This window comes from Hibiscus syriacus, unplaced genomic scaffold, assembly GCF_006381635.1.
Source record: "Hibiscus syriacus cultivar Baekdansim isolate YM2019G1 unplaced genomic scaffold, ASM638163v2 tig00112293_pilon, whole genome shotgun sequence".
In the NCBI taxonomy this organism is placed as follows: Eukaryota; Viridiplantae; Streptophyta; class Magnoliopsida; order Malvales; family Malvaceae; genus Hibiscus; species Hibiscus syriacus.
The window spans coordinates 606339-727283 of record NW_024063296.1 but is presented as its reverse complement, the minus strand read 5'-3'; the positions used below and the strand labels follow the sequence as shown (position 1 = coordinate 727283).

General features: G+C 34.2%; 8 protein-coding genes, 1 long non-coding RNA gene and 1 pseudogene across 10 annotated transcripts; 7 read left to right on the top strand and 3 right to left on the bottom strand.

Moving 5' to 3' along the window:
- Nucleotides 1-9324: 9324 nt before the first annotated feature.
- On the top strand, nt 9325-14722 carry LOC120177548 (probable protein phosphatase 2C 60). Its single transcript, XM_039183660.1, has 12 exons — nt 9325-9519; nt 9672-9735; nt 10043-10150; nt 10534-10688; nt 10861-10986; nt 11120-11243; nt 11374-11450; nt 11563-11615; nt 11702-11756; nt 11871-12047; nt 14496-14572; nt 14704-14722. The coding sequence occupies exons 1-12, from the start codon at nt 9403-9405 to the stop codon at nt 14720-14722; spliced, it is 1152 nt and encodes a 383-aa protein (XP_039039591.1). The 5' UTR covers nt 9325-9402.
- Nucleotides 14723-18537: 3815 nt separating this feature from the next.
- On the bottom strand, nt 18538-22375 carry LOC120177667 (annotated as a pseudogene).
- Nucleotides 22376-23528: 1153 nt separating this feature from the next.
- On the top strand, nt 23529-25496 carry LOC120177666 (enhancer of rudimentary homolog). The gene is made up of 4 exons (XM_039183740.1): nt 23529-23650; nt 23980-24073; nt 24469-24589; nt 25191-25496. The coding sequence occupies exons 1-4, from the start codon at nt 23648-23650 to the stop codon at nt 25279-25281; spliced, it is 309 nt and encodes a 102-aa protein (XP_039039671.1). The 5' UTR covers nt 23529-23647; the 3' UTR covers nt 25282-25496.
- A 708-nt stretch (nt 25497-26204) lies between these two features.
- Nucleotides 26205-29298, bottom strand: LOC120177587 (ubiquitin C-terminal hydrolase 22-like). Of its 2 annotated transcripts, XM_039183684.1 has the most exons (4): nt 28266-29298; nt 27726-27844; nt 26498-27299; nt 26205-26459 (listed from the first exon to the last, which is right to left on the bottom strand). In XM_039183684.1, the coding sequence occupies exons 1-3, from the start codon at nt 29030-29032 to the stop codon at nt 26509-26511; spliced, it is 1677 nt and encodes a 558-aa protein (XP_039039615.1). In that variant the 5' UTR covers nt 29033-29298; the 3' UTR covers nt 26205-26459; nt 26498-26508. The 2 variants fall into 2 exon arrangements, with proteins under 2 accessions (XP_039039615.1, XP_039039614.1); XM_039183683.1 differs by having other exon boundaries at nt 26207-27299; nt 28266-29297.
- Nucleotides 29299-57566: 28268 nt separating this feature from the next.
- LOC120177547 lies at nt 57567-62328 on the bottom strand. The gene is made up of 5 exons (XM_039183658.1): nt 62094-62328; nt 60057-62029; nt 58539-59837; nt 58249-58390; nt 57567-58132 (listed from the first exon to the last, which is right to left on the bottom strand). Exons 1-5 carry the CDS (start codon nt 62326-62328, stop codon nt 57567-57569), a joined length of 4215 nt encoding a protein of 1404 aa, XP_039039589.1.
- Nucleotides 62329-64111: 1783 nt separating this feature from the next.
- Nucleotides 64112-65040, top strand: LOC120177546. The gene is made up of 2 exons (XM_039183657.1): nt 64112-64720; nt 64921-65040. Exons 1-2 carry the CDS (start codon nt 64112-64114, stop codon nt 65038-65040), a joined length of 729 nt encoding a protein of 242 aa, XP_039039588.1.
- Nucleotides 65041-70297: 5257 nt separating this feature from the next.
- Nucleotides 70298-73839, top strand: LOC120177598 (monogalactosyldiacylglycerol synthase, chloroplastic-like). The gene is made up of 8 exons (XM_039183694.1): nt 70298-70816; nt 71461-71633; nt 71800-71961; nt 72043-72184; nt 72481-72705; nt 72952-73014; nt 73094-73168; nt 73566-73839. Exons 1-8 carry the CDS (start codon nt 70313-70315, stop codon nt 73800-73802), a joined length of 1581 nt encoding a protein of 526 aa, XP_039039625.1. The 5' UTR covers nt 70298-70312; the 3' UTR covers nt 73803-73839.
- A 1158-nt stretch (nt 73840-74997) lies between these two features.
- On the top strand, nt 74998-76712 carry LOC120177545 (peroxidase 18-like). Its single transcript, XM_039183656.1, has 4 exons — nt 74998-75222; nt 75321-75500; nt 75582-75747; nt 76690-76712. Exons 1-4 carry the CDS (start codon nt 74998-75000, stop codon nt 76710-76712), a joined length of 594 nt encoding a protein of 197 aa, XP_039039587.1.
- A 3389-nt stretch (nt 76713-80101) lies between these two features.
- On the top strand, nt 80102-96878 carry LOC120177604. The gene is made up of 4 exons (XR_005521429.1): nt 80102-80256; nt 80478-80554; nt 95894-95984; nt 96810-96878. It is a non-coding gene; the product is annotated as an uncharacterized LOC120177604 (long non-coding RNA).
- Nucleotides 96879-104437: 7559 nt separating this feature from the next.
- LOC120177588 (transcription initiation factor TFIID subunit 10-like) lies at nt 104438-106361 on the top strand. The gene is made up of 6 exons (XM_039183685.1): nt 104438-104577; nt 104704-104771; nt 105155-105217; nt 105497-105554; nt 105612-105662; nt 106116-106361. The coding sequence occupies exons 1-6, from the start codon at nt 104485-104487 to the stop codon at nt 106194-106196; spliced, it is 414 nt and encodes a 137-aa protein (XP_039039616.1). The 5' UTR covers nt 104438-104484; the 3' UTR covers nt 106197-106361.
- Nucleotides 106362-120945: the final 14584 nt, after the last annotated feature.

Below are 120945 nucleotides of genomic sequence, written 5' to 3'. Positions count from 1 at the left end.
AATTTTGCTTCTATCTTATATGTACGTATATTACTAAATATCATTCTATTTAAAAATATATATATTTTTTGAATTATTAATATATATATATATAACACGTTTCATACCCTATATATATTATATTACATATGTGTACATACTTTACTATTTTCATAACCAATATTTATTATATATCTATTTATTACTAGAGATTACTTCCCTTATATATTTATAAATATATACACATATTGTATTTTAAATATAAATATCTGTTTAATATTTGAATATTTATAAAAAAATTAATTGTTTGATTATTCTATGAAAAACTTTTAAAAAAATTAGAGTGTTCTTTCAAAGATTATTCAAATAAAAAAATATTTTGCTAATATTCATTATTTATTTATACTCTTTAAAAATATATAAATATGTTTTATTTTAAATAAAAGTACCCTTTTTATATACACATGTATTTTATAAATAAAATTATTTTCGCAAAAAACAAGTTTTATATATTTTTGTGAATATCCTGAACAAAGAACGGTTCATGAAAAACCTCCAAAATTTCTGAAAATCGATTCCTTGGAACATACGAGTGAAGGAACACCCCATCAATTTGTAAATTTTAATAAATATAATTATTTTGTATGTTAGTTTTTTACTTATTTGTTTTTCATGTTATGTTCCATATTTCATCCATTTCATACATGTCATTTATTATTGTTGCATTTATACTTAATGTATTTTTCAAATTAATCTAAGGTAATGTTGTCGTGCTTCGTGAGTCAATAAAATTACGTCAAATATAATTGAATTTCAATTTATGTTAATTCATATAGAAAAAGAACATCATTTTTAAATAAACCTGAGTGAATCAAATCATTTCTTATCGAGTCAAGTATAAACAAAAGGAGAGAGATTCACTCATTTTTAGTTGAAATGAAAGGATCGTAATTTAAATTTTGGTTTCGAATATATAAAGTTTCACTACTCAGACAACGTTTAGTCGAGAAGTACTAATTTTGGGCGTTGTGGTAATCGACTCTCGAACCTTTTAAAATTAATCTTTAGTAAACACATATCAATTTTTGTAAATCATTTAACTTAAAATTATTTTAAAAGACATTTTTAGGTATTCGACCTACCTAACTCAAAGTCCGATGACGATTCTAAATTTCAAATTAAATGGAAAAACTCATATTTTTTAAAATAAAATCATAATTAATTTTAAATTAATTTATTTATTAAAAATGATTATGATAACTTTATAATCGAGGCAAACATATGGTCCTATATTAAAATATTATCTTTATAATTTTAAGAGTATTAAATTTATAAAATTTTAAAATATAAAATAGATCTTCAATAAAAATATATTAAAAATAAAATATATAATAATTTATAATTTTAAGGAAATTACTATTCCTATTAGGGATGGGGATGGGTCGGGCTGGGTCAGATTTTTGGTCCACCCGACCCGAGAACAATGGCTCCTCCACCAAAAATCCGATCCGACCCAAACCCGACCCGATATATAACTTAAAAACCCGACCCAACCCGATTTAATTTTTCATTTAAAAAAATAAATTTAAAAAAAATTAAAAAAATGAAAACACAAGAAATCAAATAAATTATAATAAAATCGAACTCTTTTACAAATAAACTGGAAAAAATAAAGTAAAAATGTAAAATTAATTAATAGAAACAAAAATAAACATATTATAATAAAAGCAGCATGCAACACAAAAAAAATATGCAACAAAAATTAAGCTTAAATAAGTTCAATTCAGAGGCTAAAGATGCAAAAGGATGAACTAGAATTCAATTTAGAAAACAATCCTCTAAAGAAAAACATCATGCAACATATCCATACTTAAAATACATGTTCACATTTAAAATTATAAATATATACTATACTTAAATAAATTCAAAGTTCAAACATAATTATAATAAAACGAGACATAAATACGGATGTCCGATGAAAAAAAATCCTCCATTATCATCGACTTCACAAGTTCACATTCTTCAATCTTAGCTAACCACTCAAATCCTATAAAATAAAATTATAAATTAATATTTAAAAATAAGATTATAATAAAAGTAGCAAATATGAAATTATTACTTACCGTTATCTCCATCTTGTTTGATTTCATCATCTTCATAAAAGTTTTCTAAAAGTGTTGAACTAATTAAACTTCAATTTTTTAAATGAAAAATGTGATAATCATTGACTTGTTATACTTACAGAGCAATTAAACTTTACTCAATTTACAAAGCAATTCGGCGTTTACAATCACATGAAGTTTAACTTGTTAAGGGAGTTTAAGTGTTGAACTTATTAATTCTTTTTTTAGCCTACTTTTTAGACAACTCTCTTTCTCTCTCAGGAGTATTTTTTCTAGAATTGTAATGTTTAAAACACATATACTTTGGGAATGAAAATGCACAAATAATATAATTAAATACTTACTATTTTATAATCTTTACTCTTTGATTAGTTTGGTAGAACTAATTAGTTAGTTTAAGAACAAAAGTTACAGTAAACTAATCGATGGCTTCATGCTTTTAAACTTTAATAAGTATTATAATATTAAATCAGAAGAAAAGCACGAAATTAAGATGAAAAATTATTCTCCAAATACTATAGTAGTTTATATGTTCGATAAATAGCATATTTTTCACATATACAAAATCAACAAAGCCAAAAATCATGAAAAGAAGTACTTACCTTACAAAAAATTGAAGTTCTTCTATTTTTAAGCTTTGGTTGGCTTGTTGGGTATTGACTCGGGAAGAAGAATTGTAAGATTTAAACTTGAGCATGAAATGGGTAAGAATTTGTGAGAAAAGGAATTAGGGTAAGACTTTCATACTGTTATGCACGTACAATCCTAGATCAAGGAGATAAGATTACAATGAGAAACTAAAAAATTATAAAAAATAAAATAAAATATTACATAAAATATTCAAATCAGGTCGGGTATTTTTAACCCTAAACTCGACTCTGACCCGACTGGAATCTAATTTTTTTTTTTTTAAAATCCGGTCGGGTCAGAACCCGTTAAGTATGGGTCTCATGCCTATCCCTAATTCCTATTCACTTCCCTTATTCATCCGTGCTTGTAATACTTGATCAAATTTCAATGGAACTTTCAAGAACGCAAGATACTGGAGTAAAAAAACGACTTCAAGCGCATTGCCAATAATATGGTGATTACATTAGATGGATCAAAAGATGGAATTGCGGTTGTACTCTTTATAAATTTTGAATTTTCTTATAATCTACATATTTTTCTAAATTTTTTATTTATCTAATTTCATACTCCTAACATTTATTTTTTTATACCTTAAATGTTTAATATGATTTTTTAAATTTACACTCCGTAACATATAAATTTTTGTGTTCACCCTGTTTATAATGATACATACCCGTTTCATGCCATAAACAAAGGATTCACAATCAACTACAATAAAATCCTACAAGCTTTTTACACTTTCAATAGTTTCAGGTTTCTTGATTAACAAACACCACCATCCTTCTCTAGTAAACAGAATATCTCCTGTGTCTCGAAGAAAAATCCGACGACTTTGTTTCGCCTCGTACCACCACCGAAGTCGGACTTCGTGAAATTCTGGAGGATTCAGAACTTCCTATTCTCCACGTGCCCCTTCCAGCTTGCCAAATATTCTCCTAGATCTAGATGGTAGTAGCTGCATGCCACTTTCACTGCTTTTGCTGTTCTTCTTGGCCACTTCACAATTTTCCCGGATTCCATCCTTGTCTATCTTAACTGGACTCATTGTTTCCTCGAGGGAGTTGCAATCTTCGGTCGCTGCTTTACTACGAGGACCGGAGTTACATGCTTGTGCTCCAGCTTCAGCCTTAACTTGCTCGAAGAAGAGAACTCGAACTGCGACTCGTAGGGGAAGTCTCTCGTTCTGTGCAGCATGCATAGATGCATCCATAGTCAATTTCTTGACATCCATCAACCCGGACATTTTATTTCTTTCAGCGTTAGTCAAGTTTGGATGCTCCTGCAAACAAAAAAAACCCGTTTTCACACTGCAAACAATAAAGATCTAATTTTGTTACTAGACCACAAACATTTTTAAGGAGAATTGAATGCATTACAAGTTCAAGTTATCAACCCCGAAAACCGAGATCCGAACATGGTATTACTTGATTGCAATATCCTGAGTGAGCTTTGAGTTCTACTAACAACAATTCTGCCCTCTCTACTAAATCTAAGTAAAGAAGCATTTACTAGTAAAGCAATTGAGATTACTATGTTATAAAGTGACAGATCTTGCAAAGATCCGCAGGATCGGGTTCTGTCACAGGGTCTTAACTGGTGGTCAAACCTTGAAAGTTTTCACAAAACCAATTAAATCGAGCATCGAAGATATTATGTAATTCTAGAATTTGAAATTGGGTTCATAGTTGAAAATCCTACATTCCTAACGATTTTTTTTATAAAACAATTAACTATTATTTTAAAAAAACAATTATGACTTTTATTTGAAAATTTTGGGGATTTTGAATTGATTTAAATTAAATTTGATGGGATTCGCCATCGACCTTTGAGTTATGTATGTCAAATACTTAAAAGCATATTTTAAACAAATCATAAAAATAATTTAAAAGATAAAAGTTGGTATGCATTTACCAAAAATCCGATTTAATGGGTCCAGAAGTCGATTACGCGTGGGGAAGGATTATCACCCCCACAATGCCCAAAATTGGTACTCGGTCGCTTATATATTGTCACAAAATGGTAGAAATTATAAATCGAATATAAAATTAAATATGATCCATTTATAAAAGTTAATTAATTTGCTTCGAATTACTTAATAGGAAAAATTCTTTAATTCGAAAAAAATATCGAGATTTACTCATCCTCCGACAGCTATCTCTTCTATTTCTTTCCTAAAAAGAATATTTCCTCCTTGATTTAAAAAACACAAAGTGAATATAAATTGAACATTGACATTTGTATAAAATAAAATAAATTGCTATTTAGGGAAGCATACATTGCATAATTTGAATTAGAAATAAAAAAAAAAGAATTAATTAGTAAAATAAAATTGATTTATTTCAAGTTCACATTTTGTTCGAATGTCGTATCGGATCACACTACTTCGATCAAGTAATGCTTTCCATGCCCATTCTACAAATTGGTGTTCTTGAAAAATATTCGAATAAAATATTTGAATAAAAGTTTAGTTAATAAACGAGCATTTTATAATAACTAACATATATATATATATATATATATATATATATATATATATATATATATATAAACGTTATTTGAAATAAATGAGACTTATACAATAAATACATTTATCCTACAAAAACCTTTAAAATCATGGCCCGTATTCCAAACAAATATTTATACACATATTAATATACATATTTGGTACATAAGTGATAATCTGCAAACATGATGGAATAGAATGCAAAGTAATAAAAATTGAACAAGCCAAGCCAATATATGAATAATTGACTAATCTTAAAAAACAGTAACTTTAAAAGTGTATTAACAAACATGGTAAAATTATGGCAAGGATGTAAGTATCACAAAATATGAATGTTGGAACAGCAATAAACCCAAAACAATATACAATATCACAATAAAAAATATTCAAAGTACATGCTAAAATTAAAACTTAACCACAATACAACAATAAAAAAGTAAGCATAATAAAAGTTAAAACCAGAAATCAAAACGTTAAAGTTTCATTCAGTAATCCAAACAAAATATTACAGACCTTGAATGTTCTTTTGCGTGAATAACCCCTTTGCAAGGTGGGTCACTCTTTCCCCTTCTAAACGACCATGCTTTGGTCTTATAAGAGAAGCTTTTTTTTTCTTCTTTTTTTAATGTAGGGTTTAATCTAATACAAATTATTATTTTATTCTTTCCCCTCTGTCGCATCTTTCTTTCCCTTTCTCTTTTCTTACTTTCTCTCCACCGTGAGAGAAAAACAAACAACCTCCCCTTTTCAAAATTAAATCTTTGGATCGAATCTAACCTTGGTTTCAAAAATGATTACCTTTGATGGTGTTGGTGAAGCCACTTGTCTCCTCCGTTGAAGAAAGGTAAGTTTTTTGTTGTTTGAAATATCTTCTTCTCTTTTATTAAAAAAAAACCAAACCCCCTCCGTTCTCCTATGTCTCCTTGGTTCGAATGGTTCTCCCTTTTTTCTTTTTTGATTCGAAATTCTTTTGTTTTTTCGAATGTTTCCCCCTTTTTGTTTTTTTCGGTTCTCATCGTTCTGTCTCTTTTTCTGATTTTGGTTTATATATAGTAGGATGGCGTGGAGTGTTAGAGTAGTTGACGTGGAGGATGGGATGACAGGGCATAGTGTTGTTGTGAAGTTGGTGGCGGTAGGGCATGGTGTGTTGCTGGAAAAAAAGATTACAGCTGCCCCTCTTTGCTTGTTGCTGTGGAACAGGAATGGAGAAAAGAATTTAAGCACCATTTTTTGGGCTGTCAACAAGTCTTGAGCTCTGAATTATTCTTATTATGAACTATTCATTCTTTTTAAAGGCAACAGTTGAGGTTGAGCAAGTTCTTCTTTATCTTTGATCGGCCCCCTTTCTTTGAATAATCGTTGTTTGTTGATGAAATTCTTTTTGGAGGTAATTTTGATGTCGAAAATGACGTTGCTCATTTACATTAAAGAGATTTGGCCACTTTCAGGTAAATTATTTGCTGAAGATAAAGTTGTTCCTTCTTGTTGAGGAAGTCTGGTCAATTTGGAGATAATTTGTTATTGAAGACGACACTGCTCATCTGCGATGAAGAGTTCTGGTAGTTTTTAAGTAAATTTGGAGACAACAAGATTCCTACGTGATGAGGAAATCTGGTTATCTAAGGGTGACCCTGCTCCTACGTGATGAGGATATCTAGTCGGTGGATGACATGCTCTGGCTTCTCTCTAGAGCCATCCCCACTGATGGGAAGCCGGCCACCTGCCGCCGCCGTCCACAGCCGTTGCTTGCGGTGGTCGAAAAAACTGAGATCCCTCAAAATACTCCTTTTATCTCCCTAAGCCCTGATTTGAAGCCAAAACACAAAAAAAATACTCCTATCGACGTAGATCTGAAGAAATCTGCTCGAATTTCTTACCTTTTTCGATGTGGTTTTGCCGTTTCACGGTGACTCTTTGTTTTGGTTGTTGTGTATATTTTGCTTTTGTGTTTCGATCTGGTTGTGGCTCTGTGAGACTGTTGTTGTTTGTGGGTTCTCTGTGTGTTTTCGGTTTGGTACTGTCTGTGTGGTGTTCTCTTCATGGTTTGTGTTTTGCTCGATGATTCTTGGTGTATTGTGGGGGGTCTCGTTGCTCCTTCTCGGTTCTGATGTTGTTTTGTTCGGTGTAAATGCTGGCTTGTTCTCGCTGTTGATGTCCGATGGCAATGTCGTGGTGGGGTATTTATACCCATCACCGGTCGTTCGTTAGTTATGAAATACAGGGTTCATCGTTGATGTTGTGGTCGGTCATCCCAGGATGGGTCAGTCCTGGTATTTCCGCCGGTCGTTTTGCGTGACCAAGTAAACCTTAATTTTGGGTTTTGTTTCTGGGATGGGTCAGGCTTCAAACATACTGGACTTTTGCTGGACCCTTTCACTTAGACGGACATTGAACTTGGACCCTGTTCAAATTGACAAAATAAAAAAAGAAAAAAGAGAAGAAATTAACATGTAATAAACAAATAAAAATAATAATAATATTATTATAATATAAACTATATATTATATATAAGTTTTCAAAAACGTTTAAAAACTATATAATATATAAATGTTTTCAAAACTATGTAATATATAAGTTTTCAAAAATGTTTTCAAAAACTATATATTATATATATTTTAAAAAATATTTTCAAAACTATATAATATATGTTTTCAAAAGAACTATATATTATATATTTTTCAAAATGATTTTAAAAACTATATATATATTATATATATTTTCTAAAATGTTTTAAAAACTATATATTATATACGTATTTTCAAAAACCATTTGTAAACTAATATATATATATATATATATATATATATATATATATATATATATATATATAGAAACATAGACGAAAATGAGTGTCTACAAAAACCAACCAGCCAAAGGTCGGTCACCCTCTCCGGTCAGTTCATTGTCGCTCTGATCACTGCATCCAGTGGCCAAAAAATTACAAATTTCACCAAAATGCTCCCCTCAACACCCTAAACCCAAATCTAGCCATTAAATCCCCAACATTGACCCTAAAGACCGTAGATTTAAAAAAAATATTCTCGATTTTCTTACCCTTTTCCGACGATCCCTTTCACTTCTCGACGCCTTTTTCCCTTCAATGGGGCTCTTCCATGCTCTCGATGCTCTCCCACGAGACAAAGCTTCAAGCTTTGTCTTTCCTTGCTTCTGATTTCGAAAGGCTTTCGACCTTTGGGGTTTCGAACGTTACTTTTCTTTGTGTTGATGGTGTTTGTGGTTTTGTTTCTTGTGCGTTACTTTGTTTATCGTTTGGTTTTTTATTTGGTATTTGGATACTCGGCTTTTTCTTCGTTGCTCTTGTTGTTTGCTTTTTCTATTGTTGATGTTTTTTTCGGCCTCCCCGGTGGGGTATTTATAGCCTTAGAATCCTAGTTAGACTAAGATACTTGATTTTGGTTGGACTCTCACGAAATCCACGATATGTCGGATAGTTTGGAAGGTGGATTTGTTTTTGCTGGCGTGAGGACTCTCCAAGAGTCCTCGGTTTGATCGGCGGTTCCCCTCTTGACCGATGGACGTGCGGAGTTAAAATGGAAGCAGAAAATCCTAGGTCCAACAAAGCCATGACATGCGAGCCTGCCTTTGGGTTGGTAGGGTTGTAGGTTGGCCTTCGAGTTTGGGCCTGACACAAAACCAAAACAACACATGTTAATTAATAACATATACTAATAGCACGTATAAATGGTACATACACATACTATATAAAATGAATATATAATATATAAAACGAATATATACGACACCATATATATTATATAATGTAAGTATATATTATAAATATATAATATGTTTGTACCACATAATATCAATAAGCAACATAAATAATATAATATATACTATACAAAGTAATATAAATATATAATAAAACCATATATTATATAAGGTCTACAAATTCTCTGTTTTTTTCTCTATTTTTTTTAAAGATTTGGCATTCAATCTAGATTCATGTTCTTGTATGTTTCTTCTTATTGTCTTCTTTCAGCATTGATTTTCTTACTAGCTATTCAAGATTCAGTTTAAGACTCTTCTGATTGTTGTTTTTAGCTATGTTTTTTAGTTGTGAAACTTGGGAGATCAAATTAGCCATACAGTTGAATTTAAGAGCTGTTAATCAATCTTAACGTGATTCATTCAATTACAGAAAAGATGGGTATATATCTCAGCTCCCCTAAAACCGAAAAACTATCAGAAGACGGCGAGAATGATAGGGTTCGATACGGTTTATCATCTATGCAAGAATGGCGTGCAACTATGGAAGATGCTGTGAGTAACAAATTAAAACTTTAATATGGTTCAGTCTGCCGTCTGTCTTCCTTATGTTATGTGTATTGTACCTTATCTTATGTTTCTTGCAAATTACCGAATTCTATTTATACGATGGATATGTTGGTTACTTTTGTTATTTGTTTTCTTAGCATGCTGCATATCCTGATCTAGATGCTTCTACTTCGTTCTTTGGTGTTTATGATGGTCATGGAGGTAAGACTTGGATGGTTAAGGTACTTCTTATGATCTTTTTTAGTTACGCTTACGGGTTACTATTTCATGTACACCATATGAACTTGAGGGTTTTATTGCTTCCCATTCATATGCTTTTTCCCTTTTAGAACTTGACAGATTGAATGATCTTACACCTTTTATCTTTAAAGACGATTATTAATGCTTAGCTACCTTTTTTGTGTTTAAATGCATCTCAAAATTGCTCTTTCATATATCGGTCTGAGAATAACATCCTGCTTTTTGTCTTAGTAGTGGCCTTCAACTTATCCGAGTTCATAACTTGCAGGGAAGGTGGTTGCAAAGTTCTGTGCTAAATATCTTCACCAGAAGGTTCTCAAGCATGAAGCAGATACAGCTGGGGACATCAGGACATCCACTCAGGGAGCATTTTTCAGGTTATTTAATTTGATTATGTTTGTTCTTCACTATGTTTTCAGCGATAATGTTGGCTGTTCAATTCATTCATGCCCAACTTTTCTTTTTGTTCCACCTTTTTAGGGCTACGAACATCTCATTATGATTTCACAGGGTTTGCTTCCTCCCAGCAATCATACGTATGCTTGCTCCATACATAGTGAAATAGCATCTCTATGCCATTATTTCGGTTTTAGGCTTGGAAAGTAAAAGTGACACTACCGCCATGACTGTTTTAAGACTGAAGTTGCTTTTCTAACATAATTTTAATAATGATCGTGCTGCCATTCTTTTTGTTGGTGGGTTGAATGCCTTACCGTCGTTCCTTTCATATGTTTTTAACATGAAGTTACGTTTAATGCTGAATGGATGAGATGATGCGTGGACAAAGAGGATGGAGAGAATTAGCCATTTTGGGCGATAAAATAAACAAGTTTACTGGCATGATAGAAGGATTGATACGGTCTCCAAGAAGAGGTGATAGTAATGGCAAAGTTGATAATTGGGCCTTTGAGGAGGTGCTTGCAAAAACAAGAAGAGTATAGCTGGATTATCTTCCTTAACTATGATGGAAACCTAGATCAAAGAAGAAAAATCGAACTTACATTGCTCGATAGAATGAGTCATCCATCATTTTCCTGCATCAATCTGTTTGCATATTGAAAGCATTGTTTTTGTAATCGTAATCAGGGCCCTCATTCTGACTTTTCTGGACCGACTTCCGGGAGCACAGCCTGTGTTGCAGTTGTTAGAAACAACCAACTTATTGTTGCAAAAGCAGGTGATTCTCGTTGTGTGATATCTAGAAAGGGTCAAGTAATATTCCATTCATGACTGCAATTTCGTTCCAACAGGGTTCTAAAATTCAGATTATTTTTGTTAATCAATATCAATCGACCTTAAGTATCATTGGAGGGGAACACTCTTATGTGGCTTCCTTTTTTCTTAGGCATACAATCTCTCTAGAGATCACAAACCTGATCTAAAAGCCGAGAAAGAACGGATTTTAAAAGCTGGTGGGTTTATACACGCAGGACGTGTCAATGGAAGTTTGAATCTTGCAAGGGCAATAGGTAATTAGTTTACCTCTCGGCTCGATACCTAGAAAAATAAACAAAGAAAGTGGATTAACATCTCTACACATACATAACTTCTTATGCAAATGAGGGCTTCCATACACATCTAATATTCTTTTTGCTGCAGGTGACATGGAATTCAAGCAGAATAAATTTTTATCTGCTGAAAAGCAAATTGTAACTGCAAATCCTGACATAAACATCGTAAGTATATTCTCCGGTGGCATTGGAGCCAGGCCACTATTAAATTTTTTTTCTACTTTTGCTTTGCATGTGCTTATCAATCGAAAATATTTCTTTTGAAATTTTCTATTAGGTTGAGCTTTGTGATGATGACGACTTCATTGTTCTGGCATGCGACGGAATCTGGTATATATATATATCATTTAGTTGGTTATACTTGTACTCTTCATGGTTCACTATGTAACACCTTTTGAATGGATTTTATATTTCAGGGACTGCATGTCAAGTCAGATGCTAGTCGATTTTATTCATGAACAACTGAAATCGGTCTGTACATAAGCATCTCTAACTTTGGTCGATCCGTAATTTTTGGTTACTCGGTTTATGCCTTTCGTTTCTTTATGTTTGTCTTCTTAGTACAAACTGTTGAATGCATTGCAGGAAAGCAAGCTTTCTGTTGTTTGTGAGAGAGTACTTGATAAGTGCTTAGCACCATCGACAGCCACCGGTGAAGGTTGTGACAATATGACGATGATCTTGGTGCAGTTAAAGAAAAAGTCCGCCTTCTCTGTGGAGGAACAATCCTCCAATTCTGAATACGTTGAAACTGAATCGAAGGTAGAGGTGTTGGGGAAACTGGGTTATTTCCCACACAAACGTAGTTTTAAAATTGACCTAAAATGTCAAGAGCAAAGCCGCCAAAGGTTGCATAGCGAATAAACCCATCAAACTATTGAATATTGAAACACAATGGAAAAGCCAAATAAAAAACAATAAAGGAGATAACACACCAAATTTACAAGGTTCGACGAGAATATTGTCTACTCCTCGGGCACCACACCGGATGATAACTTCACTATCAACAAATATTACAACAAATGGAATTCTTTAGAATTCCCAAAGTGAAAGAATGAAGAAAACAAGAGGAAGAGAAAACTTGTTTTGGGATGATTTCTAATAAAATACTTAGGTCTATTTATAGGTGAGTTTTAAGGACTAAACTTATAAATAACCTAATATTTTAGGGACCAAAGATGAAATTCTCATGTGCAAAGTTGGCCACCTACCAAAGATAAATTTTCCAATAAGTTGGCCACCAACCAAGATGAATTTCCAATAAGTTGGCCACCAACTAAGATGAATTTTCCAATAAGTTGGCCACCAACCAAGATGAATTTTCCAACTTGCCAAATTTGACAATTTACAAGCCATAACATAACAAATCTCCACCTTGGCTTTAAATTACCAAGCCTACTCAACTTCTTCAACTCCCCAAATTTGATGTTGTGCCCCTAATTGCGCTCACAAGTGCCATATACCCGAAGGTGCTCAAACTTTCAGGATGTTAATCAAGTTCAAACAATGATTGAACTTGATTACTGTTACCACCTTGGTCATCATATCTGCAGGATTTTCTGATGTCACAATTTTTTGAAGTAGAATCTTTCTTTCTTCAAAGATCTCCCATTCAAAGTGATACCTCACATCGATATGCTTAGTCCTTGAATGGTAGACTTGATTTTTTGCTAAGTGAATAGTGCTCTGACTGTCACAATAGAGACTAATGTGACTTTGAACATCTCCCAAGTCTTCCATCAACCCGTTAAGACAAATTGCTTCCTTCACAGCCTCTGAAACTGCCATGTATTCTGCCTCTGTAGTAGACAAAGCCACCGTAGATTGCAAAATAGACTTCCAACTTACTGGGGTTTTAGCAAGAGTAAACAAATATCTAGTAGTTGATCAACGCTTATCCAAATCACCAGCATAGTCGAAATCAACATATCCAATTACACACTGACCAAGTGCTTCATCATGTTCAAAAACTAAACCAACATCTACGGTTTGTTGGAGATACCGTAGAATCCATTTCATAGCTTGCTAATGTCCTTTTCCAGGATCTTGCATGTTCCTGCTCACAACTCCAACTGCTTGTGAAATGTTAGGACACATACACACCATTGCATACATCAAGCTCCCAACTACATTAGCATATGGAACTTTTTCCATATACTCTCGTTCTTCGTTAGTTTTAGGAGATAACTGAGAACTAAGTTTCAAATGAGAAGCTAGTGGGATACTTACATGTTTGGTATTTTCATTCATGCCAAAACATTGTAATACCTTTCTCAGATACTACTTCTGAGTTAAACAAAGCTTCCCTTTATGTCTATCTCTGCTTATCTCCATACCAAGAATCTTCTTGGCCTCACCTAGATCTTTCATCTCAAATTCATGATTCAACTGAGCCTTTAATTTGTCTATCTCCTTTTGACTCTTCGAAGCGATCAATATATCGTCAACGTACAAGATAAGATAAATAAAAGATCCATATTTGAGATATTGAAAATACACACAATGATCATATTTGCTTCTAGTGAACTTTTGCCTCCTCATAAAGCTATCAAATCGCTTGTACCACCGCCTCGGGGATTGCTTCAATCCATATAGCCATTTGTTCAGCTTACAAACTCATTTCTCACAACCACCATCTTTGTATCCTTCTGACTGAGTCATATAGATCTCCTCTTCTAAATCACGGTGTAAGAAAACCGTCTTTACATCAAGTTGAGCTAGCTCCAAATTCAACTATGCTACCAAGACCAACAATATTCTAATGGAGGAATGCTTTACAACAGGGGAAAGTATTTCATTGTAGTCGATTCCCTCCTTTTGAGCGTGGTCTTTAGATTCCAACCTTTCCTTATAGCGAACATATTTCTTGCTATGAGATCCATATTTCTTTGCAAATTCCCACTTGCATCCAGTTGCTATTTTACCTTTCGGTAATTGTGCCATTTTTCAAGTGTTGTTCTTTTGGAGAGATTGTATTTATTCATCCATGACACTTGTCCACTTATCACTTTCTAAGCTTTGTATTGCTTCTTGGTAAGTGATAGGGATATCATCATCAACAACTGGAAGAGCATAGGTCACCATATCAATAAATCGAGCAGGTCTACGAATTTATCTCCTTGGGCCTTGTAACTGCAAGTGGTTATGGTGTCTCCAATGGTTCTTGGGTTTGAACCTCTTCATCTTCTTATTCTTCTATTGGATTTGAAGAATCAGCTACATCAACTTTTGGGATCATCGTATGCTGAAACTCCACCTATTTTGGAGCATGCTTCACCTGCTGCAGAGTATTACTTGTCTGGACAACTTTATTTGTTACCTTCTTTACTAGGGCAGATTCATCAAAGGTAACATCTCTGCTACAAATTATCTTCACTCTATGGGTGATTCCCATAAAGAGAGCCTTCTTTGCTCTCAGATCAAGCTGGATTCCTTAACATGATAATAAGCAGTATATCCAAATACATGTAAAGAACCATAATCAGTAGCAGGTTTTCCATACCATACCTCCAATGGTGTTTTTCCTCCTATCGTTGATGATGGCACACGATTGATGAGATGGCCAGCATATATCACAGCCTCAGCCCAAAATACCTTGCCATTAGACAACACACATCGAACTTTCTCCAATAGTGTTTGATTCATACGCTCTGCCACCCCATTCTGTTGTGGTGTATTCCTAACAATAAAGTGTCGAACAATACCATACTCATGGCAAACGTCAAATAATGGGCCACTTTTATATTCCCCTCCATTGTCCGTCCTAAGATGTTTGATCTTTTTACCAGCTGCCCAAATACCTTGCCATTAGACAACACACATCGAACTTTCTCCAATAGGTTTGATTCATACGCTCTGCCACCCATTCTGTTGTGGTGTATTCCTAACAATAAAGTGTCGAACAATACCATACTCATGGCAAACGTCAAATAATGGGCCACTTTTATATTCCCCTCCATTGTCCGTCCTAAGATGTTTGATCTTTTTACCAGCTCTTCATCTTTAGACTTCATCGGATACACCCAAGCTCTTCTGGAAAAGTCATCTACAAAAGTTACAAAATAATGGTTTCCTCCCAAAGACAATGTCTTTGAAGGACCCCATACATCAGAGTGAATATAATCCATAATACCTTTTGTATTATGTATAGTGGTGCCAAAGTTCACTCTCTTATGCTTTCCCAGAACACAATGCTCACAAAAGTTCAATTTGCAAGCCTTTGAGCCTTTCAACAATCCTTTCTTTGTTAGAATTTGCAAGAATTTCTCTAGCATGTCCCAACCGCATATGCACAACTGGGTTGTGTCCAAATCATCGCCTCCATAAGTTGCTGCAACTGCTCCAATAATTGTATTACATTGGTAGTAATACAAATTATTTTTCCTGATGCCCTTCATCATCACAAGTGCACCAGATGTGACTTTTAAAACTCCATCTCTCATAGTGACTACTGAGCCTTTGGATTCCAAGGCTCCCAACGATATGAGATTTTTCTTCAAACAGGCACCTATCGGACATAAGTCAGAACTCTAGTTGATCCATCTTGATTCTTCAATCGAATTGAACTTATCCCAACAGTTTTACAGGCATTGTTATTGCCCATATAAACAACTCATGCATTTAGTTCTACTAAATCGGAGAACCACTCCCGATTAGGGAGCATATGATAGGTACAACCCGAATCTAATATCCACTAATCTGAATGAAATGTTGTTGATGAAACAACCAATGATATTTCATAGTCATTTTGCATCATGCTCTGCAACACATGCATCTGGAGCAGCTTTTCCTTTCTTTTTTCAGCTTCGGACAATCTTTCTTCCAATGGCATTTCTCATGAAAAAAGGCACATTCATCTTTTCACAGTCTGGACTTCGACTTTGATCTCCCTCTCCACTTTGGCTTTTGACTTTTCGAGCGACCTCTTGCCACCATGGCCTCCGCTGCTTCGTACTTGCTCTCATTCTTGGTTTTCTTTCTGGGCTCATAACTATACAAAGAAGCAGTTACATCTTTAAGGGTAACATTATCCTTACCATGAAGTAACGTTGTCTCAAGGTGCTCAAATTCATCTGGAAGAGATGACAACAACATCAAAGCCAAATTTTCATCTTTGAAGGTTTCATCCATGCCCAATAAGTCTGCCACTAGCTCATTGAATGCAGTGATGTGTTCATTCATACTGGTGCCTGGTTGATAATCAAATATGAACAATATTTTCTTCACGTGGAGACGATTATGAGAGCTTTTCTTTAGGAATTTTTCCTCCAATGCTTTCCACATCTTACTTGCAGAAGTCTCGTTCTTGTAGCCATACTTCTGCTCCCTGGAAAGACAAGATCGAATCGTGCTGCATGCCAAACGATTGATTGTTCCCCATTCTTTCTCCTCCGTATATTCGGGTTTTTCTTCCTCAATGGCGATGTCTAGACCCTGTTGGAATAAAGCGTATAACACCTCGCCTTGCCACATGCCAAAATGACTGAATCCATCGAACAACTCTACCGAGAAATTTGCATTTGACATCCTCCTCCTCATCGGTCCGGATGAAGAGCTTGATGTCTCAATTGATCTGTATTTTGGCATTTTAATTCTAACGAACAATATTCAATAACACGAACTGTATCTTTCAGCAACGGGACCACCAGGATAACCTCAATCGAAGCTCTAGATACCAATTATTGGGGAAACAAGGTTATTTCCCACACGAACGTAGTTTCAAAATTGACCTAAAATGTCAAGATCAAAACCACCAAAGGTTGCACAACGGATAAACCCGTCAAACTATTGAATATTGAAACACAATGGAAAAACCGAATAAAAAACAATAAAGGAGAGAACATACCAAATTTACGAGGTTCGACGAGAATATCGTATACTCCTCGGGCACCACATCGGATGATAACTTCACTATCAACAAATATTACAACAAATGAAATTCTTTAGAATTCACAAAGTGAGAGAATGAAGAAAACAAGAGGAAGAGAAAACTTGTTTTGGGATGAATTCTAATTAGGTCTATTTATAGTTGAGTTTTAAGGACTAAACTTATAAATAACCTAATATTTAAGGGACCAAAGATGAAATTAACATGTGCAAAGTTGGCCACCTACCAAAGATAAATTTTCCAATAAGTTGGCCACCAACCAAGATGATATTTCCAATAAGTTGTCTACCAACCAAGATGAATTTTCCAACTTGCAAAATTTGACAATTTACAAATCATAACATAACAAGAGGAAAGTCCAGCAAACTAATAGTTGCAACTGTTGGTATGGACCCTTAGGTTCCTCAAAGGAGATGTGCATTTGTAGATGGTGGCTTTAGAGCAGGAATAAATTGACAACATATCAATATATATATATTATATGTTTTTTGTTGTTTATCCTATAATCGGGGGTGTCTTTGAAATGCTTTTGTGGGTCATGGATATTGATGTTAAAAGAATCTTTCTTTGCATTATATTGTACAACATATCAAGAAATGTTTGTTTCTTACAATTAAATCGAAGTCAATTAATTAAATCAAAGCCTTGAAAGTCTCGTTAGTATAGGGATGGTTATGGACCGGATTGAGTTTTCTACCACTTAAACTTGACCTGAATATTACATATCTCCACTCATATTTATCCAAATCCAATTGTAATAAGATTTCACCATACCTAAAATTGGACCTAATTTTTTAGATAAAAATCCATTCATAATCCAACCCCATAAGAATATATATATAAAATTCATTTTTGTTAAATAGACCTGATTGAAAAAGAATATAAGGTAATATATTATTATTATAATTATCTTTGAATATATGAGTCATGTTAGCTTTTTTTCGTCCTAAATCCAAAATCAAACTCTACTCAAACAAATCTTGAATTTAGAAAATGACCAAAAATATCAAAACTAATCTTGAATTTAGAAAATGACCAAATCAGATGAGAGTTCATCAGATCAAATGTCCATCTTAGTAAAAGCCAACATATGATTTCAATATTCAAAAAATGACTTATCTCCTTATTAGGGATAGATCCAATGATTTGTAAAAAAGTCGAATATGAGAAGAAAAGGCTAGCTTAGTTCAGTAAATAAAGGCAATTTGCGACAAAACAATACAACTTTTGACAAAATAATCACAAGATCCTCTCAACATACATTAGGAAGAGGTATTCTACAATCAATTAACTCGGTCCAAAAATGAGCATTAAAGTCTACATAGAAGACCATGATCGCATCTTAATCTTCAACCATATCCCCTAAGACAAACATAATCATACCCATATCCTGTTTTACATATTTAATCAATCTTGACAGATGAGTAGATAAGCCTTGTGAACCAAAAGCATGCATAAAATCCAATGGTACCGGTTAGAACGAAAAAATGCTTTCGACGCAATTAACATGTATCCGAAGTAAAGCATCCCGGAAACCAGTTTAGTGATCTCAAGCTTTGTAAAGAAGTAGAATGTGGCATAGATGAAGAGGTACAAGGCCGAGGAGCCGGCTGTTAGATATGACCTCCACCACCACAAATAATCTTCACTGCATAACTGGAAGTAGCAAAGCACAATGGTTATTTCAGCACATGTGATAAGGAGGATAATGAAGACCAAGAAAAGGAAACCTAAGATGCAGTAGAATTGGTTCAGCCAGACTGAGGTGAGAATGAAGAACAGCTCGATGAAAATGGCTCCAAAGGGAAGTATTCCTCCTATTCAGAATAGAGAAAATTGGGTTCATATAACAAGCCTATTCAGGGATTTGCCTAGGGATTTTATTTGTCTTAACAGGATCCTCAATTGCTGGCTTCCTGAACCCAACATAACCACCCACAAAAACAAGTGGAACTGATATTCCAAACCACAGGAGAACCAGAGCAAACATTGTCTCAAAAGGCACAGCCCCAGAGGACTTCTGGGCCCATATGAGAGCATTCAAGAAAAAAATGGCAAAGACAATGACTGGGAACATGAATGCAGTCCTGAGAGTTACTTTCTTCCACTCGGTTCCCTTAAACATTTTGTAAAGACGGGCAGAGGCATAGCCAGCAAAAATACCCATGAAGACCCAAAGTAAGAGCATAGCTGTCATAAGACCACCTCGGTTTGAAGGGGAAAGGAATCCGAGAACAGCAAAGATCATGGTTACAAGTATCATGCCCAAAAATTGAACACCAGTTCCCACATAGACACAGAGTAAATCAGAATTAGATGGAGTCCTGAAAATATCACCATGTACAAGCTTCCATCCTGTCTCTTCCAGGGCTTCTTCCTGGGTTTCTAGTTCGTTATACCTAGAAATATCACGGTATGGCGTCCTTAGCATGATCATTGCTACCATGCCTGAAAGGAAGAGAACAATCATCAAAGAATTGACAATTTGAGAACCAGTGGATTTGGTCATCACTCATTAAAAGATATGCATCCCATCTAGATGCCCACTTCACATCACTCTCCTGAAAATCAACAAAAGAGAATATAAAAATGTTAGCACCTAATTTGAAAATGATGTCAAAACCTCATTGGTAACATTTTCCAAGTAATATTTCATCAGCCAAATTTACTTAAATACAAATGAATGTCATAGTAGGTGCTTGAGCACATGGTTGACACCGTAGGAAAACTTTGCAAATAAGCAACAATAATTATTTTAGTTGAAGATCTGACCTGGTAATTAACATCATAGGTGAATATAATCTCTTTCTTTGCTTCAACTTCTTGAGGAGTGTTAGAATTAACCACCGTGCGTTTATTGTGGGGATCACATGTTGTTAAACGAGTGTTTTCACTCCACTTCCCCTCATATTCATGCTTGATACTGCATTGTTTTGATGCAGAAAGAAAATGTCATCCAACAACAGATTCTATACCATAGACACCTAGATTTAACAATTTTACAATATCCATAGCTCAGAGAAACTAACCTGTATGGTTTAACCTCAAATCCAACAATTCTAGCAGAGTTAGTTTGCAAATCCTTATGATACTTGACAGTAAATGCCAAATGGTTGTGAATGAAATATTTTTCCTCCGTGCTCTGAGTGTAATCAGACAAAGTAAGAATACATAACAGCTGACACACCTACAAGAAAAAGAAAGTTCTGATTCTTATAGATTATTATGTTTTACCCCAGCATATTGCCCTTTGAGTCCAATATGGTAGCCAAGCTGATAAACGGTGCTAGACTCCTGATCTAATCTTCAAACAGGAACAACAAGGGGAAGGTTATCCAGGATCCTGTCAAATGAATCACAAATTTATCAGCAAAAGAACCTTCATTTCAGACCAATTATAAGATTGACAGATAAATTACATGTTAGAAAAAAAATAGCTTACATATTTACCCGGTATTCATCATTAATCTTGTCCTTAAACTGCTTTGCAGTCTTGCCATCAAGTGTAATTCGACAAAGAATGGTGCACATTTGTGGCTCTCTCATTTTAAACTGCATTAATCCAAATCAAAGTAGGAATAAGAAGAAAGAAGAAAAGAGTTAATGGTCATAAAAACAATGTCTCGTTATCATCGGAGACAAAAACCAACCACATAAGGAGAATTTTCAATACGGTCACCGCGGAGCACTTCCCCTAGATTCTCTGCACTGTCCACTATCTTTTTCGGAGCACAGAAAGGAAGTGAATAATAAGAGTAAGGAAGTTGTGTCTTTATAGATGTCAATTTGTTCACTTTCAGCTTCAACAGATCCCCCTGCAAACCCCCAGCAAAAAGAACCAATAATGAAACAAAACCACAATAGTTCCCAATAGAACACTCCAAAATATCAGAACACCTCGCAAGAACCTGAAGCGGTCTAACTTTAGTCAAAGTCGTTATTGATTAGGTACACAAATACTATCAACAACATAATCATGTATGCCTTCATTATGGCATGTAAACTAAACCTCTTTGGAGACCAAAGTTTCCTAATCTCAAGCTAAAAACAGTTGCATTACATAAATCAGACAGCATATAGTACAATTGCCAGATGCCTTAATATTTCAATGACACGTTACCAAAAGGTGTGCACTCTCAACGTTTTTAATCAAAAAAAAAATCATTAGGAGAAGTGAAGCTAATTCGTTCAATACATCCTAGCTGAATCTGAAACTACTTGTAACAAATCAAGAAGTTAAGAAGCCGACATTTCCATCTCCAACACAGAAAACACTTATTACTTCCCTTATCCTGATGTTCTATTGAAAACAAACAGAGATCGAACTCAAAATACGAAATGAAAATCAGATCGAGCAATAAAGAAAGAAAAACAAGAAAACCGAAAGGAGACCTTCTTAAAGTCTTCGGGGGCAACGCCGGAAAGATAGAAATAGGGCTGTAAGCGAGTCGAGTCGAGCTCGAGTATTGCTGAGCTCTACTCAAACTTGAAAAGTTTAGAATTAGGCTCGATTTGACTCAAAAACTCGCAAGCTAAAAATTATCAAATTCATATCGAACTCGAAATATAATATTAAAATTCGAATCGAACTCCAAAAAGCTCGAAGTCAAAATAAAATCAAGAACTCGATTGAAGCTCGAGACTGAAACTCGATTGAAGCTCAATTTTGAGCTCGATTCAAATTCGAACTCGATTCAAATTCGAATTCAAACTTGAATTTGAATATTTAAAAATCTTATATTACATTTAAAAATATATTTTTTAAAGTTTATAATTATCAATAATATATTTTTATTATATTTTTAATAATTATATTTTTAATAATGTAATTTTAAAAAATCTAAAATTATAATATAACATTTTTTCGAGTAGCTCCTGAGTTTTTCGATTTAAGTATTAAATAGTTTGTTAAGAATTCAAGTTAAATTCAAGTCGAATTCATTCGATTCGAGTGTTGATCGAGCTTTTACCGAGTAGATATCGAGTAGTTCGTGATTCGATCTCGAATAACTCGCGATCTGTATCGTCTCATTTATAATCCTAGATAAAAACAGTTGGCGCCGTGAACGAAAAAAAAGGAAGAGAAGCGCCGACATCATAGCGGTGGCTGATTTGTTGACAGATCTCAATCGAGATCCCATATCGACGGCGGAGACACTCTCTTTCTCGAAATGAGGAATGGAGGTGTGATCTGGGAAAGAAACACGAGAGCGCGTTTGGGGAGTGTGTGTTATAAGGAAAATAAACAATGAGGAAAACCAATTGCGGGGGAGTTTTCTTTCCTGCTTGTCCTGATACGGTGCGTATTGGTTATTTATTCTCCTATTCCCACGTGTATTCTTCTCCTTTATTTTTGATTCCGTCCATGGATCACGTAATCTGTATGATTTGGAACTGGACTACCTAGGCCCAATTCATGTTTTCCTTTTCCTTGTTTCAACACAATTAATAAAATTTATTTAGAACTCGACTTAAATTGATTTATTTAATATATTTATTTTGAAATAATAAATAACAAAATAAATAAAGTTTAAATTTCATTAAAATAGAGGGTTAAAGTTGGTATTAAGCAATTTTAAAGAATATTTCGGTAAATTATATTAAATGCCACTATATATTCTTAATAAATTTAAAATTGGATCATCATGCGTCGATAAATTAGAATAAAGTTAATCAATTATTCGATTGTAATAATCATATCACTGTGGTGTTCAATCTCAGATAAACAAATAAAGGTTTCACTACAAAACATTTTTTTTATTTTTTATTATGCATGTTGATGATTAGAGTGACTTGTGTTTCTCAAAAGTCAAAGTTTCATTAGACGATCCAAATTATGAAGAGGCTGTTGTTAGATGGAGGAAGAAAATATCTCAAAATGAATACCGTATGACATGGACGTCGTATATCGGATTCAAGAAATTCAAAAGTTTTTGAGTGATTTTGTGGCTTTTAAGAGAGAAATTCAGGACTCTAATTTGATGCATCAATCAATAAGATTAAGATGAGTTCTATGGTGAAGTTGGAGTTTTATTACCATCGTAAATGATGACTCGATTGTAACATTTCTAAATACAATGACTAGATTATAACTTACTAACAATAGAGAGATTTGTGGTGCAATCTAACCATAAAATTATGGTCATGACGTGAATTTTGCATGAATAAAAATTACATATCAAACGACCATTTGCCATTTGAGATCTAACAAAACTTACAATCAATTATTCGAATGACTAAATTATAACTTTTTAAAACACAATAGCTCAGTTATAGACTTACTTATAATACAATAACCTGTGGTCGTTGACCCAATTGTTATTTTTTATAAAATTGATTTATTCTCGGCCGTGTGTGGGTTTCTGATATTCGTTTAATTTTGTTTGTCTTTTGGTTTTTCAGCACTTCAACGTTAGCAGCAGATTCTCTTGCATTTCCTGTTTCAGTTCCACCCCAGCATACGATTCCGGCAGACATGGTAATTTCTCTTTGATTGATTATTTTTGCTTCTAAAAATCTTCTCTTTTTTTAATTTCATCTTATTCCTCTGGAAATTAGGGTTTCATCAAATGTTTTATTTTCAATGCAAAATTAAGGGGCACAGTTCCTTAAATCGAGCGAATTGCAGATAGATTATTACTACACGATTTATGATTTCCTTTGTAGAAGTTAATTGTTAGATTGATTGATCGGTTCTTTCCGGCGTGTGAATCACGCTCAATCCTATTATGGTAGTAATCAGTTTTTTGGATTACTACGGTCAGTGGTGTATTTTTAATCTACGTTTGTTTTTCATGCGAAATTTAGTCAAACAGGCACACCATTATTTTGATGCAAACTTCACAGAGCAGAGCAACGAGGACATTTATGGATTATGATTCCATAAGTCAAGCTATGGATGGTATGTTTTGTTAAATTTTGCCTATATTTTCTTGATTTCTGGGTTTTTTTTCTTATTAAATGTTGTATATTATTACATGTATTTGCTAATTCGAATGACTGGACTGCCTGTGGGATTGGGATTTAAGTTCCTACTGTTCTTGTAATCGGCATCAATTGCAGGCAGTGTGGACTGTACCTTTTGGAAGTTGGTTTTGGGAGTTTAAAGTGTTCTTTAGATTTGAATTTGCATATCATGTGTCTTTCTTTCTCTAGAATATATGCCCAAAATTATTTATATTTCCAAGTTGCAATGAATTAGAGTGGGTCCAACATGAGTCTACAGATTGAATCTACTCTTTTTGTTGTTTAAAAGATTTGACATGTTTGGTGGTTTCTGCCATTTTGCATGTGCAGGGATATGTGGATTATATGAAAGGAAACTTAAAGATCTAAATCCAGCATCAGGAAACATCACTTATGACATTTCTGATCTTTACAATTTCATTGATGGCCTTGCAGATATGAGCGCCCTTGTGTATGTTTCTCTATTGTCCACCACTTTTTACTTTCTTTTTAATGGATCATAATAATGTGTTTTATGTTATATTGTGTGCTTAATAGTCACGTGTCCATAATAACCATTACTCAAACTTACAAATATTTCATGTAAAAACTGAACCCCAAGGAATAACTGTGTTTTGAGTTCGTAAGTTGCAATGGAATAACTTGTGTATGTTTTCGAATAAGTTTTGTCCTGTATGTATATATATATATAGTTAGAAGATCATATCTCTATACCCATTTCCAGATATGTGCTGGACACGAGTGTTAAACACTTAAGTAAAAAATGAAGAGTCTGGGTAACATTGTCCTTCATATGGCTGATGGGAAGCCTATATATTGCTTATATTCTGAGAATGGTCCAACAATCATGCAGTAATGATGAGTGTGTCTTCACATATATGGGAGACAGCATCTTGCAATGGATTTTTTTTTTTTTGAATAGATGTCCATCGGAAGCTGATCAGTTTACAACTTACGTCCTTACAAAGCCGCTTTACCTAATATTTGTAGCATGCATCTTATTGTTTCATTTGTGAGATGATTGATTTCATTATTTTTTTTCTTGGTTGCAGCTATGATCACAGGATTCAAGCTTTTTTGCCTAATGACAGGGAATGGATCAAACAGAAACTATTTCAACACCTTAAGAAGTTGGCACATTAATTAAATCGTTTCCGCAGAAAGTGGTAATAGAAAGAAAATGTGTATCAAAGTGCAGAAGATCTCATATGTGATAACTATGTGGTCGATTATAGCTCCTAGCTTTGCACATATGTTTTTGAGAACGATTGCAGCTTTCTCCAAAGTTACAGATGAATAGCACATGTTTTGTGTGGTCATTGTTGTACCTATAAGCAAAGTTAATGGTATTTTTGTCTTGAAAGATTGACCTTTACTATGCTCACATAATATTTGTTTGAGTTGTTGGTATTTTGACGATATGTGCATGTTTTTTGCTTGAAAAATCTCTCTTACTCAAGCTTAACAATCTAGTATGATTTCGAGTATTGTTCTCCTTTCACCGGATCAATATGGGGGTTTTTCTGTTATGTTTATTACATTATTTGCTCTTTGTTTCCTGGTTGGTTCTTTGTGCTTTTTGATCTTGGTGACATCCTTGTAACTTCATGTCATAATAATTCTAAGATGCCTTTGGCACAAGGGTCTTTAATTTTTGCTTGTTGGATTGGTTCAAAACTCTTGATAATCAAGCGAAGCGGTATCCCCAATGGTAAGAAACAAGACTGTCTCGATATTTTTGAGGCTATGAGCAAAACTCAAAAATAGCCACTTGTTATTTCAAATAGGCATACTTGTGGAATAATTTTTGTCAACGGTGCATAAAATGATATCCACTCGTTATTTCAAGCTTGACTTGACTTTTATGTTTTCTAATTGTATAGGGCAGAAGCGTGCAACTTTGGATGATATACTCTAACTTGAAATAAGACATTTTCTTTCAAATCCAATAAAAAAGATACCTACCATTGACACTTTTAGAGCTGGATGAAGCATAATTGATTAAATAAAATACAAAAACCATGCAAAGAAAATGACCCTTTTAGAAACTTTTGCAGTCAAGGGGTATACAATGTAATGTTGTAAACTATTTACCTGTGCATGACTGCCGGCGGTAGAAAAAAACATTCAGACTAAGAATCTTTTTGAGAGCCAACATGAAAAAAATATTGATTTGTCTTCACTGTTTTTGGGCAATAACTGTAGAGGATCACTGTAAGAAAATCCCGTCATGGGACACATCCAGCAGCCATGGAAGTTGCTACATGGATATCTGCTTCTGATTATCAGCCTTTCTCTGATATTGTTCCACAAGGCTCCTTCAAAGAATACTGTTGATTGAACTCTCTTTAGCTAGCCTTGCTTGCATGACTATTTTGCATTAGAGGAACAACCGGCTGTAGACGAGAACGGATCTCTGCGCGGGGAAATACGAACGCATCTCGTATCCTCATTTGCTTTGTAGAAAAGTGGTTTCTGTACATAGAACAACATATAACACTGTGAAGCTCTCACTATTCCTTCATCAACCTCGGATACCCAAGCATCATCACATTTGTACCACTGGTTCTTTAGTCGCAGATAAGTCACGTAATGACCCGATTCCAGCATTCCCGAGTGAGCAATCACAGAAAAAATCTCGTATTCTGCACAACTATCGGAGTTTTCGTATTCGAAAGCAAAGATTCTATTTCCAAATCTGTTTCTAGTAATGGAGGACGACAAATATGGGGTCATGTCCAATGAGAAAGGGAACTGCAAATATTGATTGATTTTCCTCGACATTTTTCTGACTAAAGAGTGCTCGACTCTCTTTATATGTAAACACAGCACCAATGGGAGCCTTCTAATAGAAAGTTGCTTAGACGAGTCACGTAGTTCTTGACAATTCTGGCAATGGAGTTTCTGATCAGAACCTAACTTCTCTGCTCCTGTAAACAAATTCAAACAACCTGAAAGAGTAGAAACACCCGTCTTCTCATCTGGTTTAATGGGTTTGTTAGCTACATCGGATGGAGACAAGATACTCGTGTCCAAGTTGAGTGAAATATCAACACAAGGATCATAAGTTGTCGAAGTAAACCCGCAGGAGATACATGTGACATCTGATCTCAACAACCCGGAGAACGCCCTATGAGCGATACATTGGCAGTATCCATCATCTGTGTAAAAGAATAACAATTTCATGAGTGAAATAGAACTACAGCAATGTGACAGAACTTTATTTCTTTCAAACCTAGATTACATCCAGACCACCAATTCAAGAAACATCGTTGGCATTCCAAATATGTTTCTAAAATTCTCGAGATACCCTTGATAGCGTTTGTAAAAATGAGACTACATATCAGTTCTAATTGTTTCCCGGATCTTCAACATCATCATGGCGATATCAAAATCTGAAGCTACCTCTAAAAATTAATCAAATTTTGCATTCTGCCTCTACGGTTGCTGTCACCAGAAGTAAAATTGTATTTACGGTTACCGATTAACAGCATTTGAGATAGAGAACCATGACCACCTTTTAACAATGTAATTGCATATATGATGTGAAATCGATGAAAGCAAACACCATCTCAGCATCTTATTACCTTTCCTAGAGTTCAGCATTTTGCTTTCCTTCTCATGAATCACGTCCAAAACCGAAATGAAGAACTCGTGAGCATCCTGCTCCTCATAACTAGCCAAATTCGATGAATGCTGCCACCAGCTTCAAAAACAACAACATAAATCCATCATTAAAGCAATGGATCCATCTTTAGACATTTTCAACCCATGAAAGGGAGGACGAAATTGAAGATTACCCAAATGAAATATCAACAAACCAAAAGAATGCCATTTTCATTTCTAATATGAAGAATTTGATTTAAGATCGACTAATCTTTACAATCCCTGAGAAGGCCTAACTGATATCGAACCAAATTTTCAGTCTAATTCAAATTTCAATCAAACAACCAAAGCAGACTCATTTCATTTCACAGTCATAAAATTTTCACATCTTTTCTTTTAGTTTCAATCAAGAGGCTGAAAGTTGATTATAAACACAAGAATCTTTATTAGTAAACACCACTTTCTAGATCTCAAGTAAATCAAAACATTGTGCTAAAGGCACAAAATTATTAATTCCATACCTATAAAGAAACTGAGCTGGACTATATGGGGTCCGATCACCGGAGAACATAGCCGAATAAAGAGCATCGATATCGCAAAGTAAGCAGACCTTTTCACCAGATTTTTTCCTGCATTGAAAACTGTTGTGCCGATCACTGAGAAAGTAATTCCTCAAGGGAGGGGCATGAAGCAAAGCCTGCAACACAGAATTCATGAAACAAGTACTCCCCAGATTGTTCAATCCCCTCAATCCCAACGGATAACACGATTTCGCCCTCCGATCTCTCATCGTAATCAAGAGCTTCGATTTCTTCAAATCCAATCCTATCCCTGAATCTAACCTCTTTCTCTTGCTTGATCCGTCACAACCCCCCTCAAAACCATTGCTTTTGCTACCGCCAGGCAAGTCCTTGACTTGCTTAGACACTACAACTTTGTCAAAATCAGGATCATAGACCTGATCACGACATAAACAACAATAAAGCTCCGATCTTTCCATGTCAACAGCTACCTCATGGCCCTTCTCAGATTGGGTATGCAAAAGAATGTGGCTTGAACAAGAGATTGCAGAGCAAATCAAACAAATGTAAAGTCTACCTTGACTTCCATTACAGAAATTGCATCTGGGTATTTTAGTGTTGTGTTTATCAACTCTAGCTCTTCCATTAGGTGTGATTTTGAGGCAATTTTGGAGGGAATCATAGCCATTGAAGCCATGTCTGAGCTTGTAATCAGCTAGGTGTTTGCAGGGTTTGGGGTTAGTGTATAAAGAGTTTCTAGCACACATGCCGAAACTGATTGAAAGTAGCTTCGAAATTGAGATGTGAAGCTGAGATTTTATGAAAACAAAAGTGTGAAAATCTATGAACTGGTAATAATAATACACTATGATCAATAGCCTATAAAAAAATTGATTTCCCAGGAAAATTATCCAACTAAACGAAGAAAATCAGATGAGATTTGGAAAAATTGCAGCGGAACAACCAATGGGCCTGGATTTTATTGAATAGATTCAGTGAAAATGAGAGCGGAAAAGAGGGACGCAATTCTGGAAAGGTGCTTTGAGGATTTATTATTTTATGTTCTGAGTTTTTATATTTTATTGATGAGCAAATGACCAAGTGACGATGACTCTTGTTTTCCTTTTCCAGAACCGACTACACTTGTGTGCTTTGAGTTATGTTATTTGTACATTTTAATCCCTTTAAATAAATTCGTAATCTCATCAATAAAATAAAATGAAAATGGTAATAAAAATAAAATTATTATTGAATATTATCCTACTATATCATATGAAACTATGAAAAGAATGGTTTTCAATATTTTTATATGATTATGGGTATATCATTCATTGATCGATGAATTTTGATCATATATTATATAGATTTATTATAAGATGATATATTTAATCTAATTTGTTTTATTTATAATTCCAAGTTCTAAACTATAAATTTTGTTTAAAGGATTTAGTATCTATTTTTTCTGAGGGTCAGTTTGGTATTGTTGTTGAAAAGTGCTGTAAAAAATATTTTTAAAAATTAATTTTTAAAAGTGTAGCTTAAAATTTAATTACTTGAGATCATTGTTAAAAAATGTTTTGAAAATATAAAAATTTTATTTTAGATATTATATTATAAATTAAAAATATATTATTTAAATTATATTTATATTTATTAATATTATAATGTTTAAAATATATCAACTGATTAAAATATAAAAAATGAGATAATTTATTAATAATATTTTTATATATAAAAATACAAAAATATATTTACACTTGCCAAGTATGTGTTTATTTTTAGATATTAAGATGTATACATGTTTTTAAGAAGTTGAAATTATAAGAAGGTTTTAATTAGGGATGGGCATGGGTCGGGTTAATTGGGAGATTGCTTGTAAGCCTAAGGCGTTGGGAGGGATTGGGGTTCTAAATCTTGAGCTTATAAATAGAGCTTTATTAGGAAAGTAGACTTGGAAGTTTTTCAAATTTTGTCTCTTTCACCTAGATGTAGCAATAAGATAGATCTTCAAAAGGCTTTCGACTGGGTTAATTGGGAGTTTTTGTTGACTGTCTTGGAGACTTTGGGTATTCCTGTTATGTTCTATGGTTGGATTAAAGAATGTGTTACTACTCCTAGGTATTCAATTTCTTTTAATGGTAGCTTAGTTGGGGTTTTAAGGGTGGAAGGGTGGGTGAGGTCGGGGGTCCCTCTTTCCCCTTATTTATTTGTGATGGTTATGAATGTGTTGTCTGCATTGTTGGACTCTGCTACTCGAAATGGGGCGTTTCGTTTTCATCTTAAATGCAAAAGAGTCACATTTACGCATCTTTGTTTTGCTGATGACTTGTTGGTTTTTTTCCATGGGCCTCTTGATTTGATTTTGGGGGTTCTTAGTACATTGGAGTTGTTTTGTGATTATTATGGCCTGAGGTTGAATGCTGCCAAAACGGAGCTATTTACTTGTGGGTTGGATGAGGGTGAGCTTGGCTTGATTAAGAGGGCTACTGGGTTCAGGTTGGGATGCTTTCCTGTTAGGTATCTTGGGGTACATTTGGTGACAAGGAAGCTTTCTCGTAAAGACTGATCTGCCTTATTGAAGAAAGTCAAGGAGAGGCTTGGGAAGGGGTCTTGTAAGAAGCTCAGTTATGGGGGTCGACTGCAGCTAATAAAAGCGGTCATTTTAGTATTTTTAACTAGAGTAGGCAGTTAATTCTTCTGAAAGCTGTCATTAGGGAGATTGAAAAGTTGTGCATGAGGTTTTTTTTTTGGGAAAGGAAATGACACTGCTGCTAAAAGGGTCCGAGTGAGTTGGAATTACTTTTGCTCTTTGAAGTCAGAGGGAGGCTTGGTTCTCAAGAGTCTGATGGATTGGAATAGAGCTTGTAGTTTCTTGTTGACCAAGAATATTTTGGCTAGTGAAGGCCCTTTGTGGGTGGCTTGGATCAAAGAGTACGTGTTAAAAGCTGAGGATTCCTGGCATGTTGAATGTAGGGTTCATTTTAGCTATATTCTTAGGAAGTTGAAATTGAGGAATGAAACGAGTGGATTGTTCTGCTCTGGAACTGTTTGGTCTCAGGTTAAGGGTAAATGGATTTGGGAAAGAATTAGGGATATTAAAAGTAAAGTTTGCTGCCAACAACTTGTTTGGTTCCTTGCTCATATTCCTAAGTTTTCCATAATTACTTGGATGGTCATCCTTGACAGATTGTCAACCACAGACAGACTAGCTCGGTTTGGTATAGCTATGGATGAGAGATGTAGACTGTGTGGCGTTGAGGGGGAGTCGAGAAATCACATGTTCTCGGATTGTCATTTCTCTAGAGGAGTGTGGTTGGAGGTGCTGCATTTATGTGGTTTAAGTTTAAGGTTTTCTGGTTAGGATGATAATTTGCAATGGGCTATTGCTCATTGGAAGGGTAGGTCGCTGCCGGTGTAAGTTCTTAAGTTGGCTTGGACTGGTTTTATGTTTTCATTTGGGAAGAACATAACTTTAGGCAATTTAGAGGGGTTAGTCGGTTGAGTGATGAGATTGTTAATTGTGTTAAAGAGACTGTTAGAGTTAAACTGATTCATAGTCGTATTGATAGGAATGATGGGGTTAATTTGTGGTTATGTGTTGATTGGGGTTTGAGGTAGATGTTTTTTACTGTGTTGATTGGTTGAATGTAGCAGCTTGGCTGCTTTCTTTTGGATTATAAATTTTGAATTATAAAAGATTACTTATAAAAAAATTGAATAATTTTTTTAAATCTTAAAAATATTTGTTATGTTATTAAAATTATGCAATGGGTTGTTTGATTTGGCAAGTTATTTAGCATGAGTTGAGCTATACTGATGATATATATGTATAAAATTTATCTTTAATTATTATTTTTTTAATTAAAAGGTGTGTAAAGAGTAATTAGCTTTTGAGACAAGTTTAATGTAAGGAGGACCATGTATAAGTCATGAGCAACAAGCTGGAGCATAGGGTCTAGAGTAGAAGGAAAAGAGTGTAGCAGATAATCGCGGGGAAGATTAAGATTTGCCATTCCATCAGCTATCATGTTCTCTTCACAAGGGACCCATAAAAACTGTGTACCAGCTGTGAACACATATGGTATTAATAGCTCGAACAAGAGGGATCATCGTGTAACCAACATTGAGGTTTAAAAGCATTTGAATCGCTCACTGGTTGTCGAACTGGATTTGCACAGCTTCAACACCATAATTCCAGCAGTCTGTAGGCCAATGTAGATACCCCAGGTTCGGCTATGAGGGGAGACGAGATTCCTATGAACTTGTGGAATCCTTGAAGCCAGTCTCATTCTCTCGTTCGGAGCACCCCAACAACTGAGCCAAGGCCCGAAAGAACATCAACTGAAGCATCAATGTTGAGGCAGTGTTGCACGTGTATGGAAGGCTGCCACATGGTCAGAGTTGGTTGTCGAGCCCTTGGGGGAGTAGTGGGCTGACGACATGCTTCAATATGAGTTGACCAAGAAATACTATGATGAAGGGTGTCATCGATGCCATGACTTGAATCGTTGAAGACAAAGCAATTCCTCCGTTTCCAAATCTGCCAAATGAAGGTTAGAAAGAAAATAGCCCAAGGAATGACCATACCTAGGAAGTTGTCCTTGTTCGTTAAATTATCCATGACCCAGTCAAACAAAGGAGCCATGAAGAAACTTCGAGTGAGGGCGGAGGGAATGACTTTCAACCACGAACCCTTCATTGAAGGGCAGTCCCTCATCATATGGAGAATGGATTCTTCATTGGCAGAACAAAGAGGGCAGATCGAAGACTGGGAGAGACCACAACGGCACCGTTCTTGAATAGTAAGAATACAGTATTTGAGAGACATCCAAAGGAACACAAGGATGCGTTAAGGATTCGACAACGACCAAACAACCTTCCATCTCAAGTCCACGGGATCCTTTAAATTCTCAACAATTTTATAGTAAGCAGAGTCAATGCGAAAATGATAGGAATGGTGCCATTGACATACACAGTAGTCCTCATCACCCATAGGGTTAAGGCGAATAATACCAATAATATGGGTAACGACAGAATGAGGGAGAACTTGAACAAGCTCGTCAATGTCCCAGGATTTGTTCTGGTTGATGAAATCACGAAACTCACAGTGAGTAATAACACGGCGAGGACTAAAGCTGTAAAATCAGGTAATTGAAAGGTTTCAGTCGGATCTTGAAAGGTAAAATCGGGTACAGGTCAAATCAGGTCAATTTGATGGTTTGACTCGGATAAGGTCGGGTACATGTCAAATCAGTCTGGGTCATTTTCAAGTTGATTTGACACCAGATCCAGATTGGGTTTAGGTCAGGTCATTTTCAGTTCGGATCGATGTCAGTTCATGTCAAAACAGTTCATGTCTGAAACAGATAAATACTAGGTTAATTTAGGTTTAGGTGGACATCAGTCGGATCTCGTTCAGATCGGGTCACATCATTAACAGATAAAATTCAGGTCGGATGTTTACTGGATACGGATTGAGTTCAGGTCGTTTTTATTTTTGGATTAATTATTTTGTCATCTTTCGTGATTGTTGAATTGCAAGTTATAATTGTATATGATTTCGAGTAAATTACAAAAAAAAAAATATTCATTGGTCAATTTTGTAAAAAATATAAATTTAAGGACAAAATTGAAGAAATGTAAAATTACAACTAAAATTTTAAAATATAAATTAAACAACACACATAGTTAAGGGACCAAATTGAAATAAATTTAAATGTGAGGTTTAAATTAATATAAAAAAAGGACTAAATTATACTCATTTAAAAAGTTATGGGCTAGTTACAAAAATATAAATAACAACTAACAATGAGCCAAATGAAGATGCAAATATAAATTTAAGGACTAAATTGAATACATATAAAAGTGAAAGACTTAAAATTGAAATAAATTAAAAAAACATAAAAGGATGAAATCGAAATAAATGCAAAATGTGAAGAAATAATAAAAAATATAGTAAATTGTATTCATTTAAAATATTGAAAAAAATATAATATATATATATATATATATATATATATATATAATATAAGTTTATATATAAACTATATATATAAACTATATTTATATTAATATATTATATATATATATAAAATATATAAAATATATAGTTTATAAATTATAAATTATATTAATATAGTATATATATATATATATATGTATAACTAATATAAGTAATATATATATATTATAGAAATACTATGCATAAACTATATAAAGTAATAAAATATATAGTTTATAGAAACTCTAAACTCTAAACCCTAAACTCTAAACCTTAAATTATAAACCTTAGATCTTAAACCCTAAACTTTATAAACTATATATGTATAGACAAAATTGATAATTCATATTTAGTTTATATAAAACAATAATTTATATAAATTATATATGTAACATTAACCTATAGTCTATAAACAATAGTTAATATATGCAGCCTATAGTATATGTATACATGTAAATTATACATGTAACTTGTTAGAGTATGCCCAAAGACCAATCATATGATGATTGTAATAATACTTTTATTTACCGATTTATTGAATAAAGGCATTGCCACTATTATTTTCATTTATATATATGTGTTTAACATAATCTGGAAGATAATAAAGTCCATATAATGACATAATTGTTATTATTAAAAGATCCCTAGTCAAGTATTATTATAGGCATTGACAATAATAATACGCTTAAGACTAACATGTTATTGATCGATGACAATGAGTTGTCATTGACATAGAGATGTCAGAATTGATACATGATTATATTGTTAGAGAACAATGTATTAGATTGACCGACCATGAGCATATGTCTTGGATTATTATGTGACAGTCATAACATTGCTCATGGTGATGACTATATGTATGATCCTCAGACTTGAGATCAATACTATCCCAACATATATTGTTGTATGTTTTGATGCAGCTAAACAAGCTCCGTAATTGGTTGCTCTATAAAGACTGTTATTGAATATATCTCAATATATGTGGTGGGTGTGTATGATTAAGATAGGATTTGTCCTTTCTACATAATAGGAAATATATCACAGGCCACTTGATTGAGTAAGACTAGAAACGCATGGCCATGCTCGAATAAGTTGATATAAGATATCATAAACTATTCGTTAATTAAAGTCTACTCTAGATATCAAGAAACAATAGATGGGCTATACAAGTGTGACTATTCCAATACTTGTGTCTATTCTAGATATAAAGGACATAAGGATGTAATACATAAAAGAGTAAATCACCAAAATGATATGTCGAATCATATTTTCTTGTAACTTAGGTGACAATGATATATTGTTAGATGTCACTCATTGTATGTAATATTAGAATTGTTCTAATAATTACTGCTAACGTTACAAGAACCTACAAGGTCATACCCTAGGATTGAAACGAGCAAAGATGAACAATTTGTTATACGTTACTAAAATATATATCTAGAGTTAATTAAATATATGTTTTAATAATCCCAAATATTTAATTTCAATTAATTAAATATAGATTTAATTAATTTGAAATAATAAAATCCCTAATATAATTAGGGTAACTTGGATATAAGAGGATTATTAAATTCTAATTAATTAAATATAGATTTAATTAATTTGAAATAATAAAACCCTAATATGATTAGGGTAACTTGGCTATAAAAGGGTGTGTTAGGTCTAGCAGTCGTTTTTGCAACACACACACAAACCATTCAGCCGTTTTCTCTCAAAATAGTTTTGGGGAAAACAAATATTGCTCTCAATCGGGTGAACTGAGTAGAGGTCGAGACGTGATTTCGTGGAGGCTTTCGAATCGAATCGATCTACACCACCGTATTCACTGTTGTTCTTGCTGTTTTCAAGGAACCCACTGTAAGTATTCACATCTCTTCCTCCCGATTTCGGTTTTTTGTACTTGGATCGCTGGTGAGACCGTCGAGTTTTGTTTCCGCTGCGCCATGGGGTGCACCGACAGTCCCAACATAACTTATAGTACATGTATGTATAAACTATGTATAGTATATATAAACTATATATATATATAACCTATAGTATATATGTATATATACAATCTATTTATATGTTATATAAACTATATATGTAACCTATACTTTATAAACAATAGTTTATATTAGTGTACTATATAGTTTATACTTTATAACCTATAGTATATAATTTATAAACTATAGTTTATAATTTATAAATTATAGTTTATATTAATACTAATTATCTTAACTATAATTTATATTTATATATTATATTTATATATAGTATATAGTTTATAAACTATACTATATTAATATTAATTCTATTAACTATTGTAACACCCCAACCCGTACCCGACTCGGATACGAGTTCGAGATGTCACATTGACTTTTAAAACATTATTCTGATAAAATAACTAAACTTTTGAACTTATATTAAGAAAATACAATAAATACTACTAAATTATGCTTCATTATAAAAATTTGAAAAAAATACATATTTATGAACAATACTATACTATATGAACATTATCGTGAACAGTAATGAACAATACCATGAACAGTGCTACAGTGCATCGATGCATTACTACAGTGAACCGATGCACTAAAATTTCGAAGCAAATTTGTGCATCGATGCACTGCTACAGTGACTTTCGTAAAACGTTCATAAAACTCGTAAAAATTTAACCATTCATTACTATACATTTACATTTACATAAATACATTTAAAACATTACAAAACTCTATCATATGATTTTACAAACCGATTAGAACATATCGGATTTAAACCTTTATTTACATGCCAACCACTATCCTTATTACAAAAAACATATTATACATTTCTTTTCTGATCTGATCTTTGGAAATGAGGAACTGACCTGTCTTGCATAACTTTTATCAATCTTCCTCTTCTCGGAACCTACGCGTGAAATAATCACACGCTAAGTCGTTGACTTCGTGAGGCATATAAAACATATAATACACCTAACATCATGTAATTCCTATAATACATTTCATATCACCACAAGCATATACATCTCATATATGGTATTTGTTATTGTCTCTTTATTAATCCATTTTCACATATCCCTAATTATTTTTATCATATAAGCATATACTAAACATTTCTATACACATAATGGATTACATATATCCTTTCACAACAGAACACACATAGTGTCATACCAGTTAATTTATTTACTCTCTTTAAAGCCCTTGTATTAGCCCATGTATACTTTTGAGAACATAAGGTATGCGAGTACATTGAGGTTGTGCACCACTATGCTGTCACCACAGTTTGTATAAATGTCCCGAAGGACATATCTAGAGGTCAAAAAGAACCTCGGCAACTGTCCATAGGTACCGAAGAACCTAGGTAAACAGTCCATATGTCCCGAAAGACATAGGTAATTCTGTCCATATGTTCCGTAGAACATAGGTAAACCCTCGACTCTTGGCATGCCAACTATACCACTAGCTCTCTTATCACATAACTTGGGCACTATCATTATAATTCATATCATTGCTCTTATAATCATATATTTCTTTTTTTCTGTCACATATCAGATGTGCATATAATCACATAGTTTACTTTCATGTAATTCATGTCACTTTTCATATGATTTCATATTCATATGTCACATAGCTCATATCACTTTGCATGATTTCACATAAACATATATATCATATCATATTCACATATATTTCCCATATAACTTATCTTACATATTCCTATATTCATTTCATTCCTTATGCCTTTATCACATAATTTATTTCATATTCCTATATTCATGTAGTTCAGTATCACATAACATATAATACAAGCAAGATGTAATAATACATACATGTAATCACTTAGATCATTGTCTTATAACACATATCCCATAATCATACAATTCATTCATCGATCGTTAATCAAATATTATTTTAGGAGTTACTTCTTACTATAGTAACTCCATCACTGGCTCATCTCAACCCAATGTTTATTCCATACATAAGTACAAATTAAATTGCACTCACCTTAGCCTTGCTTTGATTTGATCCTAATTCTTTGATTGTTCCAGAACTTGTTTAGGCTCAATATCTACATAAACATAATTTCCGAGATGATTATCAGAAGCTTAAACCTTATAACTTGATGTTAATAACTCAAGCTAATTTAATAAACCAAATGTCAACTTTTCCTTTAGGAGTGTACCGATGCACTATGGGTGCATCGGTACCCAAAATAGCTTCGACATTTCCATGCATCGATGCATCCCTTAATGCATCGATGCACCCCTTAATGAATCGATGCACCTTCAAAATTGTCTTAGTGCATCGATACACACTCATAGTGTATCGACGCACCTGCCCAGAATAGGCTATTTCATCCGAAAATCATCCACACTTCACCCAAATTTTCATGTATAAAATCCTTATTATGCTACTAAATTCATCTATAACAGCTTTAACCAATTCCTATCATTCTAACACCTTATAATATTCCATATTTCATCCAAATTCTTAAGGCTAAGAATCATAGCAAATTTTCCATGTTATCCAAATTTTGATTTAACACTTATAACTTCTTATTCACACCTATGACAAGTCAAATTCAACCCCCAAATTCATTTAAACATCCTTATTCAAAATTTCACTTATCTACTTCTTATTTTTAATCCTTCATAACTTCTTCATCTTTTGATTTTACGACAAATTAAGCTTTCCTTAAGGTTAATTATCGTCTAAGGATAAAAACCCATACTAAAATTTTAAGGATTAACCAAAATAAATCAAACTTACCTTGAGCTTGGGACTTCACGTTGAAGAAGAGAAGAAGATGAAGAAGATAAGTCTGGAAACTTATCTCTTCACACATCCATCACATGGGTATTATAACACCCACTAATTATTATTTAATTATTTTTCTTGTTCAATGACCTATTTTCCCTTTGCCTCTTTCAATAATTACTAACAACCCTTCAGGAAATACTTTCAAATAAATCATTGAACTTTTCAACTTTTCCACTTTAATCACCAAATTCTAAAAATTTACAATTTGGTCACTAACCCGTAGTTTGGGATGTTACAACTATAATTTATAAAATATAGTTTATTAATATTAATTTTATAGACTATATTTTATATTAATATTAATTACAAATTATAAACTATATTATATTAATATAAGTTAATATTAATATTAATATTAATTATATTAATATTAATATTAATTATAATAAATAATTTATATTAATATTAATTATAAATATTTTATTAATATAAATTATATAGGGATGAAATTTAAATAATTTAAATTATAAAGATTAAATTGAATCATTAAATTTGGACTAAATTGAATAAAATCAAAACAAGGGGACAATGTTAAAATACGAAACGAAGTTAAAAAACACGCGGATCTTGAACCCGACCCGAACGGAGCAACTATATAAGATACATTTTTTCTCATTTTTTGGTTTCCTATTCATTATCCCATTTTGCTCTCTCTCTGTAACTTTCCGATTCTCTCAAAATTCTCTACCTTCTCTCTAGAAGTTCATCCGTATTCTTCATTATTCTTTGAAAAAACCTTCATTTGAACTTCAAAAACACCAAATCTGAAACATTTTTTTGTTTTTTTTATCAAACACACGAAATTTCTTAACTTGTTTATCCTTGTTCATCTGAGTTCATACCAAAACCCTGATTTGATCTTCATAAACACCAAAACATATATGATTTCTTGTTTTTTGATCAAACACCAAAATTTTCTCCCATGTTCATCCGTATTCATCCCAGTTCATATTTATTATTCACAAAAACCGTTCGTTGATCTTCACAAACACCAAAACACATATCATTTCCTTTTTTTCGATCAAAACCCAAACCCAAGCAACAATTCATCCTTGTTATTCCCTAAACCATTTTTTGATCCTTATAAACACTTAAACCCTAAAATCAATTTTTTTTTGATCAAACCCAAACCTTAACACCTATTTATCTTTTGTAACCTAATCTAATATGAACCTTGAACTTAAACCCTAAACCCAAACCAAAACATGAATTCAAACCCGAACCTAAACCCGAATCCAATCCAAACCCGAACCCATACCCGAACTTGAACCTGAATCTAAACCTAAATTCAAACTCGAACCTAAAAAAACTTTAACCGAGCCTCTTCACTTTTTGTATCTTTTATTCTTCTGTAACCACGACTGTTCTTTGCTCTTCCTCTTCTTCCGTCTCTGTTGATATTCGAATCCTTTATTTTTTTCAAGGGTTTCATGGATAGCCTTTCTTACGAATTGAATTATCCAGATATGTTTAATTTTTTTATTTTTATTTTAATATTGTTCATTAATATATTATTCATTTTTTTGTAGGAGAAAACCCAACAAATCAGAATGAAGAACATTCTGAAAGAGGTAAATATAATATACTCTATATCTACTGTTTATTTGTTTTCTCTGTAGTCCTTTTTTGTGTTGTTGGTTGTTCATTCGGAATGGTTGTATAAGGTTGTTAGCTGCATTTGTTTATAGCTTAATCAAGGTTTAATTTTTACCATAATATCCCTATTTTTTGCAAGGTGTTGAGCTAATCGATTGACGGAATCGGCCAAAAGGGGGTGAATTGGCAATTAAAATTTTGTGGAAGCTTTTGAAGAAAATTGAAAGTAATTGCACAGCGATATAGAGTGGTTCGACTTTCTCAATCAAAGTCTACGTCCACTACCTTAGCTATCCATACTAAGGATTTTCCAACAAATTCACTAATTTGTTCTTTCTTTTGAGGCCAAAGAGATAACCTTACAACACCCTCAAGAATATACCCTAATTCTGGAGAACACTCTTTCCCAAAGAGAAGATTACAAATTTGCAAACTTACAAGGAAATCCTCACAAGGTAGATTGTTTGCACAATTCTAGAACAAAGAAAAGAACACTCAAGAATGAATACAATTGAGTACAAGTAATGTTCTTGAAAGCAAAATGAATATTGAATGAAAAATAGGCTTGAAATGCACAAACTTGAGGTTTGATGCTTTCTCTTTGATTCTCTCTTGATTCTAGTTGCTTGTTGTTTCTTGTTGTTGATCAATGGCTTCTAAGCTTGCTTAAATACACCTTGAATCACTTCTGAACGTTGGGGATCATTAATGAAGTTATTGGAGCCGTTTAAGTGTGAAAATAATTAATATTTCTGCTTGGAGCGTGGGGGAATCGGTACCCCCCTCATGGGGAATCGGTTCTCTAAGTGTAAAATTCAAATATTTCGACCGTTGAACAGTGGGGGAAATCGATACCCCCTTGGGGGAATCGGTTCCCTCCGAGCATACTGGAATTTCTCGGAGCCAAACCAAGGTATTACCTATAGTACCAATACCTTCAATGTGACCTTTTGAATGATCACCAAAAGTCACTTCTCCTCCATTTTTGGCATTAAGCTCTATGAACCGGCTTTTATCTCCGGTCATGTGTCTCGAGCATCCACTATCAAGGTACCATTAATTTGGATTTATTTTCCGTGCCTTGTAGCAATGCTCCTTTTCCTACAAACATAGATTAATTTCTAATTTTTGGTACCCAAATTTTTTTGGGTCCATATTCATTAGTTTCTAAAATCCTTGTCCCCTTTGGTATCCATTTATGAAGGACATCCTTATCTTTAGTAGTAATGAATTCTTTAGTAACCCATATACTCCTAACAATTTTACCATTCAAGGTTCGTTGAGGACTTCTATGATTGTATCTTCTAAAACTTTTTTTAACAAAGTTGGATTTTGATTTCTCACATTTTTCAAAACTTTTTGTTCCAACTTTATTAAAAGAAGTTTTAATATCATCAATCTTCTTTTGATGATCATCATGAACTTTTGAAAGTAAGTTATGTAAATCAGTATTTTTCTTTTCAAAATCATTAATTTTGATTTGCAATTCTTTAATCTTACTTTCAAGCTCATTGTTGGTCTTGGATATAAGACTATTTTCGTTTTTCAATTTTGAAATACCATTTTTGTATTTTGAAAATAGAGTCTTATAATCCGAAGCCAACCCATTATAATCCTCTAATAACTCATCATAAGATAATTCATCCAAATCGAATGAGTTAGAGGTTACCTTAGAATCTTCCTCGATAGCCATCAAGCACAAGTTTGCAACTTCTTGTTCCTCTTCATCGGAACCTTCTTCATCGCTCCATGTAGCTACATGAGCCTTGTGTTTCTTTTTGGATTGACCCTTTTTCTTCAATTGTGGGCAATCATATTTGACATGCCTTGGATTTTTGCATTCATAGCACATGATCGGGTCTTTCTCATTCGATTCAGTTTTGAAGCCTTCATGACATTTGAATTTTCTTCCTCGGTTGGTCATCATCAACTTCCTGAATCGTTTGGCAAATAATGTCATTTCCTCATCATCATCATCTTCATTCGAATCACTCTCATCTTTTGTGGATTTGAGAGCAACTCCAATGTTTTTCTTATTCTCATTCTCCTTTGGTGTCTCGTCAATCTTATCGAGGTCCACTTCATCTTCAAGCATCATTTCATGAGTGAGAAGGGAACCGTTTAGTTCTTCAAGAGTTAAGGACGTTAGGTCCTTAGACTCGATGACTGTCGTCTTCTTTGATTGCCACGATTTTGGAAGGGAGTAGACTAACTTCCTTACAAGATTTTCATTTGAAATGATCTCTCCATATGTTTTGAGACCATTGACAATCGTTAAAAATCTATCATTCATAGCTTTGATATCTTCATTTAGTTTCATCATGAAATTTTCATAGCTATGTGTTAGAATACTAATTTTAGATTTCTTTACCTGATCGGTACCTTCATGAGTGACTTGAAGTTTTTCCCATATTTCTTTGGCGGTTGTACAAGATGAAACTCTTTCGTATTCATCTGGTCCAAGAGCACCAAATATGATATGGATGGCTTTGGAGTTGAGCTGAAACATTCTTGTCTCTCCTTCACTCCACAATCTTAGATGAGTGAGAGGCTTGATGTATCATTCTTCTACTGCATTCCATGCTCCCATGTCACTTGCTTGAATGAATTACATCATCCTATTTTTCCAATAGGCATAGTTAGCCCCATTGAAGAAAGGAGGCTTGTTGACGGGCATCGAATCGAGACCGGAGTCGAAGTTTGAAGTAGAGGCCATTGATGACTTTGATTATCGATGTAACTCTTCCCAAATCGACTCAAGAGGCGATTAAACCTTCAAATGAGTTAGGCTTTGATGCCAATATACGCTCCCATAGCTAGGATGAAAGCAATTAGAATGTTATTAGCATTTGCATGTTTTCATGAATTTAAGTTATATCAAATGTATGTTAAAAGTGCATTTTTAAATAGTTTTATAAAATAAGAAGTGTATGTGGAACAACCTCCAGGTTTTGAAGATTCAAAATTCCCGGATCATGTTCTTAAATTGACAAAAACACTTTATGGTTTAAAACAAGCTCCTAGAGATTGGTATGAAAGATTGTCAAACTTTTTAATTGAAAAAGGTTTTTTAAAAGGGAAGGTTGACACTACATTGTTTTTAAAGCATAAAGGTAAAGATTTATTAGTAGTTCAAATTTATGTTGATGATATAATATTTGGTTCTACTAATGATGTTATTTGCCAAGACTTTTCTAAGCTAATGCAAAGCGAATTCGAAATGAACATAATGGGGGAGCTCTCATTTTTCTTGGGACTCCAAATCAAGCAAAGAAAAGATGGCATCTTCGTCAATCAAGCTAAGTATGTCAAAGATATGCTCAAGAAATTTGGACTGGAAAATGGCAAGCCTCATGACACTCCAATGAGCTCTTCAACAAAGCTTGACTTAGATGAAGGAGGTAAATGTGTAGATGTTAAATTATATAGGTCAATGATTGGATCTTTACTTTATCTAACTGCAAGTAGACCGGACATTATGTTTAGTGTTTGCTTATGTGCTAAATTTCAATCATACCCTAAGGAATCACATTTACTAGCTGTTAAAAGAATCTTTAGATACGTTAAGGACACTCCTAGTTTAGGACTTTGGTATCCTAGAGACTCTAGCTTTAGCTTGCATGCCTTTTTTGATGCGGATTATGGAGGATGCAAATTAGATAGGAAAAGCACCTCCGGTACTTTTCAATTCCTTAGAAATATGTTGATTTCTTGGTTTTCAAAGAAACAAAATTGTGTTGCATTATCTACCACTGAAGCGGAAGACATTTCAGCTGGTAGTTGTTGTGCACAAGTTTTATGGATGAAACAACAATTTTTTTATTATGGAATTGAAGTAGGTACCATTCCTATCAAGTGTAACAATACTAGTGCTATTTATCTCACTAAAAATCGCATCCAACACTCTAGAACTAAGCACATTGAAATAAGACATCACTTCATTAGAGACCATATCACTAAGGAAGATGTAGTTCTAGAATTTGTTGATACTTTGCATCAATTAGCGGATATCTTTACAAAAACCTTTAGACAATGAACGTTTTTGGACACTTAGGAGAGAATTAGGTTTAACTGACCTATCTTCACTAAGTGTTTAAAATAATTTTAGCATTTTAAAGAATAAATGAAAAATGCTTATAATAGTAATTTCTGATTACATTTATTGCTATTAGTTAGGGGGATTTTATGATTCTTGATGAAAAATTAAATTTATGTTCAAATGTAGTTTAAGGATTAATTTGATTGATTGAACATAATTAATTTTTGATATATGAGTTGCCAATACCACTAGAGAAGATTAATTTAGCATTTTGAGTGTTTAAAATACAGATTTTTGAATTTTAGGGCAGAGGGAATCGATATCCCTTGAAGGGGAATCGATTCCCCCTTTGAAGGGGAACCGATTCCCCCTAGGGGAATCGATATCCCCCTAGGGTTCTGCTTTTAACACGGGCAGAACCCAATATTTGCTCAAACCCTCTCTTCATTCTCTTCAAGCCGTTCTCCTCTCTACTCTCTCCCTATCTCCATTTTTCCTCAAAACAACGTTTTTAATCGAAATTCTCTTCAAATATAATCTCCTAAACCTGTTGGAATTAACAAAATCATGCAAACTTCATCTAATCTCACTTAAATCCGAAAATCTTCAAGGTATCTTTCTAAAACTTCTATTTTATCAAGTTTTGAACATAGAACTAGTTTTAATTAGTTCTAGATTGAAACAGTGACCGGGCATTGATTGTTTAGTGATTAGAAACTAGATTTTACAACTAATTTAATCAAAAACACAAGAATTTTCCAAAATTCTTTGAAATTTTCGAAATAAAAAAATTGTTTTTCAAATTATTGTGTTTTGATTGAATTATGTTGTTGCTATGAAAACTATACATATATTGATTTTCAAAACCTTATTTTTCAATAAGTTTTTCAAAAAATTTTGCCCATTAGGATTGGTTTAGAGAACCTTGAAATATTGAGGACTCAATTGAGTTTTGGGATTGATTACATTGCATACATGTGTTTTATAATTGCAGGTTATTCATTTTATTCTGATTTTCTTAAACCATGTCAAATCCTAAACGTGCTAGGTCTTCATCTAGTCGTTCAAACCAACAACCAAATCCACCTCCAAATCCTCCTCTTATTCCTGAAATTCCTATTCCTAATCCCGTTGATCCTAATATGACTATACAAAACTCGTGCTTCAATCATCCTGGTCCTAGAAATCATCGTTTTTAGTATTATCAATATTTTGACTCTTACAAAATTAGAGAAGAACGTATCCCTTCTCTTCAAGCTATGATAGATATCAATTTTAGATATCTTCCTCTTTTACAAGAGTGGAAATTTGATAAACTTTGTGACCTTGAACCTATAGTTTACCATCAACTTGTTCGCATCTTCTATTCTAATGCCGTTTGTATTAAAAACCGAGCTCAACCCAAAACCATAGGAGTTCATTCCTATCTCCTATGACAATTCTTCCATCTTGACTCGGCTTACATAGCCAATGAATTAAGATTAGATAATGATGGTATATCAAATGAAAAACAATTTTTAAGTTCTCATTATAAAAGAAGGGATAGTGCGAATGTCTTAGATCTTCATGATCGTTTTCTTCATCTAATGGTTTCTTGGTGGTTTTGACCATCCGGAGGTCGTTACTCAACTCTTAGAGCCTTGGACCTTTGGTGGTTACATTGTTTCCAAAACAATATTAAAATAAACCTATCTCAGATTATTTTTACTGAAATTGTTGAAACCGTAAATCTTGTTCCTAATAAGAAACTCTGTTCATCTGTAGTTTACGGTTGCATTCTGAGTAATCTATTTTGTAAAGCTGGGCTTAGAGTTGGTCTAGATGCCGTCTTTCCTCTCAAAAAACAAATTAATCTTCTTTCCTTAACGAGAGCAGGATGGATAAAGAATAAGGAAACCGGTGAATGGGTTCGATCTTTTGAGAATACTCCAGGAGCTAGTTCTTCACAAGCTCCACCAGAAGCTGACGACGATCCTGAGCTTGAACAATTAATGCAAGATATTGATGAAGCCGACGATGAGCCGGAGCAGCACGAGGAACAAGCTCAGCAAGAAGATCAAGGCCTCCATATTTTCAATCATTTACGGAGACATTTGATTTCCGTTATGCATCCTTGGATTCTCGCTTCACTCCCATAGAATCTCACTTATCTACTATGGAAGCTCAATAATTGGAAATTCTCCGGGAGCTGCATGCAAACAATGAAGCAACCAACGCTCGTATTAATGCACTCACTCATGAAATGGCAGCTATGCGAGCTCATTTCCCACCTCCCGATCCTCCTACGGATGCTTGAACTTTGATATTTGCTTTGCTTGTTTGGATTGAACTTGGATATTTGCATTATTGTTAAAACATTTTGAATGCTTTTGGATTGTTTATTTTTGGTTGTTCGAACTTATGTTTAATACATTTGATTTGGATTTCGTGTTTATTTTGCATCTTTAGACATATATGACCAATTATCCATTATATGTTTATGAATATTGATTATGAAACTAATGGCTAACCTCTCTTTTGATTGTGATCTTAACAGCTTAAAATTTATATTAATAAATCAGTTGGCTTACGTTTTTCAAAATTCTTGTTTAAAACATTTTTATAGGGTCTTTTTGATTTAACAAAAAGGGGGAAAAAGTGTTAAAGTAATGGGAGTAGTATTTTTCAAAATCAAAATTCATTTTGAAATTAGAAAATCTTAAAATGTTTTGTTATATCAAAAAGGGGGAGATTGTTGAAAACATTTTGATGTTTCGATATAACAAATTAAATTAAAAGAATTTTAATTTTAAAAAAGATTTTTCTAAACATATTAGATATATTAAATCGAATATCAAAATATTACTCAAAGTATTTCAAAGTTCATTTTAAATCCTTACTCAAGTGTAAAATTAAGTTTTAATCTTAAAATAATTTCAAAACAATTTTACAAAGTATTTAGAACCGTTTCAAAGCCAAAAATTACAATTTGTCCAGAGGGAACCGATTCCCCCCAAGGGGGTACCGATTCCCCCTGAATGGTTTGGCTCCGAGAAATTCTAGTATGCTCTGAGGGAATCGATTCCCCCAAGGGGGTATCGATTCCCCCCACTGTTCAACGGTTGAAATATTTGAATTTACACTTAGGGAACCGATTCCCCATGAGGGGGTACCAATTCCCCCACGCTCCAAGCAGAAATATTAATTGTTTTCACACTTAAACGGCTCCAATAACTTCATTAATGATCCCCAACTTTCATAAGTGATTCAAGGTGTATTTAAGCAAGCTTAGAAGCCATTGATCAACAACAAGAAACAACAAGCAAGTAGAATCAAGAGAGAATCAAAGAGAAAGCATCAAACCTCAAGTTTGTGCATTTCAAGCCTATTTTTCATTCAATATTCATTTTTCTTTCAAGAACATTACTTGTACTCAATTGTATTCATTCTTGAGTGTTCTTTTCTTTGTTCTAGAATTGTGCAAACAATCTACCTTGTGAGGATTTCCTTGTAAGTTTGCAAATTTGTAATCTTCTCTTTGGGAAAGAGTGTTCTCCAGAATTAGGGTATATTCTTGAGGGTGTTGTAAGGTTATCTCTTTGGCCTCAAAAGAAAGAACAAATTAGTGAATTTGTTGGAAAATCCTTAGTATGGATAGCTAAGGTAGTGGACGTAGACTTTGATTGAGAAAGTCGAACCACTCTATATCGCTGTGCAATTACTTTCAATTTTCTTCAAAAGCTTCCACAAAATTTTAATTGCCAATTCACCCCCTCTTGGCCGATTCCGTCAATCGATTAGCTCAACACAAGGAGATGTAAATGATATACTGTCTGAAGCAGTTGATATAAATAAATCCTCTAAGAGGAAGTCCACTGATTCATCCGAATTTGGGAGAAGAACCTCTCATGTTTGGGACCACTACACATTCACCAAATCTGATGATGGTTCTGTTTATGCCGAGTATAAGTATTGTAAAGTGAAAAGGTATAAAGCTGATTCTTATATTGGTACATCTAACCCTATCAGGCATATTGAGAAATGCCAAGCATATAAGAATTTTCTTGCTGAAAATCCTAGTAGTGTAGCTTATTTTGATAAAAAAAATACTATGAATTGTTTGCTGAGACTATTCTATGTCATGTTTATGTATATAGTATTGTTGAGCATGAAAAACTTAGGGATTTACATCATTACCTTAATTCTTCTGTTAAGGATATATCTAGGTATACTGTTACTAAGTAATGCATGTTGGAGCATGAAAAGCATAAAAATTACTGCTTGATTCAATGCATTGTCTCAAGTCGTGTTTGTTTTACATGTGATGCTTGGTCTGCCTGCACTTCACGTTCTTATTTTTCCCTTACTGCTCATTACGTTAATAATAATTGGAAACTTCAGTCTAAAATACTTATTTTTCATCGTTTTCCTCCTCCTCATGATGTTGAGTCTATCTTTTAGTTTGTGAAAAAGATGATATGTGAGCGGGGTCTTGAAAAAAATCATTTACCATTACACTTGATAATGCTTCTGCAAATGATAGAATGGTTAAGAGACTGAAAGATGTTTTGAATGTCATTTCTCCTCTTCCCTGCAATGGTAAGTACTTCCATATAAGGTGTGTTGTCCACATTTTGAACTTGATAGTTCAAAAAGGTTTGAAGGTAATTGATTCTTCTGTTAATAAATTACGTCAGATTGTTAAGTTTATTGATTCATTTGACTCTCGACTTTGTGCCTTTGAATTAGCTGTTAAAGACAGTGATTCTTCTTTCTCTTGTAAGTTAGTATTGGATGTTCGTACTCGTTGGAATTCTACTTACTTGATGATTCATAGGGCACTTGAGGTTAGATAGCAATTAACTTGTTTTTTAATAGGGAAAATGAGTTGGATATCATTACTGATCATGAAAGGGAAACAGTTCAAACAATCTATGATTTTCTTGAGCCTTTTTATGAAATTACTACTCTGTTCTCTGATTCTAAGTATCCCACTTCTAACTTGTATTTGGCTAACATTGTTGCAATTGAGAAATTGTTATGTGATGCTCATAATGATCCTTGTGAAGGTATTTTTGCAATGGCAGGACCCATGCTTGAATTATATGAGAAATATTGGTTTGATCACTCTATGATTCTATCTTTTGCTATTTTACTTGATCCTCGATATAAATTACAACTTCTGAAGGAGTTGTACAATGCTTTTTATAGTGAGGATGAGGTTCAACAGAGGGTAAGTCTCATTTATGATGAGTTTATTAAGTTATATGTATTTTATTCAAAATATGCACCTTGTGTTTCTTCCTCTTCTTCTTCTGTCCAAAGTAGCACATCCTTGAACAGAAGTGGCTCAAGTTCCAATCGGCCTCTAACATTTAGAAAATCATATTTATTTCAGGTTAGTATAATTTCTAGTTGAATTTTAATTTATTTATTTCCTGTTTTCATTTACTAATTTCTTGTCCTTTTTTAAAAGAATTTTGATATCAATTTAGTTGCTTCAAGGAGTAGACGATCTGATGTTGACTCGTACATTAGTTTGCCCCTTATCCTTCATATTGGAGAACCAGACTTTAATATTTTAGAGTATTGGAAAAATCAAAGTGTTTCATATCCTGTACTTTCTCGCATGGCGAGAGATATATTGACTATTCCAATTACTTCAGTTGCATCTGAAACATCCTTTAGTATGGGGGTAGAATTTTGAACAAATTAAGAGCTTCACTCTTACAAAAAAATGTTGAGATTTTTGTAACAACCCGTAATTGGTTGTATGATTTCGAGCCAGAAGATAAGGATAAATACTACCTTACTATATTTAATGAGTATGCTATGTAAAGGTATGATAGAATTGTTTTATTTTTAATTTTAATCTCAATATTTCAAATTGTTTCTTAATTATTTTAATTTTATTTTTAATTTTTTAGGGTGTTGAACGTTAAGTGATACAATTGGAATTTGAGATTCAGTATTGTTTTTTCCGTTTACAAGCAACTTCTACTTATTAATTACTTATTATATTTATTATGTTTAACAATAACTGAAACAAATTTTTATTGATTCTTTTGTTTTTTGTAGGATGCTTCTGTGCAAAGTATCACATCCTGATTTTGCTTGATATTATTTCTGTTATTATAAACAATGTTGAATGCTTGATTATGTAAGGGTTTGGTAAAGTCGGAAATGTTTGACATTATTGGCCATCGTATTCCCTTTGGCTTTACCGCTGACTGCATGTTTGTTTAATGCATAAATGGTGCTTGTTGCTGCATGTTGTTGTCTGCTGCCTGCTGCTTCCTGTTGCTGCCTTGTAATTTATTTTGTTGGTCTGACTTAAATAGATTGTTGAAACTGTCATTTTTTTTCGAAATAGCTACTCATGTTAAATTATGTTGGTAGCTTTAAAAGTTGCCCGTAATGTAAGAATGTTGGCAGCTATTTCGATACAAAATCTCGATGAAGAAATTTATGGTAGCAAAGTTAGGCTTTTAGCCTTATAACATTTTTGTTAAAAAGATCTGAGAGCTTAAAAAACACTATTTTTTTCATTTTATTGTATTCAACTTGAATTAACTCAAATGTTATTCAAATTTTATATCAAATGTTATTTAAATTATCATTATCAATTAAATTTATCTTTTATATTATGTTTTATTTATGTTATAATTGTTAGATAACTTTTCTTTAAGAAAAATAAACTGTATAGTTTATATTTATATTGTAGATAATTAATCATGTTCAATACCAATACTCATTTATTATCAAATTAATAATCATTTCATTGTCAAAATTATTTGTATTAATAATGTAAAACGCTAATATAAATTACATAATAAATACTTAAATTATTAATATTATTTTTTTTTTACATAAATTAAACTATATAATTTACATAAATTAAACTATACTAATTTACATTTAATCATTGTTCATTTCCAATATTTTTATTAATCATGTTTTATATAATTTACATTTAAATAATTTTATTAATTTTATGAAATACTTTTATATAATAGGTCTATTTATTAATTTAATTATTATAATAAATATTTTATTATAACATTTAAAAATTAATCATATTAATTTTTTAATTATATCATAAACTCAAAAACTCATAATTTTATTAAAATCTTATAATTTCGTCCATGGTAATATATAAGTCAGGTAAATATTAGATCAGTCAATAACAAGTCGGGTCATTTACAGGTCAAGTTAAAAACAAGTCAAGTTCATCACAGGTCAGGTTGAAAACAAGTTGGGTAATACCAGTTATTTAATAGGTTAATCTCAGGTTCGGGTTCATTTTAGTCGGATGCAGGTCGGGTTCGGGTATCATTTTTTCGGTTTAATTCGGGTTCATGTCGTTGACAGGTCGGGTTCAGATCCACAATTTCCAGGTCCAACTCGAATTCAGGTAAATATCAGTTCCGACTCGAGTCAGTTTCGGATCGTTACGGCGCATGTTAAAGACAATTTTGACTCGACTCAATTTCAGTCAGTTTTATAGGTCGGGTCATCTTTTTACAGCCCTAGTGAGGACTAGAAAAATGCCACAAAGGGCCCAAAGAGGGGACCAAATAGTCGTCCATAAAATGAACATTATTTCCATTATTAGGCAGCCAACAGAGATTTGAGTGAAAGCTATCTAAAGTTTGAGACAAGGCACAGCAAACGGGGGAACAACATTGTAACACCCTTTTCTCGTATCCGTTCGCGAACATGAGCCAAAGTTGTCACACGAACATATAAGAAAACTCTTATACGAAGATCGATAAAATATTGTTTCTTTTAAAATAATCAAATATAATAACAATCATGAAAAAAATATTTAATTGCATAAAATCAAAATATAATATTTTAACATTCAAATCAAGTTTGATTTAAGGCAATAACATGACAATTTGATATTGTTTTATATAAAGAGTGAAAGAAAGTGCATAAAAACTGCTTAAATAAAAATTCATCTTTATGCTATAAAATATAACTTTATCAAAATATAAAACCAAAATTCATGTTTATAACTAGATATTACTTACTGATTTGTATTCATATAAATGATTATAAACCATTTAAACATAATAAACATATTAGAGCATTTATGACCCAATTAAATCTAGTCATATAAAATATACTAATACTTATAAATGTATACATGCAAACTAGAAGATCAAAACAACAATAAGATGTCATTATTGATATCAGTAAGCAGTCCTCGATAAGTGATGTCAAACTAAGCTCCTTACTCCATTCGATCAAAACAACAATTAAATCTAGTTTATATTTATACGCTAATATAAATTACATAATAAATACATAAATTATTATATGATACTTAAATCATTTCTTGCCTTAGGGAAAATTTTCCATAAATTTTTATAATTTCTCTACTATGGTCGAATATCATAGGTATCTCATTCCATAATTTTCAACTTGATTCAAGCACAAATTCAACCTTTAAACATCATTTCCATGCATCTACAATCAATACCATATTAAAATAAATCCAATTTCAATTTCATATTAGAACCCTAGCTTGGCCGAATTCAATATAACCATTTCTAATGGTTTTCATCACTTTTCAAGCTTGGAAATGGATAAACAACATCATAATCCAACCTTAGAACATCAAAATCTAACATCCCCTTCATCCACCCAATTCATGAAACTAAGGTTTCAAGCATGGAAATCATGAACAAATTGTACCAAATGATAGAGAATTTCATGTAGAAAAAAATTCTATTTCATGTTTTCTTCCAAAATTCTAATAAATTGGCTTGAAAAATCAAAAGCAAATATTCTTACCTTTGGAGAACTTCATGGCTTAGAGAAGAAAAATGAACAAAGTTCATTAAATGTCATGAAATTTGCAATTAAAAATATCTAATACACTTGGCATTAATATAATTAACATAAATTAAAAATTCATTTTAATGTTTAAAGACCTTTTTGCCCTTGAAATCTCATGTAATTTATCATGAAACCTATTCATTTTATTCAACATAAGGTAAAAAACAAACCAACACATTGATAACTTCCAACTTTGCCCTTGTATTTTTCCAAAATCACAATCTTGTCATTTTTCATCCAACGATCATTGTTTAACATGGAAAATCAACTTAAATCCAATGGTCCATGTTAAATCCTTACATATTAAGGCATGTAAATGAAATTATTAACCTTCTATCATCCTTCAAAATATCTCGAATATTTAATTCAATCTAATTATCTGAATTTTTCTTGAACTTTATTGTTTTATAGCAATTAATACAAGTTCCGAACGAAAACTTCGAGTAACACAAAAAGGTCATTATTGGGGGTAAACAATTCATTTATAGGATAAAATTTCTTTTAATAAAAATTACTACTTTGATCCTTAAACTTTTTCAAAGTTTACACTTCGGTCCCAAAGTATGATGGAATCTAAGACCACCCTTATTAAGTGGCTGACAAAGAACATCCCAATTGATCAGAGGAATTTTCTTGATCGAGGGTTAGAGCCTCGAATGAACCGTTGTATAATTTTATCAATTTCTGAACAAACACTAGAGGGGAGTTTAGCCGTTTGCTTGAAGTATATAAGGATCACAACCAGGGTTTCAAATCGCGGTCGCGGTTGCGTTTTCGGTTTTTTCGGATTTACCGTGATTGCGGCCGTCGAGGGCGCTATTGCGGCCGTCGCGGACGCTATTGCGGCCGTCACGGGTAACTCGGACATCGACGAAACTACTATATCGCGGCCGAAATCGCAGTCGCGGACCGTTTTTTAAAACCCTGATCACAACAAGAACATATTTGGCAATGTTAATTCAGCCAGACATAAAGAGGGTACGAGTAGCCCAACCACTTAAATGAGTCTTCATTCAATTTATAATAAAATCATAGTGAGAACGACAAATACGACCATGAATGATTGGCCTTCAAATTATTCCCCAAGGTATCAACCGCTAATAACCTAGAAGAGAACTTATAGAGTCGCAGATTCTTTCCTGTGTTAAAAGAGAAATAAATATGAAACTTTCGACTGCTGACTCTGTGACCAGAGAAGTTTTGAACTCAGTCAAAACCCATGCAATAAAGCAAGTTTGGTGTTAGCCTTACAATAGAGAATGAGATCATCGGTGAAAAATAAATGGGAAAGAGGCAAACCATTACGAGCAAAAAAAAAAGGCTTCCAAAATCCTGCAGAAACCATACGACAAATGCTATGTCCAAGTTTCCCCATGACAAGCACAAAGATGTAAGAAGAAAGGAGGTCTCCTTGGTGGATGCCCCACTCAAGACTAAAAGGGAAGGCAAGAGAGTCATTCCACTAAATTTGCATGGAAGAAGAAGTAATGGAACACACGATAGTTTGAGTAATCTGAGGGGGAAAGCCAACATCAAGAAGAGTTTCATGGATGAACTCCCATTTAACTTCGTCAAATGCCTTCTCTAAATCCACCTTAATAGCCATCCATCCCTGCTTAGATTTCTTATTGTGTATGAAATGAATAATTTCTTGGTTTAGAATGATGTTCTCCATGATGGACCTCCTAGAGATAAAGCTAGTTTGGGCTGGGTGAATAAGATGAGGCATAATGGGCTATAATCTACGAAGAATGATCTTGGTGATCAGCTTATGAAGGACGAAACACAGGCTAATCGGATGAACGTCATCCATTGTTTGCAGAACATCAACCTTAGGGATGAGAACAATGATGGTTCTATTGAGAGAATGCTTAATCAGATTACCCATGAACACACTTTGGACCATACAATAGAAATTATGACCAACAATTTGCCAATTCTTTTGATAGAACTCTACATGAAGCCCATCAAGACCATGAACTTTAAGTGGAGCCATGTCAAAGAAAGCAACACATATTTCATCCACATTAGGAATGGTTTCAAGGCTAGAAAATTCTTTCGGGTCCAAAGAAGAAAAACATCCTGAACGACGAAAGGCGCCTCTGCTGGCCTCAATGTTAGGGTAGAGGTTCTAGAAGCAGTTTGTGGCCTTGATTTTAAGCCTCTCTTCATCATAGCACCAATCATTATCACCAGGCTTGAAAGAGGTTATTCGGTTCTTAGCCTTGCATCGGTTAGCCTTTTGATGAAAATACTTTGTATTTTTATCACCACTGGTGATCCAATCAGCTCGAGAATTTTTCTTTCAAAGGGTTTTTTACTGGTCAATCAAAAAATTCCAGCTTAGATTGAAGGCTAAATTCGAGAGAGGATAGGGAAACAAGGAAACAATATGTCTACATGCAAGAGCCTTTTGAACCCCTCTAAGACGAGCTTTAATATAACGCTTCTTGGAACCTATAGAACCATAAATATTATTGTTCCAAACATTGACAACAGTCGTGAAGTCAGAGATAGTGTCGGATAAGCTAGGGGATGACTTCTAGTTATCAAGAACGATCATTTCAAAGTCATCAAACGAAAACCACCCCGAGAAGTACTTGAATTGATGGGGAAAATAACTTCTATAAGGTTGTTCAGTATAGAGGAGAAGAGATCGATGATCCGAACGAACCAGAAGAAGATGATGGACAAAAGCTTTAGGGAAAAGCTCGTCCCAATGGGAATTGCAAAGGACACAATCAAGGCGAGTTTATGCATGGCCTTGATTCCAAATAAAGTCAGGACCTTGAAAGGCCAAATCTCTAAGACCATAATTGAAAATAAAACAATGAAAGTCCTTACTTGTTCCAGTAGCGACAACACAACCCTTTCGATCAGAGAAAAAGAGAGTAGCATTAAAGTCCCCAAGAAGAATCCAAGGGGAGTTTATAATTAAGGCCAAATAGTCAAGGTGATGCCAAAGAAATTTTCTTTTAGGGGCAGGCGGGCTAGCATAAATGAGCATAGACAAAACAGGAGATTGGTTCCTGACGTGAGTGATGTGGAAGTGAACAAAACTGGAAGTGATTTAAAAAGACATCAATGCGAACCATATTGTACCAACAGAGCCAAATTCCACTAGAAAACCCTTGGTCTTCAAATTAATTAGAATGAGGAAAACCAAGAGAAGAAATAACTTAATCAACTTTGAAGCTACTAATTCTTGGTTCAACAAACTTAATAACATCAAGTCTAGAATCCCGAATATAATACTTAGCAGTAGTCAGAAACTTTGGGTCCCCACAAACCTAAACATTCCAAATGAAAAACTTCATTATCATGAAAATAATTGTTAATGAGGGAGAGAAAAACCAAACCATCAATCAATTATCATATCTGTCCTACTCTCCATAGAAAGGTTCAATGAAGACTTTTCTGAGGCTCACTGAAAAATCACCAGAGTGGATTGCTTGGGTTGATTCGAAGATTGAACAGATGTACCTTAGAGTAGGGAACTTTAAGAGTCGTCATGTGGTTTGTTAGGTTTAGACGGGGCGGGAAAGGACAAAGGTATGTCAAAGTTAATCACCTTATTAGGATTGACATTTTCATGAATTTTGATCACACACTGCTTCGAAGGGTTTACAGGAGATGCAATGTTAACCGTTGAGATGTCCTTTAGTGCTCGACTTGAGTTGGAACTTTGATGAGGAGTAACCGAGATAAATTTAGAGGGCTCAACTTGTGGGTGGATGTGATGAACGAGATAATGAAGAAGAGAAAAGAAAGAGATTTCAGAGGAGAAGCAGAAAGGGTTTAAGAAATTCTGAATTCATTTCAAGAAATGATGCATAATCCTTCCTTTTCCAGGTACAATAATTTTATACCGTGTACTACCAAATCTAATAAGCCAGCTGGCTTAGATTCTAACTAATTCTGTTACTGCATATTATCTTAGGCTTGGTGGACTTCTCTGTTGGGCTCAAGGCTGCTGGGTCTTCAAATATTAATGGGTTTAATGACCCGTGCTCCTCACGTGACCTTTACTATCATCAGGTAACAATCCCAATTCCTTCAGCAATCCCTAACCCTCGTTTATCATTTTCCCCAATTCTCTCTTCACCTCCCCGAACGTCCTCTCCTCCTTCCTCATCTCCTTCTCCAACCATGACAATACCCGCTGCTGGAGCAGATCCTTGTCCCCAAGGATCAAAGTTAGGAAACTGTCCCTTAAGAACAGTATAGTCCTCCCAAGTATCGCACGAATCATCTAGATTTTTCCATCTCACCAACAACTGAGTAACAGGTTTGTGTTTCCTGTTAACAATTCTTCTTCCCATGACTTGCAAAGGTTCAATTTTAATTTCACCTTCCTCTGTCATGTCAGGAGGATCCGTAGAAGAAGGGGCTAACTGTCCCATGTGTTTCTTCAAAAGACTCACATGGAAAACGGGATGTAACCGTGATGTCTCAGGTAAAGCCAAACGGTAAGCAACCTCACCAATCTTTTCTGTAATTTTGTAAGGGCCATAGTATCGGGCTGCTAGCTTTAAGTTTTTACGCAGAGCCAATGTTGTTTGGCGATAAGGCTGTAATTTCAGGTACACTTCCTCTCCCACTGCAAATTTCTTTCTGATCGTTTTTTATCAGCTTTTTGTTTCATGCGATTGGCTGCCTGTTCTAAATTAAATTTGACTAGTCTGCGAATGTCATCTCTAGTCTTCATTAATTTACTGACAGAATGCACTGGTGAGTCTGATTGCCATACCATTGTAGGAGGTGCATATCCATATAGAGCTTGAAATGGTGTCAACTTTAGGGCTGTATGATAGGTGGTATTATACCACCACTCTGCATGAGATAACCATTTAGCCCACTGCTTTGGTTGGGAGAAACACAACCCTCTTAGATACTGTTCAAGACACTGATTCACCCTTTCACTTTGTCCATCCGTCTCTGGGTGGTAGGCAGTACTAATAGAGTCTTAGTACCTAACTTCTTCATTAGTTCTTTCCAAAAAAGACTAGTGAAGGTTTATCTCTGTCTGAAATGGCCACTTTAGGCTGGCCATGCAACTTATAAATGTTGTCTAAGTAGAGTTTAGCTACTTCAGCAGCAGTATAAGGATGTGATATTGCCACAAAATGACTGTATTTTGTGAACTTATCCACCACCACTAAGATACAGTTCTTCTTCAAAGAAGTATGTAAACCTTCTATAAAATCCATAGTGATAATTTCCCAGGCCTGTTGAGGAATAGGCAGTGGCTGAAGTAAACCAGGTTTAGCAACATGCTCCACTTTAGTTTGCTGACATACTGGACAAACCCTCACATAAGTAGCCACCATTGCCTTAAGTTTAGGCCAATAAAAGTAACTTCTAATTCTTTGATAAGTGGCCTGAGTTCCTGAATGACCTCCATGAGGTGAGTCATGTAAAGTTTGAAGAATCTGTAGCCTAAGAGAGCCTTTAGTACCAATATAGACCCTATCTTGAAATCTGAGAATTCCTTTGGAATATTTCCACTTAGAATCAGCATTAGGAGACACAGTCAGAATAGAAATCCACTCAGTAGCCAAGAAATCATCCTTGTAACTCTCCTCCACTTCTTGTACCCAAGTAGGAATAACTAGAGTAGTTCCCATGACAAGACACTGAGCTTGGTCTTCCCATTGCCTGGATAAAGCATCTGCCACAATATTGGATATACCTTTCCTGTATTGGATAGTGTAATCCAATCCCAATAATTTTGTCAGCCCCCTTTTTTGAATAGCAGTAGTGAGTTTCTGCTCTAATAAGTATTTTAAAGGCTCATGATCAGTTTTGATGATAAAAGGTTTGCTCTCTAAATAGTGTCTCCACTTGGAGACTGCTAATAAAATAGCAAGGTATTCCTTCTCATAAATAGACATAGCAGCATGGCATTGACTGAGAGCTTTACTTAGAAATGCTATAGGTCTGCCTTCCTGTGATAAAACAGCCCCTATGCCTCCAGAACTAGCATCAGTCTCTAAATAAAAAATCTTAGTAAAGTCTGGTAGAGCTAACACATGTGCCAAACACATAATTCTCTTCAGTTCTTCAAAAGCAGTCAAAGCTGCACTGTTCCATTTAAAACAATCCTTTTTCAGCATCTGAGTTAAAGGTTTACTAATTGCCCCATAATATTTTATAAATCTTCTATAATATCCTGTCAACCCCAAAAATCCCCTCAATGATTTTAAGGATTTAGGTAAAGGCCAATTTCTCATTGCTTCTATCTTGCTAGGATCAGTAGCAACACCAGCAGCTGAAATAATATGGCCCAAGTACTCTACTTGGGTCTGACCAAAGAAACACTTAGATAGTTTTGCAAATAGTTGATTACTTTGCAAAACATCCAAAACTAATTGTAAATGCAGAATATGGTCTGTCATAGAACTGCTGTAAACCAATATATCATCAAAAAACACCAAAACAAACTTCCTAAGGAATGAACTAAATAATTCATTCATCAAAGCCTGAAATGTTGCAGGAGCATTAGTTAACCCAAAGGGCATTACCTTAAATTCATAATGACCCTGATGAGTTCGGAATGCTGTTTTATAAATGTCCTCCTCTTTAATTCTGATCTGCCAATAACCTGACCTTAGATCAATTTTTGAAAAGTAGACAGCCCCATGTAGCTCATCCAATAAATCCTCAACAACAGGAATAGGAAATTTATCCTTAATTGTCATGCTGTTCAACTGCCTATAATCAACACAAAATCTCCAAGTACCATCCTTCTTTTTAATGAGAAGGCATGGAGAAGCAAAAGGACTTTTGCTAGGTTGAATAATAGAGAAAGATAACATAGCAGCAATTTGTTTTTCCACTTCAGCTTTTTTATTATGAGGAAATCTGTATGGCCTTAAATTAACAGGCATAGAATCAGGCTTTAAAGTGATAGTATGATCATGAGTTCTTGTAGGTGGAAGACCTGTAGGCTTAGCAAAAATAGAATTGTATTTTTCCAATAATGGTTGAATAGTTGTAGGAGTAGGTCTTGAACTTTCTGTCATATTCATTAAAACAGCATACCCCAATAAAGCAGAATTTGAAACTGTCATCTTTAATAGTGTAGCTCCTGAAATCTGTTGCAAAAAATTCGAGGGCTGTTGGCCATTGATAACAATCTGTTCATTCTGATGTACAAAACTGAGTGTCAGTTTATTAAAGTCCATTAAGATAGGACTGACTAACTTCATCCAATCCACACCTAGGACCATATCACTTCCCCCTAACTGCAGAAGTCTAAAATCATGAATAAAAGAATGTCCCTGCATTTGCCATTCCACCCTGTTACACCTAGCTGTACTGAAAAGCTGTTGTCCATTAGCCACTGTAATAGCTAAAGGATATGGTGTAGTTACCTGAATTCCTGCATCAGCCCACTGAGGTGTTAAAAAACTGTGGGTGCTACCACTGTCAATTAATATGTTCAATGGCCTGCCTAGAATAGTGCCTTGAATCCTTAGTGTATTATGACCAATACACCCAGTGATAACATTCATAGAAATTTCTAGGCTCTCCTCATCTTGTAACACTTGCTGTTCTAATTCATTTGGTAAAGTTTCTGAAGATAAAACAGGTTCGTCCTCAATCATCATATTCAATTGCTTTATCTTGCATTGATGCCCTGGAGAGAACTTTTCACCACACTTATAACATAGGTTGTTTTGTCTCCTGTACTCCAACAAATTTTGTTTTGGAGGCAGATTAGGTGAACTTTTCTGTTGTGGATTTGAGAAATTAGGTTTATTACTAGGTAATGGGTTTGGGTAGGGTGGGTTTCTAAAAAATGCTCTCCCTCTTTTATTCTCATATTCCACCGAAAGCTCATATAGTTTAGCTTGTCTGCAAGCTTCAGAGAGTGTCTTTGGCTCCAAAACCTTAACTCTATGCTTGATATCTTCTCTTAATCCACTAATAAAAAGAGAGACAAAAAACTCTTCACCCAGAGTAGGATTCTGTAACAGCATATGAGGCTGCAATTCTTCAAACCTGTCCTGGTATTCCTCTACTGATCCCTTCTGCACTAACTTTGATAATTCCTCAACTATGTCAGCAAAGTACCTATCACAAAATCTATGGCAAAGATCTGTGTCAAATTCATGCCATGTCACATGATGTTTCTGCATATTATACCCATCAAACCAAACCTCTGCTTTCCCAGTTAGGTACATAGTGGCTACTTCTATTCTCTGCTCATTAGGAACATTACACAGAGAGAAATATTTAAGACATTTTTGAAGCCACCCCCTAGGATTAACCCCTTCAAAAAATGGAAACTCAATTTTAGGCCTATGCCACATAGACCCTGAACTTATAAAAGAACTTCCTGGACCTCTTCTTTCAGTTTCAGACCCCAACAATTTAGGTCTAGATTCACTATTTTCACCTAACTGATTCCCATTTTTTAAGACCACACAATCATCAGGTTTTGCTTTTAATATCCCAGGCTCATCCGGTTTATAAGTGAATCTTGATTTATCTTTTACCACAGTCACCAAAACAGGACTTTGTTCTCCATTTTTAGAAGCATTAGAAGTTTGTACCTGTTCCCCACAACATTTTCCTGCTGCCTGTTAGAATCTTCAACAACTCTTCAACATAGCTTTGATTAGTAGCCATTCTTGATTCCATTGCTGTGATTTTGTTTTCCTGCACTTCCCACCACTTAGGCGGATTAGTCTCGTCCCTTCCTTGCTTCACTAATGCTGTTAAATCCTCCATCTGTTTCTGCAGGCCTGATAGATCAGCTTCATTCATGTTTTGATTCTTCTTTGTCATGCCCTTTGCTTGCCAGAACCGAGGCTCTCGATACCAATTTGTGATGAACGAGATAATGAAGAAGAGAAAAGAAAGAGATTTCAGAGGAGAAGCAGAAAGGGTTTAAGAAATTCTGAATTCATTTCAAGAAATGATGCATAATCCTTCATTTTCCAGGTACAATAATTTTATACCGTGTACTACCAAATCTAATAAGCCAGCTGGTTTAGATTCTAACTAATTCTGTTACTGCATATTATCTTAGGCTTGGTGGACTTCTCTGTTGGGCTCAAGGCTGCTGGGTCTTCAAATATTAATGGGTTTAATGACCCGTGCTCCTCACGTGACCTTTACTATCATCAGGTAACAATCCCAATTCCTTCAGCAACCCCTAACCCTCGTTTATCATTTTCCCCAATTCTCTCTTCACCTCCCCGAACGTCCTCTCCTCCTTCCTCATCTCCTTCTCCAACCATGACAGTGGACTGAGAGAGGCTTCATGTTGGGTAACACAACTTTGGGTTTGTTGACTTTGGGAACATATAGGGATTTTCCCTTGCCAGAATTGTTAACTTTTAGTTTTTGGATGGGGGAAAGGAAAGAGCTCGACTGATCAATAGCGCTATCAGGATGAGAATTTGGGGTTGGTTGGTCATTATCTGAAACTTTGAAAAGAGGATTAAAATGAGAGTCATTGTTAAAAGCTTGCTTAATATGTACACCAGTCCTAGAGGGCTTAGAGTAATTGCGTCGCTGTTTCTTTCCAAAGAGTATCTAGGGGCCAAATTAGAGTTGTCCGGGTCAAACACAAGAGGAGCAAGAACTTTCAAAGGAGCAGGATCGACAGGGGAAGATTTGAGGTGCAAATTTTTTTGACATGTCAATACCTCATACATTCAAAGCAAACAGTAGGGAGAGCCTCGTATTCGACCATTTAAACACGCCTATTTATCAAGATTTTCAAAATCAGAGGTTTTTCAAGGTCTAAGGTGATAGCCATGCGGGCAAAGCAACCTCTACGACCACACTTTGTCTGATAGTCAAGTTTAAGAATCGATGTCCTTATACAATGAAATAAAGGTCTCCTTGATTGTTGCAAATGAAGGGTTATTAACAGAACCATCCATAATAGTAATATTAGAGTTATCTTTATCATCATGTGCCTCAATGGATGCAAGATTCTCCAAAACCGTTGTATCTATTTGAGGATCCTTTTCCTCCATTGGAGACGTGGCGTCATCTGGTGGTTTGTCTACGAAGTGTCGCGACTTCTTGATGAACCAACCATCGTCTGATGAAGGCTTAGTTAGACTTTGGGATTCGACAAGAACTTCTGAGAAGATAGGAGCGGTCATTAGGGCAAAGAATTTTCTATTTTATCTTTAATTATTTGAGTGTATGTTTAAAAAAATTATATTTAAATATTTAAAAAACTTAATATTTAAATGAAGGATTGAAATTATTTAAATGAAGGATTGAAGAAATTTATGGTCAAAATTATTTATTTTGAGTTGTTAAAGATAAGTCTTGTATTTGATTGTATCCATTTTATTACGACAATTAAAGAAAGTTTAGGATATTAAAATTTTCTAAACTTTATTCTCCTGTGAAATAAATTACAATAAAGATTTTCTAAATTCTCCATGCCCTGGGGTTGCCTGAAAAATTCATTGGTTGGATTTGTGCTTGTTTCACTGATCCTAGCTTTTCAATTGTGTTCAATGGGAAACTTGTTAGCTATTTTAAGGGTGCTAGAGGAGTTAGGCAGGGTGACCCTCTCTCACCATACCTCTTTGTCCTAGCAATGAATGTCCTATCTAACTTGCTGAATATAACTATTTTGAAGGGAGTTTTCAAATTCCATCCTAAATGCAGGAAGATAAGCCTAACTTATCTATGTTTTGCTGATGACCTCATATTCTGTAAGGGCACTATAGATTATATAATTGGTGTGCAGTCTGTCTTAGATGTTTTCTACTCATTCTCAGGGTTGAAGCTTAATGCTAGCAAGTGTGAAATGTATACTGCTGGAATCAATGCTGAGCAGTGTGCTTTTATCCAAGAGGTTACTGGCTTTAAATCAGGGACTCTCCCAGTGAGGTACCTTGGAGTTCCTTTGGTGACAAGAAAGATTGCAGTGAAGGACTGCCAATGTTTGATCGAAAAGATTAGGGCTAAACTGAACTCGTGGGCTAATAGCCATTTAAGCTTTGCTGGTAGGCTGCAGCTTATTCGCTCTGTCCTTTTTAGTATAGCCAACTATTGGTGCAGACAGATGATTCTCCCTCAATCTATAATCAAGAAAATTGAGCAGCTATGTTCCTGGTTCTTCTTGAAAGGAGCTGACCTGTCTGCTAGTGGTGCACGAGTCAGCTGGAGGCAAGTTTATCTTCTGAAATCTGAGGGGGATCTGGTATTATTGATATAGGGGGTTGAAATAAGGCTTGTATAGGGCTTTTGATCAAGAAACTACTGGCTAATGATGGCTCCCTTTGGGTGGCATGGATTCGCTCGTATATGATTAAAATTTTGAATTTCTGGCAGATAAGCATTCCTTTAAATGCCAGTTGGTGCTTCAAAAGATTATTGAAAATGAGTCATGAGGTGTCATAGCTACTTGCTGGCACAGATAATGACCTTAGCACAAGGGGAATATGGGAGGAGTTGCGCATCCAGGGCCCCAAGGTCTCTTGGCATAAGTTGGTTTGGTTTCCAGGGCGTATCTTGAAGTAAATCACCATTTTGTGGATGGCCATCCTAGATTGTCACATCCTCAATACCTGGTTGGTGATTAAATTGTAAAATTTTAGAATTTGGGGATAAAAGTAGGATAGTTGAGTAGTTTAATGATTTATGTGTAGATATTTCCTTAAAGTTGTTAGTAATTATTAAAGGAATTAAAGGGAAAAATGGTCATTTGACCAGAAAGATATTTTTCCCCTTAATAAATATGAATCACTTGAGGGTGGGGAAAAGAGTTATCTGAAAACTCTTTCTTCTTTCTTCTTCTTCCTCTCCTCCCGTGAAGGCTCCAAGGCAAAGGTGAGTTTTCTGGTTAAGCAATTAATTGTTGATTTTATGAGTTAGTTTTGATCATTAGATGATAACTAAGCTTAAGGAAAGCTTAAGTTATCTTAAAATCAAAAGATAATTGAGTTAGAGGAGATTGAAGAATTGGATTTTTTAAGTGAAATTTTGAATAAGAAGGTTTATATGAATTTAGAGGATGAATTTGACTTGTCATCTATGAGAATAAGAAGCTAGAAGTGTTAGAATTATGTTTGGGTAACATGGAAAATTTGGTATGATTATTGATTTCTATATGGAGAATAGAATTTTGAGGTTTCAGATGAAATTAATGGGTATTAATTAGTTTAAGTATGTATATTTGAGTTAAGAATATTAAAGGAAGTGAAATAGGAAGTGTGGAGCTGAAAATGAAGTGATTCTCGAGCTTAAAACATGATTTCTGGGCTAGGGGAATCGGTACCCATTCAAAGGGGAATCGATACCCCCTCAACCGAACCATAAATTCCAGAATGTCTTTGGGGAATCGATTCCCCCACAGTAGGGAACCGATTCCCCCCTAAAAGAAAAAGTGATTATTGGGTTAATGAGTTCGGTTAAGTTTCTAGTATCAAATTACAAGGTGTAGGTATCTAATAATTACCTTAAAATGTATAATTATGTAGATTCAGAGTCTGAATGAGTTCCGAAATCATTGTCAAGTAAGATCGATCAAAGGGAAAGATAAGAGATTGGAATTGACTAGTGAGGCCAGGTGAGTGCATATTCAATAATATATAATGGGTGATGGGAAGAAGACTTACGATGAGTCTATTTCCTGAAGAGTTACATATGAATTCATGATTAAAGGCATGAGTTGAATATGAGTGTATGTATGCTTGATTATATGAATTGATATGTTTTGTATGTGTTATGTGGTTTATGTACAAACACTATTAAGGGTTAATGAGAGAATATCAAATAAGTTATGAAATTATATGAATACAGAAGATAAGTCAAGAGATGTAGGGAAATGGAAATAGAGGTTTATGAAGAATCATATGAGAATAAATATAAGTAATAAGATAATGAAATATAAGATTATGTGAATACATGGTTATGAGAATTAGTAAAATAGAGTTATTTGATTTAATGAGAATTGAGGAAACTAAATAAGATTGAATTATAGAATGGAATGGGAATAATATATCAATTAGGGTACTTGAACATAAAGCTATGATATGTATATATATATAGAATAAATTATATGCTAAAGATCTATGAAGTTATACGAAAAGGTTATAAGGAATATATGAAATTGAATTAATTAAATGGATTAAAGTAGTATATAAATAAAATACGATTAAGTGTAATATATATGTTTAGAAATACGACATAAGTTATATAATATAAGGGAATACAAAGAAATAAAGCATAAAGTAGACGAAATGAGATAAGTTATTATATACCTATATGATATATGTTAGCAGGTAATATGAAAGGATTCAGGAAACTTATATAAGCTATGTGAAAGTGATCTAGATGTTTATATGCGAATTATTCGGTAATAAGTTATATGAAATAAGTGTAGTGATTACCAGATCATAAAAGATAAGTCAGAGAATGTGAATAATATGACCAGAAACTATGAGTATGTGTGATGAAATGAATATATGAAAACATGACTATGAGATATGTGATAAGAAGTTGTGATTAAATGATCAAGAGATATAAGCTAAGGGATATCTGTGAATTACATGAAAATGTGCTATGTGTAAGTGAATTGCGTGATTATATGAATATGAAACCATATGCGAATTGATATGAACTACGTGATCACATGTATGTGTGAATAAAGCTACGAGCTTATATGAATATGTGATATTTTTTCATGAATATGTGCAAGGATATAAAAGATAGTGCCCATGTTATGTGTCTTGAGAGCTTTGGGGTATAGTTGGCATGCCAGGAGTCGAGGGTCTACGCGGTCCTTCGGGACATATAGGTATCCTATGGAACATCTATGAGGTCTTTTGCGACACGTATTTGGTCCTTAGCATATGTATATGATTCTTAAGGAATTTTCTACGGGGTCCTTCGGGACGTATATGTATTCTTTGGAGCATGTATGAGGTCTTTTGAGACACTTACTTGATCCTTGATATATGTATATGGTTCTTAAGGAAATTATATGTGGTCCTTATGGACAATCTTATGTGGCACTACGGTGCAAATTCTACGCGGCACTTCGGTGCAATTATACGAGCTGTGGTGACAACATTAGTGCACAACCTCTATAGACTCACATACCTATAGTTCTCACATATGTCCATGGACTAATCATGAGATAATAACAAATATATGTTTGTGATATGATAAATGTTGTAGAAATGATATGATGTTGTGTGTATATATATGGTTTGATTAAGGGGTTTAAGTATAAAAGTATGTGATTAAAAGATAAACCGTTAATGATACTTTATGTGTATGTAGGTATATTTTGTTAAGTAATCTGATATGATTTTGTATGCTATGATGAAAAAAGGTGATTTAGTATAGCATGATAGAATGAAACATGCATGCATTGTTAAATGTTATTAAGTGCATTATAAGTTTTATTTGTCTCACTAAGTCATCGACTTAGCGTGTGAGTGTTTCACACATAGGTTCCGGAAAGCTAGAAGAAAAGCTAAGAGAGCAAGACAGGTCAGCATATCCCTTACAAATTTCATATCAGAAAATAGATGATTTAAATGATTTTGGTTATTTTGAATATAATTGGCATGTACTAAAGGATTGAGTTAATATGCTCTGATTAATTTTAGTTAATGTGGTCAAGTTATGTAAATAAACTGCTTTTACTTTAATTAAAGTTTTAAATTTTCTTTGAATTTTGTCAAGAGTCAAAGTTTGAAAAGTCAATGTGACACCTCAGACTCGTATCCGGGTCGGGTACGAGTTGGGGGTGTTACATAGATAGACTACCTACTCGGACGAGACTTCTGTGAATGGGTCTGAATATTGATAATGATAAGTGCTTATTCTGTGGCACTGAGTCTGAGACTCGTAACCACTTATTCTTTGGATGTGGTTTTGCGAAAGAATTATGGGGGAATGTTCTTTCCTTATGCGGGATTAAACGCAGTGTAAGTGCATGGGATAGGGAGTTGGCATGGACTATTCAACTCCTTAAAGGTAAATCTCTTATTGTGTAAGTGTTGAAACTTGCTCTTGCTGGTCATGTGTATGGCTTATGGAGTGAGAGGAATAGAAGATTACTTGGGGGTAGAGCCAGGCTGGTGGGTGACGTAATGAATGACATCCGTGATACCATTCAGATCCGTCTTAGCGATTGGTCCATTTGAAGGGCTGATTCGAGGAATGCTGCCATCTGCGCAAGTTGGGGTATTTTGAGCTAGTGTGCTTTTGTTTCGTTTTCTAGTTGATTCCAGTTATTGTTATTCTGCTGTTTATGTAGCATATTGTTCTTTGTAGCAGGATTTCCTGCTTTCTTGGGTAATGAAATGGAATTATCCAAATTTTTTTCTTTCTAAACTCATATGACCAATTAATGTTTGATACAATTATAATACATTACAATTCTATAAAAATTGAGTTTAAAAATTTTAGAAACACCATTATTAGGAAAGAAAGACATAAATTTTAAACGTAAACTATAAAACATGTACGAGAGAAAAATAATTATATACCCTTAAAAGTCATTTTCAATGTAAAATTAATTAATCAACCTCAATAATCAATATGATATAAAACTTAATTATTTAGTATGAAATAATATTATTTTAATAATTTTAAAATTGAATCAATCAAGTAGATTTAATGATAAAAGAATAGCATTCTTTTAATAATCTTTTAAAAAGAAAACAAGGTCAGAGTCGGTGGAAATTTATCATGTTATATAACATAATTTCTTTATATATGGAAATGAGACAGAATTGTTGTAAAATTAAGAAGTAAATATTACGCACCAATCAAGTGACTTCGTAATAAAATAAATTATTGTTATTTTTTTGGGATTTTAAATTTAAGTATTAAGTATACTAGTAACACGAGCATTAAATATTATAAAATTTAATAAAACAACACCTTAAAATCAAAATACTATTTATATATTTTATCCTAAAATTTAATTTAATGGTCAAAATAGAATTGTACGTAAGGGTGTTCATTCGGTTAATTCGGTGGTCGAACCGACCGAACTACTATTTTCGAATTAACCGAACTTTTTTTTTTCTTTAACCGTTAACCGAACCGAACTTTTTTTCGAAAATATTAACCGAACCGAATAAATTTCGGTTAATTCGGTTACTTTTCGAATTAACCGAAATTTTTTAGAATTTTAGAATTTAATATTTTTTTAATTAAAAAAACAATTTACAATTAATTTAAATAATATCTAATTATAAATAATATCTAATTAATTTGATTCAAACATTTTGCATTTAGTTTTGATATTATTTTAATTAATTAATATTGATTTGGATTTTAAATGGATTGGACCTCTTAATATAATTATATTTAAAGGTTAATTCGGTTAATTAACCGATTTCGAACCGAATTAACCGTTAATCGAATTCTAAAAACATCCTTAACCGTTCTCCGATCGAATTAACTAAACTAATTCAATTCGTTCAATTAATTTAGTTAAAACCAAATTTTAAACACCACTTATTATACGCATAGTTTTTTGATATCGAATAAAATTTCCCTATTCTTTTAGCAGAGAGAGAGAGAGAGAACAGGAATAAAGCATTTTCTGGGTATCTACACACTAATCCATTATATGTGGCTAGAAAAACTCTCACTAGATTTCCTCTTTTTCGCATCTTCGCTCGTTATCTTTCTCTCTTTGAAGTAAACGAAATTTGTTTCTTATTTGTGATAACGACTACTTCCATGGATTAAATTGAACTGTTTTAACTTCTTTCTCATCCAACAGTTGAATTAAAAAAAATAAATAAGAAAAACACTTTTCAAAATGCAAAGCCCTTCTGCAATTACCCAAGAATCGGGCCCTGCCTTCGACCTCGTCACTCAACTGTGTCACTCAGCATTCAACAAGAGTTTTCAAAGCTTAAATTCTGATGGGTTTCATTCATTCAAGCCGAATCACGTGTATTTTTCTGGGTTCAGAGACTCGGTTTCTCACAAAAAGCGTATCGTGACAGCTGCTGCTTCACTCGGTTTGGGTGCTAAAAACAGCGTTAGGAGAATCGTGAATGAATTTAATAGAGCGATTAAATTTCACTGTGATAGAATCCCAATTGGGTTTGCTTCTATTCGGTTTGGTTCAGAGGAGAGCAATGGAGTGAGAAAAGGCGGCGGCGGCGTTCTTGAGATTGAAGGTTTGCCTTTGAATGGGGTGGAAGCCGAGACCCCCAAAAAGGTTCTGATTTTGATGAGCGATACTGGTGGGGGTCATAGAGCCTCCGCTGAAGCTATTAAGGCTGCTTTTAACGAGGAATTTGGGGACGAGTATCAGGTCAGTTAACTTTTGTTTGGTAGCTAAGAAAATGCGGGCATTGGAAAAAGTTACAGATTAAGAAAATTTGCTTCTTTTATCACTACTTGCAGTGTTAGTTTTGGTTTGACTAACTGGACTACATGAAAGACCGCATTTTTCAATTTTGTTTGCCTTTTATGTTTCTTCAATTTCTTGGCAAATGGTAAAGGGTAGGAGTGAGTATTGATCGAGTCAAGTAATTTTTTCTCTGAGTTATTTAAATTGACCGGTCGTATTTTATAACTCAAATTTTATTTGAATTCTTTTCCTAGACAAATTTATATAATTCAAGTGGAATTTAGCTGAGTTGTTTGAATTTATGTTTATGTTTATGTTTAATTGTAAATATATCATGCAAGAGTCCTCGAAATTGAAAACCAATTCACTGATAACTAAAAGTTCCGAGTCCTATTTCATAACTTGGCTCAATTTGAAATTGTTTGAGTCAAGTTTGTGAAATTATGGGTCAAGTAGAGTTGAGTTCTTTTTAGCATCAAATCAAATTGAAAAATTCGGTTTTTTCCAAGTTGATTCGAGTTTTGCTCATCCTAGTAAAAGGATTAGTGGGAGCTTATTGTTTTCAGCTTACCTTTGCTCTATATGTTAAGAGTGGCAAATTGCAGGTGTTTGTTACAGATTTGTGGACCGATCACACTCCCTGGCCATTTAACCAATTACCAAAGAGCTATAACTTCTTGGTCAAACATGGATCATTGTGGAGATTAACCTATTATGGAACCGCTCCTCGGGTGATTTATCAATCGAATTTTGCTGCAACTTCAACATTCATAGCTAGGTGAGAATCTATTGTCGATCTGCTTTTTATAGTCTTCATATTATGTTGTCGATATGCGAATGAATCGGAATATAGTATCTCAGCCTTGCAACAAATTAGTTATATGATTTCGATCTCCATTCCTCTAACGCGGATGTGTTTTGTTTATTCTATGTTCTTATGATAGAGAGGTTGCCAAAGGGTTGATGAAATACCAACCTGACATTATTATTAGTGTACACCCTCTGATGCAACATGTGCCACTTCGTATTCTTAAGGCAAAGGGTCTATTGAATAAGATAGTCTTCACCACGGTGGTAACCGATTTAAGCACTTGCCATCCGACATGGTTAGTTCTGCATCTTAGTTTTCATGCTTCGAAATCCGCTTATTCTCGGTGTAATTGTTGTGATGCTTATTCTTGTTTTAGGTTTCATAAGCTTGTAACAAGATGCTATTGCCCAACAGATGATGTTGCCAAAAGGGCATTGAAAGCCGGACTCCAACCATCCCAAATAAAGGTCTATGGCCTTCCAATACGACCTTCTTTTGTGAAGCCTGTTCGGCCAAAGGTTGGCTTACCTTTTAAACTAATGATTTTATATTTTTCGTTTCTCTAGGATGATTTTATTCTATGAAAACTATTGTCCCAAACTTTTGCACACAGGTAAAGAAAGTCTTGATGCAACAAATTCATTGTATTGCGATTCGGCAATTTTTCTTGTTCTTTTTGCTGGTTTTTGTAACACCACTTGTTCTTTTCATGTGTTATAGCAATTATGTGTGGCTTTAATATCTCCGTTGATATCTATATTCATCTTCCATTGTCTTATCGGATCAATCGATACTGACAATTTTGATAATGTAGATTGAGCTTAGGAGAGAATTAGGGATGGACGAGTATCTTCCTGCTGTTTTGTTGATGGGAGGAGGGGAAGGAATGGGGCCCATCGAGGCTACTGCCCGTGCACTTGGCAATGCATTATACGATGAGAACCTTGGCGAGCCATTAGGTCAAATCCTTGTCATTTGTGGCCATAACAAAAAACTTGCTAGCAAATTGCGGGTAATCGATTGGAAAATTCCCGTCCAGGTATCGACTTTTCTTTGATGTTTTAATCCCAAGTAACTTTGCACAGCTAAGTTTTCTATGTATAATTACTATCCATGCCTTTTTCAAGAACCATGAGAAGACTTGTGATGATTTGATTCTAAATTCTGACAAATTTCTATCGCATATATGCATTAAACACGCCGAACAATATTATTAACGTTATGATTTAGGGAAAAAGGTTTATGCAGGCAACTGATAGTTTTGGAATTTTTCCAAATCTTATAGGTGAAGGGATTTGTCACCAAAATGGAGGAATGCATGGGTTCTTGTGACTGTATTATCACAAAGGTAACTTTCTAAATGGAAGACATAATATACGGATGTGTGTAATACATTTCTTGATATTGCTTGATTTTCGCTTCAATAGGCGGGCCCTGGGACTATTGCTGAGGCTATGATACGAGGTCTTCCCATCATTTTGAACGGTTTCATTGCCGGGCAGGTAAGTTTCCGCTCTCTTTTTCACTTTTACATGTGAGCTTTCTGAAGTAGATTCGATATAGATTGTTTTCGGGAGGGAACTTCAATACTTTTACTAGGTTCTAGCTTTATTTTATAATCATAATCGTGAAGATGCAACATAATAAATTAGTAAGTTGACCACATTATATAGCTAAACTAGGCTAAAGGATCATGAAATCCAAATTTCCTTCTTTTTTTTTCATTCACCCTGTTGATTTCATTTATCAGCTGCAAGTACTAACAGTCAAATAAGCCCCAGTTTTGGGTTATTTAACTTTCGGGATTAGACAGTCGATGTGAGCGGTGCAAAAGAAGCTTGCGACTGGGTCTTTTAACTTTTGCCAAAGAAGTTTAAAAGCTTGGTTTCGATTTTGCAGGAAGTTGGAAATGTCCCTTATGTGTTGGAAAATGGATGCGGGAAATTTTCGAAGTCACCAAAAGAGATAGCCGATATTGTACGACAGTGGTTTGGCCCCAAAGCAGATGAACTCAAGTCCATGTCTGAAAATGCTTTAAGGCTGGCTAGGCCTGATGCAGTGTTCAAGATTGTCCATGATCTCCATCAGCTGGTTAGACAGAGAAATTTTGTACCACAATTTTCTTGTACAACTTAAGTCCCATTCGCAGAAGAAAAAATAAACAAATTTTCTTAAGATTTACCCCTTTTGATTATAACATCAGTTGATCTGTTTTCTCAGTTTGATACAATTTTCTGAGAAAGTTCGCACTTGTTTCTTATTATTACAATGATTCAAGCCATGAAACGCTGAGAGAGCATGAACATAGTAAAAGGAATTATCTTAAGAACAGTCATGGTGAGTTCTGCAGCAAATCTGCACACTACAATCTATTTTGTGATTCATGGATCATTGATATTGTTTCTTTACCATGTCCATTAACTGTATATCACTTCGGAGTCGTTGACATTTGTTGATGGTAAAATTGTGGTTGCAACGGCTGTAGGCTGTTCACTCCTGATTTGGGCAGAGCCGCGTTCAGTGGTTCTGATGGGCTGTAGGAGATGATCTGTGGGGTGTGAAGAGAGATCATGAGAAAGGAAGAGCAACACCACCCCTTCAACCATGTATGATCGCTTATATAGTGACTCTCAATGTTGATACTATAGCTAGAGTTATGACGGTTATTCGTATGTTGGTAGGATTGTAGATATTGTTGCCAGGTGTCAAATTTGATTTTGACAGATCACGTAGGTCGGTTAGTGGTCTTGTCAAAAGACCGTAGTCATCCAGACTCCAAAAGATATTGGATTCCAGAGACCTCTTTGTAGCTTCAGGGGCCAAGGGATTGTAATCATTGGGAAGATATCAGAGAAGCTTCCTGGCCTCGACAGACGGAGGATTAACAGTAGAGACGATGCTTGCGGAGTGGGTTTGAAGATAGCATAACGGTATTGAATTCCAGTAGACAGAATTGAAGAGTTTGGTTTGCCTCGGAAACCTGCCATATTAATGGCACATACTGTCATTGAATCAAGCTACTGCTGTACACTGTCCCAATCAGTGAAATACATCGATCAGAGAGCTTCCAATACTTGCCAAAATAAGTTATCATCCATGAAATTGATGCATCCACCATGCTAGTCTTTGTGCATCTAAACAAGTAAGAAGAAACTTGAAAATGATCTTAAATGTTTGCTTGGCCAAATGCAACTAAATGCGCAAGTTTTTACTCATCTACCGCCCTGATAGTAGCTCAAGGTCATTAATGCAGCTTTGAATATCAGTAAATTCATGGGATATGGCCACCAGTTGAGTGTTGAACACCTCTTTACTCTAAATGCATCAGTAAATGGCAATCAGCGCATCAATGGACACCAAAATTACTTTCCTCCTCGCTGTTTTGCTCTCTTTTTCCGCGTTGCCTTTGCGCGCTAGGCTCTCGTTCGACTTCTACGAGACATCATGCCCTGCTGCGGAGTTCATTGTTAGCAACACGGTCAGATCAGCTTCTTCTTCTGATCAAACCATCCCCGGGAAACTACTACGCCTGTTGTTCCATGACTGCTTCGTCGAGGTCGGCTCGGATGCCGGGTTAAAACACCTTTTATCACCATGAATGTTGCATCTTGCATGTGTTTGTTTATCTGAATTATGGTTGCTAGGAGTGTTCAGGGTTGTGATGCATCAGTACTATTACAAGGAAACGGAACCGAGCGAAGCGATCCAGCAAATACTTCTCTTGGAGTATTCTCGGTCATCGATTCGGCTAAACGGGAACTCGAAATCTTCTGCCCTGGAGCCGTTTCTTGTGCCAATATCGTTGCATTGGCTGCAAGAGATGCGGTTGTTTTGGTAAAAATCTCTAATCTTCTTCCTCCATATCTGCATGCAATCTCAAGTCCGAGGGATTTAAACATAAGGATCATGGAACAGGCAGGTGGACCTGCAATTCCGATTCTGACCGGAAGAAGAGACAGAAGAATATCGAATACTGCAAACGTCAAACCAAGTATTGCAGATACAAGTTTCACCATGAATGAGATGATCATGTTCTTCAAATCTAAAGGCTTATCTCTAGACGATCTTGTAACTCTATCAGGTATTTCATTCAAACAAAAGTCATCAATACGAGTAAAACTCGACTTGATTCAAACAATTGATTTTCTTTTCAATTTCAAGTTATTCAATTCGAGTCAACTTGAATTATTGAGTCAGTTTTTGAGTTTAAATTTAAAGTTTTGACTCAACTGAAAATTTAATTGAGTATTTTAATAGTTTTACAATTTCATCCATGATTTCTTTATTCTTTTAATTCATCGTTCATTTTAAGTTTATTTTTATTAAATTTAAACTACATGAGTCAAATATTTATATATCTTTAATTCCTTTTTTATAATGAATTTTTTATTTTTTAATTTAATCTTTCAATTTTGCATGATTTCTTCGTTTCTTCAATTCATCATTTATTTCAAGTCTCCTTTTATTAAATTTGAATCACAAGCTTTTAAACCATTGTAAAATATCTATGTATATTCAATTCCTCTTTTCTGTAACAAATCTTTTATTTTTTTTAATTCAGTCTTTCAACTTTGTATTATTTACTCATTTCTTCAATTCATCATTCATTTTAATTTCCTTTTTTAATCAAATTTGGATAGCATGCTCTCCTACCATCATACAACACATTTATACCCATATCAATAATTTATCCTAAAAATACCTACTTTGAATAATTATATTATAAATATATTTTATAATTTTAAACTATATTTGATTTATTAAATAACATTACAATATGAAAAAATGTCTATCTTATATGTTTATAAAAGTTGATAAATTGAAAATAATTCATATCATAATATTATAAATAATTACAATTAAATTTGTATAGAAACTCGAACAACTCAACACAAACTTTATGAACATGACTTGAAAAAATTCAAATAAAATTTAAGTCATAAAATACCACTCATCAATTTGATTTTTTTACTTAACTCATTTGATTGGATGCTTACCCTGACTATCCTTTTGGCTTTTAAAGGTGCTCATACAGAGAGGTATTAGTATGACTTTGGTGCGTCAGAGAGAAGTAGCGTCAAAATTTGGTTTTTGATAGTGACCACGAATTATTTAGGGTAAAGAATCAAGTGATTGTATTTTTTACTTAAGACATGATAAAAAAATGTCTAATCTTGTCAATTACAAAAGATATATAATTCTTGAAATATTAGAAAATATTTTAATTCAAATGATATTTAAAGAACTACAAAATAAAAATTTGTTCAGTGCTCATAACCTCAGAAGGTAGCATTTTATTTAATATGTTTGAATGTAAAGTGACTTACAAACCTTTAGATAAGATTTTGTACCCTGTACTTTAGTGCCCCACAATTCTCAGTTGCATGAGCGAGATTACACGATTAGAACCACTATCGTAGAGTCCTTCAAAGATTAACTTCATGTTTTCATAAGTGACGTATGCGAAAATGCTTAACTAAATGCAATGCAAATGTGAAAAAACAAAGATGTAAATGCGAAATGCAAAGATGGAAATGCAAAAGTGTTGATCCATATGATGATTTTCATAGAATAAGTTTCATCATAGATAAAAGTTCTAGCTATTCAAGATAGTCCGTTTTCACTTACAAGTTTTGCATGGATGTTTGGTCTAAAGTAGGTCGATATTTCGTATCAGAATTTCATCCTTGAAAAGTATGCCCCTCAAGTGCTTTATGACATATCTCAATTGATGCCCCTGCAATGTTGGAGTCATGCTTCACGTCTTGATGATTAAAGGTGGAATAGTTGTAGGTAAAACATTAAGGTTACACCATTGCTCTCATTAAGGGATTATCTCTCAAATTTTGGATGTCATTCTATCGGTCAGTTTGATGTATGATTTTCAAGCGAGCTTTATCTCATTCTTTGACCTTTCATTAGCCATCAACACATTCGTGTTATGCTATGACGATGATATAATACAAAAAGGTTAAAAATGACAAAAAAAAGGGAAAATTGAATTAGTACAGGAAAAATAATTGATAAAGATAAAATTTTTATTCAAAGATGAATATAAAACCTACCCTATCATGGTATCTACAAAACGTGATTTTATTAAAATAACAATCATACTCGGACATGCTTTCTACCCAACATGATTTATTTCAGGAAATTAGTCCTAACTGCATGGTATCTAGTTCGCATGCTTTCATTCAAAAATAAATTTATTCTATGTAGAAAAGAGTAAAGGTGCAGAGTTGTTCCTCTATTATGTACACCTATTAAGGTGACTACTATCAAACAGAATTTTGGCATTACTTCTAATGGTCAAGGGTTCATTATACGCATGGCTTCGATCCTAGAAAAAAGATACTCAAAATGTCCTTGTCAATGCCCCCTTGGGCTATCAAACCCTCAATCTTCATCCATTATAGGCTTAAGCAGATCGAGTTCAATTCGAGGGAGCACATTCCTTATGTCTAACTCGAAGGGTTGCTCACGAAGATCATAAGGGCATGTACTCCGAGAGTGATTCACTATCCTATCTGGAGAGCTACTCATGAAGGGACTAGCAAATCACTCCCACTTAGTGGGATATAGCTCGGGTATAAATCTTATGACATGTAAATGCACGTGATGTGTGTGAGAAGAAACTCACAAACCTTTTGACAAACATAAAAAATCAAGACTCAATTTCGTAAACATTAACAAGTCTAAAATCAGTGAACTCAAAAATCAATACAACTATTTACAAGAGTAAAAAATGATTCATGATTATGAAAATTGAAATTAAAAGGATCTTAATTCAAGTAATAGTCCAAATTTGAAAAAATTCAACTACTCAGGCAACATATAACCGAACACGGTTTAACTCTTTAGTGTCTCCCCAGTAGAGTTGTCAAGTTGTCATAACCATTTTTTTAGACTCTTTAGTGTCTCCCCAGTAGAGTCGCCAACTATTTTTTTAATGAATTTTGAATATAGTGAATTTCTTTATAAAATACTTTACTCGGTAAAGGTGATTTAGTTTACTCGGTTTTATTTAAGAATGATGTCCCCTTACTATGTGAATTAATATAAATTGAAATTCAGTTATGTTGGACATAATTTCATTAACCCAAGATGCAAAATAACATTGTCTTTGATTCTTTTGGAAAACGAGAAAACAAATACAATGATTCATGAATGCATCAATAATAAATTATATGTACAAAATAGATGAAATATCAAATATAACATAACAAAAAATAATAAATAATAATAAAAGACACACTCAATATTTATATTTATTAAAACATAAAATTTGGTGGGATATCTTTTCACGCGTGTTTAAACTCTTCAAACAAAGGCAATCCAGATTTTTGAATGTTTTCCCATATATAACTCTTTGTTCGAGATGTTACCTTAAAATAGAATACAATTTATTTTCATGTTTATGTAACTTTAAAAAAACATAGAATACAAACAAATATTAAATAATAATAAAATATCAATTTTATTCAAATAACTCTCGGAGGGGCACTCCAGATTTTTAAAGGTCTTCCGTAGGTTAATCTCATTAAAAAGGTAGTGCCTTAATTTAAAATTGAATAATAGTACTATTAGCACCCAAATATACACAACGATTATGAAACAAATATGTTAAAATATAAATTAATTTTAATATATATATAGAGGGATGCATAGATATTTTAAATAAAAGATAAATTAAAACATATAAAGAAAATGATTAAATAAAAATATATATGTACATATAAATAAGGGTTTCGAAATATTAAAGGAGTATATATATATATATATATATATGGTACATATTATAAGATATAAATGGGTATGAAAATGGAGTTTAAAAAGAATATTCATAATGTAAGTAATTAATTAAAATATAATGAAATTTTTAAACCACAACATGTATGAATATATTGTATATAGACGTATACATAACGGGAAATACAAATAAAATTGGTCATATCACATACATGGGCATACGATATAATATATATAAGAATAGTAAACATTATCTAAGGACCAAATCAAACAGAATAAAAATGACAAGGGCTAATGGTGTAATAGAACCATAAAAATAAACTAGAACGTGGATCAAAATCGAACTAAAGGAGAATCTTAAACCTAAAGTAAAAAAAGACGTTAAACCACCTAAAACAAACATGGAGGACTAAAAATGAACTAATCAGAAACCTACTTACCTAAACATAAATAAACTAAAATGAAATGACTAAACAATAAATATATAAAATCATGTAGGGATGAAAAGGAAGCATAAGATAAATATAAGGCTCCAATCAAGAGAAATAAATTTCATTAAATGATTGGAACAGAGAGTTACAAGAGTCGAGGGACCTTTCGTGCGAATATCCCATGTGTTAAAAAACATGTTGCCTTAAGCCCTTTTTACGGCACTTTTACTTGGCTTGGATATAAGCCAAATAATGGGCTTCTGGAATCCCATTATCTTAGTTTCTTCTGCCGCCGTTCTCTCACACAAGCAAAGGGTTATCACCTTGGTCATCTTCCAAGGGAATGGATTAGCGTCGACTCGAATTCTTGCTCTAATGGAAAGATCAACGAGGTCTTGACGAGAAAAAAGGTGGCTTATTTCTTCTTTCATTAACCCATTTCTCTCTTCTTTTTGTGTGTTTGAATCGTTATTCCCCCTTTCTTTTCTCGATTTTTGCCTGTTATATGATAGTTGTTTGGTGAGTGTTGCTCGGTGGGTATGGGTTGGTGAAGAAAATATTAATTCTTGGATTTTCGGGATTTTCTAATTTGATTTTGTTTTTTTTTTGGGTTGATTTCACTGTATACAAGATGGTGATGTTGTGGTGGTTAAACGACTGTCAATAACAGTAACAACATCGGAATCAACGCAAACGGCGACTGCAACGGTGAGAGCTGGTGGAAACTCTAGGGTTTCAAAACCTAATTGTTTTTTGGTCACTTGGCTTCTTATTGGGGTTGTTGTAATAGGTATGTAAAATTTGAGTTGGATTTGTAATTGTAACATGCAAAATAAAAAATAAAATAATTTAAAATATAATAATAATAATAAATATTAGTATTAAACACCATATAAAAATGTTATCAACAAAGACAAATGATTTGATTGAAACACTTAAATAGTTAAGTAATTTTATTGATAAAATTTTAAAATTGATAATCTAAATGAAAAAACAATAATTAAATGGCTAGAATAGTTTACTTTTCTTTTCAAACTTATTTACATTGATTTAGCTTATTTATAAGGGTAAACTACATAAATGACCACTCAAGACTCAACTATGGTGGTTGGTCTCAAAATGACCACCTAATTATAGTGGATAGTCTTGAAATGACTATCATTTTTAAATTTGTATCAATATGACTATTATAATATTTAAGTAGTTTCAATATAGACACTTTCTGTAATACTTTAAATTTCGGGTTAGTAGTTTCAGTTTTATTCGAGAGGTTTATGGGCCCTGTGGATTTTATAATTTAAGTTGTTCGGCTTAATTGGGTTGGAATTGGACTCAATTAACCATAAAAATGAGATTTTTTTATTAAAGGAAAGATGTGGGATGACTAAAAGTGTAATTATCACATTTTTAAAAGATAGAGACTTTTATCTCTTTCATCTCTGCCTTCTCTCCATTTTCTTTCTCCATTCTTTCATTTCTCTTCCAAGTGTCATAGCTTAAGGTGAGTCTTTTATACCATTTCGTACATCTTTTAAGCTCCATTTTCATTCCTAAACCCACCATCAACATCATTTTAATGTTTGAAAACCTTGGGGTCCTTTGGTTGCAAGAAAAGTGGGTTGTTTGTCATCAAGGTCTTGGTGGAGAGTGATTTCTAGCTAAATGAGCTTCATTTCGGGATTCAAACATCAAGGTAGTGTATTTCTAATCCTTTGGAGTGTTAAGGCTTCCATAAATATGATGAATTGCTAAGATTTGAGTAGTTTAGCATTTTAGGGTTTAAACTTGATTTCTTGATTAAATGATGTTTTAGATGTAAATAAGGTTCTTTTTATGCCATTTTATAACCTTAAAAAACCCCCTAAGCTTTAGCACATGATTAGGAACCAAACTAAGACCATTGAGATGTTTTTTGGGTGTTTACCGAGCCTAAGTAAGACATTTCTGGGTTTGAGTATCAATATTGGATGAACAATATCAATACTAGATGCATTGGGATGAAATCTGGGCAATTTTAACAGGGATTATCGATTCCGAAGGGAGGAGTATCGATACCAATCCCTTAGTATCGATACTGAGGGTTGTAGTATCGATATCGGATGCTCCGTATCGAAACCAGATGCTTGGTCTCGAGACCTCTAGTCTTCATACCGAAGGGATGCTCCGTATCGAGACCAGATGCTTGGTCTCGAGACCTCTAGTCTTCATACCGAAGGACTGGTCTACATACGGAAGGCTTAATATCAATACCTAAAGTGTTTGAGTGACTTCAAGATGTCAAATACACTCAAGAGTGAGGAGTTTAATACCAGTTGAGATTGAACATCTAGCATGGGTGCGAGAGGTTACTAAAATGCCATTAGGAGCCAAATTTACCAAATTACCTTTATAGACCTTGTATGAATACTAAGAATAAAGTATTATTGCAGAGGGTGTATTGAAAAGCGGTATAACGAGATAATCATATTTCAAAATAACGAGGTTGTGTATAGCAAGAATGTCAGCGAATGGTTAACGTACAGATGTCCCTCCAATTCGACGGTAAATTGAAGGAAAACGTGGTAAGAGCGATTAGAGTATCACTACCCAGTAATGAATCTGAGTCAAGTATCGGGCCAGGTAGTATCATAACTAGTAAACAACATATACAATAATTGTAACACCAATCTCTCGTATACCCTTCCGTACACGAGATACAAATGTCACATCACTTTATAAAACTTTTTGTCATTTGAAAACCCGTAAAATTTTGTTTCAATTTGAACAACCACAAAATATGATATTCATAGAATCAACATACTAAAACTATCACTTAAGTACATTACAAAATATTTACCATAGTTTAATTATATGCCAACTAAGTTATCAAAATGAATAAGATTGTCATAATATTACTGATGAGTCAACCCTTAATTGATGTAAGCTGCTGCTACTGTTGCACTCCTTACACAACTAATCTTTGCCTTTACCTACGCGTGAAATCAACACACGTTAAGTATTTACTTAGTGAGATATAATACTATAAAGATATTACAATTATAATACAGTGTCTTATAAATACTTAATGAAGAATTAAATTGCATCATTTATAAGGACCAATTAAGCCATTCTCAGTTAAACCATAATTCTTTCATGCTATCATGGAAATTATTCCTAGTATGCCCATAATACCTATCCTTCTGTATATTTTCCCCTTATTCTTTATTTTCCATGTGTACATTAATTATGAAAGTACTATACATGTATTGCACCAAGGTGCCACTTGATCATGTATCTTTTATAATCATTATGTCGGCACCTTAAATACTGTTAATACACCATTTTGTATTTTTATTTGGGCATCCTTTCATACCCATTATGTTCTATTTACGTTTTCCTTTATAACATCTATTCATACTAGTTATGCATTGTTGTACATTATCTATATATATTTATATCATCCCTTTATATCACTTACGCACCATTCCTATCACAATACATTATAATTATTTTATATTTTACCCAAAGGTATTTAACCTTTTATCTAACTTGCATATTTGACACTTTTCTGTAAAATGCACAACTAGTCCATTATTCTTTTACTCAACGACATTTGACCGTTCATCTAACTGACATAATTGACACCTTTCTGTCAAATGCATAGTTAGGCTTCAAAGGCACTTAGCCTTTCATCTAACTGGCATAAATGACATCTTTCTGTCAAATGCACAATTAGGCTTCAAAGTCACTTAGCCTTTCATCTAATTGGCATAAATGACACCTTTCTGTCAAATGCACAGTTAGGCTTCAAAGTCACTTAGCCTTTCATCTAATTGGCATAAATGACACCTTTCTGTCAAATGCACAGTTAGGCCTCAAAGGCACTTAGACTTTCATCTAACTGGCATAAATGATACCTTTCTGTCAATAAATACTATATGATTTACATCTGTAGTGCTAATACCATCATTTCTCAACCATTTCTATAATCTATTTGGTTTGCATACCCATTACCAATATAAAGATTCATTTCCTTATTATAAAGTTCTCATGTTTATACAGATATTTCCCATATGGAAATTCATACACTTAATATGAATATCTTAACGGTTTGCACACAAAGTGCCCAATACGAAAATTCATACACTTAGTATGAATTTTTTAACTTTTTGCACATGAAGTGCCCAATATGGAAATTCATACACTTAGTATGAATTTCTTAACTTTTTGCACACAAAGTGCCCAATATGGATATTCATACACTTAGTATGAATTTCTTAACTTTTTGCACACGAAGTGCCCAATACGGAAATTCATACACTTAGTATGAATTTCTTAACTTTTTGCACACGAAGTGCCCAATACGGAAATTAATACACTTAGTATGAATTTCTTAACATTTTTGCAAACGAAGTGCCCAAAACGGAAATTCATACACTTAGTATGAATTTCTTAACTTTTTGCACATGAAGTGCCCAATACAGAAATTCATACACTTAGTATGAGTTTCTTAACATTTTTGCACACGAAGTGCTCAATACGGAAATTCATACACTTAGTATGAATTTCTTAACATTTTTGCACACTTAGTGTCATTTGGTAATCGTCATACATTCTATGGTTTATACCTATAGTGCCCATGCAATAATCCCATTACCAATACGACAGTTCACCTTCTTATTATGAACTTATGACTATTTCACATTTCAAGAGATTCTTTTAATTCAATTCTACAAATAAACATCAATAACTATTCATATATCAACATATCATTTAAGAACACATTTTCTTAAATCTCTAATATTTCCTCCATTTCATAGTTTTGATCCCCTTTAATCCTTCCTTAAGCTTATATTATACTCAATGCTTTAAAAGACACCAAAAAATGAATGAACAAACTAGTAAATTGAAAACTCACCTTTAGCTATGGAGGAGAGCTTTTCCACGAGAAGAGAAAGAAGAAAAAGAGGATAACTTTTGGTAACCTATTTTCCCCTTTCCCCCCTTTTACTTAATCTTATTAAAATAAATTTTAAATTTATTTTCCCTTTAAAAAACCAAAATGCCCTCATAATCATCTATTGCTACAATTTAGTCTAAACCACTATTTCAAATCATTATCAACTTTTATCAATTTGTTAATTAAATCATCAGATTTTAAATTCTTTCAATAAAGTCCTCGATTCCATTTTTGGGGTATTACAATAATCATCGAAATACAACGAAACACGTAAAGACAGAGAACACCTAAACCTTCCTCAAGTAATGAATAATCGGGATAAAGCAACTTAATAAACCAAGAACATTAACAAACTAATAAACCTTCGTATAATGTTCTAGATGAAATAGCAGCTAGTGAGGGGTTGACCTCACTTTTGTGTGTCAAGCTATACTAGGGTATAATTAGACTACCTTAGTTACCCTAGAGGGCTTTCTCAGTACGCAAGGCACTTTAGTAGCTAACTAGGACGCTAGGCCTAAATATTCACGATGAGTGGGTTAACGATGTCAGTGTTGTGTGGCCTTTGGGCCTTAGATATACATATATAGTTGCATCAGTCCAGTATAACAAATATCCTTAAAGCTTGGTTTGATGGTTGTCTTCATACTGAAGGACTGATGAACATATAAATGTCCCTCCAATTTGAGAGAGAATTGAGGGAAATCATAGTAAGAACGATTAGAGTATCGCTACCCAGTAATGAACATAAGTCAAGTATTTGGCTTGTCAGTATCACAAATAGTTAACAACAAACACAATAATCATCGAAAGACCATGAAACGTGTAAAGAATCCCATAGAGACAGAGAACACCTAAACCGCCCGCAAGTAATGAATGATCAGGATATAGCAGCTTAATAAACCGACAATAGTAACAGACTAATAAGCCTTCGTATAACATTCTAGATGAGAGAATAAACGAAATAGCAGCTAGTGAGGGGTTGACCTCACTTTACTGTTTTAAGCTATATTAGGGTCTAGTCAGACTACCTTAGTTACCTTAGATGGCATTTTCAGTGTGCGAGGCACTTTAATAGCTGACTATGATGAAAGGCCTGAACATTCACGAGGAGTGGGTTAGTGATGTCTGTGTTACATAGCCCTTGTGCCTTAAAGATGCATGTATAATTGCATCATTCCAGTACATCAGATATCCTTAAATCTTGGTTTAAATACTATATAAGATCGAGTCAATGCTTCAGTAGAGTAAGAATTACCGATTGTTATGTGATAATTAGGTTCCCTCTCAATGATCTACCTGATGGCTATATGAGGACCAGGAGATCATTCAGCAACAAGTAAGAATTGTATCGATGCTATGTGACATTGGGTTTCCTCTGTTAACTAGTATTTGATGGCTATGTGAGACCAAATATTAGTTAGTATTGCATTTAGATAATGCATAGCAGAATCGGTGTCACATTCAGATAATGCGTAACAGTTATACTCAATAGATTTAGAGACCCTTAGTGGTGTACTCATAGAGATTCCCTTAGTAAAGGATTAAGGGAAGCGTGAGACCTCTACCTCGGTGATATAATATTTAAGTCTTAAGTAGTTAGTACTTGATCTAGATCATGCATGTACTGACTACTTAGTGACTTCAACATTCTTGCGTTTATGAAACTCTTAATGCTACTCTAGATTGGTGATTATATTGTTGGGCTTTGTAAGCTTAGCCTTCAGATGTTTTCCATTGGTAGGTCAGTAGCTAAGCAGTTCATGGAGCACTGTTGTAATAGGACTTCCAGTATCTCATTCAGAGTTTTGTATTGTAGCTTTAGTGGACATGTGTATTCATGGAAACTTACTTTTGTATTTGAGTTATAAACCCTCAAGATGTATTATTTTGATTTTAAATTATGTGTCACAGAGCTCCATTTTATAAAATATTTTAATATCTATTTTGTATGTTTTATGAAACCATTAAAAATATGTTTGAAAGAAAATAAAAAGGTTTTGAAAATTAGGGTTGCTTCAACAACCCAATATGACACTTTAAGCACATTTGAGTTCAAGGTGTTACATTTAGTGGTATCATAGTATCAACTTGAGTCGGTCATAGGACCCAGTGGTTGGTTTTAATGAGGTGTCAGTGAATACATGCCCCCAGGTTCTTAAAGTACTTGTATAAGTATGGAATCCTGATGGTGCTTTCTTTCCAATATGTGTTGTAGAAAAATGTGATGGTCGATAGTTTCAAATGTGGTGTCGAGGATCGGATGGACAGTTGATCCTCTCATCCTGACAGCACTAGTGAGGATTTTTTTGCCTAGGGTAGAGGATCAGGGAGTTTCGCTAGACACATGTGTCGCTGAGGTGACCTTTTTCTAAAGATTAACTTCTACTCTAAGGGAGATAGTGGACATCATTCCTAGTACACAACGGTTTAACCAGCCAACCAGAGTGTGTTAGTGTCGGTAGAGACCCCGGTAGAGAGATTAGGAAAGTACAAGACATTTAAATTTTATGGATCAGGTAATGATGACCCAATTTCGGTCGATCAGTGGTTGAGAGAGAACATGAGGATGTTGAGACAACTTCACCTTGCCCCAAAGGGTAAGTTAGAGTGTGTCATCGCTTTACTCAAGGGTGATGTTATAGACTGGTGGGAGACTGTAGAGAGGGCTCTACATCTAGAGGTGCCTACGTTGTTTTAGTTCTTAAGTGAGTTCAAAGACAAGTATATCAGTGAGTCACACATAGATGTGTTGAGGATGTAGTTCTCTTAGTTATTTCAGGGAGATCGATTGGTGTATGAGTATGAGACAATTTTTTTTACGGTTTAACTGTTATACTCTAGTATTAGTTACGACCGAGTCCTTAAGGTGGTACAAGAGGTTCCTCGAGGGACTTCATATTGACATTCATGAACAGTTGGCGACAGATCCGTCTAGGGTATTTTCAGAGTTATCTCAATAGACTAAGGCCATGGAAAAGATGCAGAGTATGAAGAAGAGTTTGTAGAGAGAAGTAAGTAGACCAAGTATGAGGACTAGTATACATGTGGACCTACTAAAGTCAATGGTAGAGAGGGACAGAGGTTTACACGAGCAGAGGAGAGTGATGTCAACCTATTCACTTCAGTTCAATCAGAGGTTAGATGTAGGGTCTCGTAGGAGACCACTAGCTTCACCATCTATGGCGAGTTTTAGGGCTCTGATAGAGTTGTGAGGTATCTATAGTGAGAGCATTATGGTAAGAATCATCGAGGGAGGTGCTTTAAACTCTATCAAAAGAGGTCAGGTTCGCATCGGAACGGTCGATGGCTGCTTATTCTCATCCGAGAGTCTAATATCTTTATATAATTTTTTTTTAAAAAAACGCACAGAAGGGGATCAATTTAGGCTCATTCCCTTTCACTGCATAGCTACGCTACTTGGTACTACGAGCCCTCTGTCCTACACATCTATCCAGCTCGCGCGGCCTTGGCGCATATGGTGAGGGGTCACCCTAGTTTAGATGAATGTGTTTCAGCTCGATCTAGGGGAGCGACCCTAGTAGCTCAACGTGACATAGGGCATACCCACAGTGGTGTTAAATAACAACTCCGGAAAAAGACTATGTTTTCTATCTTTTTACTTAAGCTATTGTGTGTCTAAAAGTCGTTGTCATAGCATTTTAGTTGCATTTATATCACATTAGCATATGGTGGACAAGTTTTGCCTAGGCAAGATTTATTTGGCTTAACTGATGTTGTTGAGGAGGAAGGTTCTTTGTTGGCTGTGTTGATGTAAGAAATTACTAAGGAAGAATTTATTTACCGAGACAAAACTATTTCCTAGTGCTAGAGAAACATAAGAAGACGACATTGAGGAATATATTTTTCTTACCGAGGTAAGATTTATCTTGCAGATCTGGCGTGACTCAGAAATTGCTGACGTCATTTGACTAGCTTCACCCTCACGTGCAATCATGCCTTTCAAGAAAATTGACCACCTCCAGCTATCATGCCTTTCGTAAAATGGGTAAGTCAACGAGGGTATTTAGGGAATTTTCAAGTAAACAAAACCCTAGAAATTCCCACTATAAATACCTCATTATATCCGCCCAAAAGAGGACAATTAATGAGAGGATTTACCCTAGGCTTGGAGTAAGCGACTACAACACCTTATTTTCCACCATTCCCTACTCAACCGTCCTTGGTGCCATCCATAGTTAAGCTTCATCGGAACAGCGATCATGACCTCGAGAGAGGCTTACTGCTGGAGCAGGCGTGGTGGTGGTGAGAATGTCACGGCAGAGCTTTGTTCGAGAGTGTTTCTTCCTTTGTTCTTAATTTCTGTTTCGCTTAAAGGGCTTGTACTGAATGTTTAACTTGTGGATGATATTTGTCGTACCATGAACTTCTTTACTTGGTGTTAGTTATTATTTTGATGAAACGTTATTTAGATGTTATTGAATGAAAAAGTTTGCTTATTATTAAGGTTATTTTGTTCATTGTTTTAATATTTGCCTTGACACTGTAAGAGCTTTTGAGAGATTGGCTGGTGCCTTGGCAAAATATTCCTAGATTTTGTAAGAGCTTTCGAGAGATTGCCATTCTTCTAGGAATAGATGCCTAATATCGAGAGAGTTAGGGTAGATCTACGTGAAAAAGGTAATTGATCAAGGATGGTGAGGTTCTAATTCACCTTAGAGATAGGGAGGGGGTTTAATTCGACTAAAAGGGGTAACTACTTGATTAGGATAGACAACGACTGTAGTTTACGCTGAGGGGTATTGCCAAACAATAATTTGACAAACCAAGGGTTGTAGTTCACGCTGAGTAGTATTGACGTAGAAAGCGTCCTTGAATACTCCAGTAATCCTGTCGGGCAACCTAAGCATAACACAATAAATCACTCTAGACATAGAATAACTTCTCGTCATAGAAAAACCAACCTAATTGCTCCGTAAGAAGTCTGATTGTGTGAGGTATTCCTGAATATATTGAATTCAACGTTTTTATTTGCCTTGACAATTTTTATTTGTTTACTTTTGAAAATTTCCTTGCATCAACCTAACTTTTTTGCACACCATACTTTACAATATTTCTTACCTCGATAGTAATTTTTCATTTATACCCTCTAATACTAATTGTTTTCTACTTCGACAAGAATTTCAAGACTAGCTCGGGACAGCTAGTTCTAGCTATAGCAAAATATCAATAATTCCCACAAATCCCTGAGGAGACGATAACTTTATGCCCAAACAGGGGAGTAGAGGTACAAATCAACCAGTTTCCAGTTCGACTACGTGCGATCTAGTATGCCAGATCGTAGAGGGGTAGGGTCAGGACATTGATGTCACAGATGAAATGCCAAGTATGTTTTCATCTACCTCAGTTTTTCATGTTGCTTCAGTAGGCGTAAGTGTGTGCATTCTTTTGTGGTGTCTTGTGATCTAAGTAGGAGGCGTATACATGTATTGAATCTAAGAATGAGGATCCAAGTGGCTAGTAAGTAGGCCTTATTAAAATAGACCAATGTACCTTAAATATTTTTCAAAGATTTGGGTTGAGCTCAGTAGTCAACCTAAAAGAAGTTGTTAGCACAAGTTTTACTTAGGTTTTGAAGTTGTAAGTTCAGAGGTGTATGATGGCCTTATGAGAGTAGGTGGTTGTTCCTTGATGAGTTGAAGATTAACTCTAAGAAAATGTTTAGCCACATAATTTTTCACCCTTGCGTATTTCCTAGGGGAATATTCACGTGGGTTGTCAAAGTTAGATTCGAGACTATAAGGACATCTTTGTATCGCTAGTAGAGGGTTCGTGTGATCGACCCTCAAAGATATAATAATCTTAAGTTCAGTCTTTGAGGTATAGATCCCCATAAGAGTGCTAAGAATACCCAGGTTACCCTTGTAAGTATAATTATCACATTGTTTCCAGAAAATATCAATATATATCTCAACAAGTGTCAAGGCACATCAGTTATTAACTGGGCGCAAATACCCCAAGTACTCGCGAAGAGTAAGTTAGCATATGTAGATTCCGATGCAGTAGTTCTAGAATTTCACCTTAGGTACTGAGAGTACTATAGATATGTTAGTGAGTTGTGAGTCTCGAGGTGTAGTAAATCCCTCGATGTCACTAGGATGTATTTTTGCATGAACAGTAAGTAAATCAGTTAAGTGAGTCAAGGCTCGTCAATGGTTTTTTCATATTGGTATATAAGCACAAGCTATATCCAACATATAACAGTATACAGAGTCGCATGGTACCATGGATTTTAGTGCGTCAGACTAAAGGAGATTAAGTGAGTTAAGCTATATTCGACTAGCGTTAGCTGTCTTCGGATAGCTCAATAATGGTAAGTGATAGTGAGTGAAAGACGTAGAGTCATAAAACCTTTAATTTAGAATGTGGTTGCGTGAGATCTCTACTTTGTAAGGTTTACTCTCCACAAGAGCCAGATGTTACTAGTTTTGCTCAGCATGTGGCCGAATTCCAGTTGGGAGCACCTTAGATGCTCGATCTAGTGTGTATCACGTAAGTATATCACAAGTTAAAAGAGAAATATCTAAATTGCGTGGACAAGTATTGAATTAGAGTTGCGCAGTAGAAGCATAGAGTTTGATGTTAGGAAGTCGAGAATCGTCGTCCTATCTTTAGTAGTCAACATCAAGACTGTGTATGGCAAGTGTTTATAGGATCTCAGAGTGTAGTACGTTGAGTTACCTGATTTCAGCGAGCATTAGAGATTTATAGAATTGTGTAGTAAGTTAACTCATTTGAGTAAGGTTATCCAGTGATGGATTTAGCGATACTAGTTGAGTTGTGGAATGGTGTTTTACTAGCGGAGCGTTTTAAGAATTCAGTGTCAGGATGACAAGAGTAAGTTTTTTTTCAATCCAATTAAATTTCGATGATGAAATTTCTTTTAATGATGGGAGAGTTGTAACACTCCAAATTTTGGGTTAGTAGTTTTGAGTTTACTCTAGAGGTTTGTAGGCCCATTGATTTTTATAATTTAAGTCGTTGGGCTTAATTAGGTTGGAATTAGGCTCAATTAACCATAAAAAGGAAAAAACAATTTGGAGGAAAGATGTGGGATGACCAAAAGTATACTTATCCCATTTTTAAATGATAGAGACTTTTTATCTCTTTCATCTTCATCTTATCCCCATTTTCTTCCTCCCTCCTCTCATTTATCCTCAAAGTGTCATAGCTAAATGTGAGTCTTTTACACTATTTTGTACTTCTTGTAAGCTCCATTTTCGTTCCTAAACCCACCAACAAAATCATTTTAATGTTTGAAAACAGTAGGGTTCTTTGGTTGCAAGAAAAATGGGGTGTTTGTCATCCAAGTGTTGGTGGAGAGTGATTTCTAGCTAAAGGAGCTTCGTTTTGGGATTCAAACATTAAGGTTGTGTATTTCTAATTCTTTGGAGTGTTAAGGATTTCATAAATATGATGAATTACAATGATTTGAGCAGTTGAGCAGTGTAGGGTTTAAACTTGATTTCATGATTAAATGATAATTTAGATGCAAATAAGTTGTTTTTATGCCACTTTATAACCCTATGTAACCCCTTAAAGCTTTAGCACATGATTGGGAACCAAACTAAGGCCGTTGAGATGATTTTTAGGTGTTTTTTAAGCTCAAGTAAGATATTTCTGGGTTCGAGTATCGATACTAGATGAATTGGGATGAAATCTAGTCAATTTTAATAGGGAGTATCGATACCAAAGGTAAAATTATCGATGCTAATCCCTTAGTATCGATACTGAGGGTTTTATTATTGATACTTGATGCTCCGTATCGAGATTAGATGCTCAATCTCGAGACCTCTGGTGTCTATACCGAAAGACTGGTCTCCACACCAAAGACCTGATATCAATACCTAAAGTGTTTGAGTGACTTCAAGATGTCAAATAGACTTTAGAGTAGGATTTTAATATCGATTGAGATCGAACATCTAAGAATCAAGGATCGTTACAAATGGTATACTGGTAAGCGGTATGATGAGATAATCAGATTACAAAATAACGAGGTTTGTATAGGAAAAATGTCAATGAATGGTGAATGCACAAATGTCCCTCCAATACGAGGGTGAATTGATGGAAAGCGTGGTAAGAGCGATTAGAGTATTGCTAGCTAGTAATGAACCCGAGTCAAGTATCGGGCTAGGAAGTATCACAACTAGTAAACAATAGACACAATAATCATCGAAAGAACACAAAACACATAGAGACTCCTCTAGAGATAGAGAATGCCTAAACTGCCCTCAAGTAATGAATAATCATGATAGAGCAACTTAATAAACCAACAATAGTTACAGACTTATAAACCTTCGTAAAACATTCTAGATAAGAGAACGAGCTAAATAGCAACTATTAAAGGGTTGATCTCACTTTAGTGTGTTGAGCTATACTAGGGTATAGTCAGACTACCTTAGCTACCCAAGAAGGCATTGTCAGTACGCAAGGCACTTTAGTAGCTGACTAGGATGCTAGGCCTGAACATTCACAATAAGTGGGTTACCAATGCCATTGTTGTGTTGCCTTTGGGCCTTAGATATACGTGTATAATTACATCAATCTAGTACAACATATATCCTTAAAGTTTATTTTAACGGCTGTGTGAGACCGATCCAATGCTTCAGTAGACAAGGAATTATTGGTTGCTATGTGATGACCAGGTTCCCTCTCAATGATCTACCTGATGGTTATGTGAGGACCAGGAGATCATTCAAAATTTAGTAGAAATTGGACTAATGTTATGTGACACTGGGTTCCTTCTGTTAACTAGTATCTGATGGCTATGTGAGACTATATATTAGTCAATATTGCATTTTGATAATGGATGGCAGAATCAGTGTCGCATTCAGATAATGCGTAGCAGTTACACTCATTAGAGTTAGAGACCCTTTAGTGGTTTACTCATAGAGAGGCCCTTAGTAGAGGATTAAGGGAAGTATGAAACCTCTACCTCGGTGATAGAATAGACAAGTCTTAAGCAGGTAGCAGTTGATCTAGATCATGCATGTACGTACTGCTTAGTATCATGTCTTCAGCATTCTTATATTTATGAAACTCTTAATGTTGATCTAGATTAGTGATTATATTGTTGTGCTTTGTAAGATCAACCTTCGAATGTTTTCCGTTGGGAGGTTAATAGTTGAGAAGTTCATGGAGAACCATCGCAACAGGACTTTCATCATCTCCTTTAAAGTCATGTACTGTAGCTTTAGTGGGCATATGTATTCATGAAATCTTACTTATATATTTGAGTTGTAAACCCTCAAGATGTATTATTTTGATTTTAAATTATGTGTCATGGAACTCTAGTTTATAAAATGTTTTAATAATTGTTTTGTATGTTTTATGATACCATTCATAATGTTTGAAAAGAAAATAAACATGTTTTGAAAAATCAGAGATTGCTTCAACGACCCAATGTGACACTCTAAGCTCATTCGGGTTTAGGGTGTTACACCTACCGTTAACATTTAACGGAAGTGTCTACGTGGTAGTTAATAAAATTGGTATAATTAGGACGTAGGTCCTTGTAAAGTTACGTATTTGTGGCACTGAAACCCTACTTTGTTTTCTTCTATTTTGGTTACTACTTGTATATGATTTGTTTCCTTAGAATTTCATTTAATGCAATTTGATCATGATTATGTTTTTAATTTGTTTAAAGCCTTAATTTGAGCATTAACTTTAAAATCTTTTATCCTACTCATGTACTATATTTATAGATTAAATCCCCTAGATTTGTGAATTAATTAATGATCACCGAGATTAACTTTAATTCTTAATTTTTAATTAGGTCACAATTTCAATTTAATTTAATAAATTTATTTCTCCAATTAAATTGTTACACATGTTACAATCTAGGTTTTATAATTTTAATTTAATTAATTTAATAAATTTTTTAAACTAATCAGAAGCTGACATGTGTCACCTTTTGAATTGAAGTGAAAATAAATGAAGAAGAGTTTTGACACTCAAGGGTTACTTGTGTATAACATCCCAAAAACCGGGCTAGTGACTAAAGTGTAAGATTTTAAAACTTTTTGGTCAATTTTGATAAATTGAAAATTGAGGGACTATTGGTGTAGGTTGATTAACAAGAATTGAAAGATGAAAGGGCAGAACGATCATTAGACAAGGAAATGAATTAAAAATTCATTAGTGGGTGTATTATATACACGTAGAGGATGAGAGAAAAAGAAAGAAAAATCTGGAGACTTATTTCTTTTCTTTATCTTTCTTCCTCCTCTCTATCGTGACTCCATAGCTAAGGTAAGGGATCTTTAAGTTTCTTGTACAATTTGAATGGTTTTGATTCTTGGAGTGTTAGGAAAGCTTAAGAAAGCTTAAAGAGAAGTAGAAACTAAAAGATTTACAAGTTATGGGTGATTGAATATAAAAGGGTTTTTGAGTGAATTGATGAGAAAGAGTTAATAATTTAATTCTGAAATCATATTTGACTTGTCATAAGCTGGAATAACAAATTTGAAGTGCTAGAAATAGATTTGGGGTAAGTTGATTATTTGGTGTGAATTTTGTTTCCAAGCGTTCTAGTGAGATTTTGGGTGTTGAGGAGATTTAAAGTGAGACAAGTTAGTTTTAATAAGCATATTGTAGTTTAAAGTCATGAAGGAGTTAAAAGTGAGGGTTTCAACTGAGTTTTGGTAAATTTTTGAAATGAAAAAGGTGATTTCTAGGTAAAGGTATCGGTACTGGATGAACAATACCTATACTTCAAAGCAAAAATGGGTGAAATATAGGTTTGAGTATCGGTACTGGAAGAACAATATCGATACCATAAGGTAAAAGGGTATGAATCCTTTAAAAAGTTTGATACCGAAGGAGTAGCATTGATACCAAGTGTATCGATACCAATTGACAAATATCGGTACCATTTTTAGAAACAAAATTTCATAATGTAAAATGGGTATCGATACTGAAGTATAGTATCAATACCATAGTGAGGAATTATCGATACTAGACCCGGGGTACCGATACTATTCAGAATGAAAGTGTGAATTAAATGTTTCTTTTGACTTAAGTTATTGATGATCGATAATAGTGATTCGAATTCCGATATTCATATCGATCGTATAATTGTGTAGACATTGAACGAAAGCAAGTTCCAGACGAATCGACGATATAAGACTGACCAAGAGAGAGATAAGAGTTTTGCTTTGACTAAGTGAGGCTAAGGTAAGTTCATACTATTATATATATTATCTTATGGAAAAAAGACTTGCAATGAGTCTATTTCCAATATTTTTATTACATGATTACATGAATATAATCATAGTTTTGATTCTGTTATTGTGTGAACATGCATTGTTTATATTTTATGCTATATGATACTGACCTATGTGATTACATGAAAATGAGATATAAGGTATGTGGCATTGACCTATATGATTATATGAAAATGAAATATAAGCTATGTGGCATTGACCTATGTGATTACATGAAAATGTGATATAAGTTATATGACAATGATCTATGTGATTATATGTCTATGTGATATAAGTTATGTGAAATGTTATAAATGATAAAGCCCAAAAGTATGTGATATGAGAGCTAAAGGTATAATTGGCATGCCAAGAGTCGAGGGTTCTACGTGGTACTTTAGGATATTTTTACGTTGTCCTTGGGGACATATCTATGTGGTCTTTTGGGACATTTCTACGTGGCACTTCGGTGCATATTCTACCCGACACTTCAGTGCTATTTATACGAGCTGTGGTGACAGCATTAGTGCACAACCTCAATGCACTCACCTACCTTAAGTTCTCAATGATGTACCATAGGCTATTAAAAGAAATGATATAAAGGAACAATGTATGATGATGATGATGATATATATATATATATATATACATGTATGGTTTTGTTCTATGATGTGTTCTATGGTTTATTTATATGATTTTATGAAATGCTTAAAATATGATTAAGTGTTTTAATGTTTCATTACACACTTTATATGCCTTACTAAGTCAATGACTTAGCGTGTGAGTGTTTCACACATAGGTTCAAAGACGCAAGAAGATCAAAGCTAGGACAAGCTGGGCTGCATATCATTACCGAAGATCAGATCAGAAAAAATTTAACAGTACGTGTTTTGTTGTATTTATGTAAATTATTAAACTTTGTCTTTAATTATAAGTTGAATTGCATATGCTCTGATCCGATTTTGTAAAAACATTTTATTGTATTTATGTAAATTATTAAACTTTGTGTTTAATTATAAGTTGAATTTCAGTAATTATTTTCATTAAAGGGTTCCACCAATTTGATATAAACTAAAATTTTAAATTTTTAACTATCTTTTAAAAGTAAACGATTTGAAAAGTCAATGTGACACCTCAGATTTGCATCCGAAGTCAAACAGTGAAATTTTCTGATCTAATAGGTAATGAATATGATATTTTTCTAATAGAGTAAATGGTTATATCTTATTAGATGTCTGACCTCGAAGGCTCTCGAAGTGAAGCGGGAGATGAAAGACATGAAGGTAGTAGTAATTCACCCGCCCTGGCCAGGCAAGGTAAAGAACATGCACCTCAGGGAGTACCTGTACAAGATTAGGGGTGTTTTTCAGGACGTTGGACACTATTCTGACATGTTTCCAACTGCATACTCCCTCAAATCCTAGAATAAATATAGCGAAAGAGTTGAAAGGATTAGGAGCTCCAGAATTCAAGAGTGAATATGAGGAAGGTCCTGTTGTTGCAGACCTTTGGTTAAATGATATTAAGATCATGTTGGAGGGTCTCCACTGTTCTGAAGTGGAAAAGTTAGATGGAGTGTTCTATTGGCTACGAGGGCAAGCTCGGGTATGGTGGACTAATATCACAATGAGAATGTCAAGTGACCAAGTGGCACGGTCTTTGTTTTGTTATTAGAAGAGTTCAAGCACAAGTATATTGAGGACCAGTTTATTAGACAAATGAAACAAGAATTTATGAGCTTGAAGCAAGGAAATCATATCGTGTATGAGTAGGAATGTGAGTTCAATAAGTTGAGTAAATTTGCTGCTGAGCTAGTTCCTATTTAAAATGATGCTTGTGAGTGGTTTGTTGAGGGTCTGCACCCCAGACTGAAAGAATTATGGGTAGTTTTGAATATGTCTTCATTTCAAGAAGTGGTCAATCGTACTAAAACTCTAGAGAGAGCTTAAAATGGGAGGTTTGGAGGAAAAATAGCTCAGATGTCTAAGAAAGCTGGTGCTTCATCAAGTTCACACCATCAAAGAGAGACATATATTCTAGTTTTCGATCTCAAGATCTGAGTCCGTTGTATCCTCTACTAGAGGATCAAATCCTATGAGGGCAAGACAAACTCAATTAGTAGGGTCTGGAGCTAGTAGATCTAATCAAAGTCAATCAAGGCAGTGTCAGCATTGCGAAAAGAATCATACCGTAGTATGTCGGGTAGTATCCGGAGCATGCTTTAGATGTGGGGACGCCAGACATTTTATCCAGGATTGTCCAATGATGATCGGAGAGACTGCATAATCCGAGCGATCTACTTCGGTATCTTAGAGAGGTAGAGGACAATGAATAAATCAGTCTGAGTCATCCACTCAACATGAGATGTGTTAAACTGCTCGGGTTTACAGCATAAAGACTAATGAAGAATGTGATGATGATGAGATCATTACAAGTACTTTTCAATTATGTGATAAATTTGTTTTGGTATTGATTGATCCGAGATTGTCCTATTCATATATTAGTAGTAAATTGGTGGGAGAATTGAAAATCCAATTAGAAGCAATAAGTAACGATGTGATAATGACTAACCCATTAGGGCATAGTGCTTGGGTAAATCAAGTGTGTCGAGGGTGTCCCATAAGGATTCAGGGAATTAAATTCCCTGCTAATCTGATGGAATTACCCTTTGACGAATTTGAAGTAATTATGGGAATAGATTGGTTGTATAATTATCATACTAATGTTGACTGTAGATTGAAGAGAGTAGCTTTGATAGGTCTAGAGGGATTAGAATTTATTGTGACCAGTGAAAGATTTAATCTGTTAGCTAATGTTATATCGATGATGTCGGCTAAGAAGTTATTATTACAAGAATGTCAAGCTTTCATTGATAATGTGAATAAGGAGAGAATATTGGAGGATATTCCAACAGTCCGAGTCGTTCTACAAACTCTACGAGATAAGAAGCTATATACTAAACTGTCTAAGTGTGAAGTTTGGTTAATTGAAGTGGCATTTCTTGGCCATGTGGTATTTACAGATGGAATTTGGGTAGATCCTCAGAAGATAAAAGCCATATTAGACTGGGAAATTCCAAAGAATGTGTCAAAAATTTAGAGTTTCATAGGTATTGCAGGTTATTATCGAAGTTTCGTTAAAATTTTTTTGATGATAGTTTTGCCTTTGACCAAGTTGCTAAGGAAAAATGTATCTTTTTCTTGGACCCCTGAATGTCAAGAGAGTTTTAAAGCGTTAAAGAGAATTTTGAAAGAAGCTCCATATTGGTCTAACCCGAATCTAGCAAGAACTATGTGGTTTACAGTGACGCGTCCCATAATGGCTTGGGATGTGTATTGATGCAAGAAGGTAAAGTAGTGGTATATGCATCGAGGCAATTGAAACGACACGAGAAGAACTATCCGACACATGATTTGGAGTTGGCTGCAGTAGTGTTTGCTCTAAAGATATGTTGTCACTACTTATATGGTGAACGTTGCTACCTCTACACGGATCATAAGAGTTTGAAATATCTGATGACTCATAAAGAATTAAATCTAAGTAAATGAACGTGGACTGAGTTTCTCAAAGATTATGATGTAGTCATTAATTTCCATCATGGGAAAACAAATGTGGTAGTTGATGCTCTAAGTCGGAAGACATTCTCAGCTTTATGAGATTTAGATGTGAGGTTGTCATTATATGGAGATGGTGCATTATGTGCGGAGTTAAAGCTTAAGCCAATGTTGTTGGATCGAATCCAAGACTTATAAAGTAAAGATGATAAGTGTTTGAAAAGGATAGATCAAGTGGAAAATGAAGAAAATAAGGATTTTGAGGTTAAGCTCGATGAAAATTTATATTATCGTGGGAGTCTTGTTATTTCGAATAATGAGGAATTGAAGAATGACTTGTTGACAGAAGTTTATTGTAGTCCGTTGACTATGCATCCAGGTGGAAATAAGATGTATATGGATCTTAAAAGTCGTTATTGGTGGTCAGGAATAAAAAGAAACATTGCAGAATTTGTGTCCAAGTGTTTGACGTGTCACAAGTCAAAGCTGAGCATCAAGTTCCTTCAGGATTGTTGCAACCAATCTCCATTCCTCAGTGGAAATGGGAGAATGTAATGATGGATTTTGTAGCATGGTTACCTTTGACTCCGAATAAAAGAGATTCAATATGGGTGATAGTTGACCGATTGACTAAGTCAGCACATTTCATTCTAGTCCGAGTTGATTTTTCTATGGATAAGTATGCTAAGCTGTATATCAAAGAATTCGTTTGATTGCATGGTGTGTCTATTTCGATAGTTTCTGACCGAGATTCACAATTCACATCGAGATTTTGGAAGACTTTGCATGGAGCGCTAGGAACTCGATTGAACTTTAGTAAAATCTTTCACTCTCAGACAGATGGACAGTCCAAACGGACTATACAAATCCTAGAAGATATGTTAAGGGCATGCGTTATCGAGTTCAAGGGATCTTAGGAGAAGTATTGTCACTTGCCGAATTTGATTATAATAATAGTTATCAGTCGAGTATTAAGATGGCTCCCTATGAGGCTTTATACGGGAGGAAGTGTCGTACACCATTGAATTGGCACGAACTCAAGGACCAGGAAGTTCTTGGTCCTGACTTGATTAAGGAAGTAGAGGAGAAAATTTAAGTGATTCAACATAATCTTAAAGTGGCATCCGATAGACGTAAGTCATATGATGATCTAAAGAGAAAAGAGATTGAGTTCGATGTAGGGAATAAAGTATTTTTTAAAAGTCTCTCTTTGGAACAAAGTATTACGTTTTGTTCGAAAATGAAAACTTAGCCCCATATTTATTAGCCCTTATGAGATTGTTATGAGAGTGGGACCAGTGGTATATCAGTTCGCTTTACCACCGAAAATGGAGAAGATTCATGATGTTTTCCATGTTTATATGCTTAGAAGATATAGATTTGATCCATCTCATATCATTACACCGAAAGAGATAGAAGTTCAACCTAATCTGACTTGTGAGGAAGAACCAGTACAAATCTTGGCATATGAAGTTAAACAGCTCAGGAATAAGACGATTCCATTAGTGAAAGTTTTGTGGATGAATTACAAAGTAGAGGAAGTAATATGGGAACGTGAAGAAGATATGCGTAGACAATTTCCCCATCTTTTTGTGCAATCAAAATTCGAGGACGAATTTTCTTAAGGGAGAGATTTGTAACATCCCAAAAACTGGTCTAGTGACTAAAGTGTAAGATTTTAAAACTTTTTGGTCTATTTTGATAAATTAAAAAGTTTAGGGATTTAATTGGAAATTATTGGTGTAGGTTGATTAACAAGAATTGAAAGATTGAAGGGCATAGTGGTCATTAGACAATGAAATGAATTAAAAATTCATTAGTGGGTGTATTATATACATGTGGAGGATGAGAGAAAAGGAAAGAAAAATCTGGAGACTTATTTCTCTTCTTCATCTTTCTTCACCCTCTCCACCGTGACTCCATAGCTAAGGTAAGGGATCTTAAAGTTTGTTATTTCTTGTAAATTTGACTGGTTTTGATTCTTGGAGTGTTAGGAAAGCTTAAGAAAGCTTAAAGAGAGGTAGAAACTAAAAGATTTACAAGTTATAGGTGATTGAATATAAAGGGGTTTTGAGTGAATTGATGAGAAAGAGTTAATAAATGGATTTTGAAATCATATTCGACTTGTCATAAGCTGGAATAAGAAATTTAAAATGTTAGAAATGGATTTGGGGTATGTTAATTATTTGGTGTGATTTTTGTTTCCAAGTGTTTTAGTGAGATTTTGGGTGTTGAGGAGTATTAAAGTGAAACAAGTTAGTTTAAATAAGTGTATTGTAGTTAAAAGCCTGAAAGGAGTTAAAAGTGAGGGTTTTAGCTGAGTTTTGGGTAAATTTTCAAAATGAAAAAGATGATTTCTAGGCAAGGGTATCGGTACTGGATTAACAGTACTGATACTTCAAAGCAAAATGGATGAAATATGGGTTTGGGTATTGGTACTGGAAGAACAATATCGATACCATAAGGTAAAAGTGTATGAATCCTTTAAACAATATCGATACCGAAGGAGTATCATCGATACCAGTGGATAAGTATCGGTACCATTTTTAGAAACAAAATTCCAGAATATAGAATGTGTATCGATACTGAAGTATAATATTGATACCATAGTGAGGAAGTATCAGTACTGGACCTGGAGTACTGATACTATTCAGAATGAAATTATTAATTAAGTTCTTCTTTTTACTTAAGTTATTGATGACCGATTGATAGTGATTCGAATTTCGATATCCATATCGATCGTATAATTGTGTAGATATCAAACGAAAGTAAGTTTCGGACGAATCGACGATATAAGATTGACTAAGAGAGAGATAAGAGTTTTGCTTTGACTAAGTGAGGCTAAGGTGAGTGCATACTATTATATATATTGTCTTATAGAAAGAAGACTTGCGATGAGTCTATTTCCAATGTTTTGATTACATGATTACATGAATATAAGCATAGTTTTGATTATTTTATTATGTGAACATGTATTGTTTATATTTTATGCTATATGATATTGACCTATATGATTACATGAAAATGAGATATAAGCTATGTGGCATTGACCTATGTGACTAAATGAAAATGAGATATAAACTATGTAGCATTGACCTATGTGATTACATGAAAATGTGATATAAGTTATGTGACAATGATCAATGTGATTATATGTTTATGTGATACAAGCTATGTGAAATGTTATAAATGATAAAGCCCAAAAGTATGTGATATGAGAGCTAAAGGTATAATTGGCAAGCCAAGAGTCGAGGGTTCTACGTAATCCTTCGGGATAATTCTACGTGGTCCTTGGGGACATATCTATGTGGTCTTTTGGGACATTTCCACGTGGCACTTCGGTGCAATTTATATGAGATGTGATGACATCATTAGTGCACCAACTCAATGCACTCACATACCTTAAGTTCTCAATGATGTACCATGGGCTATTAAAAGAAATGATATAAAGGAACAATGTATGATGATATATATATATATATATATATATATATATATATATATATATATATATATATATATATATATATATATATATATATATATATATATATATAGTTTTGTTCTATGATGTGTTCTATGGTTTATTTATATGATTTTATGAAATGCGAATATGATTAAGTGTTTTAATGTTTTATTACGCACTTTATATGTCTCACTAAGTTAACAACTAAGCGTGTGAGTGTTTCACACGTAGGTTCAAAGAAGCAAGAAGATCAAAGCTATGATAAGCTGGACTGCATATCATTACCAAAGATCATATCAGAAAAGATTTAACAATATTTGTTTTGTTGTATTAAATTTGGTTGGCATATAGTTAAATGTTGAATCGCATATGCTCTGATCCGATTTTGTAAATACACTTTATTGTATTTATGTAAATTAGTAAATTTGTGTTCAATTATAATTTGAATTTCAGTAATTATTTTAATTAAAGGGTTCCACTAATTTGATATAAACAAAAGTTTCAAATGTCTTTTAAAAGTAAAATATTTGAAAAGTCAATGTGACACTTCAGATTTGTATCCGAGTCGGATACGGGTTGGGGGTGTTACATTGTGCATGTCTTTATCACTAAGCTAATTCTCACGCTTGTTATTGAGATAATACATATGTTATATAACTTGTTCAAGTTTAGGCAGAAAAAAAATTAAAATAACTTAATTGGATTTGAACCCAAAATGAATGAGTTGCCAAACAAGCCTTAACCAATAAGCTAAATCTAATATTTAGGAATTAATTATAACATTATATATATATATTATAGTTAATGATAAAAAATAAAAACGGATAAGTGAGAACTTACATCTAGGCCAATTCAGAATATGATTAAGTTTATTGTTTTCCTATTTATTTTTAAATATTTTTAAACTTAATTTATTATTTTCATATTTATTTATTTAATGATTATATATATGAAATTATTAAAAAATAATTTAATATTCAAATTATAATCATAAAAAAAAATTTAAGATTCAAATTATAAATTTGTCTTTTAATTTTAAATAATGCTCAAATTAAAGCATTAAACAAATTAAAAACAAAATCAGGATCAAATTGCATTAAATTAAAATACAACGAAACAAATCATATACAAGTAGTGACCAAAATGAAAGAAAACAAAATAGGGTTCTAATGCCACAACTACGTAACTTTACAATAACTCATGCCTTATTTATATCAATTTATTAACTTTCATGTTAACACTTCTCTTAAATGTTACTTGCAAGTGGTTATACTGAAATCATTTAAATAATTCAATAATCATATTGATATAAATTTAAACATAGGGTCATTTCGAGACCAACCTTATACTTGGGTGGTCATTTATATAGTTTGCCCTATTTATAAAGACAGATAGAATTAAGCTTAATAATAACGTAGCGAAGGCGGAGAGTTGGGGAAAGTGAAGGAAAGGAAATGAACCACAATCCGCAATCCAGCGACGGGAAGCACGATGACGACTCTGCCCTCTCCGACCTCCTTGCCTCTCTCATGGATTACACTCCCACTGTACCCTATCTTTTTCTCAATAATCAAATCCACCTTCCTTTTAAGCAGCCAATTCTTCTTCTTCTTCTTCCTCTTCTTCATGTTTCTAATGATTTCTCAACTTTCTCTGTGGTTGATTCTTGGCAGATACCTGACGAATTGGTGGAACATTACTTATCCAAGAGTGGTTTTCAATGCCCGATGGTCGATTGTAAGTGCTTCTCCCCCCTCCCCTTTTTCTCTTTTTAGTTCTCATTTATGATCTTTGTATGCCTAACCTGAAATGTGTGGAAAATTGTTCCTTTCTTGGTTCTCTAGGGTTCCGAGAAATGTTTTAGATATTTTATCCTACTTTAGCTGATTAGCTTTGCCTAGGGTTACGTATCTTTCTTTTAGTTGGTTCTAGGGTTCCCAAATATTTAAAACTTTTATGACTAGCTTGTCTATGTATGAGTTATTTTGCTTGGATCTTGGGGGTCTTGGGCAGTGGATTCTCTTTAATTCGAGCATTCTTTTACAGTACACAATATGGATTGAGATGTCGATGTATTATTTCCTTTTTGTGTGATCCAGTTTGATTCTTATTGGGCATTTGCAGAATAAGGCTTGTTTCTGTTGCTACTCAGAAGTTCGTTGCCGAGGTTGCAAGTGACGCACTTCAGTATGACACCCGGAACATTTGAATTATCCCTTTTTTGTTCTTTAAACTACGAATAGAGGAAACTTTGAAATTTATTGATGTTATATATCAATTGGAAGTAAGACCCATTGTGGAGATGACCAAATTCTAGTGTTCTTAATTTATGTGGATTCATTAAATATTTCTTTAGGTGCAAGGGGAATATGTTAAACAACTGAGTAACCTCTTGATTAGTTTAAGTTTGGATTTCGTCACGTTTAATTCATTAAGTTTTCTTACAACATTTTACCCTAATGTTAGGCATTGCAAGGCAAGGCAGGCTGCAGTTGTCAAGGACAAAAGGGATAAGCAGCAAAAGGTGATCACTTATGTTTGTTTTTAAAGATTCCTGGCTTGTCTCTCTCTGTTGGAACAGGATAAGCGCCTAATCTTGACGATGGATGATCTCTCAAAATCATTGTGTGAGGTAGGCACTGAAATTTATACTGCCTCTTTTTCTGAATGCCAATGGTTATTTTCTGATTTCCCTAGTTTGTAGTTGAGTGAATGGAATTTTAGCACATGTTAGAGCATTAAGTTGTAGCCTCTATAACTAAATAGCTCATTCAAGGGAATTGTAATTGCTCATCGGGTTACAGATCATTTGAGCACAGATGTTTGAGCATTATATTTTATCGTATGTAGGAGCTGATTGTTCTTTAACATTATATCGTCATAGTTACGATGAGAGATGTGTGATGTAGCTGCTTAGGCATACACAGAATATTCTAATAACTAAGTGGGTTTGCGAAGCCTTTTGATGACGGTCAAAATTTTCTCATTCGCATTGTTTATGTCTTTAATGAATAAGAGTCTTGATTTTGCTTAGCATTTTCATTTGTATCGGGAAGTAATTGTTTTACTGTGTTTGAATGAGCAGTATGGGGTGAATGTGAAGCATCAGGAGTATTTTGCTGATAGCCCATCCACCGGGATCGATCCGGCTTCTAGAGAGGAATAGTTGGAGTTGGACATGTTATTACATGTTTGTATTTAGTTGATCTATCTTTTTGAGATGCTATTACTTGTGCTACCATAACATGCTGCCCACTTCTCATCAACATAATGTGTTGCCTGTTGAATATTAGGATGAGTAATACATAGGACAATTTGTCCAGATTAATGATTCTTATGAGCGACCAAGACAATTTGTCCAGATTTATGATTCTTATGAGCGACCAAGGAAAGCTATTTAAGTTTGGTTTGTTTCTATATTCTTTATAGCATCATTTGTGATGGTGGTGCTCAAATGGTGGTCCTCACATGGAGCATGTTGGACCTTCACCTCCCAGCTCGATCTGATCATGGACTGAATCGGCCGAACTACAACATTCTAGCCCATGCCAGAGTCCCGATCATGGACTGCATCGATCTAACTACGCCTATTTCCGGAATGATTGTAATACTGAGAGGACTCAACATCTTCCAGGGAGGGAATATCCATGGTTTGAGTGAATGAGGAAGTTGTGGGTGGAAAAAATACCAACTCACCCCCACCTATTTTTTTTATGGTAAACTACTAGTACCTAAACTATTACTTTTGTTTTGTTTGGTACTTAAAATTTATTCTTTTCAAAATTATACCTAACATTTATTTTAGGCTTTTTTTTATGCACGTCATTAAAATTTTAAAGATGATGTTGACGTGTTACCATAAAGTTATGTCAAGTCATTATTGAGAAAAATAAAAAATGTCATGTTTGTAGCTCTGTTAATTTTTTAATGGTGGATGTTAAATTGAAACTTACGCGAAATGTTAGGTATATTTTGGAAAAAAAAATAAAGTTTAAATACTAAAATGGAATAAATTTAAAATATTAGATGCTAAACATGTTGTAGTGTTCCGCTCGTGCAAGTTTTGCTATAATATCTAAATTTCAACATCTTTTTCTTCCACTAATCCAATACCTTAATTCAAAACCAACTTTGATTTCCAATTTTTTTTCAGCTCAGCAAATCCGATTGTCTAATAATTCACTTGATTCATAATATATATATAAGAGACCATTGACTCTGAACTGCATTAACTATTGTTTTGGTGATTTTATTTTTGCTTGCAAGTAGCAAGTGGTCACTTGCTCTTATTAATATCTCTACAGATTTGAGTTCTTAAAGGAAACTCACCTAACAACCACATGATCAACAAAATTAAGATTTGAGACCATCATTATGTCTCATCACAAGTCAAACGTTATTGTTCCTCTCTTTTCTCCTGCTGAGCTGATGAATGGCTCAAGGCATGATGTCAACCCCTGCTAACGCCAAGATTGATACTCGTACATCTTTACAAACCCTGATTTTGTTCTATCGTCAAAATGCAAGTCAAGTTTGAGATTAAATACTTTTACTTCCGGGTATCTAAATTTAAATCGAGTTAATTTGAGTTTTGAGATGTAGGGAAGACATTCAAACTCAAAAAAAAAAAAAGTCTTCACTTCATCGAACAAGTTCTCCACCTCTTCCACAACACCCCTCAAAGGGGTAATCTTCAGTAATGGACACCGACCGAATCCAAGCTTTTTCTAAACTTGAATTTAGCTTTCATATCGACATGGTTATCATAAGTGCTAACTTTCTCACAAATGTATCACCACGAGCAATATTATGCACAACACGATCCCGATCATCAATGATAACTCCATCTTCGAATTCTTCATGCCCACGAAATTAAATTCTTTTCTACTTCACATAATCATTCTGCACACATTTATCTTGTTCAACAAAAAGTCTTCTTTTGCTAGATTTAATCAAGACGTTTTTATCAGTAACAACGTTATTTGACACATGGGATGAAACATTATTTGCATTATCTAAAACTGTTAATTTGACAGTTTTTCTCTACCCTTTCATCACAATAAGAGAGCCCTTGCAAATCTTCATAGCTCCACCTTCATTGGAGAATTTGTACCCTTTTTAAATCTAGGGTACCTAACGAAATTATATTTCTACTCAAATATGGAACATGTCTCACATTACCAAGTGTTCGAACAATCCCATCGAGCATCTTAATATTGATTGTGTCAATACCTACGACTTTACAAGATATATTTCCCAAAAATACATCATCTGTAGATACAACTTTATACGTCGCAAACCAGTCACGATTATGACTCATATGAAAACTATACTAGAGTTAATATCGACTCATCACTTGTTATAGAGTTGTCATCAACCGCAACTAGGAGTTCTCCGTCATCACTCCTCTGCTACACTGGCCTCACTAGATTTTTGGGAGTTTCACTCTTCAATTTCTCTCTTAATTTTATTCTATAACTTATAATACTTCGATTTAACATGACATTTCTTTTTACAAAAGTGACAAGTTTTACTTCGATTGGAAGATTTTGATCAGCCCCTTCCTTCACTACTGGAAGAAAGCTCGCATTTTCTTTCATGGTCTGAGCTAGTCGATCTATGCACCATGAGACCCTCTGTATGGGGCTCGAAACCAGATACAAGATGATTCATCTTGTCAAACTAGTGCAAGCCATTGTACACCTCTTCAAGAGTGAGTGTTTCAAGAGTCAATTTATGAGAATCGAGTCAATTCAAATTGTTTGAGTTTATGTTTAAATTTAATATTTATAATATTATGATATTATTTGATTCTAATTTAAACGATTTTCTATAACTATATACAATATATATGTATATATATATATATATATATATATATATAATATATATATTCTTCGTATTGATATAAGTATATCATGTATTATGTTGAGGGACTCAACTCAAATTTAAAAATCAATCCACTAATTATTAAAAATTTTAAGATATTTGAATTTTATTTTATAATTCTACTCAAATTTATAAACCACGACATGAGTTTTGTACACTCTAATTTGATGTTTTCTTATTTTTAAGTAAAAAAACTAAATTTGTGTTTGCTGGGATTTCCTTGAATTTCTTTAATATTCATTTTACTGTGATGCTTAATCTAGGTTGAATCCGGCTTATTTAGCACTGAAGATAATGTACATAAATTATTAGCCTAGAAAGTTTGATGTTGAGATTTGATCACTTCCACCCGTCAATTATACATAACTAAGCATATGTTATCAAAAAGATTTTCAAAATTTGCATATATTGTCCAATATAAGAAACCAAGAACTCCAGTTAGAATGATATTGACAAAGCTTAGTTTTTTTTATAAATAAAACGGCAAAATACACAAATGACCTTTTAACTAAGGTGTTATTTTATTGAGTCCATTGACTATTAAAAGTTATAAAATGGTCTCCTAACTATAGGGTATTGTATTATTGAGTTCCCTTACTATTAAAAAGTTACAAAATAGTCACCTGACTGTTCATATGTTTTAAATTGTCATTTTTCATTAAAAATTGATGGCAGTTTGAGTTAGACATTAAAATGTTGACTGAAATATGATAAAATTCGATCCTAACGTCTCAAACGGCTATCATATCACAATCATCATGTTATCATTAAGCTCAAACGATTGTCGATTTTTTAACAAAAATGACAAGTTTGGAACATATGAATAGTTGAGGACCATTTTGTAATTTTTAATAGTCAAAAGAGTAAAAAACAATGCCCTGTAGTCGAAGGACTATTTTATAACTTTTAATAGTTGGAGAACTCAACAAAGCGATGTTCTATAGTCAGAGGATTATTTATGTACTTTATCAAATAAAATTAGGCTTCCATTAAATGAAAAAAATAAGGTATAGTAAAGACAACACATCCCAACATAGTAATCCAAATGGCATGAAAAAATAAAATCAAAATCTTCCTTTAATTCATGTTTCATCTTCCCAAAAATTTAGCAAATACCAATAATCTTCATGTCTGTATACGAGCCTATATGTAATATTGATCAAGACGTGGAGATTGAGAGAATCAATATGGTAGATTGCTTCTCAAACAGTTACAAATGTATTGATAAACTGTTACAAAAAGGGATCTAACTACATAAGAGACCATCAACTTTTTCTGATCAAAAGATGCATTATGATGAATGCAACGCGAAATATCAAACTATTATACCGAGGACGATCAGAGCTCTGTTGGGGCCCAGAGGGGCCCCAACCCCTGTAAATTTTTTTATATTCGATATATTTTTATCTAATGGTATTTTAATTCATTTAAAAATAAGTATCAAATTAAAAAATAAAAATTATTAAATATTTTATAAGGTATGACCGAACTAAAGAAACATAATCCAATGTTTTCATTTTTTGGGTCTAATAACAATTTATGTCGTTGTAAGTTTAAATATTAGAAAAATTAGACATTGTATTCTGAATTTAAGATTAAATACCTAATAAACCATTGTATTTTCTTAAGAAGTTTAATATTTCGGCCCCTATCAATATATAATTCTGGTTCCGTCCCTAATACTGATGATTAAATCTTGACATAACATGTTATAAAAACAGACAAAAACCAACACTTTAAAATATATAAAAATAACTGAAAAATATTTATTTAAATCTAAATCTAAATAAAAAAAATTAAAAATAAGAGAGGTGACAAACGCTTTAGTTAATTTACAAATCATCCGATTGGTTTGATCTTATTTCTTTTACTTTGGTTTTCAGCTCCTTAACCTGCCAGCAGGTGCACTGGAAACATGGGCATATGACAGTGTACAGCAAATTCAGCTGCAACTGCTAACCCAAAACCATTTTCCAGAGTTGCTTTGGTTCCTGCCTGTAGAACCTCTAAGATCACCAAGAAGCCAAGAGAGGTTCATTATTTGAAACTTTTGAAAACCCTTACAATAAATTTACTACTCATATTTTTTCCTGCAGGTTCTTTTCCCATATAATGAATTTGTAAAACTTTTCAACTGGAGAAACCAGGTTTCCCTCCGTGTGGACTCTCAAATTGTGGGAACAGGTTCATCTTTACCATGCTTATATTTCTATGGCTAACCTACATATTTAGTACCCCAACTATTACTTTTGTTTCATTTTGGTCATCCAACTATTGCTTAGCATCTTCTTTAAACTACATATTTAGTACCCCAACTATTACTTTTGTTTCATTTTGGCCATTGAGTTCTATTGTTTTATTGAGTCCATCGACTAAAAGTTACAAAATGGTCCTCCAACTATAAGGTGCTATTGTGTTGAGTCCTCCGACTATTAAAAGTTACAAAATGGTCATGTGATTATTCATATGTTCCAAACTCGTTTTTTTTCATTAAAAAAATTGACGATATTATGAATTGGACATTAACATGATGACTAACTATAATTCACCTTGCTTGGTATTTCTCAATGTTTAAGTTTTGTTCTCTGATTTCTATTGCTTTATCATCATGTTAAAACCTTGTAGGTGATTTGTTCAAATTGCAATAAGGTTTCAAATCAATATGAAATATGATGGATTTAACTGTTGAAATTAATGAAGATGCTTCATCACTGGAGAAATGACTTGAACAATTCACTGTTAAAGAGTGGCTTCGTGGGGAAAATATGTACAAATGTGACGGGTATGATAAATTATACGTTTAGTACCCAATAGCTATGCTGATGTGTCATTATAAGGTAATATCATGTTATCATTGATTTTTTTTAAAGAATGTCAAATTAACAGTTCTGTTTATTTTTAATAGCAGATGATCTAAATGAAACTAAAACGTAAAATTATGTATGATTTAAAAAATTGTTGGATAACTAAAATGAAATAAAAGTGAAGTTGGAATATTAAATGCGTAGTTTATCCTGTATGTTTTTATAGTGCATTGATGTGCAACTATTTGGTCTAACAATGGTGTTTATTCTTTCTAGTTGCAATGACTATGTCAAGGCATGGAAGCGGCTTACACGATGGGCTCCTAACATTCTTGCAATTGCCTTAAAAGATTCCACGTTTAACCTACATTATGCATGTCTTATTTGTCTGCTTAAGTGCCATTTTCAAAAATATTTTCGGAACAGAAACATATAAATTTTTGAATGAAATGGATACAAATAAAACTCTAGAGTGAACATCATCATAAAATAGATAATTAATCGAAAAAACTTCGGATCTCAGTGTCCGCCTCGAATACATGTGGATCTACCAATGGTTGTTGAAGTTTTGTGTTATGATGAAAATGTTTGCAGAGCGGGAGGTTTGGAAAACTCAACAAAAGAGTCAGCTTTCCGGAGACATTAAATCTTTCCCATTTTATGAGTGAAGGTGGAGATGATAGGCATAGCAATGTATACAAACTTTATGCAATTGTTGTCCATGTAGATATGCTGAATGCCTCCTTTTTTGGTCATTACATCTGCTATACCAAATATTTCAGTGGAAACTGGTATAGAATTGATGACCGTAAGGTATTCACTCTCTCATGGCTTTACCTCCATTTCTCTTTTCAGATTGCGAGTGTGATACCTACACGTTTACTACATCAACTATAACTTTTATTCAGGTCATTCAACTATTATCCTTTTTTTAAATCATATATAATATTGCGTTTTAGTTTCATCTTAATTACTATCCGTTAAAAAAATAAGATGATGCAGACATGTCACCGTAAGGTAATATCATCATTGATACTTATTTAGAAAACGTCACATCAATAGTTTTGTTAATTTCTAACGATGGATGACCAAAATGAAACTAAAACGTATCATTAAATATACTTTTAAAAAATTAATAGTTATATAACCAAAACGAAACAAAAGTGATAATTAATATAAATGTGTAGTTTACCCTAAAATCACGTAGAATCCTCTTTCAGCCATCATTACAAAGTGCGGTTGAGAGGTTTTCCTGGATTTTCAGTTTTAATCTCGACATTTTCTGCCTCATTTCCCAGGTCATGAGAGTTGAACTGGAAAAGGTACTTTCTCAGGGAGCATATATGCTTCTATATAACAGGTACCTTTTGTCCCCTCAATAAATTCTGGCACTTGATATATTCTGCAGCAATAAACAAAATCAATAAGTTGTAAGGATGTGTAACCTGGAAATTAGTTTTTTATTCTACAAGAATAAAACCCTAAATAACCTTACCAATAAAATAAGACAAAATATTCTAATTTATAGAGGTTTAAGAGAGAACCTGTACTGATCGTTCAGGGATCCCTTATTCTTTTCACAAAAATATTATGGTATACTAAACTGATTAAACAGGGCATAGACAGCATGCATATGAATAATCTTTGTCCTGCACTTTTCCCTGTATAAAGATGAATAAGTATTTTGGGAAAGATTGCTGTTGCTTTTGTTGTATGTGTAATCATCTTTCGATCGAGTCGACTCGGAAAAATCAATTTCTCAAGTTGACTCAAGTTTTGCTCACCCATATGCAAGTGCTTCATAACAATGACCTTATAAGGATCCATTTCTGTAGGGTTTCCGTACCCTCATCGTGTCTTAGAACTTCGGGTACTCGGGGGAAGGATGAACAGAAATCAAGAAAAACTGCCGTCGAGCATTGTCCAAGGAACAAATTCAGTCTGTAACTGTAAACGACTCTGTTACTTCTGATCTTTCTTCACCCTGTTATTGATTGGTGGTTTGCATACAGAAATTCATGGACTTAATGTTGAGTCATCTACAGGAAGAATACTAATGCCATTCATCACATCAGGATGCTGATGTGGATCAGTTAATCTCAAATTCATCTCTTTCAGAGGAACTTCCCTTTTGTAAAAACAATCTCTCTTTCTAGAATGATTTGTATTAGAGTTTAACTCGAATTCAAAGTGACACAAATTAATTAATATATAAATATTGGGAAAGTATGAAACTCAGTTTGATTAAAAATAGAAAACTTTATTAAAATAGATTTCTACTTTATTTAGTTTTCTTTTGTATTGAAGTATATATCCCTATAAATAGATACTAAGGGTCACAGTTAGCTATCAAGTTCTTCTTTCACCAAAATCTTCTTATATTTTCTTCCTTCATATAGTAAAATTCGTTTCTTCTGTCCGTGGTTTTTCCCTTTTGGGGTTTTCACGTAAATCCTGGTGTTATTTGTTTTTCCTTTTCGATCGTGTTTATTTGTTTGTCGATAATCACCGTTCCGATATTATAACAAATTGGTATTAGAGCTTCGGGTTCAAGATTATGGCAACAATGAAATATGATATTCCACTGTTGGATCGAAACACCAGGTTCTCGCTAAGGCATGTAAAGATTCGGGATGTTCTTGCACATTTAGATCTCGACGATGCAATAGAAGGATTTGACGAGAAGCCGGAAACACAATGGATGAATGAGGAAAAACGTAAGGATCGTAAAGCTCTTTCTCAGATTCGTTTACACTTATCAAATCAAATTTTGCAGGATGTGTTGAAAGAAAAAACAATTGCATCTTTGTGGGCGAAATTTGAGCAACTTTGCATACAGAAATCATTGGCCAACAAGTTGCACTTAAAGCAGCATCTTTATTCACTTAAGTTAGCGGAAAGTTCATCCCTTGAAGAGCACCTGATCGCATTCAAGGAAACTATTTATGATCTAGAGACTTTAGAAGTGAAGTATGATCAAGAAGACTTAGGATTGATCCTCATATGTTCGTTGCCTCTTTCCTACTTGTCTTTCAGAGATATAATCTTGTAAAGTTACGAAACACTCACTCTTGAAGAAGTTTACAATTTCCTGCACTCGTTTGACAAGATGAAATATCTTGTATCTGGTTCCAAGCCCCAAACAAATGGTATCGTGATGCATGAATTGACTAGCTCATACAATGGGAGAAAAGATAAGTGTTCTTCTGATACTATTGCAAGGGATAGATCAAAATCTTCCAACCAAGGTAAAACTTGTCACTATAGTAAAAAAATGTCATGTTAAATCGAAGTGTTACAAGTTGCAAAATAAAATCAAAAGAGAAGCTGAAAAGTAGAACTCTGGGAAATCTGGTGAGGTCGGTATAGTAGAGGAGTACGATGACGGAGAATGATGAGTGTTCGAAATCGTTAATCTTTGCTCGTTATTTCTTCGACTTTGTGGAGTTATTGCTGTTGATTTGGTCATGTTATGCTTGGTTTCGTATAGGTCCTTACTTTCCAGAATCAGTGAAAACCGGGCACATTTTGCATTTTTTATTATTTGGTCACGGCTGGAGACATGGGCACAACTCTGGGCACGACGCGGACTGACGTGGCAGTTTCTAGAAGGTCCAGTCAGTGACGGTTTCTAGAAGACTTCCTCCGCACGCCTTCTGGAAGATGGATGAGCAGAGTTGCATTAGGAGACTAGTTTTAAGTTTGAAACAATTATCTTTAGGATTATTTTATTTTATTTTCTTTGTTTATCCTTACGTTTTGAGAGGTTATAAATACCCATTTGGGGTAAGCCTAAACTCATCACTCAGATTACAATATTCTTTTCTCTCTAGTTTTTATAAAAGCTTTCTCTTTTTGACTTTTCAAGTTCTTTTCTTTTTTCTTTTATTTTTCAAGTTTTGTTTTCAATATGCTAAGTATGACTTTTGTCATGCTTAGGTAAATTTTTCATAACCCGAGAGCTGACGCCATAACTCAATTCCAACTAGAGAATTGAAACAGACCCTTAATATCTTTGGAATATCTCTCTCAATCTCTGCGCTTATTTTTCAAAATCAAAACAGTTTTCAAAATCAAAGATTGACTTTGGTCAAGAGGTTGTTGCGATTAAACGTGTAGGAGGAAGATTTGGCTTATAGAAAGCAATTCGACTTCCTGGGAACACACTTGGCAAGATGGCTTCGCCAAGAGGGAATTGAGACCGGAATTGACGGTTATTGAAGCAACAATCTAAGTCGGTCGCCACGAACTTAAACGGTAATTGATCTACGACAATTGATGTTGTTAGAATCAATTACCGAAGATGGAATCAAAGATTGCCTTGGGTATTCGGTATACAAGATAGAGTCACGGGGATTGCCCTTGTAAACAAAGTAACCGATGTGAATCCCAGAGGGAAAATCATATTGGATGATCTAAAGGAAATTAAGTCAAAGCAAGGCTTGAGGCTATTTTTACAGTATTCATTCACAATCTTTATTCTCTTATTTTTTTCTTTAATAGCTTTTATTTATTTAATCGTTTTTATTACTATTTAAATCTCATTTCACCAAAACCCCCATTTTATTATATTTCGCCTGGTTTAAAACCAATCAAACATAAATTTGTGATTGTCTAAGTCCCTGAGGATTTGACCCTTATTTCTCTATACTACGCATTTTCTTATTGATTAATTGAGAAAAAGGGATTATTTTGACATCGAAAATGATAATTTTCAAATTGGCGCCGTTGCCGGAGACTTCGCCAAAGTTACTAATTTTTGTTTGTTTTTGATTTATAACCAGGACTAATCCGGGCGCATTAGTGGAGTACGACCCGGAGATTGAAGCCAAAGCTAGGAGACTCCACGCACAAACGCTTCGGGAGAGAAGGAGACAACAATCAAATCCAGAAGAAGAATCAAATTCAGGTGAATCCATTGATACAGAACCAATTCTGATGGTCGATCCTACTATCAGGGAGTTAGTTACGGCACCTACTGAACAAGGGCCTTTGTGCATTGATTTTCCCCACGATGAAACTCCATACCAGTTGAAAATTGGCCTTATTCTTCTCCTCCCTACATTCCATGGATTGCCAAACAAATATCCACACAAACATCTCAAGGAATTTCATATGGTCTGCTCCAGCATGAGACCATAGGGAGTAACCGAGGACCAAATCAAACTTAGAGCTTTTCCTTAGCCGATTCGGCTAAGGAGTGATTATTTTATCTTCCCCCTAATTCTATTACTATATGGGCTCAAATGACTCATCTTTTTCTTGACATGTTTTCCCCTGCAACAAAAGTAAGTGAACTACGAAGGAGAATACTTGGAATCAAGCATCTTGATGGGGAGTCACTCTACGACTACTGGGAGAGGTTTAAGAAGTTATGTTCTAGTTGCCCACAATATGGGTTAATCGAACAAACACTACTTCAATACTTTTATGAAGGATTATCTCCCATGGAAATGAAGATGATCGATGCTGTCAGCGGTGGAGCCTTGGTAAATTTGACTCATACTGAGGCAAGAGACTTAATATCCACGATGACCGTAAATTCCCAACAGTTCCGCACAAATAATGAACCTTCTCGAAGGGTTCATGAGATAAGTTCATATTCCTTAGAAAATAAAATAGATAAGTTAACTGAAGTTGTGAACTCTCTTGTTGCAGGAAAGACGGGACAAAACCGATTATGTGGAATATGTGCATTACTTGATCATCCGAAAGACGTTTGTCCACTGATTCAAGAAGACACATCAGCTCAAGTCAATGCAGTCAGGAATTTTCTAGGACCTCCCCAAAGAGCTTACAATGCCTACGACAATACATACAACCCATGATGGAGGGATTGTCCGAACTTCAGTTATGCTCAAAACTCAAGGCCGAATCAAGGTTATCAAGCGAGACCACCTCCACCACCACAACAGTCGCAGAATACATCATTAGAGTCGATTGTCGAGAGGTTAGCACTTTCCCAGGAAAAATCTTGATTCATACTGAAGCCCACTTACAAGAGATAGACAAACAAATGAGCCAACTGGCTCAAACCGTAGGCCGCTTGGAATCTCGAGGTAAACTTCCATCCCAAATCGAGGTAAATCCAATGGAAAATGTCAGCGCCATCACTCTTCGGAGTGGTACAGTAGTGGCATCACCTATTCTAAAAGATGAAGTAATCCGAAAAGGGAATAATACTGATGATTCAGGATCCCAAAAGAAAAATGACGAAGAAAAAATGGACGATCCAACGCCATCTCCCTATGACGTGTCACCACCTTTTTCATCGAGGTTAGTTAAAAGGGATAAACAAGATGAGGAAAATGAAATACTAGTCGTGTTTCAAAAAGTGCAAATCAATATACCTCTCATTGAGGTTATCCGAAAGGTTCCAAGATATCCTCGGTTTTTGAAGGATCTTTGTAAAACAAAGATGAAGCTTACCGGGAATGAGAAGGTAAATCTAGGCGAACATGTCTCAGCTGTATTCCAACAAAAGTTACCACCGAAATTAAAAGACCAAGGTATGTTCGCAATACCCTGTAAAATTGGTAAAGTTGGGATAAAACGAGCCATGTGTGATCTTGGCGCTTCTATTAATGTAATGCCTCTTTGTTTACAATATTATTTCTAACGAGCCTTTGAAGGATACAAGGATATCAATTCAGCTTGCTAACAGATCTATAATCTATCCGGAAGGACTCTTAGAGAATATGCTAGTGGAGGTAAACAACTTAATATTTCATGCTGATTTTTATGTAATTGACGTGGAGAGTGATCGCACTAATACTTCGTCTGATATTCTATTGGGGCGTCCTTTTCTAAGTACTGCACAAACAAAGATTGACGTAAGAAGTAGGACTTTAACCATGGAGTTTGATGGTGAGATTGTTAAATTTGATGTGTATACGAAAATGAAACACCCAAACAAAGTGGAGAGCATAAATTATGTTGGTATTATCAATCCTTTGGAAAATGAGATTGTAGAAACTAATATTTCTTTTGATCTATGCAGGGAGTTAGAAGATCATGATGAGGAAATCAGGAAGTTGAAAACAATATTTTCAAATTGTGTCGATTTGATTCTTTCTAAGTCTAAAGCTCTGCCTTCTGTTGTGCCAGCACCAAAAATTAAGTCGAAACCATCGATGAATTGTTTGAGGAAATTAATTTTTGGTAAAAAAGATGTTTTGACAGGCATTCTTTTCGACAAGATTTTTAAATTGGGAAATATCCGAAGAAATCTTTATGAGAGTTTTCAAATTTCTCATAAGGAATTTCTTAGTTGGAAAAAGCGAATGAAGTTAAAGTATTTGTCACGGAACCTGTAGTCTGAATCAGGTCATCGAGCCAACGGCGATAAACAAAAGTGCTTCATGGGAGGCAACCCATTGTTTTCAATTCCGTTACATTTTTATTTTTATTTTTATTTTATTTTTATTTTATTTTTTCTTTCTTCTCTTTTTTACGATCGAGCATGTTTAATTTAATTTCTATATTTATTTTGCATGATCCGAATATTTTAATTCAAACTTAAACGATAAAGAATTGTGGAAATTTCATTCGAACAGTGCCAATTTCGGAACCTATAGAGCAGTGAACAATCGCACAAAGCAGAAAAAAATACCCTAGCCCGTGCGCACCGTTTCATTAAACGGCGCATGTTAACAAAACCCCTTAGAGGAGGCCAGCGTACGTTAGCAAAACCCAAAAACATTTTCCTCCCTTTTTGTTACTCTTCTGCCGCCTATATCCTCTCTTCTTTATCCTTTACTTTGTCTTCAACCCCACCCGTATCCCTATCACTACATTTTGTTTTTCAATTTTTTAACACCTGTTATCATAAAAAATAAACCCCAATCTCTATCAATCCACTTTTCAATTTTAAACTCACCTTTATCCACACAAAAAACCATAAACCCCATTTACTTCCAATTCAAACACCCCATGGTAGAAACCAAAATTAAACCCACCCTCTTTCATCTTCTCCAACTCGATAGCAATCCCCAAACAAACACAAAACCGTCACCCCTTCTTCTCCTCACCGCCGGTGGCATCACCGAACCCCTATGCCTTCGCTAACGAGTTTCCATGCCATCCGCTCGTCTCTACTCTAAGATAGTGTGCACACGAAACAGACCCGACAACGCCAACGCTCCTCCACCCAGGACCAAGCAGTGTTCGCCGTTCCTCTTCGCTGCTCTCGTCATCTCCATCATTTCTAGTCCATGCCAACTGTGGCCACCTCTTCCTCTCAACCACGCCTATTGGATTTCCCATTGTGTTCCAATCATTCGGCGACATCGGATAATACTCCTAAAGTAAACTTAAATCCTATTTTCATTCAACTATTACTAATGTATTATCTTGTTTATGGTTTTACAGGGGCTTTAGATGTTGATTTTTCATCGCTAACACCACATGATAATGTTTCCAGTTCACGGCATCGATCCAGGTATCCCACTTCACTGTCCTAATGTCTCCAACCATGGTCGTGGTCGACACTAAATCCGTGGAGTATTCTATTCTTTCTCTTGCATTTTAATTTTATGTTTTGAGGAAAAACGCTTTAAGTAAGGGGAGTGGAGTGTAGGATTGAATTTCCCTTTGCTTATCTTTATGTTTCGATGCTAGTATGTGTTGGTTGGATTTGTCGAAAAGTTTATTGATTTTCTTTGTCTTGTTGAAAATTTTCGGAATGCTATGCTTATTTGGGAACATATAATTGTTTAGGTTAGGATGTTCTTGATAGCGAATAGAATGAATTGTGATAAGTTGGTGTTTTATGATACTCCATGACTTTTTTGGTTGAAATGTGATTAGCTCAATGCATGAAACAATTTGGTGAGATTTGAGCCTTTACGAGAATATTATTTTCGCTCTCATTTTGTTGGATTGAGTGTGTCAAACTTGGCATTGATATTCTAGAACATGCATGTTAAATATTGTCGAGATTACACATGAACATTATGTTTAAAAATGATTTGGGCACTTAAGGATTAACCATTCTGTTTTCCCTCGCTAAATTGCCTACCCATGCTTTTTTCCCTTAGTTAACAACTTTTGAGCATATTTCTGCTTCTTTGTTTTCACCATATTTATAAACCGAGCCTTTTATTTTATCACTCTTTTCTACCATTTTCAGGGCAACAATTATCTGTTGTATGCTCCAAAAAATGATGAAAAAAACAACAGTTCGAAAAAAGAAAAAAGGGATGTTGTTCGAAAAAAGAAGAA

What these genes read in the sequence shown, in the direction of transcription:
- LOC120177548 (XM_039183660.1), top strand. Translation starts at nt 9,403, where the DNA reads ATGGGTATATATCTCAGCTCCCCTAAAACCGAAAAACTATCAGAAGAC. An exon ending in TGTTTATGATGGTCATGGAG is followed by an intron (nt 9,736 to 10,042) that starts GTAAGACTTGGA and finishes CATAACTTGCAG; the next exon opens with GGAAGGTGGTTGCAAAGTTC. An exon ending in GAATCTTGCAAGGGCAATAG is followed by an intron (nt 11,244 to 11,373) that starts GTAATTAGTTTA and finishes TTTTTGCTGCAG; the next exon opens with GTGACATGGAATTCAAGCAG.
- LOC120177666 (XM_039183740.1), top strand. An exon ending in CATAAGTCAAGCTATGGATG is followed by an intron (nt 24,074 to 24,468) that starts GTATGTTTTGTT and finishes TTGCATGTGCAG; the next exon opens with GGATATGTGGATTATATGAA. An exon ending in GCAGATATGAGCGCCCTTGT is followed by an intron (nt 24,590 to 25,190) that starts GTATGTTTCTCT and finishes TCTTGGTTGCAG; the next exon opens with CTATGATCACAGGATTCAAG.
- LOC120177587 (XM_039183684.1), bottom strand. Translation starts at nt 29,032, where the DNA reads ATGTGTGCTAGAAACTCTTTATACACTAACCCCAAACCCTGCAAACAC. An exon ending in CCAGCTCAGTTTCTTTATAG is followed by an intron (nt 27,845 to 28,265) that starts GTATGGAATTAA and finishes TTGTTTTTGAAG; the next exon opens with CTGGTGGCAGCATTCATCGA. An exon ending in AATGCTGAACTCTAGGAAAG is followed by an intron (nt 27,300 to 27,725) that starts GTAATAAGATGC and finishes TCTTTTACACAG; the next exon opens with ATGATGGATACTGCCAATGT.
- LOC120177547 (XM_039183658.1), bottom strand. Translation starts at nt 62,328, where the DNA reads ATGACAAAGAAGAATCAAAACATGAATGAAGCTGATCTATCAGGCCTG. An exon ending in GAAAATGTTGTGGGGAACAG is followed by an intron (nt 62,030 to 62,093) that starts GTACAAACTTCT and finishes CTGTGGTAAAAG; the next exon opens with ATAAATCAAGATTCACTTAT. An exon ending in AGGGTCATTATGAATTTAAG is followed by an intron (nt 59,838 to 60,056) that starts GTAATGCCCTTT and finishes TTCTTTGGTCAG; the next exon opens with ACCCAAGTAGAGTACTTGGG.
- LOC120177546 (XM_039183657.1), top strand. Translation starts at nt 64,112, where the DNA reads ATGAATGTCCTATCTAACTTGCTGAATATAACTATTTTGAAGGGAGTT. An exon ending in TGAAATCTGAGGGGGATCTG is followed by an intron (nt 64,721 to 64,920) that starts GTATTATTGATA and finishes GAGGTGTCATAG; the next exon opens with CTACTTGCTGGCACAGATAA.
- LOC120177598 (XM_039183694.1), top strand. Translation starts at nt 70,313, where the DNA reads ATGCAAAGCCCTTCTGCAATTACCCAAGAATCGGGCCCTGCCTTCGAC. An exon ending in AGCACTTGCCATCCGACATG is followed by an intron (nt 71,962 to 72,042) that starts GTTAGTTCTGCA and finishes TTCTTGTTTTAG; the next exon opens with GTTTCATAAGCTTGTAACAA. An exon ending in ATTGGAAAATTCCCGTCCAG is followed by an intron (nt 72,706 to 72,951) that starts GTATCGACTTTT and finishes CAAATCTTATAG; the next exon opens with GTGAAGGGATTTGTCACCAA.
- LOC120177545 (XM_039183656.1), top strand. Translation starts at nt 74,998, where the DNA reads ATGGCAATCAGCGCATCAATGGACACCAAAATTACTTTCCTCCTCGCT. An exon ending in TCCATGACTGCTTCGTCGAG is followed by an intron (nt 75,223 to 75,320) that starts GTCGGCTCGGAT and finishes AGGAGTGTTCAG; the next exon opens with GGTTGTGATGCATCAGTACT. An exon ending in CGATCTTGTAACTCTATCAG is followed by an intron (nt 75,748 to 76,689) that starts GTATTTCATTCA and finishes TGGCTTTTAAAG; the next exon opens with GTGCTCATACAGAGAGGTAT.
- LOC120177588 (XM_039183685.1), top strand. Translation starts at nt 104,485, where the DNA reads ATGAACCACAATCCGCAATCCAGCGACGGGAAGCACGATGACGACTCT. An exon ending in GTTGCAAGTGACGCACTTCA is followed by an intron (nt 105,218 to 105,496) that starts GTATGACACCCG and finishes CCCTAATGTTAG; the next exon opens with GCATTGCAAGGCAAGGCAGG. An exon ending in TCTCAAAATCATTGTGTGAG is followed by an intron (nt 105,663 to 106,115) that starts GTAGGCACTGAA and finishes TTGAATGAGCAG; the next exon opens with TATGGGGTGAATGTGAAGCA.